General features: G+C 44.1%; 1 protein-coding gene across 3 annotated transcripts; it reads left to right on the top strand.

Annotated features, from left to right (window-relative positions):
• The first annotated feature begins 47,561 nt into the window (after positions 1–47,561).
• Positions 47,562–102,023, top strand: insyn1 (inhibitory synaptic factor 1). 3 transcript variants are annotated; one of them, XM_030414787.1, is made up of 4 exons: positions 47,562–48,257; positions 48,467–48,538; positions 48,845–50,535; positions 100,660–102,023. In XM_030414787.1, exons 3-4 carry the CDS (start codon positions 50,392–50,394, stop codon positions 101,476–101,478), a joined length of 963 nt encoding a protein of 320 aa, XP_030270647.1. In that variant the 5' UTR covers positions 47,562–48,257; positions 48,467–48,538; positions 48,845–50,391; the 3' UTR covers positions 101,479–102,023. The 3 variants fall into 3 exon arrangements, with proteins under 3 accessions (XP_030270647.1, XP_030270646.1, XP_030270645.1); XM_030414786.1 differs by lacking the exon at positions 48,467–48,538; XM_030414785.1 differs by lacking the exon at positions 47,562–48,257 and having other exon boundaries at positions 48,335–48,538.
• The last annotated feature ends 42,156 nt before the right edge of the window (positions 102,024–144,179 follow it).

The raw sequence follows: 144,179 nt of genomic DNA on the forward strand, positions 1-144,179 counted from the left end.
TAACAGCGTGGAGGAGTCAGTTGTATTCAAATGGATATCCGGACAATGCTGACAGTGCCTTAGAAATTCTCAGTGTTACAAGACCTGACCAGTGGGAGGGACAGCTCAAAGGTCACTCTAAAGGCCGCTGAAGGAGAGGGACAATTCAGAAACAGGTTTCATGTGATGGAAAGTGCTGTGAAACTAATTTATATTAAATAGTGTGTTACTGCAGAGAACATTAAAATGGTGATCTAGGTGGGTAGTAAATAGTAAATACCATACTGTGCTCATTTTGTGATGCATTAAAATCTGCTATAAATCCGGAAGGATGTTCCTCATAACTGGGTCACACATCAAGATCTGCAAAGTAAGCGTATTTAGTCTGAAGCCTTTAAAAATTCTCCCAAACCAATCACGCTGCGGCAACGGCTATGCATGCTCGTTATCTTGTGCTATTTAGTTCATATAGTACATGGGGGAAGATTAGATCTTTAGTCATCGGCAAGCCTTTTCATCCCATGATCCATCATTTTAGAAGTCTATTAGTACAGTGTGTTGATAAGAGAAATAGGTCACAATATTGTGACAAGACACTTCCTACAGCTTTGCTCAAAATATGAAGTGCTGCTCCCGATTCGAGAATCCTCTGCAGACGTGATTACAGTTTCAGGTTTCAGCTGCCAGAGTACTCATGCAAACAGTCATTCTATGCCTCTCACAGATCTCTGCATAGTTATGCCAATAAGGATATTAAGGAAATGCAAATGCGCCACCACGCTTCCTTACCTGAGGCGATGCAGCCTGTTTTGTTTCAACACAGCAGCCAAAGCCGAACCGCTCACTCTCCCTCGTGTACGACTCCAGCCCAGGGAATGTATCAGTGAACCAAATAGTAAACCGATATATTGTCACAATAACACTTTTACAGTGCTTCTAGCCCCAGTTAGCTTTAGCATCGCTTCTTACTGGCTAAAAAAGAAAAAACTATGTGTGCTGGCCTTACTATTCCCAGAGTTATAAATAAAAGATCAATTTTCTCTGTGAAAAACATTACTCATGTTTTCAAGGGGAAGACATCACCATATTGGAAAGCACAGCCTTTGCCTATGGATTTTTTTCTTACCTCCCATTTCATTTATGCTTTGCTTCATTTTGCAAAAGCAGCTCCTTGTGCATCATGTACAGTATGTCTTTGCTTCCAAGTAATTCAGCTTCCACAGTGAAAACCCACAAGGGTTCACCAAAGTCCTTAAGCTTCACCCTCCGGGGCTCATGAATATGTGTACCAAATTTAATCCACCTAATAGTCGTTGAGATTTTACAGGGTGGTGAAAAATGGCGCACTGACCGGCACTGCCATTCAAAGAGCCATGCCGCCAGCAAAAAATAACCCTCCCACCCTTTGACATAATGCCTCCCGAGGGCAGAACACAAACATCTTATGCATTCAATATGTATTATGAATTTACATGGGGTGAGGGGAGGGGGGCTCGGTGAAACCACCACTGTGTGCGGCCTTTAAGCCATTTTGAGAACAGCAAAGAGGTCACGTGTCCCTATCGCTGCATGGAGCCACATTTTTCACCAGCCATTCATCCATATTTGCATAACCTCCTTATTTGCCATGGGAAACTTATATCAAAGGTTTCTAAGAACATTTTCCTTCAACCTCTCTGTGACTATGACAGTGTGAGAGGGGAGGAAGAAAGGCAGACTAAAGGGAAAGGGACTGTGATTGAGCACAGACCTCTTTTTTGTTCTTCGTAGCATAACGGTAGTCTTTTTTTTTTTTTTTTTACTTCTCTCTGCAGTTTATAATTGGGGGATCAGTTACACCGATTAAACTTGCACAACTTTTAGGGATCTAAAAGACAGCGCACTTAAATATCAAAAGAAATGTTAAAGTTTGCGTTTAATTGATTACTGACATTCTTGCACAGCGTGTCATTTCATTGTCAATAAGTTGCAGTGCAGCTGACCACTCAGAACTTGTGGGTTGGGGTAACTCACATTTTGCCATCGGGTCTGTACGTTAAATTGCAGTAAATACGATTACCCGTGAGTTTTACTTGTGAGGGCTGTGTAATGTCCTTATCTGGATGTCTGTTTTTTTAATGCTCAGTGGGACACGAGAGCTAATTTAATCATTCAACCGGGAGTTTTATCATCACGCACTGATCTTGAAGTCGTCTAATGGCCAGTCTCTAAATAAATACTTATTTCCACTCGAGGACACACACAGGTGATCAATGAGGTGTGGAGTTTCAGCATTGTCAACAATTAAAGTATTGCATGGATGCGAGTTTTGCTGTGGAGGTATTTAAGGTGCGAAAACTAAAAGACAACAGTGCATGGGTGGAATCCAGCTAACAGGAAAAGAGAGACAGTGGAACACATTGACCCCATTCATAGCCTAACGGTCTAGGTGAACTCAATCATGGCCCTCACAAGTCAGCTGATTGCCCGCTGAGTTTTACCTGGAGAGCGTCCTAGACAGTTGGAGCATTATCAGAGCCCATTACAATAATTACCACTTCTCTAATCCTGTTGTCATCTCTTGGAAACAGCCAACAGTTGCAGGCATTTTGGTTGGCTCCATTTTTTTTCTCCAGTTATCCACAAGATGTAGCAATTAACCTGGAACTGTCATTTTCCTATACAAAGTACAAACCACCACTGGAGGGGACTTGAGGGACTCCCAAACATCTCGTTCCCACTGCTGACTGGTTGATGGGGATCTTGAAAAATCTACTTGATAAACCCTTCGGCTCAATGAAAAACCCCATTCTCATGGTTAACGAAACTTCCAAGTACAGATCTTCATGTATGTGAACTTTACTTTCAGTCAGCAATGACCTTTTAAAATCAATGATAAATTGGACATAGAAGGTGTCACTGCCCGCCAAAAAAATCATCATAAAACATCAAACATGTTACATGTTGTCTTAATGACAATGCTCGTGCATTCATTCAGAGTGGCTTTTGTGTTTGTGATTTTGTGAGTCCAACTATTCCTCCAAGCCACATTCCGACTATCCCATCCGAACTTGACCCAAAAAAGGTTGTGGTGCCTTCTTTTGCATACGTGTTTTGTTATCACCCTTAGCCGATTTGCTCTCTATTGGATTTTTTTTTTTTTTTTATAATTTTATTTTATTAATTTCTGTGGGTCATCATAGTTAGGTACCAGGAAGTACATCAAAGTAACATCAGAGTTTCATCAAAATTCCATCAAATACAGAGTTACATTTTTTACGTTCGATGCTTTCTTCCATAATAATAACTGGTTATACAGACCCACCCTTATCACCCCACCCAACCCATCCTTCCATCCACCCTACCTATCCCACCCCACACCCCTTAACCCACCCACCCGCACCCGATAGAGCTGAATACCCCAAGTACACAAGAATTCTCTTGAGAAAAGGAGCCCCTGAAGCTTCTATCTAAATGCTGGTATACATTCAAAACCTGACACACTTACGCACTCATACACCCGACAAAACAAAACAAAACACACACACACAAAAAGTGGAATTAGCCTACATTAGCCATGACATACAAACTGTCAGTCTACCAAAGAGTTGCATGATGCCTGAAAAGAGGTGCAAGTCCCTGACGCTAAGTCGTGACGCCACCAAATGCAAAAGAATGGCGTATGGTAGCAAGTTTCTGGAGATATCAGGTAAGAATCATGCTAATTTGCCGCTTGGCATTAGCATGCCTCTACTGACTTGCTAGCTAGATCAGCTTTCAGGTTTTTTGGTTATTACAGTCTGCACAGACTACATTGTGCACATGATGCAAATAGACTCAGTGTAGGGACTTTGCAACCTATGACGTCAAGTGCCTCACAGTTTACTAAGTATACAGAAGATGCAGCATCTGGGCTTGTGAGATGCATCTCTGGCGAAAAAAGCCAAAATATTTTACTTGTTTTGGATGTTATTACAATTCTGAATCCAAACTGAGAATACCTGCCTGCTTCAGCCAAATTCAATTCTACAAGAGCAGCGAGAGTGAACCCAAAAAGTAACAAAAGGGGGAAGACAGCTGACGATTAGCTGAAACTCACTATAAAGCTCCATAAAGCCGAGTGGAGCTTTAGATTTCGGGGATAATTCTACAGGGATTAATTATTTTGAGGAACCCCTTTCATGGCATGACATTGCTTTTACGTTGTAATTTCTTATTTATTATAACAATAACAATTATAGCCCCTTTAAAGGCCCTTTTAACTTCCAACTGAGTTTTTTGCTTTGAAGCCTTCTTCTCAAGCTGAAATCTGCCAGGGAAAAAACAGGTACAGATGCACATGTTTCTGATGCACCAAGGCCTTTTATAACAATGTTGTGCTACGAGTCTATAAAAAAATTTCAATAAATTAACGAGTGGCTGTATTGCAAATGGCCACATATTCTATTTATCTACCTGTGTTATTCAGAACAAAAAAAGTCACTTTTAACTGAGATCTTGCTGATATGGTGCAGGTGCTGTTGGAAACCATCATCGTCTACCGAGTAAAAGCGTGTGTATCACAGAGTACAATTGATCAATGCAGCGTGGAATTATTTTTAAAATAGATAAATAATAAAAACTGCCCCGACAAGTGTTGCTTGTTGCTTTGGATTCTTCCCAAATCTTCACAAACTCCTTACAAACAAAACAGTCCTGCAAATCACATTCATTACACTTTAATACATTGGATGAGACTCGATTGATCTTGAATTCTGTGAGGTCTGTCACACACCATCTGGAAACCACCGCAGGATTCCTCCCAGAGGCCCTTGCAGCAGACAGAGCTCTAGGCTCTCAGATACTCAGACTTATTTTAGTTTTTCATAAACCTGTCAAATCAGCAGTATCTTGCTCTCCTCCTTCTGCTCCAAAAAGGACTCTGACCCTCCGTTTTTTAAAATGCAAACGTTTCACCAGCCTTTTTTTTTGTTTTGGTCATGCTGAAGGCATTTCTCTACCTGTTCATGGTATTTTGTAGCTGTTCTCAACCTTCAATCTCCCCTGTGAAGTGTTTTCAACTAGTTTCTGAGGGACACATCTGAGCAGTGAGGATTTTTGGTACCGTGGTAAACGTGCAACGCTTGTTGGCTCAGAAGAACCTTCCCTTCAATTACAAATTAAACTCCAAAGCTTTACTGTCGGATTTCGTAGAATAATAAATAGCTCCATGAAAACAGTGAAATTTGAGTGAGCATTCAACAAAATAGCCAATACCAATACCATATAACCTGATGGGAAATATGTTTTGTTGCACATAACCATCTTGATGGAAGCCTTTTAAAAAAATGCTTGGCAGCTGATGGGACAAACCGTCCATCTTTCACTGTGAATCACGGGCTGGCTTCAATAAGTCAGATCAACCGTAGGAGAGCGCTACCACCGGCGATGCCAGTTGGTAAATCAAAGTCTTCCTGAAGCCAGCAGGGAGTGGAGTAAACGCATCTTTTTTCCATAGAGAGAAGCCTTCAGTGCCATTCTTTGCTCTACTTTCAGTGACATCTACTTCACTCTGCTGATATAACTGATGCTATAGCGGCATCACCTATTGAGGAGCCACGACTGTTGTTTTCAAACCAACAGTTGCCTTTCTCTCTTTTTCTCGTCACATCTAAAATCACGGCAGTAGCTTCCACCTCTAGCTGCCAGACTTTCCTCAAAGGAAGCTGATTGCTGTAATGCCTCTGTGTATGTATGTTAGTGTGTGTGTGTGTGTGTGTGAGTGTGGCCACAAGCGCATCGCTTGAAGCCTTGTAAGGATTTGTCAGATCACATGATCACCGTGCGACAAGGTCTTAAGTATGCACAAGACATGTGCGCATAAGATATAACTGGCACTGTAATAATGCAGAAAAGACAGGCTTATCTCCCAGGTGCCGAGCAGAAACTCATCATCTCACATCATGTTTCACTTTTACGTGAGAAGGGGTTGTCAAGAAAGATTACCAAATCTGTTACGCAAATTTATCTCAGATAGACTTCCTCAGATCCAATGAAGAATGGGACAAAGCTCCCCTGAAGCTGCTGGGCCCACTTCCCCTTTACCTCCAATATCGTCCACGCTTTGACTTTGTTCCAGATCTCACACGACTCACACGACATTAGCCTGACATAGCCTGAGACGTTCAAATTTTAGGGGAGCGCATACGTATAGGCTCAGCTGGAAGAGGCACCAACAGGCATCAGCAACAGAGTTAACAGTGACAACGACCGCAGTGTATTTGGAATATCCCGAATTGGCATAACATTGGAAAAGCTGCAAAAAAAAAAAAAAAAATGGATTCAAATGAACAAAACTGGCTTGACTTGACAGGATGTGACCGATGACTGCACGCCAAATCCTCAACTAAATTTACCAATATTCAATTCTTAAGTATTTATGAATCTGTAGTAACTATTTAAGTACACAAATTCGGAACCCATGTCATTCTAGAGTGTACGCCATGGGGGGTGGTTTATATAAATTGCATATTTAGATGTATGAAAGCACCTTTACAAACTGTCTACACATGGATTTTTTGGAAAAACTGTTGTTTGCTGAGAAAATGTAGTTCAGATTGTTTTGTTTGAATGCAGCAACGGCTTTAATAACACCGAGAGAGGCTTTGATATGCAGTACTTGCATGTTATAATACTGGTGAGCACTGCTGTCAAGGCCTCCTCTCTCTGCAGAGCCCATCATAATGAATTGCCGTCGGAGCTCTTGCTCCCGCATGAACAAGAGAGTCTGTTTCAAATATCAGATGTTATTTGAAGCCTTTTTTTTTTCAATCCAGCGAGAAGTCCAAGCTCTCCATCGAGGCTTCCGTCACTTAATCTTTAATCTGCCGTACTCGGTCACTAGAAATTTCCTTTTTTTTTTTTCTCCCCTTCAAGACCTTTGCTGAGCACTCAGTATTCACACAATCAATCTCATCACTCCACACAAATGTAGGCATCAACCCGGCAAAATGAAGAGGTGTTTCCGAGTAAAAAAAAAAAAAAAAAAAAAAGCTGAGGTTTTACTTTTTTGATTTGCCTTTTTACCTTCCTTGGGACTTCTACAAGCAGACGGTCAAGAGCTGAAAGAGCAATAACGGAGCACGGATGGTACTCTGCTGCACGCATACAGACGCACTCGAGTATGTCAACACGAGGGCAGAGATACTCCCTCGTTCCGCTAAAAAGGATTTGATGACATCGCTCATCCGCTGCACTTTCCGGGCACGTTTTAGCCGGATTGTGTTGGCGACAGAGACCAAGCAAAAATGTTGCCTCACGTCTGAAAAACAAACAAACAAACAAACAAGCCAACCATACACTAAAGGTTAGCCAAGGCCAAACACAAAAACCCAAATATTTGCTTCTGTGTGTGTGTGTTCGGACCCAATGCTGGGGCAACGTAGCTACACTGCGGCTAACATGACATTAGAGTCATCCTTTGAAACCAAACGCTAACACGCACTTTCGCTGTCTGTCCTCCCAAACTGTCACTTACAAACCCAAAAAGAGCCCCAAAGAAGAATCATTTGGTGTCTTTTGTCTCCTGCGTGCAGTTGGTTAAGCAACGAGGCTACGAACCACATTGTTATTGACGCGGAGGTTGAAAGACCTCTGAATAATTGTACCATGTTCTGCATGTCTTGATCTTGCTACATGCTCGTGTTCCCAGCGCTCCGTTTTCATGTCGTTGAGAACATGCGGAGCCTCAGATCCTGTAAAAATCAACGACTAATATAGATCTTGAAGATCAAGAGCTGCGATTTACAGCGTGTGACGACACCTTTTCAGTCATATGGAAATATCGTTCCCTGCTCTCTGAAGATTTTTTTTTTTTTTTTTCCCAGTCAGCTCATGAGAATGGAACGAAATGTACACATGGCGAAATGTATGGATGGTGCAGCGGCATATGAACAATGATTCATGGCATTCAGGGCTGAAAGTGACCAAAATTGGACTGAAATGATCCTGTCATTGTTGCATCTAGAACATTATCAACTAACAGGCCTTCACACTGGCTGACTGGTAATACCTGTCATCCCAGGCATCATGGTCCACGCTCCACAGCAGTGGGTGGTGGTACTGTGTAACCTCACCTCAACGCCTTCCAGCCACCATAAAACATTAACCAGAACAAAAAGTTGACAGAGGAAATGCAACAGCCACCATCCACTGGAGCTCTTAGCATTACAAGTAAGGAGAAAAGTAAACCAAAGGGAAGTCAGCAGGCCAAAAAAAAAAACCCCAATAATAACCAGTGAAAGTGAAGAAATGACTAAGTTGTTATGGCCAGTTAATGCTGTAGCAGGTTGGCTATTTAATAAATTGGCTCATTGTTAATTACGCTGAATGAACAAAGCTTGTATAATACAGTACTCTAGGGAAGCATTCTTTGTCTTGCATTTTAAAGTTTGCTCATCATCACCAAGAAAGACTGCTGGCAGCTGCGATTAAACGCGGAAATACAGTGACACTTACGTATTTAGATATTTTTGCTTTTAACTATGCATTTGCAGGATGGCTGCCTTGCGTATCATGCATCCATTTGGAGCCTTTGCTGTGCTCAAAATTAGTGCTATGAACAGTAGGGGCATAGTATGCCTGTTGGTTGAAATCCCAGGGTAAAGGTGTGCCACGCTGCTGAACTGATTGGCTCACCATGTGTGCTGCATGGCTCTCATTCAAAAATACTTGCTGTGTCTCTAGTTACAATTTCTTGCATTCTTTGCATTGTCACGATGGCTTAATTTAGGGACTTAACATACGATGTATAACGGTGCAGCTGTCACATTTTGTGCCATAATCTTTCAACAAATAGTAACCTCCTCGAGTGTCACCATGTTTATTATTTCATCATTCAGATCTCTGCTGTGCTCTCTAGTGGTATTACGTATGTGAACAATTACGTTCACGTTGCAGCTGCTTGGCTATGCAAACACCATGGTTTAATGGCAAGTGCATCTGCGGCGTACGCAAACTGCCTCTTGATCCAGACCTCCGTTGCTGTTAGCACCCGCATTTTAGCTTGAAGCTGATGTGGGGGTTTGCGTTTTCAGTCGGGGTAATCGGATCAACCCTGTGCACAACAAAGGATGTCATAACATTAAGACAAAAAACAATTTGACACCTTTTGTTCCCCTTCTAATAGTGTTTCCCTTTCATTAGAATAATATGGTCCCCTTCATGGCCCATTAACCAGCAGATTTAAATATGCATCTCACCTGCATTGGCCCCTTTTGCAGCTGATCTTAAAAGTTTTCTGAGACTTGTTATAAGTGCTGTCAGGTAAATACTATATGCAATCTGTTTTGGTGACTCCAGGCTTGAAATATGGAGTTCAAAACTCACATTTATTTTTTTCAGTCACAGTCTTGGCTTTCACAAATGTTTCTCAAACAGTTTGACACTTTACATTACATAATGTCGAGCTGTGACCGAAGTGTTAAGTCCACGTACAAATATACATTACCATATTTAATAGTTGTGCCAGAATGAGTTGGCAAATGGTTGAAATGCCCACAGTTTCACTCCAAAAAGCACCCGCAGCACTTTCCTGAACATACAGTATACGACTAAATCTGAAATGGCATTCCGGAGAGCACCCTCGCACTAAACCCTCAATGAATTTTCTGTAAACACTGTGTGAATAACACCCCAAACATTCAAATCCGTGCACAATGATTGCCGCATATTTGCTGAAAGAGCATCGCCTTATTACAATCATCAGCATTGAATGTATCTGCTTTGTGATTTATGTTTGGCTTAGTTGCTGGCTTAAACCCCAGGTAGAGCAAAGCAATTGCTGTCCTTCCTGGCTTATTCCCTTGATTCAGGGAGAGAAAGAATCGGCGGGATGTCACTGGGATGAACAGAGCCGTGACAGCTGAGAGAGGCAGAGAGGAGCCGTCTTGCCAATCACCTTAGTTGGAGAAAACCGCACACTTTGCGTCTTAATGAATGAGCCGATGTCCCTTTTAAGAGGACAAGCGCGTGAGCCACACTCGCGCCTTGTTTAGTTGAATGAAGACAAGTGGTGGAGAGCCAGGGAGGAAAAAGACAAAGAAGGGCAGGGTAAATACATTCTGCACTTTAACAATGGAAGTGGTGGGCTGTGGTACAGATCCACAGTGAGGAAGGGGAGAGTAAATGTACGTTCATGGTTTTGCGTGTAGGAGTCGAGTTACATTGTTAGGTTTTTCTAAAATGACCCACCTAAGAGCATGCACCACCCACTGCGCACATACTTATGATAACTTGACATATAACTCACAGCCGTTCTGTACCCCCCTGCAAAAAAAAAGCCTCCTGCCTCAGCATTCATTAAGTCACGTCTTATCTCTTGTCTTTTCACCTTGAGTTGATATATCTTTAATGGTTGATGTTCACTTCAGATGGATTGATGCAAAGTCGTTGACTCTTTTGCAAGGTTCATTGCAGACCAGTTCATTCTGCTCTGTCAGGGACTGGACCGAAGAATCATTAATAATATAAGGGAAAGACAATACACCCTGGCTCCCCGAGTACAGTTCCAGATTACTGAATTTCCTTGTGAGACGGGGAAACGGTTTACCCTCCAGGATGCGGACGATTCTAGTCTTCACAACTGTTATACTTTTAGAATAACACGTACGTCAGCTCTTTTGCATGTACACCAATCAACAACATCATTAAAAGGACCAACAGATGTGCGAAAACATGAATCATTTCGGTCGTGTTCGGCTGAGAAACTGCGGGTCCTGGCAGTCATGTGGAATCAGCTTGACATGTTACCACCCACTCAAGCGCTGTTGTTGGCCAAGCAAGTACACCCCGACATGGCAAAGACAGTCCCCCCCGCCAGCAGGAGACAGCGCGCCCAGCCACAATGCAAATTACCCGAGGAACGTGACAAAGCTCAAGACGTCAACCTCGCCCCCAAATCCCCCCCCAGATCCCAATCTGATTGAGGTTCCGTGGGATGTACTAGAACATGTCAGGTCCATCAAGGCCCCACCAGTGATTGGACTTGGATCTGTCCGACCCGTTGAGATATGGACAAAGGACCTCTGGAGGTGTTGTGTTGTGTCGTGTCGGCCACCTGGGGGTTGGCTTTGAGTCCTGCGGGATCTGAAGTAGGACCTCCATGGATCAGGCTTACAGTGTATGAATGTGTGTGTGAATGGTGACTTTGTCAAATAGAATAGAAAAGTGCAATATAAGTTAATTTAGTATTTCCATTTACTTGATGCTGGCACGTCCCTTGGGTACTCGTTGGGATTCAGTTCTGGGGAAGGCAGGTCAACGCCACGGGCACTTGTTACATTCATCGAGTCGATCTTGAGCAGTTTGTGAGGAGAGGCAGGGCACACTGTCCCCCTTGGATGGGAATATGATAAATGTTATTCACTTCATCTGTTAGTCCTTTCAAAGTTGTTGTTGTTTACCGGTTTACATTCTGAGGGAGTTATGTAGTTTGATGACTTTTTTTTTTATTTATTAAATCCCTCTGGGAGAAGGCTGTGACATGCAAATTGCTACGAGTTGGTCTTTGTAATGCAACGGTTTAAACGAGCGCTAGCAAGGCCTCTAGCTAATGTGAAGCCCCTTACCTAGATAACTCGTGTTTTCAGTAGAAGGTTGATGAGTAATGGCGGTTTTTGCACTGCAGGAACAGGCATCAATGTGCAATGGGTGCAATATTCTGCAGGTGTCACCAGTGTGTTTTGTCCGTGTGTTTAAACATCTGTCTGTCATTGAATGGACTGATTGGTTTGTTGCTGATGCTAAGCATTGTTTGATTGATTATACCAATATTTAGTTTATTTTATTATAGTTTGATTTGGACATTTTTAGCCAAACAAAGCAATGTACTTTACCTTGAGTGAGTAGCTGTTCAGTGCCTGAAGCAGCGACTGTAGCAGTGACACAGTGTGGTACTCATATTATTCAATCACTGCGGGATGACACACTGCATAATGTATACGCTAAAGCATGAGAATGCGGCATCCTACACAGCTGGTGAACCGCATCTTAAGGCATTGTTCCTCACTTCCTAGCGAATGCCTCGCAGTCAAATTTGCCGGAGCAAAATAAAGAAACAACAACAGGAGTCAATATGTGTCAAATGAAATCAATCGTCTCATTAGGGAAACAACAAGGAGGATTTTTCACAGACAAAATGAAATGTAATAGGCTGCGATTCGCTATACTCCTTGCCGTTTACATTTTGTTAGCGGTGTAATCGCACTGAGATTGAGTAATTGTTTAATTAAAGTAAAGGGAGAGGGAGGAAAATGAAAGCAAATCACTATAACAGGCCGATTTATATTTTTTTGCCTTTAAATCTGCCTTTACCTTTTATCTGGATTCACAGAGTCTTCACATAGTTTTTCAACTATTGAGTTAAAAACGGCGTTTGTGTTTTACATCATAGACTTTGGGATCACACTGTTAATTCGAGTGAAAAAAGTTTGTCGAGGACGTCTGGAGTTCACATTCTGGTCGAGATGGTTCCGTTTAGCACAGCGGAACAATTAAAAATGCCCACAAGCATCTCGCACAATGTCAACGGTTAGGACTACATTATTAGAACCAGGATATCCATTCTCTAACGATCCGTCATGGCACCTCATGACCACTGTCACACTTCAGGCAACCACTGAGCGCAACCTGTTGATTTTAGCACATGAAATGTTGCCCGTGGCGATCAATCATGGCTTCCGACCTCCATGGTCCACGTGACGGAGCGGACTGTAGTGAGTCTCGTCTCTCTCGGGGATAGAACGAACAAGAGGCCACGGCCCGATGGTTCAGCCTGGCCTCGCTCCCTCACCTTCCCCTTCCAGCTGGAAAAGTCACTTCCTGTGGGTTTAGCTTACACGCCGGCTGCCAGTTCTTGAAGATTACTGGTACACACCCCCACTCTTGATTCAACGGCAGAAACATTTCCCTCCTCTCCGCAATGAGCAGTTTTGTTTATTTGCCCTCAAAGTAAATATTATACAAGAATATACAAGCAGGCGAGGTTTAGGGCGCTCTGAATTTAAAACACATTGGACTGTATATCAGTCAAGACATTTCGTATTAAACACGATTTGTCACGGGGCCAAGGGAAAATAAAGGTCGGACTGAATAATAAACAAATACTGTCTGAATAGGGTATGGCAGTTTGGGCCATAAGCTTGAGACACGTCACATTTTCAATCTCCACCAGTGGGAGGACAAATCGCCTGAGAGGAGGGATTAGGGTTGTGAATCACTGATGGAATAAAAGCCTCTTGTTGTTGCTTTGTAATTGTCTCTGCCATATTTACATGTTAAAAAATGGAAATCTTTTGTTAGGTGCTGGCATGAAAATCGTTCTCCTATGAGTCAGCAGCGATGTTAAATATTCATGACTTTATGTGGAAGGCAGCATTTAGGACCAGGATGCCAATGAGAGGTAAGCAAAGGCGCGGATTAGCAGAGGTGACAGGGTTGATGAATACAAACATTTAGGAGATTATGTTTTTGATTGGAATAATGCTTTGCAGGCAGATTTATTCGGAGCATTGGAGGAATGATTAGATTTCCACCCCCCCATCATCCATATGGAATTTTGACATGCTGTGTACGCCGACTCCCCAGAGGTGGGGTGGCATTCAGTTTTCTACAGCAAGAAGGGCGGTGGAGGGGGGGGGGATTGATCCACAAGGTGACACCCAGTATAAGAACTGTCAATAGAAGGTCAGGAGCTCTCCACCGCCAAGCATACAGATTGTGTACTAAGCCTCCTGTGCAGCCATGCAGCGTCGATCAATGTTATATGAGAAGGTTGTAAACATCCAGTTGAATCACCCTGCAGCTTTGCATCGGATTGCAATAGACGCCTAGCCGCAGGAGTTTGGGGGATGAAAGGGGGAGCCGTTCCAGCAGTGAATTTAAAATTGTTGACAGTCACACAAAACAACACTCACAAGTACCGGTAGTTTGATAACTTGTACCGAAAAAAGAAGAGAGGGATACAGTGAATTCTTTACGAAAGACTAATAGATGTGATCACTTTCATGTGACAGACAAAGCATCTTCAAGCAACATTGTAGTTCTGTTTGATGTTTCCATGTCAGTGTCGGTGAGATAAGGAACACACAAATGCAGCCGCGTAGACACACAAGGCAGACTGAGATGAACACACGCTTATGGAGGGGGAAAAACTTCAGAGATGAATTTCTGTTCTTAATGTTTGACTTTGATCTGCTTTATTTGATGTGCACTACTGAAAGAATGAGTTCCACTATTTTTTTTTTTCTCTTTGACCTGCTTCCTGCTTTGACATCAAATAAGCAGTGTCCTCTTGTACAGGGGATTGAAAGGTTGCTAAAGTATCCGGAGGTCTAAATCAGGGAAAAATGTCTGGCTCCTTTGAGCTGATTTCAAAAAGTCAGCAGTGTTTCTGAATGACAGTTATTTAAGGACGTTAAATGAAAGTCCCAGCAAAGCCAATTGCTGCTTTTTTTAATAAGAAGTACATGTTTTTTTCTTAGCTAGCAGCTCTGTGATGCTTTATAACTGACTTAAATAATGCTAACATGCTGATGTTTAGTTGCCATGCTAACATTAATCATCACTAAATAGAAGGTACAGTAAAGGCTAATGGGAATGTTACTAGTTTTGGTGACTGGCCTTCAACCCAAAGCATTGGCCAAGTCAAAATGATCAACTGATCATGCCAGTAAAGAGTTAGACATCTCACCTCTGTTCAGTCTTTGGGGAGAGTTGCACATGTGTATTACTTAACGGGCAGGATGTAGCCAATCAGAGGCAGAGTAAGGCAGGTCATGCCCAGCAAGGTAGTGTGATCCAAAATAACGCCACTACAGGAGTAACAACTGTATGCCTGCTGACTGACTGGAGTGTATACATTTTATAATATCTAAAAATGTATATACTTATACTTATATAATGCCTGTTACATAATGATGCCCGTAAGTTACTGAAGTAAAGGCTCAACTGGGCTTTTTCCCTTTGCAGACCTTTTACATGCACAAAAATGCTACACAACACACTGAAGGGAAGGCAAAAACACAAAAAGCATAAAATAACCTCCCTAAGATCATTTCATCGTATTAGCTGGTGAATAATTCAATATACTATAGCCACTTAGTAGGTTACTGTATGTTGTAGTTTGCTTAAGTAGTTTATAATATCTCATGCATTTTCCATTTGGACATCAGATTGCCTAAATTGCATCTGATGAACATGACTGAAGCCTTTTTCTTCGTCTGAGCCTGCAGGTCCCCACTACTTTTCAACACAAAGTGACACCCTCGCAAGTTTAAACACAATTCATCCAGCAAAGTTTCAACGTCAGTCTTATTAGAGCTGTAGATTTTGAATGCATACAAAATCACCACGTTATAGTTTGTTGAACATTTGGTCAACAGAAGCTGTCGTCCGACACAAGCTAGCCCAGAGGCCAGTCTGTTTGCCAGCAGTGAGAAAATCAAGACATTTACATTAGCCGAGGTGTTCCAACAGCCTAAAATGTGGGCAAAGAGTTTAATTCTTACCATTATAACTAAATCCTTGTTTGGATAGCGTTTGGCAGTGCTGTCACATGCTGTTTTCCTTATCCACCGGGTTTGCTCATCTATCCGGGGCTTAGGTTGTTTGACTAGGAGGGGATTAGTGAGCTAATGTTATCAGCAGACATCTAACAGTTAAAAATTCGCTGCACTTGTGCTGCTACGTTAAAGTCCAATTATCTTGACTTTTGTGAGCCGGTGGGTTAGACAGCCTGCCAATCATTTAATTAAACAAATGTGTGTGTGTGTGCGGAGGTACAGTGCATACCTTCAAGGAAAGCTCTGTCACTTCACATCTCTCCTGCTACTACTACTACTGCTGACATGTTGCTTTTCCTGGTCGAGCGGCGTGTTCATTGTGTATCTCTAATTGCATTGTTCTATTTTCTGTTAATTTAAATTACTGTTTCAGAGGTAATGCTGTTCCGGACGGATGATTTCACACACCTCCACTTGTTATACTGTGTCAATATTTCCCTTAGTGTTGCCTCGAAGATAAATTGATGGTGAAACAGTTGGTTCACTTGTCCTTAATTGTGGTCATCAACTTCCATGACCATTGCTGTATCCAAACAGGAGATCCCACCAGATAAGGCGACAGCGATCCAGTAGCAGTTAGCGCATCCATCCAGGGACCATTATGAGGACTGCAGGTGTAATTACGATCAGCCATGGTAGCCTTCAAAGATATAATATGTAACACTTTCCCATTAAAATATCTGAAAACGACTTAATCTTTGGAGTATATCTTGTTAATCCGCTTATTTACATTATCCCAAATGTTTCCAACAATGTTCAAACTCAAAGGATCCGTAATTTTATTCAAGGCAACGTTGCATTTCATTTGGTCACCTGTCGCTATAGCTCACAGGATTGTTTAACAGTGAAGACTACGTGACCCACATATTGCACATTTAAACATTATTGTTTGCTCAAGCCTAAAACACAATATGTGGTGTATATGTGGTTTTGGCGAGATGTAATAATTTGCTAGTTGTATCTTCTACGTGAGGCCTACCGCTAATTGTTGTGCTCTGAAATGTTTGTGCCACGGCTCCGTGCACTTCTGGTTGAAAATCTCTCAACTTTCCAGAAAGGATCTGGTGTCATCACCACTGCTCTTGTTCAGGCAACCAATCGTACGTTAGGTTCGGCGGGACTCGTCACCCTGGTAACCAAGAAACTGGAGGAGACGCTTGTTTGGCTGTGTCCGTCCGTCCTCAGCTTGATCAGACAGAAACACGGACGTCACACGGTAGCAGAGACAGAGGAGCCCATTTGTAGGAGCAGACTGTTCGTGGGTGAGTGTTGTGCTTTTATCACCCCACACATTGTAAGCTTATTATTAGCTGTGTGCTCAGCCCTCAGTTACCACAGTGGTAACATATGTCAATCAGAACCAGCATGCAGTGTGTTTGTTCTCAGCGAACAAGCGCTTCAACCCGATGCTCCCGAGCGCTCTGCCGGCACTTTCCTGCTGGAAGGAAAATGTTATGTGGAACCGGGCCCTGAGCTTGTTTCATAACTGCCTTGTCAAGGCAAGTTCAACTGCTCTGCCTGACATGCCTGACATGTGATTTACCCGAGATTGAAATCAAGTTTGAGTGAGGTTATTGTGTTTGGGTAGCCTTGGATCAATTTAGCGCAATAGTGTATCACTGTTACACCTGAAAAGCCCCTCCACTTGGCTATTTCTATCTCTTTTTTTCCATCCTGACCACAGTTGTTTCTTTTATCCCCGCACGTAGAGTACATGCAAATGTCTGCAACCTAATTTAACAAGCCATTTAGCTTCACATTCTGTCAGAATGCATGTGACTCTGAGCTTGAATAAAACGTAAATTATATTGTTTTCTTAACACTGATGGGAAAATAAATTAAATAAAAGGTGTGTTTTGGAAAGATCGAGTTCCAGTGGGTTACTCACAGCCAAGCCCAGCACCAAAAGTCAGCTTGTCATAACAAGGAAGGGAACAAATAAACTCATGAATAAATGCAGATTGGTATAAATATGCACATACGCAAGCCAGGCCACGCTAGTCTGATGACAAGAGGTGGTCGGATAAGGAGCTTTTCTCTATCACTAATGCACTGTGGAGCAGGGCACCCCCCGCTGGCCCTCAAACACACTCTACTAGCACCCCAGTGCACCGTTTGCAATCAAAATGCACTTAAGGCACAGTTCCGTGTTCCTTCTTCTGTTTGCATTGTGCAGGTAAAAGGCGCCTCTGTATTCTGACACTCGCAGGGCGCTGTGCTGAACTATACAGCATGTCTTTCAGACTGACAGGTTTGTTTGAATGCAGAACACACGCAGCCATCACCTGGGGAGCGGCTGGGCCTCAGAGCAGAATAGGAAAGTTCAAACTCACTCAACTACACCCAGATGAACAAACGGGGCTGTATAGGACAAGACACACGGAGAGTCAAAATTCTAAACGTGTCCGTGCACATGATTACTGGACATACGGGGCAAAACGATAGCATTGGCCAGCCCCCTCCAACTGTTCACGAGCCATTAGAGAAAGAGATCTATATTAAGAAAACAGAGGCAGCAGCCTTTTTAAAACACCTCAGGGGTAATGGCATTAAAACGAACCAGATTGATGTGTGAGGAAGGACTGACACGCATGAAGGACACGGGAGCTTGGCCTCATCTTCAAAGACAACAAGGACTGTCAGAGCAGTGAAAATGGGAACTAACAGAATTATTTTGGAAAGTGCATCCTAGGCTCTTAGCCAGCACTCCAACAGCGGAGTGAGAGGAGGAGGACGGGTGGTGTCTGCCGAAGCTTACGACACTAATATAACATCGCCGCCTCCACCCTTTCCAAAAGGGCCATCGGCCCAGAGTGGCAGGAGCGCCACCTCGGACAGGAGACATCACGTTTAGAGGACACCGCACTCTTTTATGTTGTTGCGCGCTCGGGGGATGTAACATCACCGCAAACGCCGCCTGCCAAGAGGGGAGAAATCATTTTGACGAACAGCAAATTGCCTTCAACTTTATTACAGACTATGTTTTAATTGGCATTGAGCTTCCATGTGGAATTAGATTAATGCACACAGACATGTCAGACTAATAGACATTCAATGTGATGAAATAGTTGCTTCCCATTGCTTTGCCACAATTTACTTCAAGCAAGATCTTGATATATAGTCCGTGTCCAGGCTGGCGTTTCACTATTTTTTATTTATTATATATATTTTTTTGTACTTTTAAAGCTGCTTTCATTAACTTTTGATCAGTAGTGGGCAGACAGACTTCAAAACAACCCCTGATGCGCTGCCTAACCTGAACACAGATCAGCCTGTGTCTCTGACAACCTGCTCAATGTAAATACACCGCCCACTTACTTGAATTCCCTCATTTAGTTTTATGAGCCTTCTCATTCACTACAATCTGCCACTGAAAGCCGAATAGCATACCTACCATCAATGCGAGGCAGGAAGTCCAACCTCCTCTCCCGCGGGCTCCCTTGGGAGAGGAACAAATTACCTAAAGCTATTCAGTCAGCAGAACCCCCCCTCTGTCGCTTAAGGACCTACCAAGACTAAGGGTACCTACTCACATAAGTGGAATTGTGGCACTTATTCTTTATGGCTTGTTCTTGATCTGCTGTGGTTTAGAATGCTCCTGGTTCGTATGTCCCTTTTGGAAAAAAAAACAAAACACTTCTGCCGAATGAATAAATTAAAATTTATGCATCCATCCGTTGTTCAGCCACTTATCGCAGTCCTGACTGAAATAAAGTAGCCCAGATATGTTTCTAAAATGTCATATGGTAATCGGGCTGCATTCACACACCAGCGCGAGGGTTTGCCTCACTGTCTCCCCATAGTTGTGCAGGCAGACTGCCGGATGGCTCCTGTTCAGGTGTCCAACAGTGATCTGGATCAAAAGCCTCCAAACTGCCTCCTTTTCAGTGCAAAGTAGGAACAATTTGCTATTGTGCCGCGTCCAGATGTCTCAGTCGCTCAGTCTGTGTGCTCGAGCCCCACAGCCGAGGGAATCTCATTTGAACAACTTACAGTACGACATTATTCTTTTTCGACCACTGGCCGTGAGCTCATAACTGTGGGTGAGAGGTGAAACACCAATCCTCCCGTCAATTTCACACTCCTCTTACACTCACTTATGAACACAATAAAGAGGGCTTCGACACACTCGAACCGCTTCATTCACACCAAACCAGAAGGGGGGAATTCACAGTTTTTCAAGAGGTGCTGTTGGAACTGACTTATTTCAAGTCACTGCTTTTCATTCAGGGAATATCAGTTTTTATCAGTTTCAGGCTTTGGATTGAAATATTTTGGACACATCAGTTCAATCCCCTGGTTAAGTCTTTTTCATGTGCATGCCGTCGTGTGTTTCCCACACGTAGATTTTACTCAGGTATACCATGTTGATCCATTTAAGCACTTTTAACTTTTAATTTTAATACGTCTGAGGGAATTTTCTTTTCGATCCCATTTTTCACGCGTTGAAACACAAAAACTTTTTTCCGATCACACAAAAGGCTTATTTCTCATTTGTTCACAAGTCAGTTTCAATGAGCCCCCCTTTTTAATTTTCCAAGATAACCCTGATCAAAACCACACGATTATTACGCAGCTGTAACCTTGGGGCCGGTCCCAACTTAAAGGGAAATTTGTCATTCACATGGTTTAAATCTCAGTGTTTGCTCTCCTCAGTTCATTTAAAGCGAGAGTAAGAAGTCACTTGGCACACATTAGATTGCAGATAATTAAGCACAAACGTAAACAGCGCGATCAGAGTAATTAAATTTGTTTTGCATTCAGACGGCAACATGGGAATAATTGTGTGATATCTGCGTCGGTCCCTGGAGGGGACTGTATGTGCCCGGATTCTTTATTGCAATTTCTATTATCATATTTCCAGACCTGAGGAGATCCTTTGCTCTTTTTTAAGATGGCTCTCCTAATCAGATTACTTAGGCTCTGTTTGCCCTGTGAACAGGTTTTGATACAGTGCAAATGATTTTAATTTCGCCGGGCCGGCCTGTGAGACAGCTCGAGCCTTGCCTTGCTGATTGGTGAAGTGCTCTTTAATTGGTTTAAACTTTGCTCTTGCTGCTCAGGGATCTACACGCTTAATTTCAGCTAAAGGTCAATATCAATAAATCTGATGCTCGAGAAGGGAGGAGGGCAGAGGCATGGAAATAAAACGCTCCGCACTCTTCCGGCGCCGGCTGACCACTGGGAGGGGGAAGCGAGCTGACCCTGCTAACACCGCGAACCAACAGGGTGCGGGGAGAAGATTAGAATTTGAAGCTCCATCGGCCCACCCTCTTGTCAGGTGTTTATTGCCCGTGACCTTCGCGAGATGAGGTCAGATTTTCATATTATAGCAAACCAACTCCTTTGGCGCAATTGGTTGCAGTATATTCAACAACAGCATAATGAAAAGGGCCCCGGCTAGGAAGAGGAGGGGAAGGGGGGGGGGTTGCATCGGCAAGCGAGGAAGAGACAAGCCGGGGAAAAGGTAGCAAGTCTTCAGGGGCAAAGCAGAAGAGACTGCGCAGGATTGTTTGGAGTGCAGAGCAGATGCAGGAGGAAGGAGAGTGATACGAGCGAAAATGTGCTCTGTAGGGGCCTTTCTCGTTGCATCAGCTCCTCTCTCGCGCAAGCGTTACGAGGCCCTACAGAGGCGGGCCCGCGAGAGGCTGCGCCGCTTCAGGCCCTCGGAGGGGGGGGGGGGGGGGGGACCACTTTCTGCACTTGCCCCACAGGATTTCAGTCGCCCGAATGGAGAGACGAACAGCCCCGCTGATTACACGTCTAATACTTTCTACGGCTCATCACCCGCTGATGCCCAAGTGGAGCGTTCGCTAAACGCACAGGCATACACTCTCACACACACACACACACACACACACACACACAAGCAGACAAAACTAAGTCGTAATCATCAACATCCTGGCTCAGAACTACCGTATCCATCACGCGATTATGTCACTTGTCAATCAGAGTGATGGTGAAGTCTCTCAGTTGACACACACACACACACACACGCGAGCACTCTGTCACTGACACTGTCAAGGTGTGATTAAAATAAACTACTGCAGCTCACCCTGTGCTTTTTTTTTTCCTAATCTGCCAGCTGATTGGTCCAGATCGAGGTGGTCACGGCTCTAGCGGAGCAAAGTAGCACTCCTGCACAATGGAGCCGAAACCGGGTAATTATTCCGTCTGGTCACCATGCATCACCGCTCACATGAACTCAGGGAAAAGGCAACACCAGCCAGAGGGGAAGTACAAGGAGAAGAAAATAAAAAAAACAAAACAAAATGAATGCCAGAACTCCACAACATCAAGACGAACAGTGCGTCGGTGTCTGTTCAGACCACATTTTGCAGCTAGAATAGTAAATCCGCTATTTATTTTTATTTCATTTGGTCTACCCCATTATCGACATGCTTTATATATTGTTTCATCACATGTCAATCTAAATAAATCGGCGAAATTAGCTTGAAAAATGAAAAAGGGATCCAAGCTACTTAGAAAATGGTTCAAATCAGTTCATGTGTAGTGTGATTCTGATTGATTGACATGGATTGCTGCATTGTCGTTATTCTTTGCTTTGCACCATAATTAATAAGTCGATCGTGTGATCCTGTTGTGTGAACTGCTTTCAATCACAGACGGATTTCAGTACGAGATGCCGTAAAGAGTTTTTGTGTGACTGCATGCTGAACTTGTGGTGAGCTCTGTGACATGTGTGAGAAGTAAAACACAACAATAAGTAAATAACAATCAAGTTCTTGTGGAATATGTCAGTGGTGCAGCTTAGTTTGTTGCTTTTGCTTGAACTTCTTTGAGGGTAATGCTAACAGTAAGTCTTCTGGCCTAACGAGGACGAAGTAAAAGCAATGTTTTCTCCTGACTTGCCTCTTTCGGTGTTATTTAGTTCACTGTCAAAGCTCCAATGTGACAAACAGCGCTTGTTTGGTAAACTGGAAAGCGAAAAATTGACTGAGAAAGAGAACAAAAAAAGACGTCGATATGGTCCAAACCAAGGACCAAACTCTCATCGTACAAAAGCTTGTTGCACCATAATGGCAGTGATGGCGTTTTTCACTTTTATCATGAAGTTATTCAATATTTTGGTTTCTGTTCAAAGTTTAGATGAGTGCAATCAAGTGCAAGCTTCATGAAAACGATTTCAGCCATCAAAATTTCAATTTGTTTTGGGATTGATGGATTCTCCATTAAATGGCATCTCAGTCAATATTGTACTTTTACTGTGAGAAGAAAGTTTCATCTGCTATTTGGGACACACATTGGAAACCACGCACACAGACGACGAGTTTCGGTACAGGAACGCTACAGAAGCTACAAAATGTGTTTCTAACTCAAATTTGCTGTTTGAGGTCATTTTCTCTTTTCTCAGCAGGTCTAACTGATCAGATACTGAAATAACCGCCGACAGCGGCAGAGAAAGAGACGGATTTAAGGACTGGCAGCGACCAGATGTTCGGCTCACAAGTGGGAAACCATTTGAAATATACAGCTTTAAGATAACCTTTTTCTTCATTTGTGCACAGAACTGTTAAAACATATTTTACGTACAGTGATTTACATGATAGAAAAACATCGGAGAGAGTGAAGAAAAAGTGTCCAGACATCTCCAACTTATGACAAGAGCTGCAGTCTAAATGATTTCACGGACCATATAAGCTTGTAATGTGTGTAAATGTCCGGGGTCAGATGTATAAACAACGTTTACGCCTTTTCCAACACAGAAACTGATATACATGAAGGATGCACATACTTAAATCACACAGTTTTTCTTAAGACAGCGGAAGGAGACATGATGAGGTGGATATGAAATATAAGGTGAGAGGTGTAACCTTTAAACATTGAGCAGAATTTTGTTAATGTTGTCGTTGTAATTGTTTCATTAGTTACACACCGTGTCACTCTGAGGCCAATTTATCAACTCCGCTTTAAATTATTCACGAGTGATGAATCTTAACATCCTTTTTTATTTACGTTGTGTTGATGATCTTTTGCATTTGATCCGTTTGAAGAGTTCTGTTAAGTCATTGGCTCTATAGATTAAACATTGATCGTCTCTCTGGTGTGTAAAATGATGACTGAGATATTAAAGTGATGGTGGTCTACAGGTACAGGTGCAGACGCGGCGTTAGAAAATATGGCAGCTGCTGTGACGCTGATGGAGAACATCTCTGATTAAACAAAGCCGATTAAATCTGGGTCTAATGAGAGGGGCACGTGCATCGATATAAGATGGGAGTGGAAATCAGGCTTGTGCGTGTGTGCACGTTTTGACAATGGGTGAGATTAAAATGTTTGTGTGCACGGCTTTATAAATCTTACGAAAAGAACGTAGAACAAGAATGGGAGATGCCGTTGTGCTTACACACAGTTTTGGTCATGAGTCTACGTGGACTTTAATGCTTCAAAGGTTTTGTACAATTCCGTGAAAACTCAACCCTTTGGAAAATAATTACCTGCAGCGCACTGTTCCAAGTGGACACTATAGATCGAAAGAAGTATTTCGTGGATGACATTTTTCACATGAATCTTTCAGTCATGGTAAGAATAAGTCAGTTCCCCAACCCAGCCTTTACTGCAAGTGTTTCGAGACGCACCGCGCTGCCAACCCAGCAGTGTGTGTCCGTTTGGACCAGGGACAATGACCAAAAAGACGCATGAACAAAAAAAATGTCATCGCCCACATGCTTTGCCAGATTTGCGTCAGGGCTTCTGATCACTTAATGCAGAGCAGGACCAAGACACAGCTGTGTTGCGTGTTTTCTACGCCTGGCTGGACCTGGCCTTTAAACCATCTGCGGTGCTTCCTCCAAGCTAATGACCGTAGAAGAAATGAGAGCTCGCCTCTTGGTACCTCGCTTGATGAGTGCTTTGTGAAGTCATGAAGGGGACTGGGGATTGACTGTATGCATAGTGCACGATGGGGTTTGTTAAAACCTCGCCCTCCCTCATACATCACTATAATGGAACGCAGGAGGGGGCCGAGGTGCACAGATTTCAGCTGTCAGGAGAAGGGACTTAGCATCATTTCAAGCAGCGATGATAATCCATGCACACCTATCCCCAACCAGGAGATGAGAATCTTCAATGACAGGCCCCAATCAACTTGAACCTCAGTAGCTAGGAGGCTAATAGCGTTTCATGTCCAATTAGGTTAGTTGACGCGGGTGCATCTCCCCGACACAGCCTCTTCTCCGTGATAGGCAGGCTCCGGCGGATAGGGAGGAGGGAAAACTCTGGCTGGGTTGACAGACTGGGTCAGAATCAGCTCTCCAGTGGGTTAAGTAATTCTGACATTATGTCTGCCTTCCTGTGTAACGGAGCTGAGCCACAATATACATTGCGCGGAATCATAAAAAATTGAAAATGATATTCCGCTTTTGAAACAAAATAGCCGAGGCATCGCTCTCGCCACTGGAGTCCATCTTAAAGCTTAAATGCCGAGGTGCATTTCAGACCAGGCTGAGACAAGTCAGTAGGGGTGATGCCTCTGAAAATACTTTGATAAAATGGGAGACTTGACTGGTGAGGCGTGTGATGCAAATTAAATTCCTCTAACAGAGAATCTGATTGAAGTCAGAGAGGAACTGACCAAGCTGAACACAGACCTCACAAGCTCATCATCCCAGCCTCCGGCTCCTCTGGCTTGTGGCAAGATCTACCCCCTGTAGCCGAGAAAACACAGATGTGGCAGCCTCATTTAAATACCTTGCTCGGGGGGCTGCAATCTCGTCCGTGTTTCCCCAGCTGGCAACCAAAATCTCCCGAGAAAGGCAAATTTTGGGTCTTTAGAGAAATTGCCCGTTGTTTCCAGTCACTGATCTGCGTGGTTTTACTGTCCACAAATGTGCCTGAACGAGTGTGAAGGCAGTCGTGATTTGCTTTTAGAGTGAAAGCCGGCCCATAGTTTACCGCTACAGTATACATCAGGCTTCAGCTCAGGCAATGCTCAGCTCAGAAAGGGAAAGAGAACCCCTGGAGATCTTCAAACGACACGGCAGAGTTACGGTATGGTCGCCCCGTTCGGAATAGAACAAACCTGAGTAAAAACGGCGGGGAATAAAAATAAAAATCAATGTGCCTCTGCCAGATGGAGCACTGTTTGGTAGATAATGCCCATCGCCAAGCCCCTGAGGTACATTAGCAATGCTTATTTAAACAGGCGGGCTGAATATTGCCCTTTTAAATGGAATGAAATAGTCCCATTAGCGGGCCGTGCACTCGACTCCTTCCGCTTATTGTTTCCCCACCGCTGTAAAACTCCCTCAACACTGAAGGAAAGTTGATTAACAGTAAGTGAAGCTGAATGGGTGGCGAGGTGGCAGCAGAACAACACAATGCTGCCTGAAGCTGCGTCAGAAAATACAAAAGCCACTGCAGGCATCTACATAACATTCAACTCCATTATACATATCCGCTCCTCAAAAGCACACTTCGGGATTCGTTGACTTTTGTTTCTTCCGCTCCACCGCACTCAGAGGGAAATATCGTGGCCCTGACACCATTTTCCGGGATAGCCGCGGTGCCGCTAGCATATGTGACACAACGGTCACCTGTTGTTGAGGGTTTCTGTTGGTTCTGTTGGTCTTTCATAACTTTCTTCCAGGTGTTTACGCTCCATTCTGAGATACATGTCTGCTACAGAAGTTGCCATTGCAAGTTGGGGAGTTCATGATTTGAACAAAGGCAAACACATTTTTCAGGTAGAATTCAAATATCTACAACTCAAAATCCATTGTAATGGAGTGGTACTAATTAATTAATCAATTTCTGCGCTTGTAACGGTGATGCAGATATGTACTGCAGCAGTACAGCGTGACACCACCGTTGGAGTACGACTACAATACTACTAACAGGACCAAAGGGCAACCATGAGCTCGGTGGTGGTTCACGTTTCTGCAAACCGCAGATACGTCCAAGGTTCGTGCCAAGCCAACAAGGCTGCCAAGTTACCGACCTTAGTCCGAGTCACACCACTTGATATATTGAGGGAGACAAGGGGTTGTTTCCAGCTGGTTTTGGTCCCCATGAAAATGGAAGTAGGACCATCCAATCCCATCTGTGATCATGGCAACCAAAACAGGTATTTTAAGCCAAACCATTACTTTTATTTCCAAACCCATAACAAAGTTGGGTGTAACGTAACCTGAGCATAAGCACAGCGTTACAAGAGAGAAATAGATATTTCAGTTTAGTTTGAACTTATCCTAAATCTTAAATTTATTTGTGTGAGTCTATAAATAGAGTGAAGGTCACACTTTGACCTTTAATTCCACTATATTCCATTCATAAATCATTGATCACGTAGTTGCAGGATGACCTGTGCTCATCGGCCTATAATTACAATGGCTTTCTCTACAATAGACTCTCCCAACCTGTCAACTAGTATTTCTTCTGTAACAAGATGATCCCTGGACTCTCGAGCTACGAGCAGAGAGACGGGGTCTTTCTACTCTATAGTTTTTCCCGTCTTGATATTGTGTCTTCGGGCGCTGAAGAAAAACAGAAGCAGAACTGCATTCTGACATCTGGCAGAAGATTTTGGCTCATTCTGATCTACACGAGTATGTTGGGCGTAAATTAAGTACAGTGCATATGTTTAGAAAAGCAAAACTTATGACTCTCAAACCTTTATCATCCAACTTTCCAGCTATCTGTCTATAGGCCTATAAATATATACAATGTATGCGTATGTCTCAGTGAAGCAGTGATAGTTTGACAGGAGCACCTATCCTAGGTAGTGGCTGTCAGTCTGTCAGTTGAACTATGCTTTTTTCAGGTCTGATTAGGTTGACAGTTCGCCCTGTGCCGAACGGTCATTTCCTGGAACAATTGCCGGCACGGCTTCCTGCAGTGAACACTTTTATACCTTCCCTGCCTGCACTTTAAATGAATGCATTACTGGACAGGAAATGTAGCTCGGGGCCCATCTCGGATATATATGTCGGCTCGGGGCCTATATTTCTTCCTTGCAATTACGTGACAGGTGTGAGATGTGCACGTGAAAATTAAAATACTTGGCAAAGGATGTGATGTGTGTTTATCTACACAGTGCACCACTTTTCTGTGTGTGTGCGTGTGTGTGTTTGTGTGTGTGCGCATGTGTGTGCGAAAGAGAGAGGGAGAGAGACGGCTAAAGTGAGTGAGTGCATATTTTCATTTTCGCTTCCATTTGAGAACAGAGTATTGCAACCCTGATTGGAGTGTTAACAAAGCAGACAGGTTTTTCTTTTCCCTCTGAGCTCTCAGAACAACATGAGAAGGAACAAAAGACCGAGGGACTGCTGCACTCCTTTCTAAAAGCTATTTCCAGATGGACACATCAGACACATGCAAACAGTCGGACAATGGATGGATGGATGGATGAATGGATGGATGGAAGGATGGATGGATTTTTGGGTAGCTGACTGATGTTTATTCATTCAAGTTTAAACAAAAAAAAATGTAAATACTTACTCTTAGTCTTGTGATCTAAAAACTTTTTATCTGAAGCCCGTAAACGGATTTCCCATAAATTAGAGATGTAGCATGTTGATTAGCCCATATCAATTTAAGGCTCGAGTTTACAGCTTCTGGTCAGTCCTGCACACTTCCTGTTAAGCCCGGGCCATTCCGAGTACGGATGTGGATACAGATCTTTCAGTTGATCGAACAGATACAAATAATGGCGTACTTGTTCATCTGTAATGGATAAAAGATGGCTGTTTAAGAAATCAAAAACCACGCCACGTTGCCTCAATTTTTACTCTTAAGTTAGCGAGGAATGAGGCATTTTTTTTGGTGAGTGGCGTATGTCACTCAAGAAATCATCTCATATCAGCTGTCAAAATACAGCTTGGTATGTTGTAGCTAGATACGAGTCGAGAAGTGACCATCCCGAAAAACAGGCCTGGACACATATGGGCTGGAAAATAAATACCTTTGGAACGAAATCAATTTAGAGTCAACTTCAGACAGCAAAACTGATCTGCATGAATGTTCCAATGAGAGTGTGAACATATCATTCAATTAGCTGCTGAGCTAAGCTAATGAGCTTTATTTTGCCTCTTCAACAACTTGAGCGAAGTGGTGTGCAATGGTGAACAAAAAAGAGAAATAAGAGAGGAGCTCAGCGGATGCCAACACTAAAGAGAGAAGATTGTAGTTGGAAGCTGTTACACTTTCAGAAAATGACGTTAATAGCGTTGATTTTGGGACACAGATGACTGAACAGCACCTGTCAGTTTGTGCAGTTATATCGTTAGCTAACATCGGAGCAAAAAGCCAAAACGAGACAGCTGTCAACAGGATCATTTCAGAAGATATCCTCAGCGTCAGGCCAAGCGGCTGCCAAGCGAGAGACCCTTGTTTAAAAAAGGCATTTCATCATTTGTATCTGTGAAATCACTGGATATTTTTCACCAGACATCGGGACATTTTTTTTTAGCTGTGTTTGGCGGCAAGCTCCAGCGCTAACCAAGTGGTTTTTGTGCTTTCACCCAAGCAGACCGCAATCACAGCGTTGTCGCCGCATGAAGCTGAAAAACTGAGCCTACAGAAATGGAAGGTTTCAACAATATATTCAGGGTTTGCAGGAAATTGCTGACATTCATTCTGGCGATTCCATCTGCCCCCCTTAGACGGAAAAAGCGGCTGTTTAACAAGGCACTTGTGTTCTGATTCGACCCCCTCTGGGACCAGCCTGACTCAAACACTATAGATAGACAGGAATTAAGGACATTTCTCGATGTGCTCCTATTTGATGAGGGCGGCTATATTGGTGAGTGACAGGGACGTGGAGGTGTCAGTGAAAAATGAGTTCCTCTCCGCGTTCAAATATAAAAACTCGGCTATTACCTCAATAGCGATGCACGCTGATTGTACACATTTGTCATTCCGCATGACAGAGCTTAAATAACATATTACCGGCTTTCAGACACATTTCACTCAAAACCAAATGCGCCCGTGCTTTTGTTGCGATCCGGTTTTTATGTCAATATGTAGACTGATTGATCGAGGCAATAAACACCCCCCCCCCCCCCCCCCCCCTCCTCCAAGGTTAACCGCTCCACAGCGATGCAAAGTTTCCTAAACGGCGCTCCCCTCTGTGTGATTTCAGCTGCATCCCTCAGAGCTCTGCCAGTTTGTGTCTGGAGGTTTGGCTGAGAAAAAGCTGTCTCCAGACGGACAGGGATGATATAGTCACTTTCTCCGAGGCCCCCAGTGCTCTAATCGGCTTTGAGAAGAGAGACTGATAGAGGACATCATTGTCTGTTGCTTGGTGTTTCAGCCCTCAAGGCCTCAGCTCCTGTGTACCAAGGCCAAGCATCTCTCTGGCCTCACGCAATCCAGCCTGTGTGAGCCGCGATCTGTTTTGTGCCCCCGGGGAGCTAGCCGCTGCTGGAGCACACCAAAGTTTGTGAAGTCATCCCAGACTGACTTCTTTCATGTCTAGATGTGTCAGTGTCTCTACGAGATCCCAGTATAGCAATCTGCAGAGAGAGGAGCCCTTCTTTCTCAAGGCTGTTTGTCTTTGTTCACCGTGAAGGTTAGCATTTATTTTGCCTCTCATTTCACCTGCCTCTGTAAAATGGAGCCGTTGTTTTTTTTTTGTTTTTTTTTCTTTTTAATGCACAATTCCTCCGCCGTAAAAAGGTTTGCTCTTGTTTTATTGAATCTTCCCCGGACTGCCCACACGGCTCAAATTAAGTGTCTCATAAAGCTTCCACTTAAATTGTCCTCCAAAGCGTATGCAAAGGTATTGCAGATTCTGCCATTAAAAATCTGTATCAACAATTCCCGCCGGCTTTTTAAAAAGTGGCGCCGGCTTTTAGAAAATACACAATCCCACCGTAATGAGGATGAGGGTTACAAGTTACAAAGTCCCATTTTCTCCACCAGAAAAACAAAAAAAAGTCTGCATCCATTATTAATTTTGCAATTTTACGGCTCGCCATATTGTTTGTTACGTCGCCTCGTCTTTAGCAAATGCCGACGGAAGATTTTACCAATGTGAGGTTCGCCCTGTGCCCAGATTGCTCAAATGTGATCTGTGTTGTTTTGTTAATAATGCATGATTTACCAGTCCGGCAATGCATCACGCTTCAATGTAGGAGGGGGTTCTTTCGGCCGATGAATTTTTAATACGACCAACCTTGCCTTTGAAGGACCCGTTGCACCGACTCATTATGAGTAAGATGTAGTTGCATTAGTTTCACTTTGGCACCTGGGAGACTCCAACGCTTCACCTGACCTCGTGTTTTGGCCCAAAGTAATGGGAGGGATGCATTTGATCAATAATGCATCATCAAGATAAATGCACAGCACTCCCGTTGTTTATTTCGATGCATACAAATGCTTGTAAAGTTAAATGGAACTCCGATTGCTTTTCTATACGTTCAGTGAGAAACATTCCGCATCTGCAGACATTCAAGCAAAGGAGTCGCGCACTTATTAAAAAAATGAAACGCTTTATGATACATTTCAGGTGAAGAACGAGGACAGACCATTAAATGGAAATGACATCAATACATGAATATATATTTATATATACTGCACAGATGTTGCTATGGCAGCGGTCGGTAGCTCCTTCGTATTTCGCTTTGTTTCCTTTTTTTTTTTATTTAGCTCTTATCTTTTCATTGCCTATGGCAGAAATAATTTCATCAGCGCTGGAGAAGAAAGTGGAGGTTTTGGATTAAACGCAGCACACCTCTGAGACGTTCGCAGCCAACGGCATCTTTCGACCAGCCGGACCGCCCCGGGGAGGAAGAGAGTGGGAATAAGAGACATGCTAATCCAGCTTGGTTTTAAGGCTGCTCCTGGCCAATGTCCGGTTGCGGGAAAAGGAAATGGACAAATGGGACTCAGGCTGGCCAAACAACGTGAAATCAAAGACTGTTGCTTCACTTTTTTTGTGGAGAGCTGTCTCCACCACATCCCGGATCAAGCCGTTGCACTCGACGGACGGACCGCTTTCCAGGCCGACAGAGCGCAGGAATACAGCGAGATGAAGAGAGGTGGACACAAAACATCATTCAAGTTTAAAGGATCGTTGGAGAAACAGGCCGGATCTGGCAGCATCCGATCTGAAAGAAGGCACTTTGAACTGAAGCCATTCGTGCAGCCTGAGATTACGACTGTTTTGCGAGTGATACAGGGGGTCAAGTCTGACGTGGATAAGGTGGACGGCGAGGCCAACCTGTAAATAGCATCCGCAAAGTCAAGTCAACTCTTTTTTGAAGCCATGGAAGAACAGGTCTTCGGCTTCACCAATTGTGAATTTAATTTTCTTTGTGATGATAATTAAAATGTAACTTTATACAACCATTTCGCGGGTAATTGTAGTCATCAACAGACTGAACTGGCGACTTACCCGCCGTTGCCTAATGTCAGCTGGGCTCAGCTCTAGCCCCCCGCGCGCGCCCAGTGAGCCTGAAAAGGATAAGCGGTTTCAGATAATGGATGGGTGAATATCAACACTGTCTAAAGCGCTGATGGAAAAGGTTGCAACCCCATGGAGCATTTAATTTTGCTTGTCAGGTCCTCACTGTAAGTTGTTACTGAGTGTCTCCCACTTGTGGCTGGTTGACCTCTTCATCAGTGAAAAGTGAAGTGTTTTTTTTTTTTTGTTTTTTTTTTCCACGCCTAAAACTTCAATATCCCATTAGGCGTGCAATTTTTGGTATGGCCACAATCGATTTTAGAAAACAAGACATTATTTTAGTGACACGTTATATTAAGTTTTTTTATTCCGTAATGGGTCTCAAAACCTTTTCAGTAGGACTAGGATGGAGGTTGATATCCGTTTTGTCTCTGTGTCTTCAGTGGAGAGAAAAAATGCGAATTCTACAGCTGTCTAACTTCCACTGCTATGTGTTCCTAGCTGGCTTGTTGACATTAGCTACTGGTGTTGTTCACAATTGGAGGGGATGTTAACAGCTCTTCCCTTCTGGAGTGCCGTGCATGGTCACTGCAATCGACTCCACTGTTAACGGTCAGTAAAAACCTCTCGAACATCGGCTGGCTGGCTCAACATCTCTCTTTTTTAAAAATTCTCTCTGGTGGAAAACGTCGCAACTGTCTTAATGGCTTACACTCGACTCAACGAGTAACTAATTGCATTCATTTGTTCAACAATGTCCTCAATGCTGACGTATATCTGAAAATGCGGCTGCGGTTTTTTTGATGCTACAGCACATCCTGCACACAAAATACTTCACATTAACATTAACTTCACAACATGGGTGCCCCTGCAAGTGTCTGATTGCGTGGGCCTGCGCGCACACACGGCTGTCTGTGGAAATTTACGTCTGGCTGCCTCGGTACATGTGCGCGCGCGTGTGCGTGTGTGTGTGTCAGTGGCCATGCTGCTACTTTGCATGGTGACTCAATTCCAAGGCTGTGGCTGAGCACAGGGCTGTCCTTGGCTGTCACTTCTCATCATTTGCCGGTCAGCGAGACAGCTGAGCAGAGGGCAGCATATGAGCAGTGAGGAGATGGAGGGAGTCCTGGTGCTGAGTGACAGACTCTGGCATTGAGTGACTGTGCCCTGTTAGGACCCCTGTTGTTTTCATGGGGAGGCTGGCCCTCAAGTGGTATATAGAGGGATGAAGACGAATGCTGCACATCTACAGAGTATATTCACGCACGCACACACACACAGGCGCGCGCACACAATTCTACACACATAACCATGCGGAAGACACACGAGCAGATGCCCATATTGGAATACATACATATGAATGGGCTCGCATACATGCAGAGACTTACGCAGCCAGGAATGTACGGGTGAATGTACGTGAAGAAATAAATGAACATATGCACTGTGCAACCACCCACACGTAGTCACACACACACACACACACGGTGACAAACAATCACACTGTTGTCTCCCCTGCTATTGATATTCCTCACAGCTGTGGCCTTCATGCACTTACAAGTCTTCATAAGCTGCCTTCAGCCAGCACTTATAATGGCACTCTGTCACCCATCGTACCGCTCTCTCTGCTTTTCCCTCTCAGGACGGAACGCAAAGTCAATATACGCGCACATATCCATGGAGCCCGTGTGGGAATGCAGCGATCCGGCAACACGGCCAAACAAACTGACAGAAATACAGAGAGAAATACACGCCCCAGAAACCCATGCATTTAGCGCCGCGGCAATACAATAAACCATCTTTAAACTGAGAAGACCTTCAGCCAGAGAGGTCTGTGATTAATGCAAGGCATATATAAATTTCACACGGCGCCATAATAAATGGTCCCTCCTTGGGATTATTAGACGTATGAAAAACTGGCTCCACTCTGCGTATCAGCAAAGATTCCCTCGCAGCCCGGGCTCTCTCTCTTTCTCTCTTTTTTCTGCACGGAGGAAAGAAAAAAAAAACAAAAAAAAAAACATCAGCATCATCAGCGAGCGAGCTGTAATGCATAGGAGGTGCCCTGTCAGAAATTCGCCTGTTAGTCCTGAAGACTTGACAACAAGGTAAAAGCGAGGAACATTCAGACTTTCACATTCACCGCATGGTTTTGGATAGGCCTGCAGTGCCGCTCGTAAAAATTTAATGATCCCCAATTGGTACGCAGTTATGTGTAGGAGAATTTCAATGAGACAAGGTGATGGGGTACTTCACATATTTAAGGAAAAATATTTTAACACAAAAAGAGGACATGAGCATTCTGCTCCGGCTTTCTTTTTTCTTTTTTACACTAATGTGAACCCTTGAAGACGGGAGAGCAGAAAGTTCAGCGCGGCCCTCAGCTTGTTTTACTTACATACTATCAGAGGAAATGAATACGTCCACTGACAATGGCGGCGCTCTGTGAGAGAAAAAGACAACGCCGCAAGGTTTTCGCGTAAGAAAGTATGTATGGACTTTTTCTTTGTGTTTCAGGGTTGACCTTTTTCCTCCCTTTTCCCTACGGGAACACAGCGTCACCCCGCACCTCAATCGGAAGCTGTGACAGTGATGTCAGAGCCATGCAAAAACATCTTAATAAGTCATTTAATTTCCCCTTCCGCCTTGAAATATGATTTACGAGCAGGTAAGCACGCTGCCAGTGCGACGGGGTAATCTCACCTTTTCCAATGCCATCTCAGTCGCCCCGAAGAGTTTTCAAGAAAATCTGCCTTTAAAAATAAATCAAGGCTACAAGATTAATTTTGCGCGGAGCACCGATAAGGTTTTTCGAGTGTTTTATTCTGCTGTCAACGTGGAGTTGATATTTTTTTTTCCTGGCTGAAAAAATTCTCTCCTTCTCCTCATTTCTCTAACCCCTATCCCTATATCTTCCCTGACAATCTCTGCTGTAGGCAGAGATTAATCAAATTGTGATATATTTTACTCCAGCAAAAAGACTTTACTTAAGTTATTACCTTCGCTCAGGTCACAGCAGAAAAGTACAAGCCTCGAAAACTGCTTGATTGCAGGGAAACTCACTTTTAGGTGAAACTGATTTGTACGCGCTCCAAAATCCAAAGAGTCCCGGCACTGGCATGGTCGTTGCAAGCTGCTTGATAACAGCCAAGTGTTTGGCGGTGGTTCCGTGTTAGCTTGTTATCAACAAAGCTACAGTTCTGGATCAGTTTGGGGAGATAAAGTCCAGAGTGGCTGCTTTACTCAGAAGCTGGTTAAACCCATGACACAAAAATGTGAGCAGTTACTGAGGAAAGAGTAAGGAATGAATCGGGAATGACTTGATAGTTAATTGCTAATGAGTGATTGCTCACCAACTGTGATATGGGGACTATTAAGTAGATAATGTCATTAGTCATTAGCTAATGATTAGTTCATGAATATCTGTGAATCAGCCACTTTGTTCACAAGTTATTCATGATTAACTATCAACAAGCCGCTGAGTGGCACCAACTATTGACAACTCATTACTTACTAATTACTGAATCATTAGTTACTCTTTTTGTGCACCTTCAAGTAAACATCATACTGAGTAGTTACAATATAAATTCATTAGTTACTAATTACTTAATTATTACCAACTCTTTTGTGTACTTTCATTAACTATCAAGTCATTCCGGATTTATTACTCACTTGTTCTTCAGTAACTTGTAACTCACTTGTTCTTCAGTAACCACATTTTTTGTGTACCTTATTCTAAAGTGTTACCCCGTCCATGTTTCTTTAACCAACCCAGTCTTTTAGCATGGACTCGGCCCCGCAGCAGCCTCTCCACAGCCACTTGCCTCCTCGTCCTATGCTCTTTATCATTATCCACGTTATTCACGCTCTCATTAGCACTGCAGATGGAAGCATTAATGTCTGCTCCGTGCATTTAGATATTTTACATCTCAAATCCCAAAAGACAACACGCAGTGGGTATTAATCTTTTTTGTCGTTTTTCACCCCAGTCGCCTGCTGAGATACTGCGTGCGAGAGCTTTGTATGTGTGTGACAAAGCGAGGGATGTTCCATCAGAGGAAGTGGGTAGAGCATGGCGGAAGAAATCTTTGTTTTTTCAAATCTTCCAGCTGCGAGCGGTCGTGTTAAGCATTAAAGAAAAGTGTCTCTGTGTCGACTTGTTGCTGAGTTAGTACATTTCCAAACGTGAGGTAGGCCTCATTGCACTTTGAGCAGCCTAAATAATAAAGTTATAAACGCAAATTCACGAGGCGTGTTTTCCAACGTCTGCAACAACAACAGTGTGCATGCCGACACATACACTACACATACATTTTTGCCTCGTGTGAATTTGTTCATCTATATTGAAGAAGCCAAACATCGTGTCAGCGCGTGGCTCGGGATGACAAATCTCCTCTCGCTATCTACAGCCACGCAGCTCTCCTCCGCGTGGCCGGGGCCATGTTTCCCAGCCTCCCTGACACGCGGGCAAGCGGCCTGCCTGCTAAACTACCCCCCGCTCCCCAAATGGAGTTCTCATTTTCAAGGGGAACGGCTGCATGGCATAACGCACTTTGTCTTGGGAATTACTTTTTCTCTGCCTGTGTGGCTCTCTTGGATGGACATGGCTGGCTGGCTCTAGGGGGAGACAGATGGAGGCCGCTGGCTGGCCTGACACATGTTGAGAGGCTGTGATGAGTCAGTGACGAGGGCTGGGCGGGATAGGGGGGCAAAGCACTCTGTCTATGTGATGTGTTGATGAGAGCAGGGAGAATTGGAGGGCGGAGGCCTCGCTCGGCCTGAAATGTGCCGTACAGCCACTCTAGATTGTGGCTGCACCAACCTGTACAGTGAACACGATTCGGGCTGTAGTGAGGACACGTTTGATCTGTATCGGGGGGAAACAACTGACACCAACTGGTATATTTTTTAGTCTAAACTTCCCATTCAGAAAAAGAAAACCACTATAAATATATGCACATGTGTTTTTGCTTGGGCATGAACAAGACCGCGGCTCTGCAGGCATCCCAGCAGCTCTGTGAGGCTGCACTCACACCGGAGGGTAAACCGGTGCTGGTGCTTCTTCTTTTCCTAAAAAAACCCGAAAATGTCAATAGACTTTAACCACTGAGAATGTGGCTGGATGTGGGATTTAATTTAGCAAAAAAGTACAAACATTTGCACAGACGGGGAGGTGGGTTATGTTTGCACAGCAGACCATTTATTATTTATTGGAAAGTCAACAGTTTGCATAGTCTTCGGCAGATAAACGAACAACCCGTGAATTTGAATTTTATACAAACTTTCATCGCCAAAGAAGATCTTTACGGGGGAGAACAGCCGGGGCGGAGCGTTCACTTTGATGAAGCGAGATCGGGAAGTGGGTCTGAGATGCTCATGAGCTGATCCGCTGATTAATTTCACTTGTAACTGCCTGCGTCCTTACACCGCACCTTGAAGATGCTTGCCAGAGGACAGCAGCACCGTGCTCCGGTGTCCGCCTGCTAGAATCCAGACCGCGGTACTGAGAGAGGAACTTGGGCTGCCTTAGGCGGTGAAACCCGAGTGGCAGTAGGCATCAGGGTCGGGCTGAATAATTCAGCCCCTGGATCACAGTTCGTTTTCATATTCATATTTTCACTGGCACATTTATCCGAGCGATCCTCCCCCCTCTGTCTGAATGCATCTTCTTCAGACCCCATAAATATCTGAATCAACTAATGACTCCTCTTGAGGAATTAAAAAGGCATCATTAGCCTGCACCTGAAGGTTGGCACTGTGAGGACTTTGTCGATGCTGATTAGGAAAACAGTCTCAAGGGTTGATCCGTATCACAGCGAAGTCATATGTAATGAGGAAACCGGGCGCGCGTTTAATGTACAGCGCGTCCCCTTTCACTACCGTCAACTCAAGGATTACAGACGAATCACTGCGATTCTTGGAGAATTTATTACTGGAAACTCTACACAATGCACGCATGTTACTGGTGTCTGGCAGATTCAATAAACACGGAGAGGAACACAGTAAATCATCTCTACATTTCAGTGTCTTTTTATGGAGTGACAGCTTTTTTTTTTTTTTTTCCACTCAGTGGAAAAGATCCATCAGCCGTCCCGTGACTGACATTTACATTACGGAGGCGCTTGTACGGCAGCTAGCATGAAAGCATAAATGCATAAATAACCAGACGTCATCTTCCAGGTCGACAGTATAAGAGAATAATCAGTAAAAACAACATGACATATAGAAGACGCGCGTTTCTGCGATGCGGTTTGTCACAATGCACGGCTCCTCCACGGGGAGCGTCCTTATCCCCACAGGACACGGAAGATCCGGCGTGTTGCACAACAAATCAAACACTTCTGATGCAGGAATAACGCCGGTGATTCCCAAAAGCCTTTTCTTTTCAGTGTTTTCGACCCTCCGAAAAGGTCCTACCACAGAGTAATTAAGCTCTTTCTCATGAAGGCGACGAACACATCGGCGATGATTTTTACTCTCCCCTTTGAGTGAGGTACACTTGGAGGAGAATGCGTTTCATCCACTCCAGCACTCGAGCACGCCGTTGGGAGAGAAAAAAAAAAACGCTTGTCAGATAAGCAACAGGTGCGCTCAAAAGAAAAGAAGAAAAAAAAAACTCTGGAGAAGGAAAGAGGGGGGGGAGAAGGAGGGGGAACGGGGAAGATGTAGAGGCAGCAGAGATGACCCACATTGGTGCGACTCGTTATGAATTCGCAATGGCGCTGCCGGGCTTGTTAGCACACGGCTGGGGAGCCAGGGGTGATGGGAGATGCACAGTCGGCTATCTCGGCTAGCCCCTCCGCAATTCTATTACACTTGTTTATGGCTCTTGGCAAACAGCACACCAAAGATACTTTAGCATCTGAGAGAAGGGCAGGGTTAAAGGGGGCCGGCTACTTAGCATTTCACAAGGAGACAGAGAGGGCATCCTGAGCAAAGTGAGCACACAGGGGGAAAGTGAGGAAGGAACAGATTGAAAGATGCAGATACAACTGGGCTGACTGTTAAAGTACTGATGCATGGGTAATGGGACCAAACAGAGCAAAAAACACTGTGGGATTAAGCATTATTATGGATTATGTTTTTCCTAATCTCTCTGTGAATTTGAACCTTTGTGTCCTATCCCTAGCACAATTTGAGGGGATTTGTAAAAATCTCCCGGGCCGGCATGAATGTTGAGAATATTTTTTGAGTGACATTCCCTCATCCAGCTTCAAGTGCTGCGCCCCCCGTTATGAGCGACGCCGCGACTGTCACGGCTAATGTAAATGCAGAGCTGGTTACACTATGCTTTTAGTTCAGCAGAGTAGGGATGATACTCGCACCTGCAAATTAGAAACTCTTGTCACACACGCACGCAAAAACACTTATCTGTGTGTGTGTGTGTGTGTGTGTGTGAGTGTGAGTGTGAGAGAGAGAGAGAGAGAGAGAGGGATGATGTAACCCGAGCTGCTCACAGCATGCCAACATGATTGGTTTAGGGGTTGTTTTAAAATGACAGGACCTATTCTACTGTGTCAGCCACTCGGCTCATGACCTGCAGGTGTTGACAGGTTTTCCTTAGACTTTAAATTGTGGTTATGTCTGTAAATCCTCCAAACTGGAAGTGCAAGAATGTGGAAACAATACTTAACTGATATAAGCGCCGGCTGAAACACAGTAGACAAAAAAATATCCCAAAACATTGCTTAAACAACAACCCTTAGTAATGACCTCGCAACAGAGACCGTCATAGTCCCTGCTAGTTAGCCAGCTTACCCAATTAAGCTAACATTAATGTTTTCCCAAACTGAATGAATACGACTCATAAACACAGAAAGGGTTAAGCTTGCTCAATGTTTTTATAACTAATAATTATAATTCCTTTAGCTACTGCATCCACTGCTACAACTTCACTTGTTTCGAGCTAGCCAGTAGCATTGTGGTACCCAAATTGGAGGTCATAGTCTGTAAAGTTGGGCGATGCATCGTGCAAACAAATAGGGGTGCAGTGTATCACGAGAGTAACCGCTAACTGTAACTGCCGTTAGCTAGTTAGGTCAGTTAGCCTTGCTGCTAGTTGTTGGAGCCCATGGTCAGCAATGACGCAATTGAGCCGAAATATCATTTTCCCCATAAGCTAACATTGTGAAAGAAACATCTGTGAAACGGTTAGCGGTTAACCCCATCGACATAACTCGTTCAAGTTGTCCACACACTAAACTGGAAGTTAGCCGGCTCGGTCGGCACGCGCTCTATGGGCCCCACAATGCAGAAGCTATGCGGTAGCCCATCGAGTCATTTTGGCTTCATGCGCCACTGAGCAGCTGTCATGGAAATGAATGGGACCTCGCCTCCATTGCTGTGTGCAGGTATAATTATAAGGTCATTGGGAGATTGTTGGTCCCGTTTCCTCCGCGAGCTCAGGGCCCTTTCGGAGGGCTAGCGGGTAAGCTTGCTAACTTCAGTGAATATCTCTGCAACACAATAATCCATAGACGTCTTCACTTCTGATTTTGTGTTATTCTGTTGATAATTTCAGTTTTTTCCAAGTGTTTTGAATGAATACTCTTACATATTGCACCTTTAAATTCAACTGCTGAATCATTTATACACGTACAGGTCGCACAGCCTTCTATTGAAGATATTTTGTTGGACTTACAGCTTTGATTTCCCTGCTACCCCCCCATCTCCCTGATCAAAGGCAGGATGTAGCTTTGACTTGATGTACATCTGATGATGTACATTTTTCTCCCGCCCTTTCTCAGCGCAGGATAAAGCCATTTTCTACTCTTGCCATGAATCCCACATTTCTCAGCGGCTCATGCCGCGGCATAATCAAGGAAAATGAGCCTGAAAGTCTGCCAACACAAAAAATATGAACATATAAAGTGATTACCTGCTGGCAATCACACTTAATTGGACCGAAGATTCCAGCAGCATTCAGTGGTCCAGTGTTAAACTGTCATAAAACAAAGCGCTGAGAAATTTGTTGAAAAATTAATCAAACATAGTAATCAAACAAGAAATTTATCTCAGGTGTTGAGTTGACTGATTGGAGCAAATTCCCTTTTGTAGTTCTGAGTGAGAAGCTGCTCCTCCGCCGAGTCAGGTTAATACTTTATTAACAGGAGCCGGCACGAAAGCGCAAAAGCACAATCCTCTCTACTGATGAAGACCAAATGTTTGAGGTAATGCAACAGCAACATGGATTTCCAGTACAACAATAAATAAATTAACAAGTGATACATCAACCGGTGGCAGCTATTGACGGACGAATGTTGATGCATTGAGGTTTCTCGCTGCATATGGCTTTCTGTCCTGGGGGCAGCAGGAGCATATATAATGGAAGCCACAGCATAAGCTCGGCATGCTGGGCTCATTTCTATTTCCACTGCATCCTCGCAGCGGGAGATAACCACGGTGACACGTGGGGGCCAAGCAGGACCGAGCCGGCGCCCGTCGTCAGTCGAGCAGTGCTAACGTCACACTGAAGTGAATGCCTGTACACGTGTGTTACGCGGTGGGGTTGGCGTTCACAGAAAATGAACACATCTTGCTGCCGTTTCACATTAAAAGCTTTGCAACCGCAAACCACCGGGGGGGTGTTAAGCCAAGGCACCGAGTGTCAACTTAGATATCGCCGTTGGAGTTATTTTCTTAAATGAACCCCTTGTCTGCTTTTACTTTTGGATACTTAAATGTTTCAGGAACAAGTGGTGCGGATGGAAAAGAAGAATGGAGTCATTTTAATCAGCAGTCTGAGTGACCTCTGAGCTCCGTAAAGTAAAATCTTGATTAGTTTTGTTTTTGAAAAAGCACGGCCGCTGTTTCGGCTGTGCGACAAGTGTTATTTTTCACAGCCAGCTTCAGACTTTAATTATAATTCGTCCGTAGTAAATTTAGCAGATTCTTAGTTGTCTCGCAGAGCAAACGCCATCCGTGCGTGTCTACTTCCCCATTATCTTCCTTCCACAACATGTAGCTGCTTTCATTTTGTGTGAGTGGAATGAAACGGGCTTAAATACAAAGTATGCAGAATTATATTTTGAAACCGTTTCATTTCCCACAGATGTGAACAATACAGTGGCAGACGAAAGCTATTCAGACACACACACGCACATTCAGGACACACTCCATCGTGTCATACTCTGAATTATAGAGCCTCGTATCGATCCGCATCTGCCGAACGATTTCGGCTCAAAAAAAACATGTCTTGAATATAACGCAGCACCACCTCTTCACAATGAGAACGCAGGCCCCCTGCTCAGACCAGGGGGAGGGGGCCCCCTCGGTTGAAGCTGCATTCACTGACTTATATTTCCACCACTGGTGAGGAAGGTAAATGAGAAATCAATCAAACACTTAAGCTTCATTTCACTGTGTAGGAGCACTGATCCATCACGGGGTGTTATGGTCTGAGACAGCCTCTGCTCCTCTGCATGCTGCAGGACTACTGACAAAAAAACACACACACACAGGGACAAAACACAAACACACGCACACGCACAGGAGATGCAGACTGAAATATCAAAAGGTCAGTAGACAGGCAAGAGGAGAGACTGGTGTCGCTGGAAGACAGGCCGGGCCTCCGAGCTCTCTGTCCCTTAGTGTTTGTCTGTGTGGAATCAAGGACGCAACTGGAAATTGTAAACAGGGCACGGCATCTGTGTTCGGCCATGCATATTGTAGATGCCAGATGTGCCTCCCAATTCCTTTTTGGATCACAATCATCATTCAGTGTCCGTCATCATAAAGCCAAAAAAAAAACAACTGCGGAATTGCGATGGCAGAGATTATATGGAAAAAAAAATGCCTAAGCCTCTTAGTGAGAGTGCATTTTATCAGTGGAAATCATTTGACTATACATACTTTTGAATAAATGATGCCAGGCCTGAGCCGACTGCCAAGGATCTCATTACTTATTCATGGATGTGTGTTGCATGTGCGTTTAAAAAAACCCCCAAAAACCCTGCAATTAATCTCCCTTTGATACTGTGTGATTTCTTCACACGGCGGCCGTGTCATGTAACAGTTACTATTTCAGCGCTGCCGCTCGAATGCAAAGAACGTGCAACTTTTTCTCTGTCTGTCCACCATTTTAGTCCTCAGACAGGCCGGAGAGAGGGAGAGAGAGAGAGAGCAACACGTCACAACTGCACCACAGTGCCACACGATGGCCGGGAGAGGAAGAGCACGATGGATTTAGCTCAATTAAAGGGATCATTCCAAAAAGTGGGTTTTGTTTTGTTTTTTTTGTTGGTCTCCCCCCTTCTGCTTGTTTGGTAAGCATCTCGAAATTATTACCTACAAGTTTGGCTGAAATTCACAGGGAGGATAATCCTTGGCCCAGGAATCAGCTGATTATGGAGATGTGGGATTTCTCAGTGTTGACGTGTTGCTGGGAAAGTCCAAAGCACAATCGAGGCAATAAAACAACAAAGCATCATGCGAACAAACACTTCACTTCTATGGAGTCTGAATCACCTTCTGAGTTAGTGGACGGACTGTTAGCTGTAAACCCCTGCGTCTAGTCCACCAAACCCTTTTCTGTGATGCGTCCGTGTAAGTCACCCTCAAAGCCAAACAGTTACTCCTCTCCTTGGTGGGGAATGGACTGTAACAGGTCAGAAAAAGGACAGACTGATAGAATATATCCGTGGATGTGCGTCAAATATGTGCGCGAGTGCATTCCACCCTGAAGTTCAAAACCGGGGTGCGAGAGACCGACAAAGACGTCAGTTAACTGATGAACTGGGTTTTTTTTGTTTGTTTTTTTTATATATAAATGTATGCCAGAGCGAAATTGCAGAAGCAGGAGATTCTGTTTGTTTTGCAGCTTTTTGGAGCACTGAAGGGAATCGAGAGTATTGAGGACTGAATGAGAGCTAATTAGCGAAGAGGAAAGAGTGATGTATTGCTGGAGGAGGGGTGGTTCGTACTCCCGAGGCTGGAGGGGAATGTGGTCCCACACACAGCCTTCACATTGAAATGCAAAAGACTTTTTAATGTTGTTAGATGGTTTTTTCAGAGAGTGTACGTAGATAGTGTTCACATCACCGTATCTTTGACATCGATGCCATTTTATAAGAATCTAGAAGAGTCTTCCTGTTTACATCTGTAGGTGTGGATAGATTACTATATACAAATATTCCTTCTAAACGCCGTTATATGAATCTTCATTTTCTCCGGAGACAGCTCAGTGGTTATGGAAATAGTTGTACATTTTGGGGAACTTTTTTTGCCTGGTCTTTGGATTTACAGTAGACATGATGCCACCGCCATTATATCCTGTCAATCAAGAAGGCACCTGTTCAATCCAATGAGATTCGCCGTTTTCCTAGCTTCCTGGAATTACTTCCTGGTTATGCAGCCTACTGAAGATACGACTGCTTCGAGGGTGTTCCTACCAAATGTTACCTGAACAACACACTTACCACCCAGCAAGAAGGTGTTAAACTGGTTCTCCCCAACACCACCACAACTCTGCAAACGAGTGTTTTTACACTTTGTTTTAGAAGTTAAACAAAGTGGAAATTATATGTTATCTAGCAAGCTTGACGGCTAGATTCCACCAGATACCTGTCCGGTCCCCGACAAAGCAATCAAGCCGAATTCAGCACAGAGCAGACAGGAAGTCACCAACCGAAACAACAACAACAACAACACAACATCCGGTTAATTTTCAAAATAAAACAATATGTGTTGACTTCTCTCAATCCGTTGTTGTGTTCATAACACATACGTAAAACTGTGGTCACGCATGATTGCGTAATTATCACGGGAACTCCTCGATCACGCAACTCCACCTCACTGGCAGTGGTGCTGGTGGGTAAACTGTATAACTTTGGACAGAGTTGTGCTAGCTGTTTCCCCTTGTTTCCAGTCTATTTCCTAAGCTTTGCTAACATAACACTGTTTGCAGTCTTATATTTACTGTACACACATGACAGTGAACAAGCATATTTCCCCACAAGTATTGGATTCACTGGTTTAAACCAATTCAATAAGATGGAGCGTCTTGGCATGAAACGTACAAATCTTTCATAGATATGTGACAACATAACATAAGCTGCCTGTAGAGCTTTAGATTATTTAGTTTTTTTCAGCAGCAGCTGTATTCTTTAATTTCTGTCCTCTATGGAAAATGTGACTTTGTGGGGATTAATGAGCCTGACTGTCTGTTTCTGTCCCTTAACTTATCTCTTGTGGCTATCTGAATGTTTACAGGCTTTTTTGGGTGTCTCTGCTGTTCATTTGGTTGTCTTGATTGTCTCGCATCCAAGTTATTTGTGGTTATCACCATTGAAGCTCTGAGGAAGGCAATGAGCCAAGGATGACAGCTGAATGCAATATTAAGAGCTACAGGCGTTGTTTGCTTTGATGGTGAGCCACACTTGTTTTACTTTTTGAGATCATTGATTTATTTTATTTTATTTTTGGGGTGAATGTCTCTTCTTAGAGCCCAACAGATACATCTTTGATAACCAGATTTTGACCGATATCGCGATTTTGACCCCGTAATATCGGCGTCTGCCCCAAATACGTGGTGTTGGTCGAGCTCTATGGTCCCTTGTGTGAACCATAATGTATTTTATTCAGCGTTTCCTACAGCCAAGTCTTCTCTATTATATATCAAACTGACTGCGAGTGTGACTCATACATAAGTCACGACGCTCCGAAGTTGATCTCCCCCGCCCATGTAAGCACACATGTGTGCGCACAGCGTGTGGCGTCGGAGGCTTATAGTATCTGTATTGATCTTTGTTATTCGCCTCGCTCCACTTTATTATAAAAAGTAAATCCGACGCGCATCTTATATCAGTGTCTGCGAACCCAGAAACTGTAAGAAGGGTAACCAAAAAAAAAGAATAATAATAAAAAATTAAAAAAAGATCCCCCGCTGTATTAAATAAGTAGGAGTATGATGGCTTATTGGGAGGTAAACAATGCAAGCCATATAAAACCTCTCCTGGGCTTTATTCTTATGGCACCAAATTGCCAATATAGTTTCCTCTGGATAGGAATGCCCGGCCCCGGTCTTTATTTGTGTGTGTATTTGATTTGTGTGTGTGTCCATGGGTCAGTGCCTACGGGCGCTTGTGTGTGTATTAGTGTGTTTATGCATCGCGGCGCTTGTTTGCGAGCCTGTGCCCGACTAGAAAAAAATTACGTTCCATAAAACGTCTCCATAAACGGCGTGGCACAATAAATCCAAGGCAGAAATATTAAGTGGAACCAATATTTTGCTGGACCCACTCCAGATTCCTAGTAAAACTCACAAGTCGAGATGACCTTAGCATTAAAAAAATATATTTTACAGGGGGAAATAATCCAATTCCCTTCCAATGAAGGCATCACTGACATGCAGCTATCTGTGCTGTGCACCTGGGCCTTTCCACTGAGAGGTCATTAAGTATACATTCTCTCTTTTAGGGAGAGCTCTATTAAATACACCATGAATATCCAAGCAAAAAAGAAAGAGAAAAAAAGAAAAGGTATTTTGCAATGTCAAGAAAAAAAGGAGACCATGGCGAGGAAAAAAAAAAGTGCTGCAACATGTGGCTGTGCCACTCTGAGGAGGGAGCCTCCCATATGTGCAGAGAGACTCGGCAGCGAGGCTACAAAGGAAACATGCTCAAGGACACCTGTTTCTTGGAGGGAGCAGTTTGCGAGCAGCATCTCGTCTGTGCAACACTGCAGCAGCCATGTGCAAACGGGAAACGGAAAGGCACAAAGATCCAGTTGCCGCATCCGAAACTCCACACGGAGCCGCAATGTGCTCCGGAATGTGACGACATGCTGAAAATTTGATGAAGACCAAGGATGACACAATGTGTGCTCAGGAAAAAAAAAAAAAGTCTAACATTGAATGTGTTGCATTTCTTTATCGTATTTCTTAAAAGCCAAACTTGATCATTTATTAATCAAAGAAAACACGCAAAAGAGAATTTATTATACCGCAGAATATTCCCTCCAATTAGCCCTTAAAGCATCCGTGTAACGTCTGCGATCATAGCAGAAGCTGCAGAGGACTCCGGCGCGTACACATCTGCGTGGAAGAAGATTCACCTAACCTGAATGCATTTCTCTTTACAATTATGCTAAGGAATGCAATGAGCCTCTGGCCGCTCACTCCAGCTATCTGCCAAAACCCCCTCTGGAAACTGGCTTGCACTGCTCAAGAAGAAGTTGTCATTATGAATTTGCCTTACTGTTACATTATCTCCTTTAGAAAACTCATTTCATATTAGGCTAATTGCCTCTGGTGGGCTTATGCAGGGTCTGTTGTGTTGAGCAAGAAAAAAAAATAAAAAATAAAATTGCTGATGAAGAGGAGAAGAGGGGGAGAGGAAAAAAAGTCATGCCAGCCCTCCCTCCCCCCCCCTCCCCATTTCTGTCTCTCAGTCAGATGAGGTCATCAAACACCAACCTGCTTTGTATATTAATGATGCAACAGCCCGGGATTTTTGGACACCCTGTCCCCGGAGACTGCTCGGCTGGTAGGCAGAGGAAGACTTCCTCCTGATTTAAGGGGGAGATAACACACACAAACACACACCCCCCCACCCCCAGATAGAACTGTGACAAAGGCTAAGATAGGCAGCGTTGAGAGGAGATAGTGAGGGGAGTGCGGACGCCAGCACAGAGGAGAGGACAGGCGGAGGAGGGACGCTGTGCGGTGCGCTGTGCCTTTAAAGCGCCAAGCCCCTCCCCTCCACAGAGCCGAGCAGGAGAGCCGAGTGGTGCTGGCAGGAGCCTGAGCCCCACGATAAACTCTGGCATCAGCTTCCCTTCATCCGGCAGTCAGCGAGGACACAGCGAGGGCGCAGGGGCAGAGAGACGGGGACGGAGAAAGGGAAAGAGCACGAGTGACAGAGAGGTGGGGGGAGAGCGAGAGAGACGAAAACAGGCAGATAGACAGAGAGAGAGAGAGAGAGAGAGAGAGAGAGAGAGGGGCTGTCACGGGAACCACACAGCTCCCTTCCCTCGCAGGCAGCAACTCAGCCGCTCCGTCCGCCGCCTCCCGATGCAGCCGGATGCTGACGGGGATGACGGGTGGCGTGCTCTCAGCAACGCAGTTATCTGAGTGATGGTAGCGGCGGTGGCGGCACCGCAATCCGAAGCAGGAGCTCTCCTCGCCGCTCTGGCTGTTAGTCATCTTTCAGCCTCCTCTCTCTCCCTTCTCAGAGTGCTATCAGGGCCATTCATCGTTCCCATCTCATGCCTCCTGCCTCCTCCTCCTCCTCCTCCTCCTCCTCCACAGCTTCATCCTCCACTTCTACTCCTCCTCTGATGAGCCACAGCCTCAGAGTGAAATAACCCTGCTGATAGAAGCTTCTCTCTCTGTCAAGACAGTAAGTAGGGGAGGGAGGGAGGGAGGGAGAGAACTGCATGTGTGTGTGTGAGGGAGAGTGAGTGTGTGTGTGTGTGTGTGTGAGAGAGACAGAAAGAGGAAAGAGAGGAAGAGAGAACAGCAAGGCGGCGAGAAGAGAAGATGTTAGTGTGTGCGACAGAGAGACCGCTAAAGAACCGGCAGGTTTTTTTTTTTTTCTTTTTTGTGCAGCTTTGAATGATCCAGCTGTGTGTGGACAGTGAGCTCTGGGCATAGCAACAGCAAAAGTGATGCACAGGAAAGGTGAGTAGGTGTGTGTTCTGGCGCGCGTGTGTGTGTGTGTGCGTGGAGGTGATGCAAGTGCTGCCGAAGCGAGAGATGCATTTTAACAGCAGCTGGGGAAAAAAAAAAAAAAGAAAAAAATCAGCAACGCAGTTAATTCCTGTCCATCTCTAAGGCTCCTTCAACTCTCACTTCTGATTCCCTTTTTTTTATGTCCTCCTTCTTCTTTTGCTGCTGCTATGATTTCAAGGGGAGGGGAGACGGGAACGAGGGGGGGGGGATGAGACATGAGAGAATAAGTGATTGCTTTCCCTCCCGTCTGTCCAGGTGCCATGTGTGATTGGCCGGCGCACCCCGTGGCAGTGGCATCGCCCTGGATTTGGCGAGAAGCTCTCCCCCCCACTCGTTCTCTGGGGCTCCTCTGGGAGGCTTTCATAGGATTTATCTGGTCCTGCTGGATGGCACAGAGCTCTCTGCCTCTCTGAGAAGAGTCCACGGAGAAAAACACACACACTGCACGGATAAGAAGTAAAATAATTATCCAATCACAGCACAAGGAGGCAGACCGGGTTCCCTTAGCAACAACTGAAGAAGAGGAGAGAATCCTTTTTCTCTTTCTGCTCCCTTGGTTTTTTTTTTTCCCTTCTCTTTTTGGGCACACCCCTGTGGACTGCTGTGGGTCAGTGTTTTGCTGAGAGAACTTGGATAGTGCCGTTGCGTAAGACGTGCTGCCACCCAAATTCCAGGGGAAGGCGCTCGGTTCGCCCTCCGGCACCCCCCTCGTAACTGTGTCTCTTCGACACCACGATGTTTTTGTTGCCCCTCCACCAATTCTCGTCACAGGTCACGTTCCGCTGGCTTGGAAATCAATTCATTCTGATCCCACGCCACCTGGAATAAGCCCTGCTTTGGGGCGGGGAGGGGGGGGAGATTGGACTCTCTTGTGAAAAGACCCACACCTCCCTTGCTCTCCTTCCACGGGCGAGAAATGAAGGACAACACAAGTGAGTCGTCATCTGCAAAGAAAATGGATGTGAGGCAAAGTTTTTTCTGATGGGAGTTTCTACCGACGAGCTTTTTATTTGTCCTGGAGGAGGAAACGCCACACCGCACAGAGGAATACCCCCCTATTTTCCCCCCCCAAAACAGGATCTGTCCTTCCTCTCCTGAAAGACAGTAGCCGTCACTGAGGGACTATATTTAGAAGGCAAATCTCGTCCCCGCTGGCCAATAATGTAGAACACCATCATTTTGGAAAGCGAGCCACTGCTGGGGAGTTCTATTTTTCTACCTGTGTTGGATGAGCTTTCTCTATACAAAAAGGGTTTAAAACCAAACCCCTTTTCTGCTTTCACTTTTTTGTACATTAGCCCGCCGTCATGTCACTGTGTTCCACGATTAAAAACGACTGTACAGGACAAGTTGTGGAGGGAAAAGGTCCTGCATAGACAGGTGTTTTAAATAGCATCTCCTCGGGAACAGTTTCAAACGTACACACTGACACATGAGATGAGTTGGCTCAACACGATTATGTAAGAGTTTCATACCAGCTTTTTTGCCCATGTATTTTGCCTCGCTCCCTTTTCCATGGATTTACAGCGTTTGACTTTTCCCATGCTCGTTTTCTCGCCGTTTTCGGAAGCGTCTCCCAGAGGGCATGGATGTCAGAGCGTGACCCTGTGCCGAGTGTGCGGGCGAGGCAAGGTGTTTTGGCTGCCCAGGTGCTTTTAAGATGTTGAGGTCTCCCTGCGTGGCCGGGGCCCCTGTTCGGATCAGTAGCACTGAGGCTCCTTGTAGCCAAAGACATGGACCCCGACTCGGCTCCCCCACGCCCTCAGCCTGTTGGCCACTGGCCCCACGTCGCCCTGTAAAGGATGTCCCTCAGCAGAGCTCCGGCCCGGGACACCTCTGAGACCCCCAGCCCGAGAGAACGCATCCGCAGCCACATGAAGATGGTGATCAGCCAGCTGGAAGGTATCCTCATAGAGCTCAAGGATGTGGCCAAGGAACTCCGGGAGGTGAGGCTCAAAGTCAGCTTACACATTATCAGGCTTCCTGGGGTGGGGCCAGGGGGGGGGGGGAGAAGGAGACGGCGGCACACGGGGGGGAGAATGTGGGTGCCAGGTGGGTGTGCTTTCTCGAGTAGGGTGCGTTTAATTAAGTGTGAAATTCCTTTAGCAGCGTGGAGATTTTGATTAAGATTTAAAAGTGATGAGATCTCACTTTTTTTTCATTTTTTTTTTGGTTTTGTTTTTTCGAGCAGGAGGATATTGTTGATTACAACCGCAGCGTGACTGTCTTCCTTCTTATTCCCCCCCCCCCCCAAATCAAACAGTTGCTTATCGCCAATTACAAACGTCCTTCATGTGTTCAGTGGTGTCTTGTGGGAGGTACAGTAGATGTGAAGAGCTGTTGAAAAGCAGCAAAGCCAGGCGGAAAGGAAACACAGAGGCAGGCTTAGATAAGATACAAGACTTAGCGCCGCAATAGTTACATAACCGTTTTGTTAAGGATCAGCTGGATTCCTACTGTATTTTTTTTTTTTTTTTTTTTGCAACTGCCATGGTAACACTGGGAGATTTGTGTGTGTGCGTGTGTGTTTGCAGTACACGGTTTGAACAAGGATCAACAAAGAGATACCTGTGCTCGTGTGCATGTGTTCTTACATGTGTCTACAAGTGCGCCGAGTGGAAAAAAAAGAGTGTGTGACTGCTGACAATCGGAGTACATCTGTTCGCGTGTGTGAGAGTACAAAATGGCCCTCGTCATCTCTTTGGGATCTTCCCCCTGCAGCGTCCTCAAAGCTGTGAGCTCTTCATCGCAAAGCTCCTCTGAAGAGAGATGAAGGCAGATAGAGAGACGGAGACAAATGAAACCTGAGCAAACACTTGCGTCCGACCTGTCCCACATCCATCCACGCGCGTCACATGATTAACCTCCCACCTGATCAGGGATGTGGTGGGTCTTGGGGGGGGGTTTGCTTGCCTGTGTGTGAGTGAGTGTGTTTCCGAATGTGTTGAAGAAGCGAAATGGTGGATGTTAGCGCATGTAATGACCTGAAGGAGGAGGGCTTCCAGCAGCCGGGGCAAAGCCGCCATAACTCACTCCATCCGCCGACACGAGCCTCACCCCTCCCCGCTGCTCCCTCACTCCCATCCCCGTCCCACTCACCGAGCTCTACTTTATGTACTTGCACAGTTGGAGGTGCAAGGGCACAGCTCACGGCGCACCTTTCTCTCTGGTGAGCAGGAGAAGTCGGCCCTGTGCGCGGGAGTGATTGATGATTATGGGACAACTGCAAGTGGAATAATGCCGGCTGGAGCTATTTATAAACAAAAACACGGCCGGTGCCTCTGCCAGCTCCGGCGCATATTACCATTCTTATCCCAGACCCCATTAGAGAGGGCTCTGCACAGTGGCTCAAATGTCATTTTTTATTGGGAGAGCACAATCCCACATATTGAAATGGCTGAGGAATCGTATTAGCCGCAGTGGCGGCTCATAATGCCGGTATCAATATCCTGCAATTGACTGACCTGCGAGATCGCCGACTGTATCGCGGAGAAACAGGATCAGTGTGGCGCCATCAGATGCATGGAAGCCTAATGTTCCGTAAAATCTCTCATTCTTGGCCACGTGAAAGGAACAACATAATAGATAACAGCTGTCACATAAATAAATGATGAATTGCCGCGTGAATGGAATGAAATAAATAACTCCGTGAAGGAGCAGTAATGACTGATTATCACCCACAAGGTCTTCGGGGAACTGGAGACACTGCAGCACTCCGAGGAGTTCAAGCTGACGCTCCGAAAAGCACGCACGTAGCTGCCCAGAAATTAGAGAAGTTACCGGGCTGTTACTATACTTACTCCACAGTGCCGTTTTTCATAGCTCGAGATCACACACGTACTAGTGTCAAGATGCCAATTAAACAAAATCTAAATCCAAGGAGTGATTAAAAGCGCTTAATATCAACCCCTTTATTAGTCACACTGCAATAGAACCTGCCATCTGTCCAGGGCCTCGTTCCGTATCTTAAATATATCGACAAGAACATTTAGTTCAAACATCTACATGAATTAAAACATGAAGTTTTTGGGAGGTTTTCCAGTCGTCTTTTTAGCAGTTAGCTGTCCTCGTAGCCTTACGCACCAACCATGAAGAACATATGGTTCTGCAGACTTTTTCAGATACATCATGTCCCGCTAACAACAACAACAACAACAACAACAGTCACTTCCGGGTAGAAAACTGGCGATCGATTTGCAATGTGGCGTTACGGGAGATTGTCAAACTTTTTATGGTGTCATTCTGCTAGCATCTTTGTTAGCTACACAACAGCAGCATCCCGGGCTAACTGCCCAAACAGGAAAATTGGTCAACGTTGGTGAATTGAAAGCATCACACATGGATTTTAGATGATTAAATGGTACACTTTGAAATAACATCATAAAAAGACACAGTTCAATTGTATGTAAGCTAACGCTTGATTGCAGGGGCGTTCTACCCAGAAGTTATTGACGACAACCATTGTGATTTGGTTAATGACAGTGCAGGGCAAAATACTTTTATTACTCAGTTTTTAATGCAAATTTAAAAAATGTTCTTCCAGCGTTGAATTGAATACATTTTTCAAGCCTCAAGGAAAAAATTTAACAAGGCCCTCTGCAGGTACCACTTCATACGTTTCTTCAGTAACCAAAGTGTATAATATTGAACACAGTCAACATGATGGTACAAACTACTTCAGCAAGAGATTGAACATGACCAGACTTGACATATTTTGAAAGATCTTCATCTGCTCTCATTCTAACCCAAAGTGGATTGGTTTCAAGCACGGAAGTCTTAAAAAGGGGGTCATCTACAGGTCTTACTTTTATTGTCCGCCAGAATTCATCAGTCTCATCATCCCCTTGCCTCGGAGAACAAGAGCCAGCCTCGCATCTTAAATACCGGCAAAAATATAGGTTCATCATTTTTTACCAGAGAGTCGGGATCAGTACGCTAAGTGCAGTCTAATCGAACCCCGCAGTGAAGGTACCATTAAACTTTGATCACTGTCATGTAAATTGTTTCCTGTGGGGTAAGTGCACGCCATTTGGACATTTTGAATATTAAAACTTGGAGGAAAAAAAAAAAAACGTCCGCCTTTAATCTCACATTATGAAGGATTATTTAATTTTTACTGAAATTCAACTAAACGCTCCGCAAACATTTTGAGGGAACCCGATAAATGAGCGATAATGAATGTCAAATTAAAACGCAATAGCGATGACATTTCCATGTGCGTATCCGAGGCCTGGGCTTCTGTTTTTTTTTTTTTCCCCCCGTCATCCATCTGAGCACTCTGGTCCCTGACTACATTAATGTTGGTTTGTGTTCCACCGTAACAGCTCTCAGATTGACCGGTCTTATAGCCACAGACTAGTATCTTGTAACCATTGGCCTGAAAGTTTGCAGACATTGAGCAACCCGTGCCGTGTGGTTACCAAACCCCACCCCAGATAAAACACATTCAACTGTTGGCTGTCTGCTAAACTACGCATGCACTGAACAAATCTGTATATCATTACTGTACGTCAAGCTGTTTCATCAGAGAGATCATTTTAATTTAAATATGTGAGGCGTCAGTTGCTTGTCCACGCTACAGTGGAGTCTCCGGCAGTAAATCTCCTTTTACGTGTCAAAGATAAATGTAATACAAGAGCACGCGCAGTTTTTCAAGATTGCCCCCTAAAAAGCCCATTACAGTCGAATACAGCCCCGTCTTACTTGTGAATCCCATTACGGGCCTCGTGACAGGTAAAACGAGAAGGATCTGAAGGAAGGACACTGGAAGGTAACGTACTGATAAACGGCGCCATTTGTAATAATAATACTGGCAGGAGTGGCAGTAATTCATTTAGGTATCGTGTCAACCTTGCTCGGAAGTCCGGGGATAAACAATGGGGAAAAATGGCACCAAACAGCCTGTGAAGTAACCCTCTGAAATTCCTGATGCCAAGCTGAATGCCTTTGCTGAAACTGAGTTCCACTGGAAAAAAGAAAAAAAGAAGGGCGAATGAGGAAAACGCTAATGTAGGAGAGCTCTCATGTTATTAGAGAGACTGGTAAATCGAAAGAAAAGGAATTAAGACTGGGGAGAGGAAGCAGTGGTATGTACCGGGGTGGGAGAAAGAGGAAGAGTTGGCAAGCGAGCTTTTCACGTCTTTCCACGTGAACCAAAGAGAGGGAATGATGGACTGTTATTACGCGGATGTAGTTGTTATGCAGACGCGCACCACGAGCAGACGACGCCGCGCGTCTGTGCCGGGCTCAAGACAAATGAACACCGGGAGGCAATCAGGAACCGGTAGAATTAAAAGCTCCCAACGAGAATGGTGAGTAAAAAAGCTGGACAAAGAGCAATTATCGGAGCAGAGTACAGCGTGTCCAGGACGCCGGCCCCTCCATCAGTCAGCCATGCTCGTCGTGCTGCTGGAGTTCTGGCTTCTGCTCAGCTACAGGGCCACGGAGACGGGGGAGGAGGGGAGGCAGCAGGGAAAACACCGGCGTCAGGTGAAAAAAAAACTGCGTCTTCCAAATGTCAGCTTTTTTAACTATGAAGTCCTGAGTAACAGCTTTAGTAATGAGGCCGGCCACCGTACAGATTTTTCGAGTATTTTATATTTAAGTGTGTCATGGATGTTTTTGATCTACCTGCGAGTAGCGTCAGCAGGACTATCAGCCTTTCAGGTTTTCGCTCGCCAAGAGAACAAACACTCTACTTTGAGCGCGGCCCACCGCTCAGTATGCACAAGCACACCTCATTTAAGGTTACAGTCGTCCGTGGGCACCGCCGCCGACACGGTGGCAACAAACGGGGTGGTCTATTCAATTTCCATTCGCCGCTTAATACCAGATGTGTGATCCCATTGGCCTGGCTGTCAAATCAAGGCATTTGTGCTTAAACGGAGTCTGTTGAAGAAAAAATAAAACGCCACACAGTTTCATAAAAAAAAGAACCGGTGTGGCGCTCTTTCATGTCTGAGTTGTGCATTGTGAAAGCAAAGTGTGGAGGGTGAGGTATCCAAACAGGCTGGCGCCCCCCCCCGACATCAGCTATCCCGACGCGCCAGCCAGCGGCGCCTCCTTACCGAGACCGAAACCAGTTATGACACATCAACAACGAGGGGCGAGGGAGGGGGACGGTCCCCTCTCTCTGCTGAAGCCGCCACGCTCAGCACTGAAACCAAATCTGTTCCAAACCCAGAGGCAGCCCAAGGGAGACCAAAACCAAAATCAAAGGGCCATTTTTTTCTTCTGCAGGGGCCGTATCCTCTCCTCCACTCCGTGTTTCCCCCACGCTGCTGCCGCCGCTGAGCAGGGCAGGGAGCAGAAAACTGCCTTCAACACTGAACCATGAGGGGCGACGCCAGCAATCAGGGAGTAGAACAATAAAAAAAAAAAAAAAAGGGCTGGTGGTAGACTCTCGCGCTCATCCCATGAAATAGTTGATCCTATTACTAGGGAATATTTAAGGGAACGTTTAAGGGCATGGCAAAGATATTAGGGAAATTTGAGGATTCCTGTGGGAGACATGAGTCACCGCCGAGGCATGTAATGCTGCAGAATGGAACATTTTGAAATTATTATAGCACGCAATTATAAAAAGCGTTTACAAATTCAAGATTCGCCCCTCAGTTTCTCTGTGTTCAGTCTTTAGCCTGAATTAAGTAGATCTATCTCTATTACGCAGAATATGGGCCAAACAAGGACATTTCACCAGTGCCGCTGCCGTGCGTGTGCCAGCATGCTGAAGCAATTACACTGTAAATAAAAACCCGGTTTGAATCCAACCATTAACGATGACTTGATATCGCTGGATATCACATCGCCCTGGCAGGAGATTGTGGTTCTTTCCTGTTTGTCCAAATGACTGCCTACAATCAGAAATTACAATCAGTCACAAAGCTGCGTCCTCGTGGATCGTTTCCCACAAAGCGACCATTTTTGAACTGGCTGCGAGCGTTGTGGGTTTGCTGCCCAGCTGACCGCAGCGCAGTGATTTCCATTGAGGACGGCCCCAGCCTGTTGTCCACCAGAGAATCCATTCGCTTCAGACTGAGGTCCAGCAGGATCCGACCCGCGAACGGGCCCCGACCAGCTGTCCTCGCCGAGCGGGCAGAGCGCCTCACACTTAACCACTCGCAGAGGGAAAGCACCCTTCAACCTGACATACCTGGGCCAAAGGGTTTCTTCTCATTAAAAGTCATTTGGAAGAAATGACAAGCACCCGCCTGCTGTGTCTGTCAATTTGTTCCTCCTTGCCTGACCTCTTTTGTGTGTGGAAATTAAATTCCCAAATTAAACTTTGGTGACGCGCCTCCAGCGGAGTTCTCTTTTTGCTCAGGAAAACAACAAGAACACGGCACCTCCGGCCTTATCTATTCCTCGCTGAACACAAAAACACCCCGCCATCTCCACACCTGTGTTGCCGCCTCGAGCTGAGCTCCACACAAATTCGTCCGCTCTCGGGAGTGAATCGGGAGGCTCAATTATTCTCAGGACTGATGAAACGCCGCTTCAGGACTCGGAGCTGGATGTCAAATTGTCTCGTGGTGGAACCGATTCTAAACAGATTCTGACCCGGCCAGGGCGCTTGCCGGCACGAACGCTCATCGTGTGCATTTTTACTCGGCTGATGCTTCTACCTAAACGAGCTCGCAGTTTGTGCCGCATCAGAATAATCTTTAATTCTCAGATTCCCTTATTTAAAAAAAAAAAAAAAGAAAGAAATAAGGGGCGCCGAGGACCGAAAGGAGAGAGCACAGTCGAAGAAGGCAGGCGGCCGCGGCTCACAACGGGTTAAGACTTTAGCGGCATCTAACCTTGACAGCTGTGGAGAGAATAAAACTGCACCACGCAAAGTATTCCCCTGAGCCTCTTTTACCTAGCTCTGCCGTGGAGCTTTCGAGCTTCTTTAGGATGCAGGCCCAGCATATTGACTAGCCCATCATGCCTGTAAGACCCACTGGATTAGCCGGCCCTTTGAGCTCTGCCTCCCTCCCGCGTAACCCTGCACTCAGCATAGACTGTAATGAGGGCTTTGGGTTATACCTCTGCTGAGGTAAACACTCACAAAAATTGTGCTCGTCTTTGCTCATTGATTTATATCAGTGAGCACTGTGGGGTGAGTTCCAGATAAAGCAGGAGGGAAGGGGGGGGGGACATTTTTTATTTATTTATTTATTTTTTTTCCAGCCATGCATATTTGTACTTTGTGATTCCGCCATGACAACCCTTTTCGCTCGTCCCCAGGCAAGGATAGAGACTGAATAGGATGAAAGAGGGAGTTAAAGACAAGAGCAAAGAAAGACAGAGAATGTGTGAAAGAGCGAGAGGGAGAGGAGGAGAGGGGGAGAGAGAGAGAGAGATGAAGGCTGGATGGAGATAATGGTTTTCTCTTGCTGCACGGAATTGCGACAGACTGGGTGGAACAGCTCAGATCAGTTGTTGCAATTGTGCTCGTTCGTGGGCGTGTTTAGGATTGTTTTTGGCCTATCTGTGCGCTGTGAATAAAACCAGTAGGCTGTAGTTAATGGTGTGAAAAATGGCATCCATCGAAGTGCACAAGCAGCCTCCAAGAATAGCTACATCATTTTATTGTGTCAAAGCGTACTGTACGCAGAGGGACAGCTCGCTCTCCATTAGACCGGCTCTTTTTTTTTTTTTTTTCCCCTTTCCAGGTGCGCGCGCTCGTTTTTTCAGCGAGGGCACGGATGATGGTAAGGCAAAATTCCGATCTGCAAATTAATAATGAGCTCTGATTTCAAAGAGGCGCTACATTTTCCCCTCCGTTTCCGCGGCCCGCCGAGAGCGCTCAGGGCGGCGTGGGCCGACCCACTCACCAGCGCGGCGGCTTAATCCGGCTACAATCTTTGGAACTGTGTTACACTGAGGGATCATCAGGAGGCTTTTTTGTCCTTCCTTTTTTTTTTTTATTTTTAGCCGTAGTCTGTGATGCATCATAAATCAACCCAGTTTTTTTTCGAATGAGATTGTTCAGTTTTTAAGCGGCGGAAATAGCTGAACTGAGATGGCACAAAACCGAGCATCTGGAGCCGCTGGCCTTAAAGAAACTTGAACGTTTTGTAACATTTCTTTAACGGCAGTCGAGTTGATGCACAAAAGCATGTCCGTCCCCACAAAATCACATTATTTCCGACAGATGGTACGATTGCAATCTGATTCACGATTGTTGGACTTGATCATCTTTTCATCACAATCTTCACTTTAACTGTAAAAGAACAATATTAAAGACAAACAGATGTGGTTTCTTACATCTGGAGAACAGGATTTGTAGGCCAGGGTGTCTCTTCAGCTCTACTGTATTTCATTATAGTGTTTTGTAACACATTTATCAAAAGCTTTGATAGTATACTTGATCACAGTTTGATTACCTGTGCAGATCTTACCCTGACGTGTAATGCCAAACAGTCGCTCGCCTCGGACGTTACATTAAAACCTTGATACGGCTTTGGAGGCGGAGTCCCATTCATTCCTAAGAAAGCTGCTCCCAAGCCAAAAAAAGCTCGGCTCTCGGGGTATACAAGTAGCCGGATCTTCCGCCGACAGAGCCAGCTAACTTGAATGGAGATTATATGTTTTAATCTCGCAGCTCCTCTAGACTTTGGCGCTCACAGAAAACTTACAGGTGGTTTTGTAGACGCTATGGATATTCGACATTCATGATCATTTGAACGTTTGAAAAGAATATCTGGCAGTTATTTCTTGGGTGAGCGGTGAGGTTCTAGGATTTTGCTATTTGATGTTGGCAGCAGAAAGGGTACAAAGCGGCAGTATGTTCTATTGCGGAGAGGCTGTTATTCCTAAAACTTCTTCATTGTGGAAACGCTCATTCGTCAGTAATTTGTCATAATCAAGGCAAACGAGCCACCGCACAAGAAAAGTGTCAGGGGAGAAATGCGCTCGCGTGGAGCAACATTCAGCCCGACAACTTGCAGAACCGACGGCCGCCTGTAGTTTGACACATTCAAAAAAAAAAGCATTTCTCATTCATTTTCGAGCTCTTTGTGTTAAAGTTACGAGGGAGGAAAACTCGTTGTAACATTTCAGTTCGGCTGATGCGCCGTAGAAAACGCTTCCTGGGATGATGATGATGAATAAGCCCGGCCTACTGTTCGCCTCGTTATAAAGCACGTCTGCGCCGGGTTCTGCTCTTGTTATCTCGGAAAACACAAATGGCCAATGATTCTATAAGGAAGTTGTCAGAGTTATGCATTAGCATCGACTCTGGTCATTCATTACTAAGCACATTTTCCACGGGTGGAGTTTTCTTTGTGTCCTGAAAAACACAACACACACACACACACACACACACACAGAGAGAGAAAACAGAGGACAACATAAGGACACGCCGCCACGGAAAAACTCATCTTTTAAGGTCTATAAATTTTGGCACAACATCTGCTAGGTTGTCCTGTCTTCACTTAGACTTGTTTTATTGATTGTCTTGGAGTCGCCGCAAATTAAAAAGAAAAAAAAAATCTTCTCTGCAGTGCAATGTTTCTTAAATGATCCTAGCTGCATTGTTGCTCAAGCAATGTTGCTATTTTTTTGGAATATACTGATACAATACAGTGTTGTTTCGCTTTCGATACTTAGTATTTCACATTTTTTTGGGGGCTTCTTCAAAATCGTTATGCCGATCCTGCCGTGTTAAACTGGTAAAATTGTGCGGCGCGATCGCTGGAAAACTAAAACCCTTCGCATTGTTCAACAGAACCATGACAGTTGCTATTCTGAACGGTAATTACAAAGTTTTTTGTTGTGTTTTTTTGTTTTTTTGCATAAATGAGAGCAGCTGTTGTGCTCTTCACACCGCCAGAACCAGAACCAATTTGCAACCGGCGCTAAGAAATAGAAAACAATCACTCAAAAGAAAAAGGGATTCAAGTCTGACGTTCGGCGGAATTGACGATCGGATCTTCGCGAATACTGACAGAAGAACGCCAATACTACTGAGTCACCGGTTCACAGGAGCCAAAGGTTTGTGTTTCCAAAGCGGCTGGCCAGGATTGTTGACTGTTCTTCGGGAACACCGTTGCCCAGAATGAAGCTAACGCCGCTAAGCTGCTTTGTTGCTCTCAGCCTGTGTAGTGCTCCTATGAAGTTCATGAATAAAAGAGTTAGTTTTTAGGCCTTTGTTTGTGTTATGTAAGGAAAAAAAGGGTCTTGTTGAGATTTGAATTGGCATAGCTTGTGGTGGGGGGTAAGTGAGCGCTGCTTCAGGACTTGACTTCAGAGGGAACGGTCTCAGCTGCACTGTACGAGAGGATCCTGCAAGTAAATGGGGTCAGTTGAGGTTAAAGTTTAACTTCGGTTGGGCTCATAACGTCAGTCGATTGGCCTTTTAATACCTTAAATTCTGTAGAAACTGTAGAAATGCAACAACAACAAAAAATGCGCACAGCTATAAATTCTAGCAAATAATTCTTATTAATTAATCTGACTGCAGGATTACACAGTCCTGACACAGAGCTAATGCACCTTGTCATGTGAGCAACAAGACTCCAGAAATACCAGAAACATTGGATTTTCTTACTTGGATTTGTTTCTAATCCACCTAATTAATGCCAACTGGGCCAGAGATCCATTTAACATTTAAATGTCATTAATTTCTTCCCTCTGTGACGAGCCGGTCCGTCCCGGGGTCTCGCAGTTCATCTGCAGTGTTGGACCGGTCTTACCAAATGAACCAGTTACTTTTGTTTTCACTTATTATGCAAGTGAACCTTTACATTTTCTTTTTACAAAGGGCGAGGCTGGTAGAGTAAGTGTTAGAGGCTGAGATATTAATCTTCAGGAAAACAGTGATTTCTTTTGAAAGGCTTGACAAAGACAGCTGCGCGAGCCACGAATCACAAAAAGTAAACATTTGCACGGAAAATGAGCCAGTGACACACGCACACACACACACACACACACACACACAGAGCTGCATCAAGCCACACACCTGTTCACTCACGAAAGCCTCGGTTCCTGCGTTTCCGTGGTTTTTCTCTGCTTCAGAATCTTTGCTTTCTTCAGTCAGTTTTGGCTGGGGCGGCTCTGGTTGTTGGCTTGCAAATTGGACGGGTGGTATTACTTTTCAGGATGATGTCCAAGGGGATGCCGTGGATCCAACATGGAGGGAGGATTGCGCCAGCAAGTGCTGGTGGAGCAGGTGTTGAGGCTGCAGGTGAATAAGCGTGCCACGACTGTGAGTTATACCTCCATTGCGGATTCAACACCGGTTGCGTTTTTTTTTCCGAACAAAGCACTGCTTTCTGCTCAGCTTATAAAGTGACCTTTGTCTTCATGTTTGTCACCGTGACTCCCTGTAAGAGGCGGCACCTTTTACAATCCCAGAGTCTGAGGTGTAAAAGCCACAGAAATGTAACCCTGCTGAGCGTCTCGAGGAACAGCTCTTCATGTTTCTGTCTCTCTCTTCCTCTCGCTGCCTCGCACACTCCGCCGGTGGCGTGGCATGGATGGCTGCCACCACTGTCATTGTCAATAGCGTGACAGCGCACCATCTAACGCAGGGCAGGGCAAGATGAAAGAGGCACAGCAGAGAGGACAGGATAATTATTCAGGCACACAGCTAAGAGCAGACGGGGACAGAAGATGTCAACAAACTGTTTGGGTGATTAATACTTTTTGTCATCTGCGCAGTCACCTGTGCAGTTGGCGCTTTGCGGCCGAGATGATGAAGCCTGAGATTTCTGACTTTTATGCAAAGTAGACGACACGGCAAGGTCTGCGAGGGTGAAAAATATAATTAGGCTTTTTGGTCGGCTGTTATTCTCTGGGATATTAACCAGGGATGGGACTGCAGGTTGATGTGGGCTGCGGCTGGGCCGTGCGCTGAAGGTTCTTATTAGAGAGAGGGAAAAAAAAAAATCCTAATTATGATTATGCAAAAAGCAGATTGGAAAAAAAATGAATTTACTGATGAATTTGCCGATGAACATGCATTTGCAAATGTTCCAAGGTTAAAAAGCTTCTGGAGGGTCTTCTTTGTTTCAAACCTCGTGCTGTTTCAGCCGCAGTGTTTGAGAAAATAGTCATTTGGTCCTCATGTCGTATAAATGATTAATATTTCATCATCTGAAGTCAACTGATTTATCATATCTTCACTAAAATGAATGTTTATATATTTCTTTAGGTTTCCTGTATTTGACGTGTTGTCATGGGAAGTCTTTGTGATCTTCTTTCATTTCAATGTAGAAAAGGTGACTGTATGTACGTACATGGACGTGCTGACTTGTGTTTCACTTGGCCTGTTGGATCCTGTTGTCAGAGGAGCTAATGTCATGGTGAGTAGGTGGTAATTACCAAGCGACATATATGAAATGTCCTTGATATTACCCCCAAATTACCCTCATGATTACTTCAAGATTACTGAAAATTACCCTTGCATTATTGTGAGAATAATACTCTGCTATTTTACCACATCAGTTAATAAAACGCTGGTAATTTCTATGATACATTTCCAGGGAACTTCCAACTGCTGATTCAAAATTCTGCTGATTTCCATCTAGTTTCTGTCCAACCTCCCTTCAGCGGGCCACTATTTGATTCATTTCTCTAAATGTTTAGGTAATTATGGTGGCAATTAAGCTGTCATTTCAAAGGAATTTCAAATACGTTACTTCGTAATTACCACCTACTTACCTTGAAATGATCGGACCTGTAAAATGATGTGCTACCTCAGAAGGCTGCTGCTTATGAATCAGCCCCAATGGTAACCTGTAGCCTCTTTAGCTAGCTTTATAACCATGCAGCAGCAGCAGCATGCAGACACGAGTATGTGAATACATTAAAAGCAGTGTTAGGCAACGAGATATATAACATGATTATCCCTCAGTGGGCTGTTAACAAAAGCAATGGGGGAAATAGATCCTCTACATTTATGGGATTCTGTATGTTAAGGGTGTTATGAAAGGTAATACGGCCATTAAATGGAAAATGGATGTATTGAAGAAGGTACAAAGCATTTGTATTGGACTAAATCAAGCCTTATAATAACATTTCAAGTTATAATGCATTAGAATAAGTGCTGTTATAACAGCAATAATTTGAATTAGCAGTTTGTCATTTTTAAAGCAAATATACTCATGTAAATCTCAGATGGGAGAGCTTGTTCTTGTCTTGCATTGTCGTTAACTGCATATTTCGGGGTTCTGGACTGTCTGGACCAAAAAAAAAGACATCTGGTTTGCTGTAGGATATTGTGATGGGTACTGTTTTTACTGTATTTTCCACAATCTGCAAATTAATTGTCGATAGGACCTCCTGATCACTTTATGCGAGGACTTTCCACAAGATTTTTCTAACAAGGTCGTCCTAAAGCCACAGGAGGGCGGCGGGTGATCCCGACGGCAATAATTTAACCTCTAATTGTAACGTTATCTAAAATCTACACAAGTCAAGAGCAGAATTTATTGGATCCGTTCGAAGATAACCATCAACAGAAAAAGCCATTGCAGTGACAGGTCCCATTGATTTTATTGATCACCGTCACCACGGCCATTGACGCTCGCAGCTCGTCGTGAGGTCATGCACTTTGAGATTGATTGAAAATAATACAGTTCGACTGATTTACTCAGTGTAAGTAGTGCTTCCTTCATTTCGTAAAAATGCACTACGCAATACATCCACTGTTAGTTAGAGTTGCACACCGTAGCTCATCACTAACCGAGGCCATTTCTCGGGTGACTCCATTACGGGAGGCACGCTCGTTTCCGTCCGCACCGGCTCACGTGTACAGCCGGAGTACTGCACACGCACGCAAGTACATTCACTTCAACACAGCGAGAATCCATATTTGCACGCCGTCTGTGGTAAGGAAAGTATGAAAGTAGCTGAAGAGTCTGACAAGTAAAGCGACTCCACTGTCCTCAATTCAACTATGACTCACTCGGTTTTTGTGGCTCCCAGTGAGTGAGCAGAGATTATTCTCTGGGAATAAGATGCTTGATAGAGATACTGAGAATGTTTTTGTTTTTTTTCTTTTTTTTTTCGGACGGGATGAGATATGGACCGTTTTGATTTTTTTTTTCGAGGGATAACTTCCTGTAACTTACTCTGTTGCTGCAAATGAGGATGAACACATTTTACATCCTATTATAAAATCCGCTCCGCTGTCCTCGTGTGATATTACAAGTGTCTTTATGTAAAATAGTTAATTCTCCGATTTCAAAAAGGTCGAAGGAAACAGTGTGATGATCGATACAGCGAGTGCTCCCTTCTGAATTTCTGCGTGTGACCAAGGACTTAAGGTTAATCATGACTGCAGTGACCCTGACAGAGCTACGTTTTCTGCCGCTGCCACATAAATCATAGTGCCCAGTCTGCAGCTCGAGGTTTATTACCAATTCTGTTTGCATCTGCGACTTGCCAGAAGTCAAACTATGTGACTAATTGACCCAATGTCTGGAGCCCGTCCTTGTTTGGCTTTAGCGCAGTTGACACGGATTACGAGATGGGGAGTGAAGGAAGGAGGCAGGAAGCTGCGACTGCGACCTCCGCGGTGGCCGGCAAGGTCAGAGCTGGAATATTGTGACTCCCCGGAATTGGCTGCTCGCGTTGGCAGAGAGGGGGCGGCTTGATGGAGCGCTTCGCCCACAGTCAGGACTTTCGGAGTCAGGTGAGGGTGGAGACACGCGGGTCATCCATTGTTGGGTTTGAGTGGGGAGGCTTTTGTCAGCACAAAACAAATAGGGCAAGGGTAGAGAACAGCAGGGGCATCCAATGTCCAGTCTATTTAGGTGTCTGTATGTATGTGCGCGAAGGGAAAATATTTAGAGACCGAGAATCAAGAGATGATGTGGAGAAGACGGCGGGTGGAGGGGGGAGAGGGGGAGGGAGAGAGAGAGCAGACTGAGGGAAGAAGAAAAGAGAGGCAGACAGGAGAGGAAGCTTATCTCTTGGCCTGCAGACAACAGTTTCTTTTTTAAAGCCGGAGCCGTGTGCACATGGCCGAGGGTGGGGGGGTGGAGGCGTGTTCCTCCTCGGGGTGCGCGAGCCAGAGGGGTCAGCAGTTCATCCCATAATTCTATTGCTGCGCGTCACTCGCAGATGCACGACAATAGGAAAAAAAAAAAGAAAAAAAGAATTTGGTTTAGCTATTTAACACCTGTCGTTCCTGCATCTGCTCCGGGAGCTGCAGCACATCCCAACGAGAGATCGCGAAGGAGCACCGAAGATTTCTCTTCAGACGATCCTCTCTGCTCTTTATTTCACTTTTAACCGATGCCGGAGTTTCTTGATTTCTTTTTTGCCCCCAAGTAAGCATCAGATCCATCTGTCCTGCGTCACTATCGCTTTGCAGAGTCATTTATAACGCCCAAAAATAGCTTTGGTCTACATTTAGTCAATGACATCTGCTATGACCTAAATGGAGGCGATATTAAATGGGCTGCGAAGTGGCTATATTTGAGGTGGCGCGCAGTCTTTTAAAAAGGGATCTGTGTTTTCAGCACATCCTTATGTCTACATGAGGAAGAGAGGGGGAGAAAATCAAGGGCAATGCATTCATATGAAAACCTGCGAGTCTCTTTAAAGTCACAATACTCCAACTGAAGAGCCCCACGCTTCATCAACTTGATGCTGTATGTTTAGTTTTAATACGTTATATAGGAACGGAGCGTAAAGTGGGGCAGCATAATTAAAGAATTAGTTTGTGATGTGATATCATAAGTGAAATGACTCAATTAGTATTCAAATTGGATTTCGATTTTAAACCACAACAGTATTTATTTATGTATTTATTTTTTTGAAAGATCACCGTTGGAGGCAATGTAAATGTTTTAATGTGGAAAATTTGCATAGAAATAAAAAACACTTTAGTCCACCGGTGACTATAAGGCAATTTAGTATGTATACTGTATGTAAAGTATTTCCATTGTTTTTGCATATGTGATCAGTTTATAGATAGGCATATGTATAGAAACGTTAAAAAACTAAAACGATGGCTTTAATTCAGCCCCAACAATCTGATTAAGTCTTGCAGGAACAGGAGATGAGACAAGTTTCCTTGTTTTGCTTTCTTGAACTGCTTGATTCCAAATGACACACAATACTGTGGGTTGTTATCAATTAATACTGTGTTTAAAAGACACATTTTTTCAAAAGGTTAAAGCACAAATTTAGTATTCACATTAGATTTTGAGTTTGGAGTGCCTTCTTTAAAGTTGCACTTTTGGGGAATTATGTGAATGTTTTTACATGAAAAACAAACAAGTCAAATTTTCATTCCAGTGTGACTTCAAGGCATTTCATCAGGAACTGCGTCAAGTTATATGTAATGTACAATTGTTTTTGCATATATGTACACATGTATGTATATTTTGGCCCCACAAATCTGCCCGAGTCGAGCTTACCCAGAAGTTCTTGAGTCTCCGGCTTCTTAAAGGTCCAATTTATGAGAACAACTTGTCAAATGTCGACACTTTGGTATGTCGGTCAAACTGCAAAAATTCCCAAATAGTCATTATTTGACAAGGAGGTAATAAGACTCGTAAAGCTACTTTCTAACCTGTTGGATCTTTAGGCTCCCTGAATCCAAATATCTGTATCCACAATACATTAACCTGCTAATAATTCATTCAATTTCAAAAAGAAACACAAATCAAAAGCCAATGTCTTCAACCAAAAGGATGCCCCTCCCCCAAAAAATGCTGATAAATTTCAGATTGATTGAGAGGATCCTTAAAAAATACATGAAAAGAAAGTAAGTCAAGCATGAAGAACAAATAATCTAAATTGCTCATTTAAAACTGAACTCTACTTTCAATTATGGTCACTTTGCATCAAACGTCTGAGCCAAAGTCTACACACCTCATGCTCACGTGGTGACCGGCCCCTTCCAACGTGACGACACAACACGAGCACACGGGCGTCCGAGAGCGCCACATCCACACTCTTCACGGAGAATTATGCGTCGCGAGACACAATATAAAATTCCCAATTCAATTAACTAAAAACTCTTGGCAGGCCCGCGAGCGATAGCCATATTTCCCCACATTCTCAATGCAAATGAAAACCTAATTTCCCTACTTATCATACCACTTTACACAGATCAATGTAGCCTCTTCTTTATGCTTGGGAGCAAGTCCCGCAGTGCTTTGTATCCACGGCTAAGTTGCCATTATGATGCCCCACTTTGATTTTCCCGGAGAAAAAAAAAAAGAAAAAAAAAAAGGGATCTCATCCTCGCAGAGCTTCATTTCCTTTTAGTCCGGGCTGTTCGTACTGATTGTTTTAGAACTTCACACAAAGTACTGAATAGAAACTTAATGACTAAAGATAAACCATTTTTTGACATTTGGTGCTACTTTTTTTTTTTGTCATTGAAGTCCCCCCCCCCCCAAAAAAAGTTGCGTTTATCATCAGCGGAGTCGCGTCTCTCTGGAGGAATGAAATTAAAGAGTGAGCGACATGCAAAAGGATTTGAGTTTCAAAAGTTTGTCTTCTTCGACTGGAGCAGATGACGGTGTGACCTCTGCGCATTAACGTGGCTGTGAAAGTAAATCTCACGCTCAGGCTCTCTAGTTCTGCTGCTTGATGTGGCACGCAAAAAGACAAAAAAGGAAAAAAAAAATCTGTTGCCTTGGCGTGTTCGCGTGGAGGCTCGGTGGCGGCGCCGCTGGGACTTTGCACCCAGTCCAACTCCTCTGCTCGTCCAGATGCTGCCCATCCGGACACCTGGAGGAGGGTGACACCATTACCTCTCCCTCGGTCTAATTGCATGGACGTAACATTGGCAGTGGGGGGGGGAGCTGCTCGGGAGCCAAATTCTGCAGGACGAGCTAGCGGGGGGCTCGATGCTCCAAAAATTCAATGTGACAGTCGCCTCCTGATTGACAGATTGATAAAGGTTGACTGCGGCCTCTGCTCACCGCAGGTGGACGGTCCGTTTTTCCCCGCCTCCGCGGGACTCCGGGGAGGTCGGCTTTAAGGCCGGGAAGTGGAAAACAGCTCAGGAAACATTTAGTGTCGTATTTGAATCTGGCTGTAACTGTTGGTGGTCAGGCAATTAGATATACACAGTGCAAAACACAGCCTCATGCTGTTCTCGGCCCACTCCTGCCTGCCCGCCTGCTTCAGCACTATACATATGTATGAGAGTAAGCTCAGGAAGAGAGGAGCAGCAACCAGCCTAGTTTCATTTTTTGAATGCAGGTTGTCTCAATGGATTATTATGCAGAGCTTCTCATTACGACGTGCTCTGACTCCCGTTAACCAAAAGTTTCATTGGCTTGATAGCTTTTGTTCTGTGCCACAATGGCAATGGAGTAACCTGACCTGCCCCGCGAGAAGTCAAGAGTAATGAAATTAAAACGCTTTTATGGGGAAACAAAGATCAATTAATAAATATGTTTGTTGTTTTTCCTTGTATCAGCGAGGCCGGTGGAGGCAGAAGATGCACCATTGATTTCCGAATCCTGAATATCCTTCAGGAGTATCAAACTTTGTTGCCCTGAACTTCGGTTAACATCTAAGCGCATCAAAACACAATCCTGTCAGGGGGGTTTCACGCGCCAAGATCCGGTGCAACCAAGCCTTACATCCTTGAACAAACAAGCAGTGAAATAAATAATGTCCGAGCGCTGCAATGCCAACAGTGTTGCATTGTAATGAGCTGTGCAAAAGGGGAAATCTGCATAGAGCCATATTATCTTAGAATGACTGGCATCAAATGCTCTGGACACTAAAACCTCTGATCCATGAAGATTCTCAAATTGGATTTTATTTTCTACTCGTGTACATCCTCAATACTCACATCCTTTATCTCGGACTGACGAATAAAAGGAAAAAAAAAAGGGGGGGGGTGGTATAATACCGGAATGTTTCAGATTTTCTTTAAAAAAGGGAAAGAAAGAGAAAACAAACAATTGAAGGTTGCCTCCGGTGTCTTCTCTGCGAGGGGCATTGAGCCATTAAAGGCGCAAAAGCGAAGCATCAAGGAAGGAAGTGGGAAAAAAAAAAAAAAAAAAAAAGGAGCGCTGGCACCGCTAACAACATCGTCACTCAGCCCACCCACCCACCCACTCCTTACCCTTCTTTCACACCACGGCGTCAAAAGAGCTGTCAGAAGTGTCTCATGCCTCAGAACTGCTGGAGAAATGTCGGACTTTTGTGGGAGGCGCGGTGCGCTCACGACGTCGAGGACAATAAAGGAAAAAAGAAACAATCTGGCATAGCAGTTCAATTTAGAAATATCATTTATTTGATGAAAGGTGCACAACCTCAGCAGCCAGGCTCCATTTTGAAGCGGAGGAGAATTTTTCCCAGTGAACCGGACCCGCTGTAAACTTGCGCGACGGCCACTGGCTCTATATTTCATCCGTTTTTATACTTCATTGGATTTCCTTCCTGCATCTGCTATTGCCGTATTTAGTGTTGATGATTTCCAATGAGGGAGGGAAAAAAATAGGCCATCGGATTCTCTTAATTCACCACACACTCTCTGGCCCTGTCATTTAATTGATAGATGCTCGCTCTTTCCTTTTTTTTTTCCCCATTCTTTTTCACTCTCTCCCCTGCTCCCCACAAAGCTGTCCATTTATCGCCACTTTCATTACTCGGGAGCAGAACGGTGAGTTTTTCGAGATCAGCGCCGGTTATCTGGTGGCTAATGAATTGGGTGGACTGCAGATAATGCAGGAGCATCTGCCTTCACTATCCGGGGACACTTAGTGACATGTTCAGAATGACAACAAAAGGGACGAGGAACTAAAAGCCATGCCGCTGCCTGACTTATTACAAAGCAGACACGCGGCTTCTTTTTTTCCTCTTGCGTTTCCACTCGTTCACTCCGTCATTTCTGACCAAACGTTAATCGTGCAGCCACAGACGCAGTCGTCCTTTTGCCGGCTCTGCATACGAGAGCTCTCGAGATTCGTGTTTGTTGCCCTGTTTATTCACACTACTGATTAAAGTGCCTCCTAATGCCGTGCAATTTGAGAGACTGGAGTATTATTGATGTGCCATCTCTGAAGCCGGAGCCCAGCGGTACAGTAGCAGGGCTGTGCTGGTGCGAGCGCTGGGCCCAAAGCACCCTGCCAGCAGCACTGAGGCATGTCATTAGAAGCACCCAATCAAGCCCACACGCAGGACTGTTGCTCAAGTGGCAGAATTGTAGCCAGAGGCCGACAAAAATAAAAAATATATATATATATATATATATATAAAAAACACACAAACCTTGGTTCCCCCCAGCAGGTGCAGGGAGCAGCTCAGGTCCTCTCGGCTCTGTTCTCTCCGACTCGGAGGGGGTGAGTCCAGTTCCTTATTTTTTATTGGTTAAATTTAGACCAGTGTCCTACGCTGCGGATGGAATACTAATCAGGCCAGTGCCGAGCCAAAGAGAGGAAGCTGCGAGAGGCTCGGCTCCCGTTATTCCTCCTCCTTTTCCTCCATTTCTGCTGCATTACAGCTCCCAGGCTCCTCCGGACACCACGCTCCCCACCAAGCAAACCCCTCGCCGCGGGTTTAACTGTGACCCGGAGATACACATCGACCGCTTTCCCTCACAATTACAGGCGGCGTTTTGATAACGCCCGCGGCATTTCAGCGATACATTAAAGTCACTTTAATGGGAACGGACGGCTTTTCACCGCTGGACTATCCAAATAAAGTGTGACCCGTTAAATGAATGTTATATTTTGATGGGATCTACCCCGAGACTCAGCAAACACCGCCTATTATTTATCGCCCTCGCTCGCACACTCTGATTTCCCTCCATTTCGCATCCGTGAATGGACGGGCGCCTGTGCCCAATCAGTCATTTGTTTGACTGAATACATTATTGAGTGGGTACAGTATATGCACATGCATAATTTAGGAGTTTTGAGTTGAAAACGGCATTTCGTGTCTTTCAGATCGATCAGAATACAAGCTGCTCCAGCACTGCTGATGTAGACAAACTTTTTCTCTTACGACGTTATGAACTTTACCGGCAATGTGGTTGATCTTAAGCTGTCAATCAAGCGCAGCGCGTTCCGATGGTCGGCGCTTAATAACGCACAGCCGCACATGGATAATTCATGCCCCCTCTCGTAAGTGCTTGCATGGGGAGGCTTTTCCCGGCTACTTATGAGGGAGCGTGTCCGAGAGACTTTTTACTGCTCGTTTTCTGACCAGCGTTCCTGTTAAACATCGATAGCGCCGCTCTACTCCGAGGATTACAGGAAAAGAGCCCGAGTAATGTTTGTGGCTGGCCGAGCACACCGACCAAGCCCCCCCCCCTCCCGTCATCTCGCTCCGTCTCCATCTCCGTTTTCCTTTTCTTTCTTTCTTTCTTTTTTTTTTTTTTGTGCTCTGGAAATGGGAGCAGATGCCAAATGAAACCACTAAGCAGAGCAGCACCGAAAGAAGAAATAGCTGTAACCGGGACACACTGGGTGAATATTTAGAGCGATGCACATATTTTAGCATGCTATTTCATGTCATTCCAGGTCAAAGCAGGATCTCGCCTCCGCCTTGAGCTGATTTGAGCTGCGAGGTTTGAGAGGGGGCACGTGTGCGTGTTCAAGTACAGTAGGTCGGTGCCAAGTAAGCACAGTTGACAGTATTTGCGTTGTTTTTTTCGGGGTTATCAAAGGCCACGGACTGTGTGCTCCCTGCTGTCTCTTTCTCCACGTCTCTGTCTTTCTTTTTTTATTACGCTCTCTTAGTCCTTGAACTCCCCCGAGTCGACAGAGACGCTCCACTCTGGAGTCTAAAGTCGTGGGGGCCGAGGGGGGAGAGACGGTACCCACGTGTCAGCGCTGCATTTGCTCTCCGGCCTTGGGAGAGAGAAGGAAGGGGTTAGGAAAGGTTAGAATAAGGGCGAGACGAGGGAGCCGGAGACAGAGAGGGAGGGAGATACGGGGTGCTTCATCATCTCCAGTGACAACTGCACACAGAGGGAAGCAGAGTACATGTCCACTTACAATCTGCAACCTTCTCCAGCAGGCTGCCAGCTAGCGGTCACCTCGCAGACGTCTGGCCAAGCCCATCTATTAACCCAGAACAGCTGGCCACTTTCCAGCTCCGGCGACCGCGCTTTTTAATTGTGCTTGTGTTCTGGAGGGGGGGAGGAAGGGGGGAGTGGAGGGGTTTGGTACGATCACATTTACATTTTGATCACTACCGAAAGAGTCTCGCCTCGCAGGAGCACTGCTCGAGAGACGCGGCGAGACGGCCAGCGCCACAGACGGAACGCCTGCCGCCGCTGAAATGCAATAATTTCGAGCGAAGAAAAAAAGCCAAAAAAAAACTAAGATAAAATCAAATTTAGTCGTGCGTTTGTTTACTTTAACAACCTTGACCTCCCCTCTCCGCAAACGCAAACACACATCCGCACACACACACACACACACACACACCTCAACCGGCGAATCCTGTCGATGCTGCAGAAAGCGGCCGGCATCTACATAATACAACAAAACTAATTTCCCCGTCTCCTGCTGTTCTTGAGTCCCGAGAAGATGAAAATATTCGTCGCCGTTGTCCCGAACACGGCATAATCATCGAGGATTTACGCTCCTTGCTTGTATCAAATTAATTGTGCATGGAGTGAGGAGGGTCGAGAGAATATCTCATAGCGATGGATTTCCACCATGTCATCACACGATTGCATAAAGCGAAACAATATTTTCTTCTTTTTTTTTTTTTTTCTTTCTCTCGCTCTCTCTCTTTTTCATCTCGGCTAAGTCCACACAGCTGCTGCCTTCCGCCGGAATACAGAATGCGGTGCACAGATATGGCGCGGCATTATATATTAGCTCATTTCCAGGCTTGTCTGGAGAGGGGTCGGTTCCGCGCCGCATTTACATTGAGGTGGTTGCGCGAGCCAACGTGTGATGAGACCGCTGCCTCGGGATTATCCCGCGGCTTTGAAGTCTTCCATGGGTGCGGCGGTTACTTCTGCCTCGACACTTAAAGTCGCGGAGGTGAAACCCGTCGGGGAAATTATTAATTGAGGCGGGAAAACTCGCACGCGCTGAGAAAAAGCTGCAGTCAAAGATTGGAGAAGAAACCTCGAAAACACCATTTTTGACGATACTCGCAGGTCTCAGAAGGGATGAAGCCCGGGGTGAGGTTTATCATGATCTGCTGCTGAGTGCTCCTGAGGCGGGCTGAGCAGGTTGGGGGGGCTTTCGTTTGTTTTCCGAGCATAATACGTACTTAAGTAACTGTATGTGAGGCACTTCCCGCGCTGGATCCAACATGCAAACGGCTCCGGCGCTGACCCCTTCAACCCTTTGAAAAACTCTCCATCGTCTTTGTGAATTGAATATTATCGGTCGTATTATTTTCGCCCTCTCGCCGCTAATTAACGCATTTCTTTCAGTCGCACTCGTTCGTCGTCGCATAGACAGGACCTATCTTTTCACTGAAAGACTTGGGGGTCGGTGTGATAGAGCCGCTGGTGATTCGACGCACCTCCGGAGCACTGTTATTAAAGATGATGGACAGTGTCTTTACACAGTCCGCAAGTTTTAATATGTGAGGCAAATATCTCGTTGCGTTGGCATGATAACAGCTTACCTTAATTAAATGGGTGAGAAGGATTCATAAGCATGCATTATCTGTTCTGTGTAGGTAATATTTCCCATTGTTAGCAGGGGGGGCAGAGCTACGTTCGAGGAGCTGCGGATTCAATTAAGTGTCCCAAAGGTAAGGTAGTGTTTGGTACCTGAGAGATCAGAGGCTCTAGATTGGTGTCGAAGTCCCATTTCCTCCCAATCGGACAACACTCCTGTCAACAACAGTTAATCTGCTGGTGCCTTCGGAAACTTCTAACCGTTTTATGATGTGGCAGTGTTTGGGTTAAAATGACCATCGTGGGTTAAAAATAAATGATGTTGACCGCCGTCGGGAAATTGGGAACAAACAACGCTTTGTCGGTTTAAGTGCAACATTTTGTCGACTCATTCATCCAATCTGACCTTTCATCAGTGGACGCCAGAGTGAATGTTGGCAATTAAGGTTTCTGCTTACTGCTAACTGTCTCACTTATCATCGCTGCATGTCAAACTTCTTAAACTAAATGTTTCTTGATGGTAAGTTTTCGAGGGCGTGCCTATTGTTCCCACATTTCTAAGATTTTTTTTTTTTTTTTCAAAATTAGGCCCTATGTTCCCACGTTTCCTTTTTCATAAATTTACCCTAACCCTAACCCTAACCAATTACTAATTAATTCATTAATTCATTCATTTACTATAAAGTGCTTCCAAAAAATCTTGTGGTAGGATGGAGCTTAAATTGAAGGGAAATGTAGGAACACAAAACCTAATTTTGAAAATGTCCTAGACATGTGGGAACATAGGGCTGACCCCAAGTTTTCAGTGTTATGTGATAACGCCGTGCTCTTGGTATAGTAAGGGTTGGGCACAAAATCCTTATTCATCAGATATAAGAACAGATCATGTTTTTGGCAGTACCTGGTTCTGTCGCCAAAAAAAACAGCTGGAATTCATTATCGTGTCTTGTTAAAAATACCCGTTTTTTTCGGCCGTGAATGAATCGTCCTGACGTCTCGAACAAAATAATGTCCCGATGTCTCGTTTGAATATCTGTAAGTGGAACCACGGGATATTTTAAATACTGTCTGCGGAGCTGTCACGCCACCACCATCCTCTCCTCCTCTTCCTGCCATGCGAGTCAGCTCATATACACGTAATATGAACACGATATGACACGTATTGTGGAAATCGCTTGTAAAGCCAATTTTACGGACAATAGACAAGAGTCGTAATTTCCGTCGGCTACGGGTTCATTGGGGGGGGGGATTCTTAATCATGTCTCAAACAACAGTTTGTTCTCCATTTTCTCAAGAGTAATGAGGGTTAAAAAGGTTCAAACTACTCAGATCTGCTGTCAGGTCTTCTAAATCTGTCATAACATGCCGTGACCACCTCATAAACCTAGACTATTTTGAGCCGGGACCGTGCACAGGTCAAGACATATTGTGATGTCACATGCGAAAGTCATGCCAAGACAAAGTGCAGCCGGCAGCCCCCCCCCCCTATACCAAGCATGACCAGGTCATCATTAAGGATCAGACAGTGTAGAAAATAAAAGAGTGGAAATAGAAGGCTGTGCCACATTCATAAGCCCAGTAAAGGGAGGGGTTGACAGTAAACCCTGTAAATCCATTTGGTTTTTCAGACATGGAAGGAGAACGGAACTGACAATAGCTTGAGGGTCCAGTGCTCCATGGAGTGAATACCAGAGCGGAGGAGAGGAAAAATAAATAAAGAATGTGTCACCTAGTGGGAGGAGGCACCGAGGCAGGATCTGTCAGAACTCTGCTGCTGTCTGCAGATTAGATCTGGGGCTATTTAAAGAGGGAGAGCACGCCAAAGCCCCCCCCACCCACCCTGACGCCAGTGTCCACACTGCACCCGCCGCCATTCTGACATCATTGGCAGCCATCACCTTGTGACAAAAACAAACATGAAGCATAAATGATGGCTACAAAGGCGGGGAGAGGGGGGGGGGGGTTATTTTCCGCCTGCCGTGACTGACCTGATCACGTTGCGCGTTCTTTGCATCCGCGTAGATTCGCCGCATAAAAGCCAAGGTCACACGAGGAGGGGGATTTTGCCGGATGATGTCAGAGATGCAGTCAGAGCGGCGGCACACGTTTCTAAGGGTTATTGTTGGCCTATAAATATAACTTTATAACCCTGAGGTTAGATGTGCGAGTTGCCATCAGAGTAATCACCGTTTCCCATCAGGATCAAAGTGGCGTGAGCCTGCCTGGCAGTCGGACTGATTCGGCGTGTGCTGTGTATGTATCTGTTGCGTGTGTGTGAGACGGGGTGTTTTTATTTGCGAGGGAGAAAGAAAAAAAAAAGAGCTTGTGATTGATGCGTGTGTTTGCGTGGGTGTATGAGTATCTGCCAGAAGATATGAGATTGGCTGTGTTGAACGGGAGTGTGTGTGTGTGTGTGTGCGCGCATATACTGTAGTTTTTGTGGGTTGCCCGCTGTGGGTGTGCGCTCTTGCGTGAGTGCGCGTTGCCTGTGCACGTTTTTGATTTTTTTGTTTTTTTTCCTTTTCTTTCTGTCCTCCCACAGCTGATTGATTAGATAGAATGCTGTTGGCGAGGCCCCCGCTGTGTGTTTGGTCACATCGCTCTGACTCTCTGCGATGTGTCTCTTCTCAAATAAAGCAACATGAGCCCAGTCATGTTTGCCTCCCCAAACATGAGCCAAGGATGATGAAGCTATGTGCGCTAGCAAACCGCGAGGCCTCATTTACCCCGTGATACCTTCTCTCTCCCCTTACCCCCCCCCCTGCTCCCCCGCTCCCCTCTCCCGCTCTCCCACTCCTGTCTCGCTCCCTACCTCCGGGCTGCAGCGGACTGACTCTCTGCTACAGACTGAGTCATTCTGAGCCAGTCAGTTATCTCTCCATCCAGCCCTCAGATTTCACCACTCCTTTTGTTGTCATCAATCAAAGCACGGCTGCCAGAGAGAGAGGGAGAGAGCCCTGAAAGGTGTCAAAACAGCGGCCGACCAAGGACTAGCACTTGTTGGTCGGCGCCCGCGTTTACGCGTGGAAACAGAATCCATGGTTTATTAATGTCGCTCCCCCGTTTTTCGAACGTTTCCAGGAACCTTGTAGAACGGTGTCTGAAGAGCGAGGGAGACTTGCGTCAGAAGGCGCCTCGGCGAATGCCGGTTACTGCACCTCGCAGCCTCGCAAACAGGCTCTAAAGTGGGTTTTTTGGAGGAGGCAATCTGCCGGCAAGGCGAGCGCATGGGGGGGAGAGGGTCACGGAGAGACGCGGGGGGAAGACAAAGAAGCGAGGGAGGCTCAGTCACAGAGATCCTCACGAACGTTCCCCACAGATGGCTTCCACGGAGCGTCCCTACTATGCCTCTACCTGCTAATTACAACGCTGCGCCTGACTTCACACTTTCTCTTCCCCCAACGATGCCAACGTTATTGAAAAGATGAATATGCTTTACGTGGAACAATGCATCTCCATTCTTCACTCCTTCCAATTTGTGTCAACAGCGCAGTACAATGGGCCCACTGTTTATGGACTGGCAATTTAAAGCGTGAAAGCAAGAGATGAAGAGAAAGCAGGAAAAAGGATAGAAAATTGCCTCTCCTGTCCTTCACCTTCACTGTACATTGCTTATTTGTCTGGGGTAATTGGCCCTTTTAATGTTGCAGGTGGAGAAACCCCGCTGTGTTCTATGTTTTTTTTTTTTTTTTTTTTTTTCTAACAAGACAGCAGAGCAGATTGTAGCTGACAGGAGGAAATCTGATGGATGAACTGAGTTACAATGGACCCCATTCCTGGTTGGCCCCTTATGGACATCACATTTACATGAACTACATGTGAGCTCGACAATCCGGGTTCATGCATTCTGGAGTTGCAGCCTGTTTTCCCATCGCCGGGCAGATATTTGACACCCGGCTTCAGTTAAATGCAAATGAACCGAGTTAACCGATGGTATTTCGTGTGTGTGTGTGTGCCTGTTAAACGCACACCGAAAGACGGAGACAATTATCTTTTGGTGTTCCATCCTCCGGACAAACCACGAGAGCGATCAAAAAAACGAGTCCGGGAAAATAGTAGAAAAATATTAATAGCTCGCCAAAATATAAAATACTGCCCCAGTTAAGCAGATCTTTATTTTTGATTTTTTTTTTTCCCCCACTTTGGTGAGATTTGTTTACCAGGCTCTTCTTTTGCCGGAAGGGCTTGTGTGAGTGAGGTAGCGCTTCTCCACACACCACCATGCTTCCCTGCCAACTCTGCAACCTATAATTATCAAGAGACACACACACACACACACTGGAACACAAATCAAGAGAATTGTTGGGGAGGAAAATATGTTGTGCTATTGCTCTGAGGGGGGACATATATGTATTCTCTGCAGATTTCAGGCGTGTAATCAATATGTTTCTGAGCTTATGAGTGATATTTCAATATGTAATTAAAGGAGCTGATCCACGCGCATTGACTAATTGTTCTCACGATGAGATGGCTGATGAAATCCATCCAGAAAGAGAAAAGAGAGCGAGTGAGAGAGGCTGCAGCAGCTCCTTAATGGGGGGAGAGCCGCGCCAGCACATCTGGATTCCGATGCCTGATTTCACATTCAAAGGCTGTATTTTACATTGAAAATGTTTTGTTAAAGTTCATTCTGGCTGGGGGGAAAGGGGGGGGGATAAAAACGCTGGAGAAAAAAAAAAAAAAAGAAAAGCTAAATGGAAAGAGGATGTGTTGAATGCACAAATAAATACGGGAGAAATTGTGTTGTTTGGAGGGAGAACATCTATTAGCGAGGCGGTGTATTTCTTTTGCGGCGCTTGCCTCCTTAAGTTTAATTATATGTGACATTTTAGCGTTGCAATCAAAGTGGTACATTGCTGTGAGGGTTCTTATAGCGTTTCAAAATATAGTCACTGTGGACCTTATCAAAATGCAGCAAATGCCCGGCTCGCTTGCAAGCGCACGTTCTGCGTTAGGGCTCTCAATATCGTCCCCTCGCCGGGGGAATGCTTGTTCAATAACATAATACCGATGATCAGAATGCAGCCCCCGCTCCCCCTCGGAGATAAGACCCTAATTGCTTTATTGATAACTCTGACGGCCCCACTGGTAGTGGACGGGCTGGCATCCCGTGTCATATCAAATTCCGCCCGCGTCGACCTGGAATACACAAAGATTAGATCACACCCCAGTACCCTCGCCATCTGCCCCCGCCGCCGCCGCCGCTCTCCGCAGTAAAGTTCTTACCTCACTCTCAGGTGCCTCATTCCGTTTCATAGCTCATCTCACTACTTACTCTAAGTACAGCCGGGGCTAAAAATAGGCACAGAGTTCAGATAATGACAAAGAAGGTCATTGCCAGCCCTCGCTATCTCCGCAAGGTCTGGCAAGGAGCCGGCTGACTGCTCACTTCCATTGTCGGAGACGGCAGACTGTTAGGAAGACGTTATCCGCACATTACAGGGAGATGTGTTGACATCTGTCACCCTGATGATTGATTGCCTGAAGGAGATTCTTTCAGTTTGCAACATTTTTCGGTTGCTGTTTTACAAGACGCAACGTGTGGGTGGGCGGACAGGAGAGCGCCTATAAATAGAGGGAAAAAAAAACAAAAAAAAAAACGGCGATGGCGAGGGAGTAAAGGAGGCAGGTATGTGTGGCAGCCAGATGGTGCCTTGTGGGGAATGTCTCCCAGTGATTTTGTTTGCAAATAGGTCTCTGTAAAGTCGCCCCGCTCCTCTCCTCCAACTCGCTCGCTGTTATAGGCAGAGCTTTAGGAACTGCCATATCTGATAAAGGTGCGGCAGACTCAAAGATGTCCTGCCGCTCGCCGGAGAGAGAGTGAAAGTGACGCACTGTGACAGCTTTTGTCACTCTCGGAGGCGACCGCCCTACAGATTGTCACCGATAGAAATGGCAGCACCCTGGAAGCGGTGACAAATTGTTTTGAGAAAAAGAAGTGGGAGAGCGATGGCGCGTCGACGTCTGTGGCCTACTTCAGCGCGCCATCGCTCGGGATGTTTGTTTTTTCGCGTCCCATGAGCATATGCGGGAGGTGTCGTGACCCCTGAACGAGAGGGAGTTCTCGCTGCAGGTAGAGAAAACTGCAGATCGGTACGAATCGAAATGATGTTTCCATCAACCAGCACTATTTAACACTTCACATCTACCTCAATGTATGACTTTTACTTTAAAAGCTCTTCTAATTTGAATCTGTCTGATTTCATATAGATGGTTAGATAGATTTTATTTACTGCCGTCTTTCCCTAACTGTGATTCTGTAACCTTTACTGCTTTCACCTTGACATTGTCGAGCATGGCTGCGCTGTATATCCTCTGTTCACTCGGGCTTCCTGCTGAATGTGAATAATCCGAGTCATCAGTCGAGGGGACCGAGTCGGCTCGCATTTCTCAGTCGAGTCGCCGCGCTTTCCTTTTTAGCTGCGTCATTGTGCGCAAGGCATTGACGGAACGACAGCGTGGCCGGCTGTAAACAGTCTCAGAATGACCTCGCCACAGAAGCAGCGACAGGTGATAGAGACAAAGGGCAGCGTGACGCCAAAACAGCAGGACTTGTCCGTCGGTCGCTCAGACGCTCTCCGCTCCGGTTGTTGACTGTCGATGAAGTCGGCGAAAACTACCTCTGAGCCGGACGCCGGCTACGACCGTCTGGCGTGTCATAGCGCTCGGCTTACGAGGCCTTCCGCAGCCCAGCGGGAGAGACGCTCTGATGTGGACTAGGACTTCAGGACAGATACGATGATGACACACACTTCGACTCGTTCTGTGTGGAAATCTGATGTTTCTTATGAACAAAGGCGCCGAAAAAGGTGGATCTTACCAATAAAGCTTCAGACTCACGTCGGCTGATTACAGGAGTTTATAGTTGGGTGGGTGAACTGACGCTAACTCTGACTGGCAGGAATTCTGGGACAGCCCTAATGTGCACATAAACCGAAAAAAATAAACTGAAGAAGTCAAAATGCTCTTTATGTCATCAGGAGAGCGATCCTTGATCTGCTCCACTGAGTGAGAGCGAGTACAACACTGTGAACACAGTAACAGAAGCCAGGGTGATTTCATGGAGATATGGGCACATTTTCTGCTTTGTAACTGCTAGCGCCACACCAGATAAAGCCTGTTTGGGTGTAAAAAGCTCAGACAAACACCAAATTCAATTCCCCAATTATCTTTTAATAGAGCAGCCACAAGTCCTCACTGCTTAGGGTTATCTTGTTCTCTCATGTGTAGCTCAGGAGTATCAATATCACAGGATTAATTATTTCTCTTTTTTTTTAGTAGTAGTAGTATCACAGCCCGGCTGTGGAAGTTTAAACTCACAGACTAAAGTGTGTCTTCATCAGGCTGCATCAGTTTTTTTTGCTGGGATTTTTTTAAAGTCGAGCGCAACTTATGATGTCGATAATGCCTCGGGACAGAGCGCCGCTGTAAACGGGACCCTATCATAGCGTATCAGTCGCCGCGCGGTGATGAGTGGACTGATTATTTTAAACAGCTTCCTCCCCCGGACGGTGACTCACAGTTAAACGCCTGAGGGTGAAAACGCTTTGTTGATGAGAGGTCAGGGGCGATTTGTTCGAGGCTGACAGTGGCCACAAGTCAGTGTTTAGTGCAACAGCAGCGTGGAGAGAAAAAAAAAAAAAAAAAGCCATCTAAGGATAAATATTGACCAACGAACCGTGGAAGTGTGGATGACCTGCGACAGTAGTAAACCATGCCAGGTTCCCTTCCCGCTAACCAACCTCAGGATCAGGCCTCTCTGGGGCTTGTGGTCCTCACATCACTAATATAGGGGAATTACAGTATCGCAGGGCTCCTTCTGACCCTGAGAAAACAGGCCAGTGTCACCGACGGTAAAAGATGGAGTCCATGTTCCGGCATGAAACGCTTTTCTCGGTGCAAACTATAGTTTCCTTACCAACAGCTGGATTTCTTCAAAGTCACAGTGTGTTATGCAACCTCGCAGCGAACAAGACGCATCCCCTCACGGCCAGCAGGACAATGCACCATAGAAAGAAGCGTGTATCGTGTCAAGGTGGCTATCTAGTAGCTATAGACAAATCTCCCACCGCCATAAGCAGCAAAGAGAAGGTTCAAATGAGAATAAATTGCATACAGTTTTATTTCTCTGAGCCTCAGTGTTTTTATTTCAGCACGGCACATCCGGCTATATTTGGTAGGTAATGATATATGGGTTCACACAATGAAAGAGGATGGGAGCACACTCCCATTAAGATAAGCGCTGCAGGCCAGGGAAACCTAGAAATGCCAGTGGCATATTGATTGCATGCCCTGTATTAATAGTAAGGTTAGCTGCTGCACTCCCAGCTCGGACGTTTCATCCAAAGTGGTGGCCCGACAACAATAAGCAGCAATGAAAACTGACCTGGAGTTTTTAACCAAATTAAAAATAAAGGGTAGTGTACGTATCGAAAAAGCTGAAAACACATTTGTAATCTATTGAATTGCACGGCAGGTCAGATTCAGCGGGGGAGGAGTCTGTTGTTCTAGAGCCTCGATTTCTGTCAGTGTTTGTTGGAGGTCCATTATATTATTCAAAAGTACTATAGAAGCAAATGTTGCTGGTTACTGGATTCTTACGTTTGTTACGTGTTTTGCTGTCATTTATTATAAATACCTACTAAACAAAGAAGAACAGCAACTATCATTTCTTGACTAAAGACTGATTGTTAGCTTGTTAGCTTGTTAGCTTGTGGATGTTATGGGAGATGTTTTAGGATCGTGAGACTCGTTTATTGTCATCACACTTAAACGGGCCAGGTTAAAACTTGTGAGTCAACATAGATTCGACTCAGAATTCCTTTATTTGTCCCGCAAATAGGGACATTTCTGTGTCACAGCAGCCAAAGGACAGTAATAAAACAATAAACAATAATGATAAAAAAGGTAAGAAATAGAAAAGACTTGTATATAGATAATATTGTACAGTATGAACAGTAACAGATGTAAACAGTTTTGCTCAAACATGCACCCAGAAACCTTTCTTGTACAACCAAACGTTGACATTGAATATAAAAAAAGAACATTTATAAAAATATTTTTTGTCATTGAAAGTCCATTGCGACTGAGCTGTGATTTGAATGGAGTAAAACATGTGTGCACCTTTATACCTGTAAACTACCATTTACATAATTTGTTAAGAATTTAAACTAGACTGTGATGTTGGGGTTCACCTGGAATATCTCCTGCTTTACCTAAACGCGAGACGTTGGGCTCACCAGGCGTCTGGAGCCATGACGTCGATTCGACACAGATTCTGATTCTGTCTAACAGTTCTGCAGGGTGCCGCTGAAATCCACAACAAGCCAGATATTAATCACTTGTGGCAGGCGTGATGATTAAAACTGAACATTGATTATTGATCAAAGATCACATACAGTCCTGGTCAAAGATGACATACCCTTGTGAAGAGCACAAACTGTATATCACGGCAGGCATTGATGAAGTTTGGGTCGGAGTACATTTTTTATAGGTCTTCTGAAAGTGTGACCAAATCTGTTGGCTCAAAAATATACATTTCTGGTCATTTTCACTTCAGTTTGGTGCTTTTGATAGCCATCCACAAGCCTCTGGCAGGCCTCTGGCTGAATTCTTAAAAACTGCTCTTGGCAGAATCGGTGAAGTTCAACTAAATGTGTTGGCTACCTGGCACAGACTTCAGCACAGTCCACAAATTCTAGGTCAGGACTTCAATTCTAGCCCGGTTTTCTTTTCCCACTTTGAATGTGTGCTTTTCCTGTTACAACATCCAACTGTATCCAAGACTGAATCTTCTGGCTGATGATTTCAGGTTTTCCTGAAGAATTCGGAGACAATCCTCTTTCTTCATTAGTCAGTTTACTTTCTTTAGAGCGGCAGATCCACTGGCAGCAAAACACAGCGTAACACTACCACCGCCCTGCCTGACAGTAGAGTAGGCATGGTGTTCTTCAGGTTAAAGGCCTCACCTTGTTTCCTCCAAACATGTTGCTGCTCAAATAACTCAATTTGTGTTTCATCTGGCTTCTGAGTTTTCCTCCAGAAGTATTTGTATTGTATTTGTGATCAGCAGCAAACTTCAGTCGAGCTGTAAGGCCAACGGCGATGCAAAAACGCGGTTCACTGTGGACACTGACTCCTCTCTTCCAGCAGCTTCTTATTCATCACAGACTTACTTTTCGGTTGTTTTTGGTTTACTTTTGACCGTCCTGACCAGTTTTCTCTCAGCAGCAGGTGACAGTTTGCATTTTCTCTCTGATCACAACAGTGCCAGGCACTTTATACTTCCCAACAAATGTTTGCTCAGTTGATTTGGTGACCCGGGATCGCTTTGAAACGGCTCCAAGTGACTTTCCTGACTTGTTCCAATCAATAATGTAGTTGTTCTGATCAGTGCCGAGCTCCTTAGAATTCCCCATCGCAGTGCTCGCGGCTGAGTCGAATAAGTGGATCAAACAAGACCCATTAAATTGTGCTCAGACAATTCGCCAGCTGTTATCAATCGAGATCAGTCAGAAGAAGTTAAGAGGCCGCGACACAGAGAGAATCTGAGTCGCACAACTTTCTGTGATCACCAGAGTCGGTCATTCAAGCTGCTGTATGCATATTTTTGATCTTCAGAAGACCTGTAATAGATTAATTACTGAACCAAACTTCCTGAATGTTTTGTCGTTCCACTCGTTCCATCACAGAAAGATGAGAGTCGTAGAAATCATTTGACCTCAAAGCCGCCATGAGAGTAGATGTTCTTTCAAGTGTATGTAAACCACGATTGCATATGTTCCTAGGGACTAAACTAATTAGCATCATGAACTACACGCATGCTAATGCTAAAGAGTAAAAAAGAAAAGCCACTGGGCCCAAAGCATGTTGGGTTAGATCTCCCGCCTGGTTCAGGCAGAAAGAGTTGCTCTCTTTTTTCCGCCTCAAGGGCGTTTCATTTACATTTCAGTGAAGGATTTACACCCTCTGTTGTTGGCATGTTTTTGATGAATATGTCTTACTTGATCTGGATATATATGAGTGTGTGTCGCAGTTGTAGAGTTCGGCACAGCGGATTCATAGCTGACGTTTGAGTGAAAGGAGAGACGTGCTCACATAATTCACAATAGCCTGATAGACTGTAGAACATGGAGCAGAGCTGCTGACGTTGCCGTATGTTGCGTAGTTAAGGTAAAGTGTCATGCGGTTGTGTGTCTCCTATTTATATTTATTTATATTATAGGACATAGTGCAGAATGTCCTGTCCAGGAAACCAACAGATGAAGTTGTATAATGATAGTTTACCACCACGTAAAGGCTCAGGGAGGAGTTAGGAGAGGATAGTTGACGAGGTCACAACTTTGAAACCACATTTTACATCAATTTTCCATCAGTGTCATGGGTTCTTAAGCCAGTTCCTCCTCAGACTTTATTTCGGGTCAGCATTTATTCCCGCAACAGTCATCCAGTGCGGTCCAAACCTCTTTCTGTATTGGTTTCAACTGTTTTGATAATGTTGGAGTCAGCCATCTAGTCCGGCACAGTTTTATCTCAGTGCTGACAGCCTTTCTGTTCAATGTTTACTCCCCTAATGCAGAGCAGACCCCTCAGAGCTGCATCACTTTCACTGCTAACGAAAAATGGAACAGTTATCTCTGAACAGATCCGATCTGGTCGTTTTTCTGTTTCTGTTTATTTGTCACAGCGGGTCTTCAATTAGTGTTTGTTGTAGTATTATGTTGGACCAAATAGTATTAGCTTGCCTAACCACAGCAGACAGCAAATCAGAAAGCAGAATGAAACTTTTTGGTTTTGTTTTATTGTCATACTGGCTGTTTTAGACGGCAAGAAAATATGAAAAAAATAAATATTTTTTGTTGTCCAGGTTCGTCTCCTCCATCAGCAGGACTCTTTATCTTCTGCGGTGTAGACTTCTCTACTGTTATTCCAGTTGTTTCACCCACCATTACCTGGGGATAACGGAAAAGGAAAATAATGCCTCTTCCTGTTCTGGTTCTCCTTTTTGAAGTATTTCAGGAAAAAAAATAAAATAAATCCAGCCTGGCTGTTGAAGGACAGATGGGGAACTAATCTTGTGGATGGTGCCATTCGTCTACGGCCATGACACGGTGCGATCAGTACTTATTTGAGATTGATCGTTAAAGCAAAAACGTGTCTTTACAAGGATAAGTTTGGATTCACTGATTGAGGGGTTTAACCATTTTCTTGAGCACGGTAAACACCTTGCAGCCTCAGAAAACCTCCGCACCAATGTTTGACGAACGTTGGTAGTTTCTTGGTAGTTTTTTTTATAGATAGATAGATAGATAGATAGATAACTTTATTTATCCCCTAGGGGACATTAGGTCATCGTAGCAGCGGTACAATACAATCAGAAATACAAAAATACAATCAAAAGGTAAGGGCAACTATTGATAAAAAAAAAAAGTATAATACACAATATGCAAACACTATAAACTATATACAATAAGATGCTTAGCAGTTCCAGGAAAATATTAAATAATATTAAATACTGAGCAAAATTGAACTTAGTGGATTTGTAAGGTGCATAGACTGTCAACAGTGTGAAGCTCGGACCAAATCTAACACAAATTATGACAACAAAAGAAAACCCATCTCTAATGTTATTAACACACATCGTATCAGAATCAGTATTCATTCATTAGACGCACAAATATCCCCATTTGCGGGACTAATTAATCAATAAATTAATACTGATTCTGATTCCTTTCATATACACACCTTGTGCGAGTTCCTCTAAGCGTTGGCAGCAACCTGTTGACACAAGCCACAGCAGCGTCGACGCCATCAAAAACCACGTGGCAGCTGTCACGGATGATGCCTGCGTGATTAACACTGAGCTTTGCATGGCAGAGGCGCCCAAGTCTGCCACATCCACACATCTGATCCTCCACCGGCAAGACTGTTATGTCCTGACGATCGTCCTTCGCTGCCAACGGAGCCGTCAGCTCTCACTGCAGAATCTTGTAGGGAAAACAGTGAGAAAACATTCTCCGTCGGGGTAGTTTTTTTGTGGTTCTTTTATTGCACCATGGTGTGTTATTTCAGTTCTTTTAGGGGTGTGCAAATCCATTTACACCCCTGGAATGGTGAAAAAAAACAAAAAACAAAAAAATACACACACACACCCGGTACCGCCGCATGGAAATCGTCATGAGGTAATATCATCTGTCCCCCGGCCCCGCGAGTAGACAGACGGTGTCAGGAGCCATAACAGGAATTTGGAGGGGAGGATTTTTAATCAAGAAGAGAGCGCATTGTGATAGGGTTTTTTTTTTTTTGCACAGTAACTCTAGTAGACGTGGATAATTTCTCACACACCCATAAATAGACGCCTCATTCTTGTTGGCTGAGTGGATTCTGAAAAGTATTTCACTGAGTTGGAGGGGGGGGGGGGGGCTTGCAGAGTCATCCTCACTTACGATAAAGGCATTGATGACCGCCTGCGAGTGTGCCGTGAGTGATAATGCGCCTGCGAGCGAGGTGCAAATCAACTCCCAGTGTCGTAAAAAGGAGTTCCATTCGAAGCTATATTTTTCAAAGATGTGAATATGTTCCTCGCTGATACTGGAGTGGAACAAAGCTGACAATGAGATCCTAAAAAGCTGCGTAAGTTAAATGCGAAAATAAGTTTGGATGAGGAAGATTATTTCCCTGCCAGTCAGTCTCTCGTCTGCTGCCTGCCAGTCCTCCCCCTCCCTCATCCCTCCATCCATCCATCCATCCATCCGTCTTTGCTCTTGTGCTCCTTCTTTGAATAACTTTGAAATGGAGGTTTTTGACAAGTGACTGTTAGAAGTTGGGATCATAGATGGATGCTTGTTTGTTTCAATCGCACCGATGTAAGGAGCCAAATGTAAATCTTTGTGTTCGTGTGTGCGGCCGTCTCGATGGCGGACAAAGTTTTCAGATCCTTTGGTTCACCGATATTCGCAATAACACGGTGTAAAAGCAGCGTTAGCAACAAAATATAGTTAAAAAAACAAAAATGAAAGTATTCATTGTGAAGAATGATGCTTGTCATCTATTTATTTATAATCTTTGATGATTAAATGTGAGTACAACAAAAGGTCGGGCTTTATTAGGACTGCACAATATGGCTGAAAATCACAGTTCGATTTTTTTTCGACAGATATTGCGACCGACACATGATTCATGACGAGTGGGACTGTTCATTTTTGCTTCACAATTTTCAATTTCACTCTAATCACCACTTATATCACTACAAAGTGACATTTGTTGGCATCTCCATCAAGACTGGAAAGCAGGATTTGTCAGCCGGAGCATCTTTATGTTTTTTTGTTGTTGCGTAGTACAACTTGTGATTTGTAGTTGATATTGCGCTTGCGTTTTTGACCATTTTGTGATTAACTGCAGAGCCCCAGGCCACTCTTAATTACTCATATTCTGCTGTGTATTCATTTGAAAGGTAACCAGTAACTACATTCATTCAATACAAATGATGGAGTAGAAGTGCCGTGAGGTAGAACCACACCTGGACGGGCCCATGATTTTAAATACATTTTGAAAACACATACAGCGTGAAAAGGTTAGTCAATATAAAGTTACACCTGCCCAAGGTGCTCATTTTTGACTGCATTTCCAGCATACGACGTCTCAAGGAAGCCTCAAACATGGACTTAAAATTGGCTTTTGACGAAAACACTTTCGTCAAAAGCCAATTTTAAATCCACGTTTCGGGGTGCACATCATTTCCTCTTCAGTTTCTGTCATTTTCTTTCCATACAGATACAAAATCTTGTCTTGATCAACTATCTGAACCGCTTCTACTGCCAGTCCTGCTTCTGCTCTCTTATTTCACCGTCTCCCCGATTCTTCCAGTGTTGTATTCTCAGCGCAGGGCCAACGAACAACCCAAACCCCTCGAAGCACTCGCGGCTATTATTCCCACGTAATAGCTCAGTCTTGAAATAATACATGTATACAGTATATCTAATTTGACGTCGACAGGCTCTGACAGCCTGGAAAATTGTTTACAGTGCGCTTTGGTATTTTTATGTGCAAACATGTCTACAGTGGTTTTTATTTTAGTGCCCGTTTACTGCTGTAATAAGAATTATGCATTGAGGCATTGTTACGGTAACAAATCAACCTTAACGCAGCAAAATAAAAACAAAAACAAAAAAAAACGTCATACAGTTCCCACAGAGAGAACAATTAGTCATCAGCGCAAAATGAAACAGGCGTGTAGCTGTGGAGCTGTACTCTGTATTTGTGTTTTAATAAAGTTGGACTAATCTGCTTACTGGTTTGGCCTGAAGACAAACTGGTAGTGTGAAGTGTCAGGGTGAGAGGATTTACTGCTTGGATTGGGCTGAGCCGGTTCCTGTAGAGTTGTGTTCTCCCCTCCTCCCAACCTACCCACCAGAGAGATTCTCCCCTCCTCATCCAAGTACAGGTCAACTACGTTTACTCTGCAAACCCACGCACACACACACACACGCATAAACAAACTGCAATCACCACACAAAGAAAACATGTTAATGAAAACTTCACTGAGTCATTAAATCCGCGGGTCCGTGTGGGTGGACCGTACTCGCATGTCGCGTCTCCCTCTCCTCGCATGTGACCAGCGTGACCCCGACAGCGCTCAGGCCTAAATCCGAGCGCTATCTCGGGGAAGCAGGCGGGCTGAGGAGCCCCGTAGCGTAGCACTACCATCTTTTTCTGGTCATTACCGGCGCTAGGCCCTCTCAACATGGATAGAGGCGACGAAGGAGAACGCTCGATAAGTGATCGGCGCCCGCTGCCAGAACCGACGCGTGCATCTGCGGCCTCCCCTGAAAGACAGAGTTCCCATCTTGCTCCCTCACTGATTGTACAACCCCATAACCTCTCCAGCATAATAGTATAAACCTTCCAAATTGGCCAGACAGCAGGTGGATGAGTCTGCCCAGTCTAATGACCTAAACTTGGCTAAGGAAGTGCTTGATTTCCCAGACCGCAAGGACTGCAGAAGCTCGCATCTTCTAAAGCCCCGGAGGGATAAATGAGGACCATTACGGAGCGAAGTTTGTAATGATGCTTTTGATTAGTGAGTTGTCAGGAGGTATTGGCCCTATGCTCATCACGGCGTTGTTTAGCACTTTAAGGCCTCCATAAAGATGAGTGTATTTTTTTTTTTTTTTTTTTTAGAGAAAAGATGAAAAAGCAGGGGGCATGTGCCTAATGAAGTCTCAGGCTTATAGCCCCTCTCATGACAGAATAATTACACCAAATGCTTCCAGCTAACACTTCAAAGGACACTTCATCCCCGTGCCAACACCACGCAAACACATCTCACCAATCAAGATGGCCTGACCTAAATCAGGTCCCCGTGGCTCGTCTGTAATGTCCCCCGCCCACTGAGCCGCCGGACCTCTGCGGAGTCAGCGGCGTTCACATTCCCATGTAATTGAGGAGGACAATAAGCGTGCAGGAATTAGTCTCTTTCTGATGCTGCTGCAGAAACACGTTGACAAGCCAGTCGCTTAGTATGTGAAAGGATGCCTCATGTGAAGAATCATGCAAAAACCTTTAATGCGAGTCCCCACTCGCACACCGTCAGTTAAAGATAGCCCTGTCTTTGACATGCATATGATTGGAAGGGAAGATAGAAGTACAATAAGAGCGTTTACTTAAACAATAATTTACTACATTTCCTAGGATTTGTGTCCGCTTGAGAGGCGGGATTTCGAAGAAGAGCTGTGAAAAAACGCGTTTTTATAGAGAGTCAATTAAAAAAAACACCTTTAATTTTATATTTTAATGTGGTTATACATGTGGGAGCATCTTATAATAACCATCCTTTTAAAAGTGGTACATTTATCTATGGCAAATATTATAAATAATAATGAAATGTTTTTAAACCATTTATGAAGGCGGCTGTTTATTTGAAAGTTGCCTCCAGTGTTCATAATGCTTCATAAATGGTTAATAAATATTGCACAGTTCATCTATAAACATTCGTTGGATGGGTTATTTATAATTCTTTGTTAATGTTCAATAAATGGTTTAAGTATTTCATTGTTTCCCATCTAGAGATGTTCCGATACCATATTTTCCTTACCGATACCAATTTCAGTACCTGGGCTTTGGGTATTGGCCTATATCGAGGGTACCAGTGCATTTCATTAAAAAGAAGAAGTAAGAATATTTTCTTTTTTTCTTTTAACAGCTCTATATACTACTCACCCTGTATGGATGTGATATGATTGCCATTGTTTCGTGCAGAGAATGTAAATGTACTCACGGAACCCAGTGTGCAGAATCAGCCAAGACACGGGGCACGCGTTGGAGGTCCACATGTCAGCGGTAAAGCCGACTGCCCGTACGTCTTTCAGCCTCCATGAAATGTGTTCCCTCACTGTCTCATAAAGTTTCGGAAGAGCAGCCTCGTCGTGCTCTTTCACGTGATGCGTCTTTTAAAATGCTTTATAAGGTTGCTGCTGTTGAAATTGGCGACACTCGTGCCAACTCAGGCTAACTGTGAAGTGGCAGGGTTCCGTTTCTAAATGACTTTAAATCTGATTGGTGCACAGAGTCACGTACTCGCCAATATCGATACCTGCATTTTCGGCAGTATCGGCGGCATTTCAGAAGAACTGGTATCAGAATCAAAACGACTCTGTGGGGTGGTGTGGGGTGGGGTGGGCATGAACTCAGTATTTCTAAAAATCTGGCTACGGCCCTGGCTGTTGTAGTTTAACTAATGGAGGCTTCGGTGAGGTTGACATCATTGAGGTGTTACAGCGAGTTTCAGGGAAATTTCATGGCAGAAATGTAGCAAATCCTTAATTGACTCCTGGGACATGATTAGTGACTACCCTCTCCTACAGTACGTTCTTCTTAACACTCACAATTTTAGCAAATTGTCTCTAAACATCCAGCTTCCCTCTCTAAACCCGACCTTGTTAAGATTACGAGCAGGCGTGTGCACTGGTCTGTGCGCGTCAGTGAGAGCGCCAGCCTCCCGCTTCACAAACTCTGCCCTGAGCTTTCATGTAATGTTGCTTTCAGGCCCGCAGTGCTGTGCAGCTACTCCGACACTCGGCGTGTCGTTCAAATACAGCTGGGTGATTTGAAGTACCTAACAAGAAATTCAAAATACTCCATAGTGAATGAGATGTCTGGGGGAGATTGCACACGTTTTTACGAGCCACTGGACAATTTTTCAAGTGAATCCGGTAAATATGTTCTTTCTGAGTAAGTCGGGGATGATAAATTAGCTTCTGGGGGATAAGATAAACCATATCACCGCATTGTGAGTGGCTTGGATGTTCCCCCTCTTCGCGTCTTGAGGAGAATTAAATTGAGGGTAAATAAGCACGGGGTACAGAGTAAGGAGGAACTGCAAAACTGCAGGAGCCAACCGCATTAAAACAATATTTGCGAATGTTTTACTTACGAAGCCAGCATGCCAGGCTATTGTGATAATTGCTGAGACTTCCTAACTGGCACAAACCGCTTCCAGCGCTGGAAGTGCTGCACAGGGGCAGGCTGGAAATCTATTGTGACATGTTGAGAAAAGAAATAACACTTAGATGTGTTTGAACGGCTCCACTGAACACATTTGAGGGTTTTTTTTTTTTTTACCCCCACGAGAAAAAAAAGCTAAGCCATGCCTCGACGCTGGGTGCTGCATAATTAACAAACAGGCACTGCAAAACTTCTCCTCGGTCTGCTCTGAAAATGACTCCTGGAAGAACGGGTGGCGCAGGAACAGATGGAGAGAGGCCACTTGAACACAGCGTAATGAAGCAATCCGCGGAAAATTCACTCATACAGCGTGCATTTCAAATGAACCCGGTGAGGGTGTTATGTCTCATTTATTCCGGTACCTCACACCTGATGTATTTTTTACATATGTACAGGCTCCATTGCTGCATTTCAGGGCCGTTTTTTTTTTTTTTTTTTTTCTTAATCCACTGGTAAATACTACAATATTGAAGGTGGCACAGAATTGGCAAACTTAATATTCGGATCATCAGAAAAAAAACACCTTACAGATGCACTTCTACATCATTTACGTGCGCCAGGCTTGCAAAAGGGAGGCGATCTCCATCTGTTCGCGAGCCAGCTAACAAAAAAAATAAAAAAATAAAACTTCTCGCACGGAAAAGCCATCAATGCACATCAAAAACAAGCTCGTCCCCGGTAAACATCTGCTTAAAGATCAACAGAGTGATTACAACATGTGGTAAATACTCCCTCCTCCTCATCAGGGCCAATTTTACACCCAAATTTTCACATTTGCTAATTCTGACCTCAGCCTTTGTTTTTTTTTGGGGTGGTTTTTTTTCCCGACGACGCATTAAGCATTAGTGCGGAATAAGTTATTCCTCTGCTAATGTTCCAGTACATTTTGAATTAGCATTAACAGAGGACAGGCACTCACTTGGGGGTTGGGGGGGGGGGAAACCCACTCAGGATAAATAAATCATGATACCAGGTGGAGCTGAATATTAGAGAGAAGGACTCTTGTAATGATAGTGGACAGTGCGGAATCTATTTCCCCAATCACCACTCCGCCAGTGAAGAGGCTCTTCAGGGAGTTTTTTTTTTTTTCTTCTTCTTTTTTACATTACTGACCATCACTCTGTGTTAGATTACCCTTGCCTGTCTTTTCCATCACTGTACCTTTCTGTCACAGACAAGGCTCCGAGTGCCCTCTTTCACTCTGACCCTCAATTACCCAGCACAATCATCTCAGACAGGTGTTGAGGTACAGTAATAAACCCTCGCCTGATGCTGCCGAGGCTGCCTCTCTTTTAAAGCACCTCTGAGAGCTCTGAAATGACTGAACTCGCTGTTGATCAGGTGCCGTGACCACAGTTGACTGCCGGCTGAGCAGCGCGCGCCGCAAAAGAACGTTTTTTTTGTTGTTGTTTTTTTACAACACCGCTCATCGCTGTGTGTAAACTGTATAAACCACGTCCGATGTGCTGAGTGTTTGCCGCTTCCTAAAAAAAAAAAAAAAAAAAACTGTGTGCGTGTTTACTGCCATAATTTGTGCGCTAATCATGTACGCACAGAATCATAGATATTGTTATATTCATCATTATGGTTCTCCGCGAGACACCGCTAACCGTAAAGGAAGTAAGTTAAGTTGTCAGCGGAGGCATTGAGGGAAAATTAAAGACCACAGATAAACTGAAATCCCCGGCACTTATATCCGCCCTGATACTATACATTACCGCTTAACTGTGTTGCAAATGGAGTCTTTTCACTCACAAGGATATGCCATCGCTGCATCATAAACTTTGCAGAATGGTGGAGCAATAAAGTCCACGGGGGGATACACCGCCCTAACTCCAGAGGTTTATCACAGCTCCAAGCTGCATGCCGGGAATTCTTAAAAAGGAAACAAAACAAAAGGACGAGTCAAACATACCTGCTGTGTTCTCCGTTGCGACCGAGCCTGCAGTGAGTCAATTCAGTCGCCAGCTGTTGACATGACTGATTAATGATGATGAAGGATCTCAGTCATCCAGGTCGCGGTAAATCAAGGTGTCGTGTCGTAGGCAACTGGACGTGTTTCAGCTTCTTGAAGACGTTTCAACTCTCTCAACCGAGAATTGTCTTCAGTTACTGATTAATCGGATTGAGTCATTTCTTGTAGGGCAAATTTCATAAATGTCAATCATTTTGGGTCTTTAAAGCTACAGTAAACGTGAGATCTTTTGGTTGTGTACAAGACACATGAGGACGTCAGCTTGAGCTTCGGGGAACGCAGATCGACATTTTTTTTCACCATTTCTTGACATTTTACAGACCAACCGATCGATCGATTGAGAAAAATAATCAACAGATGAATCGTCAGTGAACATAATCAATAGATGCAGTCCTACTGGTGATGCTAAGGACTGATAAACTGATGTATCAGCATGAAGAACTTAACTGATACAGAGGTGGGCACAAATACTTCAAAGTGTCTTGTTATAAATTATAAATACTTTGTCAAATTAGTAAAATACAAAGTGACGCCTTTAAGTTCCGCTATTGAGTAGCATTTAAGCATCGCATGCTCGTATCAGTCTTGGAAGCCACCATAACTGTTCAGATGATACCAGTCAGTTTCAACATGTAGCTGTGTGTGTGTGTGTGTGTGTGTGTGTCGCCCTCCCACACACACTCATTCTGGCTGATTAGACTCGTGTGAACAGGACCATTAAACGTCGGTACAATAAACACGAGCTGGTTATTGCGTAGAGAGTGAGCACGAGACTAATTCTGTTGACTCACACGGTGTTTGCTTAATTTTCTACTTATAAAAAAAAAAAAGGGACGGGTTATTTCATAGCCGCACTATAAGGACCGGTAATCTCTGAAAAGACGTCTCCCTCTTCTGATGCGCAGATACGATGCAGTGCCCCGGTGAAATCTTTCATTGTAAAGCCACATAATTACTTTTTTGCCTCTCCATCTTCGACTCTTGTAGATTCTCATAATGCGTTTTTCTATTTTAAACACACTGCGCTGCATTGTTAATGATTGGTTCCTGATGTGTTCATTCATCCTTTGTGCTGAAGCAATCTGCTCCGTGGACTCCTTCATCACACATTCTCTGACTGGAAGAAAAAGAAAGGGGAAAAAAAAAAAAAAAAAAAAGGGCAAGAGACTGGTGTTTCATTGTTGCTGCATAGAGCATGTGCTGCATTGTGACCTAGAAAGATTCAGCAGAACCCCTTCGAGCCTGAGACACTTATCAAGCTAAATTAGCCTACATACCGCAGGCAGGGGTCAGGCTAACCAGCGGTGGAGGCTGGCGCAACAATCAGCTAGCAGAAAACTTTATTTGCCGTCAGCTTTCCTTTAAACACACAGTAGCGTTTCTGTTTAAACAGTTTCAGACGCTAAATAAAACTGATTTCCAAATGACTTCCCGCTCGTCGCAGTAACTGCCAACCCCGCCGATGGCGCGCATCGGTGTCGTGGCGAGCCTGTGAAATGCGTCTGACGCCTAATTTCTTAACTCATTGATTAAATTAAGTCCCCCTCGCTCGAGCTGTGTAATCAGGTAAACAAAGCTATTCAGCCTCCTCTAGGGCGCCGAGGAAAAACCGCCTTACATTAACAACTCCGCGGGTGGAAAAAAAAAAAAAAAAAGTCGGCAAATCACACGGCAAACACGTTGAGTAATTCAGGGATTAGAGGATTCATGCGGCCCAATTCCCTCCGGGCAGCCTGCCAATAGAGAAGCACGGACCAGGTACTCGTGAGATGTACGGCGCCACAGCCAGCGGATCCGCAGTGAAAGCTCGCTGACGGATGAGCCGGCCGCCACGCACGCAGACGTACGCAGCCAGGTGGCGCGACTTTGATGGCATGAAATGTCTCTGAGAGGAAGGATTTCAGGATTCAGCGAGGAGAATAGCAGCATCTGGTCTCCGCCTCGCTCTCTCTCTTTCTCTTAAATGTGTGCCTGGTGATCAGCGCTCTGATTTTTGATTCGAGGATTTAGTGAGAGAAAGTCATGTTGCATTCAAATCGTCGTCGTGAGGTTTTTCTTTTTTCTTTTTCTTTTTTTTTTTTTACACAATTTGACAGTCAAGCTCAAAGACGTCACTGTAGAGATGGGATTTATGGCTCTTTGAGGGGAGCCGGATCTTGGCGAGCCATTCCTTTCAAAGAGCCGTTAAAAAAACTGGCTCATCTGACTGATTTTAAAATTTATTAAGTTTTAAGAAGCCAGCCTGGTGGTAACTCATTTTATTTTGGAAATAATCACTGGGAGCAGTGGCGGTTCTAGACCAGTTTTGATAGGGGGGCCAGGTCGGGGCTGGATTTTGTTAGGGGGCACATACAACCCGGGGAAAAAAGATAAATCCCTCATTCAGACAAAACAGTGTTTACAATTTCAGCAATTTTGACTGGGTAGTAAACTGCTGAGACAATTTATTTCCGCCTTTCCCTTCAAAACAAAATCATTGCAAGAAATCTGTCATTGTATTATTGATGCAGACTCCCTGTCAGGGGGGGCCTCAGGGGAGTCCGGACTCAGAGTTACGGGGGCACTGGCCCCTGTTGGCCCCCCCCCCTAGAACCGCCCCTGACTGGGAGGTACGATGGGGTGAGATTTTGAACAAAACTGTCCTCCTCCTAATTAAGACCACTGCAGCTGCTCTGCTCTCCGAGGCAGGGGCAGTCACGTATTTCTGTTTGTTTTTGTTTTTGCAGCCTGCACAACTAAGGTGGCGTCATGCTACATTTGCATATCTAATAAGCACCGTGCAGCTGGGCTGCGCTCCTTCCCATGTAACTTCTCTGTCCCACTCAGGGGAGGAGCAAAGGAGGAGCACACAGTGATATAAAAAAAAAAAAAGAACAGTTCCCAGCTGCGACTCGGATCCCATTGTTCATGTTAACGAGCCGTTCAATAGGATCGGTTCGTTCGTGAACGTCACAACACTACGTCACTGCCGTGTTTGCCTCGGCGATCACCTGAGCTTGCTGCACGTTATCGGGGTTGCTTTTTTCGTTCTCGGTCATAATTTATTCTTTTTAAAAGCTGGACACAGGCTGAGGAACGATTGTAATTCCCTGTGCAGAGATAAGACTTTGTGTTGTTTCGCACAACTGAGCTCATTTGTAGTCACGACGAGCAGAGCAAATAATTACAGAGGCCGAAAAAAAAGAGAGGGGATCGTGTTCCACGAATCGGAGGGCGAAACTACGCTTTCTCTGCTGCTCAGGTGCAATTATGTTCCAAACTCATGTGTGCATGTTTAAAAAAACTTTCTGGGTATCAAACCACTGGGTTTAATTGCTGAATGGTTTGGGGAAGTGCATCATTTACAAACCACGCGAACGCTGAGTGTTTCCATTTCACAATAGGCTGTTGTTGAGAGCCGAACATGCTGATTGAAGGTGCTAAAATGTCAAGTGCACAGGGGCCGGGGATTTTTTAGGTGTTGTCGGCAAACCGGTGTGATTTCAGCTGAAGTGCTTTTGTATTCAGCAAACACTCAACGCCGTGGCTGCGAGATGACAGAAGCGCGGGGGGTTAATTTCGGGGTAACAGTGAATTAAATGCTTTTTTTTTTTTTTTTTTTTTTTAAACACAACATGTTTGAAAGCAGCGTGAGGTGAGATTTTTTTTAGTTTTATTTTTGTTTGACAAGCCTCTGGGATTCATATACATTAGTGTGTTAGCATCCGAAGCGCTGGGGTTAAGCGCCTGTGTCATGAAGCTGTGCGGCTGCGTAAGGTTCGTCTGAATTATCCAGGTAGCTGCGACACGACATCAAGGCGAAAGGAATCGGCCGCTGTGCTGAGGATGTACCGCTTTCACCACTCATGTTCTTCAGAGGAGGCCTCTTCAGTTCTTCTCTCTCTCTTTCTCTCTCTCTCTCTCGCTCTCTCTCCTTGAGCTGAAGAAAGCCCGTTTGATGAGTCGCGGCATGCCTTCGATGCTACAACCTCGTTCCAGTGGATATTTTAATTCCGTGTTGATGTAGCTTGAAGCTAAATTTACAGCACCTGTCCACAGGAGGCCTTGCCGGGAATACAAACCATCGAACAAAACAATGAGCCAAGAATTAAGGATTTATGGATGAAAAGCGGTGTAATGGCGAGCTGTAAAGGCGAACACAGATCTGTAAGCAGCCGTGGATGAATCTTAACTTTTTGTTTAACCTGCAACGTGGGAGGGTAACGCATCACAAAAGTAGCATCCTGCAAGATTTATATCAAAGTGAGTTTCACAATTAGTACCGTCCGTGGAGCTTTTTCTCAAACTCGATGTAACGTTTTGTGATTGGAGTGAGTCTAATTATTTTATATTTTCCATTTAGTCTTTGTATATGTTTTAAAAAGGAGGATCAGTAAGCATTTTGCGCACTTCTAATGCCTCTAAAAGTACAAAACATGATTAATAATGAACCCCCTGTGTACGTTAAAGGGGCCCTGTGGAGATTTTTCTTGCAAACAGACAAAAAGTTGTTTACATTCGTCCAAACACACCGAGGTATAACCAGTGAGCCGAGTGCATTTCCTTCCTGATAAAAGACTTGCAGAACCATTTTCTTTTTTTAAACTGTCTTGAATGCGTCGTCGTTCAAATCTAGCTTGTAGTCGTCTTCTCCCCTGCCCGTCTGCAGGCACAGTGCATCATATCTTGTCTGATACCACCACCTGTTGATCAGTGGAATAGTGTTACACCACTGGCAGCCATAAGCCCATGCACGTGCACAGGATAAACAAAACAGGGACCCATTTATTAAAAAAAATAAAAAATAAAAAACCTGCTCCATCACACTACCACTCCACAGGTCATTCTCTTTTAGACTGTGGAGTGGTGGTTTGTTGTGCTGCGTATGATTTGGTCTGTATGTAAAAAGCAGGCGTGCTGTTTTTTAATGCGACCGTCATGATATCCATTTTTTTTTTACTACAGGAATACTATGGCCAAACAAACTCACAATGACACATATCGTTGTGATATCTGTAGGAAAGAATAATACATAAATAATGCTAACAGCTGATTTTTCTTTAATTTTGTTCACAGTGTGTCTCCTTTGCAAATTAATTACATTCAAGTGTATTGAAGTGGACAGAGACTTAAACTTTACACTTAAACCAGATCAGGCCTGTCAACTGGAATGATTCAGAATATAATATTATGATATGTGTGTTAAAAACATAAAATAAACTCATTCTTATCATCATTAATGGTAAATCGGTCTTGATATCAGTATTCATATTTACTTATATAGATATATAGTCTTTGCCTACTTCAAAATGTTTTTACATTGTCAGACATTCGTGTGAATTGTACCTGGATAACAATAAAAGTGTTTTTTTTGATTATCAGCAGCAGCTTTTCAAATATGGACACCACTGCACGCTTAATGCTAAGCTATGCTAACACATTCACGTTCCTTTAAGCTAAATGCTAGCACCGTCACGTTCCTTTAAGCTAAATGCTAACACGCCACGTTCCTTTAAGCTAAATGCTAACACCATCACATTCCTTTAAGCTAAATGCTAACACCATCACATTCCTTTAAGCTAAATGCTAACACCATCCTGTTAATATATTCACAAAGATAATGTTTACCATGTTCATCGTCTTAGCTCAATGTGTTAGAATCTTAATATGTGCCTATTTTCACTAGACGCAGAATTATAAAGAGTAAGAAACCAGAGTACTTCAATTCAAATTTAGATGATAACACCACAAAAAAAAAAGGAAATGTGTGATCAAGTTATTACAATTCATCCTCGGTGGACAGTAAATCTCGTGGCAATCCATCCAATATTTGTCCAGACATTTCTGGAGTCAGAGAAGTCACTTGCAGTCATCCTCTGGGGAACATGAATGTCGTTTCAAAATGTCATGGCAATCTATCCTGTAGTTCAGATACTTAGGTCTGAATTAAAGTGCTGTACCATCCACAGCACCGCGCCGCCAATGTGGTTAAAAATAAACTATTCTAAAAATATATAAATATATTCTCCTCTTGGCCTAAAATGTGCTTCTCTACAGTATATCATCAGTTCTCTCTCTCTTACTCTCCCTCTTCTGTTGCAGGTGGTGGGTCAGATCGATAAACTAACGTCCGACTTTGACTTTGACCTGGACCCAGATGACTGGACGGTGGCCACAGCCAGCAGCACGTCCAGCAGCGAGCGGGGTCTCGGAGAGGCCTTCAGGCTGGACTTCCTCAATGCGGATGTGCTTTCTGACAGCTGGGAGTTCTGCAGCTACCTGGAGGCAGCTGGCGCCGCCGCCCGCAGGCCTGGCGAGCAACCGGGAGACCTGCGAGCGGAGATGGGCCGCGGGACCATCCCCACCCAGACGCAGACCCCCACCCCGCCCCCCACCACTGCCTCCGTCTACTCCCAGATGAACGGCGGGCTGCCCATCCCCAACGGGCCCCGCATCATCACCCCGGATTCATCGAGCGAGGAGGCCAGCAGCTCCACGCACAGCCACAAGACTTCCCGTACCTCTGGCACAAGAGAAAGGGTTCGCTTCAGTGACAAAATTCTGTACCACGCGTTGTGCTGCGACGATGACGAGGAGGAGGAGCAGGAGGAGTTGCAGGACGACAAGAGCGGCTGCGCTACGCCGGACAGCGATAGCGAACCCAGCCTCCTGACGAGCTCGATCGCCCCCAAGCGGTCATCCTCCGAGCACTCCCTCCTCCATAACTGTCTGGACCCTTCCTACGTCTCCTCGCCGATGAAGGGGACGACGGGAGCTCACACACTACCCAGGAAAGGTCTCCTGAACCCCGGCTGCCGCAAAAAACTGTTAAGAAATAGCAGCACACAAACTGTCTCTGACAAGAGCACCCAAACTGTACTGCCCTATATTCCAACCAAACAGAAAACAAAGGACCACTGAGGAAAAGCTCTACGTTTATCATAAAATCTCATGAAGAGGACTGTGCATTATTTAATATTAAATACATAGCTCATAGATTAATACACAAATAAATTAATTACTAAATAAATAAATGATATATGGGAAATCACTCGACTACCTAAAGTTATTCTGAGGCTCAGGGAAAACTCGATGGAATGAAGCAAAGCGGATGGTTATGATGAAAGTTACTGGTGGACCAAAACAAAAAAGAAAAAAAAAAAAAAAGGTTAGTGCCTGTTCTGATGTTAAAAAAAAAAAAAAAAGATACACCGGATGGATTCCCTGTGTGTAATCGTTTCAAAACAACATGACAAGAGATTACAAAAAGCAATCATTTTTACTAGGAACATTTGAAGTGTTCGGAAGGTGGAAGTGTGGGGTACGAAGAGGTCATTTTCCCCTCCTCGTGCTATAGAATGAGTCAGGGAAAAAAAAAGAAAAAGAAAAATGCTTGTTCCTATAATGTGGATACAAAACGCTGCACATTCTGTACTCTGAATCTGTATAAACATTGTCTTTTTTCATGTTCCAGTTATTTCAAATGTCAGGGGGGTTGTTGCTTTCGGCAGGGTAATGTATCTGGATGCACATGTCAAGCCTCCTCCTCTCTTTGATGTCAGCGCAACAACTTTGAGCATGGAGCCAGAAAACAACATCATTTACCTGCCCGTGATTTATAGAAATCATTTCAATGTTACCTCTTTCTCCGTCTGCCGCGGACGCTGAAGCACAAGGAGAGAAGGGGGGGGAAACGTATTTATAAATACATATACATATATAAAGTAATATGACACTGTGCAGTCCATAAAAGTGACATTTCCATTTTTTTTCCCCCTCTGCGTTCATGCCTGGCTCTGACATCATTAAGGACCCGGGAGCAGACTTAAATAGCGGTCCACAAAAAAGAAAAAAGTGCTAAAGGTTTTGTCTCTCTATTCAGTTGCCCAGTGGGGAATTGAACCCGGCAGAGCAGCGTTTTTATTCACAGGGCTAACGCCAATAGCCGTTCCTGATCGATATGTTAGAGGGAGGTTGCAGCGAGAGGTCTCTCTGCTGAGCCTGCATGCCACTCTCCTGGGATCCGGGGAACAAAAACTCACAGTCAGACCTATTTACTTACACTGAGCGGAACAGAAATTAGAACTATGGCCCCGAAGAACTGACATTTCAAAAATATGTGCGTCCAGGAGCGCGGGGCTGGTGGTGGAAAGAGAGAGCGTCCCTGTTTCAAAGATTTTTTTTTTTTCTTTCTTTTTCAGAGCAATAATCTACCCCGGGGAACGGCTTTGTGAGCGCGCTCCCCCGGTCCTCTCACTCTTACTTTACTAATGTTGTGTTGTTCAGTTTGAGTAAAGAAAAGTTAAATGTCACAGTCTTTGAGAGGAAAGTCACGGATGACTTCCTGTGAAGCTGAACTTTGTGCCTCGGATCAGCTGATGCGGACGTTTCCACAGCGATACATGAAATGCTTCCATGTGAGATAGTCAGTATACGCAGTACATGTGTTAGCAAGCCAGCGTGTCATGTCGCGTCTAAATCACAGGCATTTTGTGGCTGAAACTACTTTTTGTATGATTAGTGGAGCCAACAAGTCAATTTATCATTAAAATTATTTTCTGAATTCACGCACATCAGACAGTAAGTCTGCAGACGCATCCTCAAATCATCAACAACTGGTGAAAGGAATACGTCGGAATCAGACCAGAGGACCAGATTTGGGGAAAAAAAAAGTGCAGAGGTGCTTGACTTTCATCTTCCAAACATCTGATTTGTAGTTTGTAGTTTCCATACTTTTTTAATTAAACATTACACATCCAGATCCACATCCACACATCCGCCTGTTCAATCTTAGACGTATGATGTTAGCTCGATTCCCCTCTGCTCAACCGAGAACAGACATAACTAAAAAATGGGCTAATTAGCCGACTAACAAAACAATCAAATCACCAGAATTAGGTTGTTGAAGGTCCGCGTTCGGCCCACGGGCTGCCAGTTGAATAGGTCCGATTTAGACTAATTGAGTGTAAATACAGATGTAATGCAACTGTAAACCAGATCATTTATATCTTGCTGTAATGCACAAAGTGGTTCAGATGTTAGGATTTCTGCAACCTGACGGGGGCAGCAATAGTTGCAATTGGGGCTCGAAATAAGATTGGTTACTTTTCAATTAAATACGTCCCAGTTCTGTTGAGAATTACTCAAGTCATGTTCCAGCGCCAGTACTGATTCTGTATCTCAGCGACGCTCTGGGTGGGGCCCAGTCTTCTACAACTGACCGATGCAGCTCTGCGCATTATTTGGTGCACAGGAGAGCATGCCGGCCTACCTCTCTGTTTTTGTCTGTGTGTTCATGGATAACAGTTATTGCATAGTGCACTGCTTTGGGAGAATTACAGCTGTGCTGTTTAGGCGGCATCAAGCCTCGAGAGTCATGATTCTCGAGAAGCAGCGTGAGCACTTCTACACCAGGCAGATTGGTGGGAGCCGCACTAACATCAATTAGCCTGAAGCTGATGTGCTACACACGCATATACCGGAAAGAATTTCCTGCCCCGGTTTTGTAACGGTTTTCCTTTTGTCTTGCTCTGGCTCAGTTAATCCCAAGTACCTGTGAAGAAAGAGGCACTGAGGAGAGATCAATGGCTCACTCCCTAAAGCATTGGCTGCCATTTCCCTGCTAGATTGGGGACCAACAGGTCATCACAGCCATTAGCATAAACAAACAAAGCTATGCCGCCACACAGGCGAGGCATCAATTACAGGAAAACAAACTAAGCCCTTATTGTGATGCCTATACACCCCCCAGACATTAGAATATGAGGGGGATTGTTGTTGTTTTTTTCGCCCCCTTTTGCAGTCTAAAGATTTTTTAAGTCATATCTGTGATAAAATCACCTCTTCAGATATAGAGCTGTTTGGCACTGGCGCGGAATACATTATCATTGGGGACAGATTTAAGATATTTGGACAAAACATTAGCAACGTCTCTTTTGCCAACAGGCTCATTATTCATCTCTAATAGGGCAGAGCTTTGTCCTCGGTTCTCTGTAGGACAAGGATGGGAGGCATCCAAAGGTTATAAAACCTGAGCACACCCGGGCGCCAAATCATCTGCCTACCAGGAAGATCACTCTGTGACGCCGCTGCATACAGAACAGATGCCGTGCGTTCGCGTACGTGCGCGCATGTGCGTGCCTCCGGTCGCCGCGTCCGCTGCCTTTGGGCCCCCCCGACACTGTGTGAGGAGACGGCGAGTGATGTTTTTTCTGCCTCGCGGTTGATTTCATATTTCACTGTCACAGCAATTAACGGAGATCAATACAAATAGAAGCAGCACATCCCACCGGAAGTCATTTGGCCAGACTTGTCCCCAAGATGAGATTAAACAAAAATCTTTTTTCAGAGAGGCTGCAAAGTAAGCCGTGCCATCTGTGCTTTGACATCAGCGGTGGGCATGTATTAGCTCACATCCCTGATCAATCCGCTAATCACTGCCAGCGGGACGCTCTCTGATGAGTGACTGACGAATGGTGTCGAGCAAAAGCCACATCAGAAAAAGGTGATTATGACACCGAAACACAGAGAGGCACGCCCACGACTCCCTCCATACCCACCCTTCGTATATAATTACCACCCTTCCCTCTCACGGCCCCTTGCCCCCATCAGTGAGCGGAGGAAAACAAATGACGGATCTCTGTTTTCTCTGCTGATTGGTAATGGTCCATGAAGCAGAGAGCTCAATGCAGCTTCACTGATTACTATGGATTAGCTAACGGCCGGGGCTACCTAAGGTTGATTTGTTTCATCTTACTGCCATTTATATCCTGCCGCTGCTAGGGCAAACTATGTCTACTCCCGTCCCCCTCCTCCTTCTCCTCCTACCTGCGACCTCCGCTCACTGCACGCCCCTTCCCATTCATGATATTGCTGGCGGGACTTCTGCCGGGCAGACCGGGAGACGGGACGATAATTCTACGTCTCAGTTTGGGTCGAAAATGTCAATAAGCAAAGCTGTATGGCGCCCAGATCCCAGCTTGAACTGTTCCAAATCAAAGTCAGGCTAAGAGCTCGCCGCTCCTGATGAGATAAGGTCAGCAGCAGCAGCAGCCGAACAATGTGTTGAACTTCAGGTGGGCTGGACGGTTGGCACAGAGTAACACGGCCTGCTGCGTACCCCTTGTAGAGAACACCAATGAGTATGTGCACAAAGACATCGGACACAACCGGCCACAGAATCTGTGCGGTCTCGGGTCCGGCTGCCGGCACCTGAGGGATGGCCGGACAAGGCCACCTCAACCATCAGTCGGCATTTGATTGAGCCAGAGGGATGATTAATGAAGAGCCACGCAACGGCCGCAGATAAGATTAGACCTTCGCAGGTGATGAAGGACGGAGGCCTGTGGTTGCGCGTTGGGGGGGGGGGAGCTGGTTGGTTCCTGGGACAAAACACCGCCTTCAGATGACTTGGCACGCAGTAATTAAAGCTAATGAGAACCCTGTCACTTTCACATACAGCGTGGCATTGTGATTGAATAGTGTGTCAAGCAAAACAAAGAAAGGTAACAGGAGGAGATAATTATTCCATGATAGGTCAGAGAGAAGGCGACCATACGGCCTTGATCAAATAGAGCCAGCAAATCATTTTTTTGGTGTTTGTACTGGACCTTGGTCGGGGAAACCTTAATTAGTGCAGTTCAAATAACAGACATGGAAAAACTACAGAAACGTGGTATTTGACCACATTCCTGTGCCTGTCCACGATTTGGTGCACTGACTTTAAATGTGGTCAAATAAGCGAAATGTCGTGGCTAACACCGACTGACCCATGGACAACTGCCATCCTTAAAGTTCAAGCTAACCAGAAACGTGTCGGTACACTCACCATTCAAGAGTCAATGGGAAGCATATAAAGCCTAAAACTGCTACATCCAGTGGAAAGGACATAAAGCAGCCGATAGGTAATTTTATGATGCAGTCCACTTGAGAAAAAAATTGATCAGCACACCCGGGCTAAAGAGAGAGAGAGTTACCATTTCCATCACATTACCTGACTGATAATTGGAATATCTCCCAATGTGAACTCAGAAATGTGGCGTGACCGAGCAAGGCAGAGGAGTGCGTAATCATCGCCTAAGCAATTTATGAGAGCGAGTGAAAGAGGGAGACAGAGAAAGAAATGATTGCGGCGGAAACGCTGCGAGTCCTCAAATTGAACCACCACAGAAATGTAACCTTGTTGCATACCACATTAAACTGCACACAAATGATGTGTGTAATGACATGCTCAGCTGAGCGAGGAATACATCAAGAGACAATTGAATCGGTCCAGAAAAATACACAATTACGCGCAAAAACAGCGCTGACACAGACTGAGGCATGTTCCGCCGTGATCAGAAAATACATATTACCGAGATACCGGCGAGTTGCGCAGAGGAAGGAATCAATCGGAGGAAGTGGCTGTTAAATGAATTTGAAAGGTGGACTGTGGAATATAAATGCAGCTAAGTGCAGCTCTGAGCGCACGTCTTAACTCCGACAATACGTGGTAAAAGTCAAAGAAAAAAGCCAGCAGCAGTCTTATCCAGACAAGCGCCGGTTTGGCAGCTTGTCAGCATTTCCATGGCATTTTGCAGGTAAAGGCCAAGAAGGCAGGGAATTGCTGACAGTTTAGTAAGACCAACAAATAAGAGTTAAATGATGATAAGACAGGTGCAATGTACAAGGCGAGTCCCCAAGTGGCCCTTATTTCACCTTACAAGGGGCTTTCCCCATTGCTCATATTTAATACTTTCTCTACAGTTCTACACCCTCCACACACTCTCTCTCTCTCTCTCTCTCCCCCTCTTTTTCCTCTATGTCTTTCACCCACATACACACAATCACCTCGATTTTCTCTTTCCTATTGTCTCCTCCGGCTGTAATGAGCTCTCCTGTCTAGCCCAGGAAGCTGTGACTGAGGTCTTCATCAAGCGCACAGCGATTCACAAGGTGCCAAGGACAGGTAAGAGTCACCCCTCTGTGAAACAGTGGAGAGAGGGCTGATCCGAAGCACCGGACGACTGATCATGCCACGGGAAAACAGGCAATAATTACTAATGGTACGTATTTTGCTCAAAGTGGTAGAGCTCCTTTCCGCGGTTCAATAGTTTCCTTCCACACTCGGACTGTAAAAGGGGTCAGCGGGTAGAGAGCGGCCGCCCGAATGCTGTGTTAAGCTGCCGCGCATTTCCAATACATTATAGAAGTGATCACTCTCAAATGGCTGCAATTAGTCAAATGTCAGGCGCGGTTTGCGCTCTCACGGTGGCTTGCTGACAAAGTAGCTCAGAGGTGCGTCGAAAGATTAATAGCTGTGGGATTTCATTAAGTCAGGTGCTCGAAAGAAACAGGGGGAATAAACACAAATTAATTCAAACTTTGGCGCCTTCCTTGTACGTTTAGTCCATAATTAGTCACAGAGGACAAAAATAAACAGGCTCAGGTATTGATCCGGCTCACATATATGTCACACTGTGCGGTCCCCGCTGACAAAAGGTCCTTGCAAGTTGTATTTATTGAACAAAAGATCGTTTTCACAAGATCATAAAAAGGACTATCACATCTGAAAAAAAATATCCAATTTGTTCCAAGCTGTAAAACTTTTACAATGTACATGAAAAAGCTATCATGACGGACAAGAAATTGAAATTAACTACAAAGAACATGTGGTGTTTTGTTTTGTTTTTTTTTTTGCAAAATGTGCTTGCTTTTCCAACTCCACAGTCACACAGGGGTCAAAAGTGATATCAAATTTTTTGGTTGAGTGCTGTTTCCTCTCTGAAAGTACAATTATTTGGACCGCATGCTGTGAGGGGAGGTTTTTTTGGATTGGGTGCAACGATTTGGACCCACACCTGGCGCGCATAATGGAACTTTCACAAAAAAAAAACACAGACACATGTCCAGCAGATCAGAACAGAGCCCCCGACTCCAAAACTGAAGTGCTTTTAATTAATATGCACGAAAAGACATCAATTTACTGTTATGATAGTGTCTATAAAGAACACATGTAATTTCATGGGAACTAATTCAAAGATTAGAAGTCCTGTTTTCACCTCAGTAATCAACAATGAAACGTCTGAGGGAAGGAGCACAGTTCTTTAGAGGCCAGTGAATGTGTGATCGCCTGAAGTGTGTAGATATCAAATATTGATAATAACCTCCAACATATATGCTCTTAGTCTAAATTATAGTTGTCCTACACAGAACTCTGGGTCATTAAAATCTGCTATAAGTTACTCTCACAAACTATGGCAGATTAAAGAGTCTGTTGTCGCTACAGATAGAAAACCAACTCTAGCAGAGGTATTAAGCAGGGGTTAGTGTGGGATAAAGTGTGGTTGGTTGGATGCCAACCAGCGTCACAAACAAACATCTCTGCTTTTCCTTTAAAATTGATCCCGAGGCAGCAAAAGGCCTGTAATGTAGCCCAGATAAAAAGCAATCAGGCCGCAGTTCTAAGTTATGGCATCCTGGCCTTGTCCAAGTGGTCAATCAATGTTCTCTTTTGCTTGTGTCCTCAGTGCATCAGCATGGGCAATAAAGCCTGGAAAGCACAGCCGTTAAATGGTTGTGTGGGCCCTTTGCTAGCCTGGTGTCTGGCAATCTGGCAGGGGTTTCTGGCACCCTCGGTGTCGGACCGGGACTTTAAGAGCATGTAAAGTGTAAATCTCCCAGCTGACAGGATGGTCTCTGCCGTCTCCAGACCGGATTTTCCATCTTGCACAGGGCTATAAGGAGCCAGCTGTAGCTTCATGCTATCATCAGGACCAAAGTACACTTTATGGAAATCTTTTGGATGGATAACAATGACAAATCAATCATTGAGGCTATATAATTTGCATGAGGAATATCTTCCATCAAGACAAATAAACACTGTTGAATTTATTGTGCAGTTTACAATTACTTGTAGCAGCCAACCAGCAAACTCTGTGAAGGGTGGTAAGATTTTTCTTCACCTGACCCTTCCAGATTGGTATTTTCGGTGACTCACGATGCAGTTAAGTAGGAGGAGATGTGCTGTAGGAGCTGTGTGTAATTGGCAAACCCACTGCACTTTCAGTGTTGAGGATGTGTGGCACTTGGCACTGACTGTTTTTCACCTGCATGGGTCAACAGCAAACTGTGTAAAGGTGCGACTGTGGTTTAGAAAATGAAAACTACAGTTCAATAAAAACTGCACTAAGCACATAATATGCAGGGTCCCACCTGCAAAGACTGCAGGTTTCAGGAGCACACAACCATGAGCACATTGTATGTTTTCAATCAGTACAGTCACATAAAACTGTACAGGCGTAGTTTTGATCCTATTATGAGGCGAGAGTATGCAGCTATACCTTCCTCTGCTATTGTAGAGGTGTGCATGGTGCCAAACGAGGAAAAGAGGTGCCCTACTTTTATTGATGTTCTAATACCGATAACAGTCTCAGATATGCCTTCAAAACTGCCTAAATTGCTGGAATCAGTGAGTAAAAGAGTCATCTACCGATTCGATGCTACATAGTTTCTGTATTATAAACTGGACACTGCTCTTTTCCAGTTGGATCCTGCACACCTGTACAAGACTTAAAGGATAAGTTCAGTGAAAAAAGTGAAAATACAGTCATCATCCACTAACCCTCTTCCACAAGAAACTTCTTGGGATTTACAGCAAAACGTCTTGCAGCATTCTCCTTAAATTCTGAATTAGCAGGGGCCTTATTTTATTTTATTTTCAGTAATGCACTGGTAATGGATCAGTACGCTGTATTGGCCAAACGCAAAGTTCAGGTATTGGAATGAGTTGGAAGGAGAAAATGGTACTGGTACATCTCTAGGTAACACTTTTAGGATGGCAACTATAAAGTTCCAACTGATGTTTATAAGCATTCAAAAGGTCAAATTTGTAGATTATGGCAAGAAATGAATGTTCTGACAACTGACAACTTGCTCTTTGCTAGCAGTCCTTGGCTATAGCTATCTACCTAACTCTTAATTCCTGAACCGGAACTGAAACAGCATCCAGGGCAGTTTGACAGCAGGGGGAAGTTTGACAACAGGGGGAACGGTACAGAGGTGATTTACAGCAGCTCCGACCAAGACTATGACTTTGGGGGCGACAGCTGCCATATTAGGATTATTGTGCAAAGTTTAACCACGGCAGACGTAAAATCAAATCTGTAATCATTTTGCAGAATTTTCTGCACTGCAAATGGTGCGTTTGACTACACTTCACACTCTGCTCGAGTCTTGGGGTCCTTCCTTTCTAAATTAACATGCAGACCACGTTTTACAACCTAAGGTATGACAGCACAGCTTGGGAATGGCACAAAGCCCACCGGTCAACACTGCCGTTTCGGTGCTTTAACAGAGAGCTGCATGTCTATAAGCAGTACAAATGATAACACTGAGAAACAGGTAGAAGTACTTTATCACTGGATGTTTGAGATGCAGGAATTAAGCTCCTTTCGTTCCTTTCTCCTCTTCGCAGCAAGCAAAACATCACACACTGACAGGTGCAGGAGGCCAAGACCAGCTTCCTAAAAGGAAGTAGCTCTTTTTACGAACTTGGTTGAATCCCATTTAAGGTCGCCGATAGCAATGGTGCTGCGCATGTTGGCTTACCGGCATGACTTTCTAGGCGACTTTTAATAAGAGTCAAGCCATAATTAATGTTATTAGTCACACCTGTGCTTTTCCTGCATTGACAAGTCCAAATGTCTGCCGTGAAAAAGGCCAATTAGTCACATTGGGCTACAGGCCATTTTCATGTACAAAAATGTCACCGATGACAAGTCAGTAGGTAAACCGTGAGTGTAAAATTAAAACCACACTGCATCCACATCCACCATCAGTCATATCATGGGTGGATTTATATGGTGCTTCTTGTCTGCACAAACTATATTTTAAACACGGACCATGTGGCACTGGGCACCGAACATGATTTAAAGCATTACAGCGCCCTATAATTAGTACATTTACACGACATTACATAAACTTACACGATAAGTGACTTATTGTGGTGATATTGTTGCACCATATCATGTTAGCCACAGTCACAGGCTTATTTGTCTTACAATTAAAAATACAATGCCTCAGGCACTGTCAAATAATGAGTGTGGTCGCTGCTTAGGTTTTACTCAATTTTAATGAGGGGCAGGCACATTACTCACAGTATTATACCACACATAACTGGTTTTTGTTTTGATCCCCTTTCTCACACACACACACATACCCACGGCTTGCTTCAGTGTTGCCATGGCTGCCTAATGCACATCTCAGACAACTGGATGATGTGTCCCTTTGGTCAGCTTTTATTTTGGACAGATATTGGTTGGATCTGCAATATTTTCTATGTCATTTGTGATGGTTAAAGAAGAGTCCTCGGGTTTTGGACCGTTGGACATTAAAGACATCCCTCTGGTCTCTGGGAAATTGTGATGAGCATTTTTCCTAATTTTATGATATCTTATGGACTTATTAATTCACTGTGAAAATGATCCACTAATTAAATCGAGAATTAGAATAATGGTAAGTTGCAGCTCTAGTCCTGTTTGAGTTGATTGATCGAAGTAATAAAAGAATAACTTTTAGCACAAGTGACTTAATATAAAAGCTTGAAAGGAATACCGAGTTCTAGTTATGTGGAACAGTGGAAAGTACTGTTTGCACAAGATTTAAGTTGGCAGAGTCATGTGTGACTGTGCAGTGCCATCAGCCACAGAACATAAATGCCTCCTTGAGCAACCCAAAAGGGGAAGGTCATCATACAGATGGCGCCTGACACGTAAAACAATCATACTTATTGACAATATGGACATTTACTCTACACGTCACAGATACGACAATTTGACAAACAACCACAGAGTGCTTCAAATTAATGAAGCAGAGAAAAGAGCCAGGGGCAAAATGACTGGAAGCGAACCTGAAATAAACCCATGTCATGTCACCATGACACACGGGTTGAGAGTCAAACAGTGAGTCTGGCTACAGCATTAACCATCGCTCTATTCTATGCAAGGTCATGCTTCTATCCTCGATAGCTATATATTCTGGTTCCTCTGGGGAAAAAAATAAAGCAGTAGCAACATTTAGCTACTTACCAAATATGTTAATTAACAACAGTTCCTCTTTATATTGATACAAAACAGGTACACTTCATTACTGACTTGCTTTCTTGCTGTCTGCTGATGTGTGATTAAGGCTCCCATTCTTAGTTTTTCATAATTCACACAACATCAGAGATGATGGAGCATCGAGCTCCTTGTTTGTGAACTTGTTTTACCTGTTTTGCTGTTTGTATGCAGCAATGTGTCATTGACTGATGGAACTGTTTACCGGAGTGATGAAGTTGGACAGCATTGCTATTGTCGACCAGATAGGTGTACCCCGGCAAAAAAAAATGAACATTTCACTGCAGCAGAATACAGATTAGTCTGTCCCCGACTGAAAACATATGTGCTATCTTTTGCGTTTCACTGCTCTTTACCATACAGATGGATATTATTAATGATAGCTTTATCAAATACCTTTATGGATGTCACCTTTAAAAAGGTCGTGCTTCTCGAGGGAACAGTTGTGCAGTCATAAAAACAATGTCTTCTAAACCTCCATTATTCCCTCTGCCTTCCATTTTATAGAGGTGGCTGCTCATGTACTTATTCATTCATTCATTCATCCACCCAAGAAGAAGTAGTAAGTTGAGAAAAGGAGATCCCTTTTCTCAGACCATTAGCAACCATTTCCCTGAGGTATAAACCCCATCACACAGTGTTTTTAGAGACTGTGAGAAAGAGACTTGGCAGGGTAGAAGAATACATTTCTGCTTAATTAATCCCATTCCTTACTTTAGGTATTAAAAGGCAATGGTCTGTTTAACAACTTTCGGCGACACTAAACGGGTAATTAGTCACAGCCTAATCATTTTTCATACATTTTATGGGTATGTCCAGGGCGGGGTGTGCTCCCCAGAGGGTCGTCCCACTAGCCACCTCACTTATTCCACGCCCTTTTCACAGCTCGCTGCCTGCACACAGGATTTAGCCATTCCCTTTCTTCATCAGATATCCACGCCTTAGTAGTCTTTACCTCCAGCTCCTACCACCTGCCTCTGATAGCACTGGAGGGAATCTAGCATTATCTCAAATTTGGGCAGCTAGAGGTGGCGTGGTGTGTTCTAGTAACCATTTTCTCCAATATGAATAGAAAAAAAAACACAAAAAACAGAATGACAGTGGGAGCCCGGGCACAATCAACTATGGCACACTGACTGGAAGCTCGTGCCAGCTGTTGCAGGCGGCCAATCCCAAAGCTGAATGCGCCGTTTGTGACATTTATTCAAATGGTTGGGAAATTAGAATCATTTAAATGGCGAGAGCCGCCCACTGCCCAGGTGTAAATATGATTTCAATAATGCTTTCTGTTCTCTAAATAAGCACAGCTGCTCAGACGCGCTCGCCAGGATTTCCAATTCAAAAACATGGTGCAGGACATGTCATTTTTTTATTCTTCTGAGAGAATATGGACTAAAATAGCCGAGCCCACCAGTGAAAGCTTTTATCTTGCCCGGGTGATAAGCTTTAACCGCCCACAGAAGCAAAGGCTAAAAGATAAAATCAATTAAACAGAAGTGCACTTCTTCACAGCCAACTCCAACATCCGTTCGAGAATTAAAATCAGCTAAGTACTTTATATTCATGACAAACATCTGTTACGTGCTCCGACTGGACCAACAAAGATGAGATGCTGGTGGAAAGCTGTGTGTGTTTGGCTGCACCAAAGAGAGATATTGTGAGCTTAACAATACCTCGTGATGGGACTTACAACACAATTATACTGATACCAATGCCTTTATCAGTTCTGCTTATCAGTGCGATTCCTCCCTAAATTATCTAAATGGGCAATTGGGCAGGATATTTCAATTCCTTAAAGAAGCTCTATGTAAGAGTTTTAGCTGAAAACATTTCAAAATGCACTTCCATTGTCAACACAATGTGAATCAATAGCAGTTTTTACATTATGATTTCTATGGGTTTCAACTGAAGTTACAATGCTAACCAGCTAGCCCTGGACAATACCAGTCCTCCAGTTTGAGCCGCTAGCTGCATGGCTTACTAGGCTAACTAGCTAAAGGCTGCTACAGCTTGGAGCATATCTTTGATAGGCCACGGCTGTGGCTCCGTGAGTAGAGCAGGTCGTCTAGTGATCGGAAGGTCACCAGTTTGAATCCCGGCTCCCCCTAGTTGCATGTCGAAGTGTCCTTGAGCAAGATACTGAACCCCAAATTGCTCCTGATGAGCAGTTGGCGCCTTGCATGGCAGCCTCTGTCATCAGTTTATGAATGTATGTGTGAATGGGTGAATGTGGCATGTATTGTACAGCGCTTTGAGCTGTCGTTAGACTATAAAAATGCAGACCATTTACCATTTGATATTAAAAACTAGCACATTGTCATCTACTTTAGTGAAATGAGGCCACGCTCTCTGCAGATTTTTCCTTACTCAACAAAGCTCCCTCTTAATTACCTCTTACTTCTACAGGCATGGAGACAGGCGTAAACTGATAATTGTAAAAACATCTTAAGTAAGTGATAGCATTGTTGTTTAATCACTACCAATAATCAACATACTTTTAAAGTAATATTTTGCCACACAAAGTTGCCAGTTTTGCATTGTCTATATACAAGAGTGTGTTCATCAGCAGCAGGTTCTGAAACCCTCCGCTGCACTCCGGCTGCTCGAGATCAGCAAACATTGCTAGATCCGTTAAATTGTCACAAGCTCCTTTCCATATATAACCAAGCCACCCAAGATGATGTCAACCAGGCCATTAAATTATGCCAGCTATTGCAAAATCAATCCCAACATATCAATCAGCTTTAAACAAAAGCCAAGGCTTCAACCTAGATCCTGAGCTATTAACCCCTGTGAAGCTGAGGTCATCTCTGAGCCGCTCATATGACAGTCTCATGCATCAAGCAGGCTAAACCCCCTCAACCCCCGAGCTCTTGTCACATTTCTATGAGGCATCTGGAGCCACAGCAGCAGTAACACTTATATTGTTCATTCCTCACAGCTCTAGCTATTTCACATAATCTGTAATTTAGCCGGCGTTTCAATTTGTCCGCAGTTCTCTGTGACATTTGTCTACAAATCAGTGACCATGACCGGCAGTGAGCAGCAGTAAAAGCCGCAGGTGGCGTGACAACAAAAGCATCTATCGCCCAGCACTCGTCATTAACCTTTAAACGCCCAACAGCCCTTTTTCCCATGCCAGATAGTTTTGACCTGCAGGAAGAGCGCAGGTGTGAAGAACAACATTAATGATGGCCCTGTGACATTAAAGGCGTGAGAGGAAGCTACGCCAGTAAACGCTAACACCCGGTCAATGGCACCGCTAAAAAGGACAACACAGATGAACTGATGTTACTAATTGACAAGTCGACTTACAACAAAAGGTGTTGAACACATTTAGGTCAAAGCAAGGCTGTTTCTATCTGAGTCAAACGACATGACATCAATTGCCAGACAACAGAATTATATTCAAAACTTCGGAAGAGAGATCGCATAACTCCACCGAAGGTAATAGGTCATTATTCTATGGCGTGCATATATAGCTGGATACATTTCCAATCTTTCCAACGTCACAATTGTACGGTTTTCCCATGAGCATTTCACAACGACTGCTTTCTGTGTGAAGTTTCCAGCAGCTAACTGGTACAGGTTAGATGGTGATATGAAGTCATCGTAACTTAACAATCGCCTACTTTTTGCACTACCCAACTTTACTAGCATCTACTCGCTTTTAAGATTTCCAACAATCTCGCAGTCTTAACAAAGGTGAAAAATTGTCTCTACATCTTTCCCCCTTGATTTGGATCAGCTTGAAATTTTATAGGTTCTTCCTTGACCGATGCTTCCATCAAGTTCCAGGAAAATCAGGCCAGTAGTTTTTTGTTTTTTTTCTTCCACAATCCTGCTGAAAAACAAATCAACAAGCAAAATGAACCGACAACATAACCTCCTTAGCGAAAGGCAATTATGAGACAGAGTTTTTAAAAAATAAAACAGAAATAAAGAAATAATAACAGGACAATTGCCACAGTTGAATTATGAATGTTAAAAAATGAAGCAGGGTAAAGTACTCTGAGGTGGTAATTAGTTTGTATGCTCAAGGTGCAAAAGGTGTTCATTTTCAAGGGCACAGAGATAAGAAGAAGAAATCAGTATCCCTGTTCGACACTGATTCTCAAATCACGACAGAAGTATCCTTGTACAGACTATTTATACGTGGTGATAAGGTACAGTACATGGACAGATTGTTAAAAAAGACGGCAGTGACACTCCGACACTTTCAGATGCCACATAGGGTATAACAGACTGCACTTGTGTCCATAAAAAGGTGGAACCTTCAGAAGGCCTGAAGGTCACATTGAACCTGCAACTCCTCCACAAACTGAACTGGTCTGCGTCCACACTGAACTAAATCAAAGGTGTATTTGAGCCCGACTCCACTTGAGTAACACGATGAATCACCAGGAAGTTGCTCTCAGAGGACAACAAGGTGTAAATACTGCAAAGGTACACTGTTTTCATGACACCTGAGTTTATGTGTCGAGACATTTTACATAAACAGGATGCATTAAAAACATCAAGCTGGAGTAGAATAGAATAGATGTTCCTTTATCGAACCCCCTTTGGAAAAATTCACAGGTAACACAGCAGTAGAGAGGGAAATAAGCAGCAGCACAAGAGTAAGTCTCAAAAAGTAGAGAAAGTAATAAGGAGATATTTGAAAGAATAAAACACTAATTTGAATAGAAAGATAATCAAAACTATAAGAATAAAAATAAACATGCTATATACAGTAACTGTTCTTGTGTGTACATGACATGTGCAACATAATGACATAATAATAATAATGATAATAAAATAATAATTAAAAAAAAGGGTTAATATATTCACAACATTCACCTGGTAAGACTATTCCATGCTACTTCCTGGCAATGCGTTTAACGTGTATGTTAGCAGTCTAGAATGTGGACTCGGGAGAACCCAGACGTTGAACTGGGACACAGCTGGAGGTGCAGAGAGGTGTACTTTCAGCACCGGCTGTGGACGCAGCACAGAGTGCGGCGCTCAGGCAGACACAGCTGCAGGTTATAAGGCTGATTAGCATCCTCATTAATAGCCAGTAATGATTTGCTTATTACCTAACTTGGCCGGAGTAGATTCATCTAAAAAGCAGCTCGAATGCAGCGATAGCTCTGAGTCAAGCAGACGTCACTGAGCGCATTCAGGGTTCGACTGTTACGAAAAATACAGCCCTGTGTGTGTGCGTGTGTGTGTGTGTGTTTTTAATTCGGCGCTTTAAGGCACAGATCCATAAGATACAGATGGCGGATACCCTGAGAATACGTGTCAGCAGATTATGTACATTTTTCTTTTTAGACTTTACATGGAAAATGTTGATCAAAAATTAAAGCACATGCATACTACATTAGGTCTTAATGCACAAAGTCAAAGGGTGAAGACGCAGCGAAGGCTCAAATGTTGGAACATTCAGGATCGGGAACTGACTGAGTGTGTACTCTGCCGCGGCTATAGGCCTGGATCTTTAAGACCCTGAAATTCAAAGTCAAAGTGTCTCTAGAGTGAAGTGAGAATGTAAAGTGTTTTTTTTCCTCCCATATGATTTCTTTGATCACAGCAGGGACCAAATTCATTTATTATTAATGGTTTTGGAAAAATGTCAGAGCCGCTGTCTGTTTATTGCTTTACAAGGCTCCTGTGTTGTTGCTAATCCTCTTGCCTTTAATTAACATAACAAAATTATTAATGTCCCCTTTTTATCTTTATTATCGTGTCTTAAATCCCTTTAGCAGCTGAGAAGCGTGCCTAATCGCGAGGAAATGGGTTGTGATATGTGTTATTTCAGCTTGTTTTCCAACTTGCAGCTGCAGTTAAATAAACTAACCGGGGCTCGCATTCACCCCGTTTCTGCAGAGTGGGAAATGACTCCTAACCAACTCGAAACTCTCACGGAGATGTATATTTGTTCCTGCTTTTTGACGTGAGAGTTAAATGATTCATCAATTGTTAAAAAAAAGAAAGAATAAAACACATCCCCGTCAAGATACAAGACAATTGCTGAGCTATCCTTAGCGCTCCCAGCTGCTTCGCATTGATCCAAAAATGAGCATTTGATTGAAAAAGACAATGAACAAGCTTTGAACAAGCTTTTGGAGACTATTTTTGGTCCAGGCTAATTGCTCCATCTATATAAATCTTAAAACTAGAAAATACAGATATAGCAATAGTTTCTTATGTAACATCTGTAAATATATTTATATTTATGTACCGCTGAGCTATGGGCAATGCTATTATAAATATTAAATAGCTGCGCTGCATGTAATTAAGATGAAATGTAAATCAAATTTGAATGTGTTTTCAGCCTTTTATCTGTGTGCCACTAAACGTCCATAGATGCTATTTTCAGTGTGCAACCATCATCTGCCCTGCATCAAATTGAATTCAGATCAGCCCGTCAGTTTTGTTGACTGCACACTGGAGGCACTCAGACAAAAAAAAACAAATACAGGCCATCATTAATTGCATTGTATCGGCACACTGTGATGTCAGTCACCCGCAACAATAGGAAAAACAACTAAAACTCTTCTTTCCGATCATGAGCAACACTTTCTCGCATCACAGCCGTCTTCAAGCGAGTGTTCTCCCTCTCACATTATGACTGAATATAACCAGGTAGACAATTTCATTGTTTCCACTGACAATGTTTTTTTTGTTTTATTTCATTTTAAAAGGGAACTGAAGTATGAAAATTCTGATCGAGGCTCATAAATGCTACCTGTTAAAAGCGATATGTATTCCAGCACTGCTGCGCCGAGAGGGGCTGAAAAAAGTGATGTCAGATCAGGTTGGTGAGGTGATAGCTTCTGTTGAATCAAATAGGGAGTGAAGCTCTGCACTCTTTTAGCTCGGATACATAATTTATTACAGTAAAACCAAAATTTTGGAGGAAAAAAAAGAAGTGTGTGGCTTCACCTCCTATTTATTCAAGCAGACTATACCGATGTAATTAGTTGCACTTTTCTTTTAAAGCTGCTCATGCAGAGACCTTGAATCCGGATCAACAACAGCACGTCTTTCCTCAAATTTTATTAAAAATTGACAGACGCAAATTGGCCCCTTTGTTAACCAGTCACTGCGGGTGCAACGCGCGTCCTTCTTAGCTTAATAACCACCTTTATTCCTTTAACTGGGCTCAGATTACAAGATACAGTTTTCACCTCCTGAATGGCTTCGACACACATCACAGCCACTGGTCGTACCCGGACTTACCATAACTCAGTAGAATAAAGTGTCTCAGCTATAGAGATGAATTAGGAAGGACAATAGTTGATGTTATGTGGAAACAACCAGGCTGGTGCTACCTGTGGATTTGAAGGACAAGCGCACAGCGGGGGAGAGTCTGACAGAAGCAAAACCAAAATTGTATGGGCTTCAGCTCTTCTTCAGGATACAGATAAAGAGGAGATGGATACCTGCTGGTGACAAAGAACATGTGTGCAAGAGAGAGTGAAATAAAGAGCGCACCAGAGTGTGTGTCTCTGTGTGTATGTGACACAGAAGTACAGAAAGAAAATCAGGCCCGAGTATGTTTGTGAGAGAAAGTGAGGTGATGCGTACCTCCCGCTGGAAAGATAATCTTTATAATATCCTGTAGTCTGTGATGCACTGCTATTTTTCTAATCTTGTAGTTTGAGAGCGCTCGTGATCTCAGAACAGATAAATCAGTAGAAATTTCTCTTTCTGCGCCTGGTGAAACCCAAATCAGGTTGGATTTTTAAAAAACTTCCTATAATCTGAGCACAGCTTTTAAAAAAAAAAAAAAAAGTTGCCTTTGACAGCTTTGGGAATACGTGATCAGAAGAAAGTCTTGGCGAGGAACTTTCAGCATCGTTTAGGGGAACTTGTGTACACTCTGGGCGCCTGATTTTATTTAAGTATGTGTAAAAATAAATATCTAAATATGGCCTGAAAGTTGAACTTCCATGAAGCATTGAGTTAATAAACTTAACATTAGTGCTGGAAAAAAGTTGTATTCATTACAACAGAATAGCATTTTGTGTCATGTTTTTACTTGTGAATGATGAATTTTAAATATCTGTTCATTTTTCACTGGAGCAGATTCCCAGTTGATGTTGAGTCCTGTGTGTGCAGCGGCACACCTGCAGGAGATTTGGTGTGATATTCACAAAACTAAAACTAATTAATCCCTACATGAATTGTGTTTTGAGTTCTACGTGAATAAATCATACAAAAAAACTGATGAAAATTTGTCAAAGTGTCAAAACAGTTCAACTTTAATAGCCTTTAATTGGTTCCTCTCTTTCCACACAGATTCATTTCGAGCATAATTCAGCAAAGTACTTCATGATTAAAAACTTCAAAAATTAAAAGTTATGTTGTCTGAACTTCAAAATGGGCAGTTTTGGACCCACTCAAATTACCTTTTCAGTATTTATGATATTTGCATACAGCAACTATTATGCACGCATGGCACAGAGTTTAGCAAAATTATGGCTAACAGCTTCCGTTTGTTGACCAGCATACAAAAATGGTGATGCATGTGACAAATGTAAACCACCAACTGTGACAAACACTGTGTTCTCTATTCTCAAATGTCCCTTATTATTTTGATATTGTTGTAGAGGATGTATACAAAATGTACATGTTGAGGCCAAAACTCTGAGAAGAATCAACACAGAGATGGGATGCAAAAAGTGGGTGCTGTTTATTCCTGAACTGACCAAGCATTTATACCTCAGCTGTTTACACAGTTGCCTCATTGTTCCATATCTTTCCTAATAGTCATGTGAGGTATCTGGACTGCAACACATTCTGATCTTTGATTTAACTTAGTTTAGATTTAACTATGATCAATTGCTTCTCCTTGTATGAGTTAAGGAATGTAGACGGTGTGGGGCTTAGAGGTCCAGGGTTCCAGGAGTCATTATTCAGCTGTGTGTGTGTGTAAAAGGTTAGCAGAAGGCAAGGCCACCATAAAGTACTAAAACTGATGTTGAACCTCGTGCCAGATGGTGGGAGATGCCTAAACATTTATGTTCCCGTAGAAGGACAGAGAGACCATTTGGGCCATTTTGGGGTATAAGGCCCAAGAAGGGACGGCAGCAGAGTAAGTGATTTATGAGAGAGGAGCAGGGAGATAGGTCAACTCCTCTGTCAGTCAACTGGATAGATGGACCTTCAGTTTATCAAAGTGACCAATTAGAAGAAGCAGGTAGGTACCAGGGTGTCCATGGCCGCCGTTGCCCCGCACTTTGGCCTTGATGCCCCGTGTAAAAAAAAATCATCGTACGGCCACAGGGTCCTTGGTGCCCCTGGCCTGGTCAGCATAGTGTTCTTGCCTTGAATTACAGCCACCCGAGTACACAGTAGACAAACAGTAACTTCAATGAGTTCGCGGTTCGCGCAGGTGGAGTCTTATTATCACGATGATCTCACGTGAAAGCCTCTCAAACAGCAGCAGCATCTCAAAACGGAGGAACGAAAGTTACAGCACAGGTGCACAAGCGATCTCAGCCAGTTTTGATATGATACGTAACTGACTTATGTGGTAGGATTTAGTTTGGTAAAGTTGGAAATATATTAACAGATTCAAACCTCCCAGATCAATAACTAACAACTCAATAACTAACGAGCTACGACCGTATTTTCGTCAAAACGAGCGCTCCCCCGGGCTGGACATTAACATTTGTATGTATGGTCAGTCGTCTGTGAGACGAGGGCGCAGGGACCGTCTACAAAGTGCAACACCGAAAAGAGATACTACAAAAAATGTTCAATAGCTTCACTATTATTCAGTGTAGTGTCACCAAAATCACTCCACACATCAGTGGTCTCCTGCTGTAATTCTACAATTTTTTGTTTTGAAAAAATGTGCTTTGCCATAATTTTGGGGAATGTCTATTGGGAGAAATATTCAATAACACTAATATTTAGTGTAGTGTCACCAAAATCACATAAGCACAACCCTACTAAAAATATGTTTTCTAATGTAACATTAACTTGATATTGGTATTAGAAAAGGTTTTAATACATAATCCATGTCTTATTATACATTAGGATATTATGGTATCAATCTGAAAGGTAAAACATCGAATTTTACTCAATGGACTTGGTGCCGTTCCGTTTTCTTTCGCGAGGGTCGCGGGATGTTTTATCCCCCCTTTTTCAGGGGGGGTTACTGGGGCCAATTCCGGTTAGCTATGGGCGAAGGCCAGGATACACCCTGGATGAGTCGCCAGCTCATCACAGGACCCTTACTGATGGCAGTGGCTGCCACACAAGGTGCCAACTGCACATCAGGAGCAATTTTGGGGTTCAGTATCTTGCTCAAGGATACTTTGACATGTAGTTCAGTCCCACCCCCGGGTAGCCGGGATTCGAACCAGCGACCTTCCAACCATTAGTCCACCAACTCTACCCACTGATCTACAGCCAGTCTTGGTGCCCCTAACAAAAAAAAAAAAAAAAAAAAAGTGCCTCTCTTCACTCATCACCTAATGGCCTTGCCTCTAAAATGACGAAATCCCCACCCTGGTAGGTACAGACAAAGGGACTTTAAAAAGGCCCACACAGGCAGAGAAAGGTGGATGGTTACTTGTAGATTTCCTAAGATCAAAAGTTCGAGAGGATTTCTGGTAGGGCCAAAGCACTGGGCAGAACTTTGCCAGGATTTGAGAACACCAGGGAGCAGCCACCCTGGTGCGGACGCAGGCTCGAGATCTATTTCAATAAAGATTGCTCTATCATTCCACCCAACCTTGCCTCTGCTGAATTCTTTCATCATCAAACTATACACCGACACCTTCAATGAAGACAGCCCAGAAACAACACATGTAACTTCCAGTAATCGTTCCAATGCTTGTGTGCATGTGTGCGTTTAGCCATGCATGTATGTGTGTGTGCTGTTCTTTTTTGCTGAAATCACGAGTGGTGGTTTGGTGTGTAGGTTTCCTGTTTTTCACTGTTTTAGAATGTCCTGGCATCTCTATGTGGTTATGTGTGTGTGTGCTTATTAAGTATAATGTTATCCGCATTTTTCAATCCCTGTTTATCTCAGACCTCAAAACAGAATAACACATATTTAAAAAGGTCAGCGTCGTTGTTCTTACATTACACTTTATTATTTATGTAAAGTGAAATCTTGTGTCTGTTGGCTTCAGACATGAGCTCTGTCTTATAATCATCTGGTTGCATTGTATGAGTGGATGTATTGCATATGGTATAGTGTTCCGTGAGGGAGTTCATCCTGAAAGGGGTTTTCTGAAGCCTCTCCTGTATATGTGTTCTGAAAATAGGTTGATGTATGACGCACGCAGTGTATAGGAAGTTTTATGTTTATCCTGGGGCAGCTGTGGAGATTTTTGTGACTGCTACAATTATGAGTATTGTTCTGGGTTATTATAAAAGGATGAGGAGAGACTGCCTCTCCTCAGTCATCATCTACAATATGTGCTGCTGTCGTGTGACTCTTGCTTGCGAGCAATAAAAGAACTTCACGACTGTAGAAAAGAAACATTGTGTCAAACTTGGTGTTTTGACCAATTCTCATCTGCACTAGACAAGCAACCGATTTTCAGTTGCCACGACAACCGACGAGAAGCTTTGTAGCAGCATTTTGGCACGTTAGTTTGAAAAACAGCGTCAGGCTACCGCTAGCATAGCTTCAAGAAGCTGTTGTTGCTCGAACTGTGCCTGATGTTTGTACAATGTGTTGTTCAAAAGGACTATTTTATACATGACAAATGTGAAATTAACAAGTTTTATCCCAGAGCAGGTTGTTATAAATTTTAGAATGTAATGAGAGTTTGATTAATGGTCCAATATCTTTTCACATCATTTGTATTTTTCAAATAAAGAAGGATAACAGCTGCCTCCATTCTGAAATCCAGCCACAGGAGCTGTCAACTGTGTTCTGGTAGACAAACTATACAAGGATTCTGGAAAGTAAAAGTTTTTTATCAATGCTCCAGAAATACTGCGTTATGCGTAAGCAGTCTTCATACAGCTTTGTAACCTGCGTATATCATAGGGTTACAACCCAACTATAACTTCACACTGGCTCTATTCATCAGGTGCTGTGATGCCAAGTGTGATTTTCAGTGTCAGCACAATGTGTACAAAGCAGTAAATCAGATCGGCTTTATGTATGCGAGTGTGTGTGTGTGTGTGTGTGCATGCGCGTGTGCGTGTTTGAGGGCGCGCGTGTGTCTGAGGAGTATATTCATACCATGCGGCGACAGGAGCCACCGCTGACATGATGTTGAGAGAGGCGACGTGATTACAATTGATTAAACGCTGCTTTGTTGTTTCCTTCTCTAGTGAGTGTTGAAGGTGTTTGGTTAGAAAAAAAGGGTCCTACGTCAACAAATGGGCTAGTAAGAGGCCGCATGAATTAGCTGCCATGTTTGTTTTGTGTATAATGGACAAAGAAAACGTTTGAAATAGGTTTGATATTACAATCACATTGGCTCAATGTGCTTTACAATCTATGCAGTGAACGACATCCTCTGTTCTTAGACCCTCAATGTGAGTGAGGAAAAACTTGCCATGTTGAGAAAAAAAGAAAAAAAAAACTTAACAGGGGGAAAAAAAAAAGTGAAACAGAGAAGATCAGAGTCAAGCAGCATCAAAGTTTACAGACATACAGATATAAGGAGGTAGTAAAAACAGAGGGGAGCAGTGATCCAGCCGAGTCAGTTCCTTGTATATGTGCTTGGCTGATAGTATTTTATCAGAATTGCCGCTAAGCTGTAATCGTGACAGCACCACAGCGCTTCAAATATGGATGTTGCTGCAAAGAGGCTGCAAAAATCTAAAGACATGGACACTTCACATACACGTTCAACCCAGCAGAAGAGAAGATCCATGGAGTCGTCACATTTTCCAACCGATCATCCAACCAAAAGTGAAATCTGCTTCCGTTTCTGAGTTATGGGGTTGAGTTATGGCCAGAAAAAGGTTTAAGCAGACAATTTTGATGTCACAGAGAAGTTGACCTTTGACTTGTTGGACATAAACTGTCGTCAATGTCATTTCATCCCATCAGACATTTGTGGGAAATTGTGTAGAAAACTTTTTATATGACTTTTGACCTTTATAATGTGATAACTCATCCTTGGCTCGGGTAGATATTTGAAGAAACTTCCTGTGAGTTTTTTTCTTTCCCCTTTACGGAGGGACAACTCAAATTCAACTGGCACACGGATGCCTAATAAACCCTCCATGTGCTCTTGATGACCTTGTAAATACAATCGCAACCAACAGAGATTAAATATCCTATTACAGAAAATTAGTCATTAATCACCAAACGCACTGAGCTCGCTGTGTGTTTGAAAAAATCTCAACACATTAACCGTTTCATAACGCACTTCTCACATTACTGCCATAATTACGCTCAGCTCTCTAATATATGTCTGTTTGTTTTATGCAACTTTATTACGGCCTTTAACTGAATTAACAGGCATTGGAATAGTGATGATGAAGGGCTTTGAAGCACACAGAGCCCTAATTGTGTTTCTGGGCGTCTCAGTAGTTCTGTGTTGATGGGAATTAGCGATTTATTCAAATGCGAGTCTCAGCAGCACAGATGCAGATGTGTCCGTCCACACAGTTTCTGACTAACAGTTTGGATTACCACGGGGGTATAAACTGGATGAACCTGAAGTCAAAGACTTATATATAAAAGAATAATAAAGTAAAATTTTGATTTTCAATAATTTGATTTAATGTTGAATGACAGACTTCTGTGAGGATTTCTCCGACATCGCCGTGTGTGTGCTGAGCTATCTGATTATATATTCAAATACCACAGAACTGCAAGAAGCCGCATTGATTTCTTGTAACACAGGATGATATATGGCGTACTGTTTAAGTCGAGCATACAGTAGATCTGTGCCGGTCTGTTCACTTTGATAGCACAGCCAAATTACAATACTCAGTGTCCCAATAAACGGTCAGTCCGGCACACACACACACGCTCGGCCAAGATGAAAACATGTGTGTTAACATACGGAGACACCCAGCGAGGGGCAACAATATTCTCATATCGCAGGGCTCGGTAGCTTCATTTAACATTTACTTATGCACCATTGAGTCAAATTAGCCTACTTTAGGCCGTGGCAACACAGTCAATTCACTGTGAGAGCTGCTCCCCAAGAAGTCAATAAAATGTATTGTATTACATGCCGGCGATGATGAGGGGAGCAGTCCGAAGGGATAATACAGACTGAAATGCTGCATACCTTAGAGGGCCGCACTGGAATCTGCAGCATAATATGGGCAGGCAGAAAAATAACAGCCCCACTCTGTGGAGTGGAACGGGAGGATTCAGAGATCAAATAGATAAGCCACTTCAGACCTTTCCATTTCAGCGCATGATGGAGCTCACATCTCTAAATTCTTGCTTGGCACATCATCCCTTCCCCATTTGATCCCTGCTACTGATGCTTAGAGTACGAGGCTCGGCTGTGTGAGAAGATTGTGATCCAAACCGAGGCTTAATTAAATTCTTAATTATTCAATTGACCCAGCAGCTGGTGATCAGTGGAAATGAAGCATGAAGAGGGTGTTTTATTAAAAAACGTAATGTTAAATTATATAAGCAATGTCAACTCAAATGTGCATTAGTCGGCGTCTGCATGATGCTAATTAGAACAGGAACTAAGTACACATCTTATTAAAAATCACAGTTAGCGCCGACGTGTCTCTCTCTCCCGCGCGCTCGCACGGTGAGTAAACTCCGCCGCTGATGTCACTAAATAAACAGATGTACTAAAGACTGGTAATGAAATTACAGACGGGACTCTTTTCTGGCTGAGATCCAGGTAAAAAAATAAATAAATAAATGAATCCACCAGCCTTTCACGAAGGATCTCCCACACACACTTCACCCTTTGCTTTGGAGCATCACCAACCGCTCGTGGCACCTGAGCTACGCCGCCGCTGAGAGCGCGGCACGCAAGAGGAGGAAACACTTAAGTAGATATTTACTTCTCTTCAAGGTCTTCATCGCGCATCATGCCTTCTCCCAGTGTCCCAGCGTAGCAGCTCCATTTCTGTTTGTCAACACGTATTTTCGTAGAAGAGTGGGAGCTGTAGTGGAAAAAAAAAAAAAAAAAAAAACTGATTACCCGTCCCAAGTCTTGCCTTGGCAGAAAAAAAAGACACCGTTTTGATTTGGCTGTATCGTTTCACAGCTGAGCTAACGCGCAGAATGGCATGAGAGGCCAACAGCATTCTTCTGCTGTCAAATGAAAACCTTTATCTCTTAATTCTTCCAGGACTTTAAACCCTTCGACTCTAAACGCAGTCGTAACAGCCAACCCTCTACTAGCTTAGCTTATTTTATGATTTCTCCTCAGTTCGCCGGATTTACACACTTCTCACTTTTGTGCGGAGCTTTTGAGGGCTTTTGATGGTAGAGAATCGTCCGCCTGCTCACTTTGGTAAACAAAAAAAGTTTAAATAATGGTCTTCCGGGTTTCCTTACACCCGTTTTACAAGGGTAATATGGATTCCGGGAGAGGCTTTTTGATTCCTGCAGGGATGTTCTCCCTGCTTAGCATCGTGAAGGTTTGAGAAGGGACAGTCTCACAGGGGGGGTCCGGGCGTTGATAAAGGCCAGATGTTTCCTTTGAACACACATCGGCACAGCATGGGGGGGGCGGTGGGATCCCTCTGGAATCGTGCTGCTCGTTATCCTGTCTGATTTGACACCACTCCGACACGGTAAGTCCAGCAAGTGGCACATCTCACTCGTATCATCAACCATAATTAGCTCGCCGCCGACCTAGCGAGAAGAGAAGAACAGATTGCAGGTACTGTGAAAGCCGTTGGTACGTTCTTACAAAGCGCCGTGTCCTTTCTTGGCATTCTGAACCCCTCAACTCCAACTCATCAAGGGATTGCCATTCACTTTGATGTGTTTTCGCTGCAATTCTTGTAATTATCTTGTTTGTGAAGCATTACAGGTTGTTATCTTGAAAGGACCATTTGATCATCCTAAATCTTTGATATAGTGGGCCCCCATGCCAGTAATAACATACGATACAAAGAATGCTAATTTTTTTAAAGAGCCTTGCCTTTGGAAACGTTGTTAAATCTATATTTAAACTCATAAGCTTTCTTCTAACACTTCTTTTAAAGAAAAGCGAGCCTGCGGGATATTTAAGCTTACTGTTTCTATATATAAAAAAAAAAGAGCTCACACTGTATTCTGCTTTTATGGTTATATTTCCTGCAGTTTTAGCCGTTGATATTTGGAAGACACACACCCAGCACTTGCACATAGGTAGCCAGCCTGCGTGCTTCTTCAACCTTGGGTGTCCAGTGATATCTCCAGCCCCTCGCTGGGTGAGAACAGATGGAACCAAATCAAAACGGTGGGAAATGATGCAAAAGACATTTGAGTCGTATGGGCTGACAGAACTGGGCCTGAGCCAGACATGCCGCAATGTAGCGGGAGCCGGGTTCGACATATGTGCCGCTATTTCCGTCTGTGTCCAGAATGGTGCCTTTTGTCATGACCCACATGGCCCAGTATCCTGCTAACAGACTGAGATCTCTGAGATTTTGTGCCATTTGACACAAGATCTGAGAGTGTGACCCAAGCGCCGCCAGTTCTCTGGCATCCTGACAGAGCAAAGCTTTAAAACGTCGCATGAAATCACGAAAGATCCGTCTGAGACATTTCTATACTTTTCTCTTCTTACTTTTGATTACCTCGCCATGCAAATGTTAGGCGGCAAAAAAAAAAGGTGTCTGTAATCAAGCCGCAGGTGATTGTAATCAAACAAAAGCTACAGCCAATAATCGGTGTTTACTGAACTGCCTCGTATTGGTTGGAAATGCGTGAAATGTCAGGTGAATGCTATCAGTTATGTGTTTGTACGGCTATTGATTTAATCAAGCCAAGCACCCAAAGGCTCAAACACTCAGACGGAGTTTGTAAAAAGAAATCAGTGAGCTTTCATTTACAGGCGGTGGAATGAGTAAACTAACGGGTGAAGGTGCATCCCTCCCCGGTACGGAGCCGCAGTGATTAGCTGATTAATTGATTGGTGGATTTGCAGATCTATGGAAACTTTTTTGACAGATGATTCATTATCACAGTAATTCTTGAAGAAGAAATGGCAAACGTTTGATGGTTCAAGCTTCTCACTTTTGATTTGATGTTATTACTTGTCACTCATTGTACAGCCATGTTGTTTTCTACTGTTCGAATGTATTTAAGCTGGAAGTTTTATCCTGCAGTTGGTTCGGTATCTGCTTCAAAATACAGAGATTCTGTGTATGCATTGTTAGTGCTACGTAGTGGCTTCCAAGGCAAGTTTTTGTGTGGCTTAGAGGCATAAAAAGAAAAGAGAAAATTAAAGGAATTATAGGTGTGCGACCTCTGTAGCCTGCTCATTATCTCTGCTCGAGGCTCGCAGCTCAAGGCTACATTTGGCACACGCAAACCTCCAACCATACTGTTGGTAGGCAAGTTGCATTATGGGTAATGTATGCTCCAGGCTTTGCCAGTACAGAACAATGTCTGGAATTAAAAAAAAGGACAATATCTCTGGTTCTGCTGCATTCTCATTTGTCTAAGCTGTCCGCTATAAGTGTGAAAAGGTTACGGGAGTATAATTCTAAATCGTGGAGTACTTTTTTTGCACAAAAGGAATGACATAGAGGAGATTCTGAGTCCCCTCAGCTGAGCATTACCATTTGGGCTTTAAACCAAAGGACTCTCGATAGTATGGGGCCTGAAGGCCTCAGCCTGACCCTTAACAACTGGAGGCCGCCTTCTTGTCCTCGAGGCTTTTAGTTTGGTTAAGTGGGCTGAGCCGTTGGGCAGATGGCTGTAGGTTAGTCGGGGACAGACAAAAAAAAAAGGTGTGAAATCAGTGGCCTCTGTCTCTCTTTCTCTCTAACGGATGATTTGAGAGGGATCTGAGATTCCCCTTAGAGCCATGCCTTGGTCTCAGAGTGACACATTTATTGCCTGCCGTCTCAGAAAAGGAGGTCAGGGGAGAAAACAACAACACTGTGTTTCATTCTACTCACGCCATTCGCCATCGTTTTACAGGCAGTGTGTAGTTAATTGCCAACTATGATAATGATCACAATTCAAATTTTCAAAAATTCTCCCATTGTGTTCCAGAAAGGTCAGTTCAGCATATTTATATAAAGTTAAGGTCAAAATGCAATGTAGCTGGCATTAAATAATAATTTGTTATAGGTGCAGGGATTAATCGAGGAGAGCCGGGATGTCTGGCTGATTGGAGAAAGAAGTTGACTGCAGGCACAGGATGAGGATTAGACAGGGCTTTGCTTCTCCCGACCGTACACTTGTATCTTCAGGCATGGCTTTTACCTCCTCCAAGGAGACTGGACAAATAAATAAGAACATTAGACCTTCATCAATTATCTCTGCAGTAGCAAAGCCCAGGTGAAGGCAGCGTCCCATTAATGAAATAAAAGAGTGGATCTTCTGCTTCAAACTCTCATTAAATATTACCATATGTCTTAGGCTCTCAACACAAGTGTGCATTAAATTAATTCCCTTGTGGCACTACATATTCTAAATATAATCAATAACATCTCCCAGGAGGAATAATATTCACTGTGGCATTAAAACATCACGCCTCACCACCAGGACTGCCTGCTTAAGTTAAAATTATGATCTAATCTATTGTTTTAGCTTCAGCCGGATGCCGGTTCGGTGTTGTCCTGGCAGTATATTGTAAGGGTATGTGTATAAGGCACGTGCACGCACATGCATTAGCTCCAGGGAGTTATAGTTCTACCCTGAAAAGAGGCAGCACAATAACGGCAAGAGAGTAGTATTTATCACATGAAATGACTATTCCTTCCTGACATTAGGACCGTATCCCTCCAAGCCATCTGCACAGGAGGGAGCACCAGGCACTGAGTGACCATAAAAAAATCCAACGTTCATCTGAGCATGTAATATAATACCATTGTAAAGATTACCCATGTTGGCCGGTCCGTGCAGCCCGCCGCACAGGCGCGCGGACATTTACAGCTCTCAGAAAGGCAGTTTGGCAAATATTAGATCGTTTCATCGAGCCATTATCCTTGACCACGCAGAAAGATGTAGATCCATGTTTCACATTAGAGAGGGAATCAATAGGTTCCTATAGCAAGGCCGCAGGCGCCGATAGTACAGTAGGTCCAGTTTACATCTCAGCCTTTTTAATACCAGTGGAGCGATTTATGTGTTCTGGTGCTTAAAAAAGCCTCCATAGTGTGACCTGCGTCTAAAAATAAAGAACCTATGTTGCCTTCGGGGAAAAAGTTCCTCTCGTTACTCGCTATCACACAGATACTATACATGATGTACCTTTTTTTTTTTTTTTCCCTTTTTTTTTTTTTTTTTTTTTTATAAATTGATCACAGCAGAGTGGGTTGAAAAGCTAAAGCTGCTCATTCAGAAACAGCTTAACTGCTTGGCTGATCATCCAGGATGTTTCTGGAAGTGTTTTCTTTACTCGCCGAAAGTGCTGCGATTTCGCCTTTACCTACCTGCAGCGCTCTCTCTCTCTCTCTCATGCAGAACCAATGTGTGCAGATTGCCGAGTTATCTTCTGCATTCACAGTCAGTCCCAGCGAATGGTTGTCATGGAAATGCTTTTCCAGGACTATGGGGCCTCTACCGATTAACTGTACATTGACCTTCAAAACTGAAATGACAATCACGCGACAAAAAAAAAGGGGAGAGCGGTGAACGAGCAACGGCACAACAAACCGCCTCGAAGCCACGCTCGGTAAAGTCCCTAGAAAAGCCTGAAAAAACAAAAATGATGGTTATCTGCAAGACCCTCACATGCAGGTTAGTCATCTTGAAAATAGCTGTGGAGTATGAAAGAAATAAAAGATGACAAGGTTAACCGAGGCTTTTCACACCACCATGAAGTTGCAGCACATTTTTTTTGGGACAAAGAGGCATTGCGTTTGGCGTTGCAAAATCAAAAGACAAAAGCACAAAAGCTGCCTGAGGGAGTTTTTGTTATGAGCTCCCTGAGAAATTTATATGACGCTTTATGATGCTCTTTTATGGCATCCCTCATTGACAGATGAGCACGTATAAAAAAGGTGGCACACTTGCTTACAGTGGTCATCCGAAGTAAAATACATAAATTAGGCATGCAGAATGAATCCCGTGGGCGAATCATTACTGTACTCATTAAAAAGGATCTTACAGGAGAAAAAAAAACACCACAATAAACACCTCCACACATGAAAATGTCTATTATCCGATTATTCCTCACATCTGGTAATTTAGCGTGAGGTTGTGGCCATGAGAAGAGAGAAGTAACTAAAGGGCAACACAGGGGAGAAAAGCAAAACATTTCTATTTCTCTCTTGTCTCAGCACTGCGCCTGGTTGGTCTGGTTAGGTTTAGGCACAACAAAAGGGTAGTGGTTAGGAAGACATCATAGTCTGGTGTTAAATTCCCGTTTTGGTCGCCACAAAGACAGCTGGAGATGGCGCGACCTCCGGGGAGAAACATCTGGTTTTGGTTGCCACAAACATGATTGGAAATTCTTGCAAGATCCCCTTCAAAAAGTAGCCACTTACAAAAGCAGAAACGCTGGCTTGGACTGCGGTCACCGATTTGACAGCTTTGCCATCTGTTCATCCACCACCATCCCATTTTCCTCCTGTTATGGATGGAGATCAGAGATTCTTAGGTTCCCCCTTAGTTCTCCTGCTCAGTTGGTTGTGCGTCTTCAGGGAGCCATCCGTTGGCTTTCTGCGTTTTCTGTTTGAGTGAAAATCTGAGTTGAGTGAGTTTTCTTTTGGCCAGTTTGCCCTCCCCCCCGTCCAGTGACTCCCACTTCACCTTTGGTTTTTGGGTCCAATCCTTTTGTTCGTCTATCGTTCGGATAGAATCAGTGGTTGGATGTGTGTTTTGTCCCCACCGCCACCTTTTAAACACAGAGGAACCATTTTGCTTTGACCGTTTTTGTGATTCGTGCAGTGTTTCGATAGTTTCCCAACCTGCGACCCCTGTCCTCCAGGTTTTGCTTTTTGGGGTATCTGGGGTTTGCAGAAATCATAACTGCCAAAATTCTATGTCTATGACTTTCTGTATGACAACAATTGCTGCAAATCAAATGAGGACTTGAACTTGATGTTTGACATAAGCATAAGCATGCTTGGTAAGAGCACAGAATAGGTGAGTGCACCTCACAAGTCCTTAAGGATAACAGTAGACTACATTGAGGTGTGTGGCATACTCTTGTGGAAGATGATTTATTATATTGCATATGCTCAATGAAACCTGGAGAATGTACAATCATACCCTGACATCCGTTACAAAGCAGCAGAAGAATAAGACAACAATTTAGCTTTTTCAGGGCAATTCTTTTTTATTCTATTCCAGCCTGGCCTGAACCTAGAAGCAAAGTATTAGGAGACAATTTGCATTGGGGAATGAGGAGCTATAGGGGCAGCCATCTCTGCCTTGCTCCCCTAATTTGTCTCACTGTCAATTCTTCTCTCAATCACTGAGATGCGACAGACATTACAGGCAGGCCATGGACCCTGCTGGGAGTGCAAACAGTGATGGGTATCAGTATTGACATTGGTCTAAAAGGATCAGTTAGCCGTCTCTTTACCCCGCAGGTCTCACGACGACTCCCCATTCATACTAAAAAACAGCCTTCAGACGTGCTCCTCTCCCCTGGCGCTCCTACTCTCTTGGTGATCTCTAAGAAAATGCAAGGAGCCCTACTACCTAATGCCCCATAAAATTCTGACATCACCTTTCCACGGGAGAGGAGGACACACTCGATTTGATGGGCTAATTGTGTGTGGCATAATTAATCAATGTCTCCTGAACGACAAATTCCCACGTGCACACTCCCAATGTCGCGTGAATGCCGGTGAAAGCACAGGGGGTAATTGAATTTACTCTTATTTATTCTCCTTCATCAAGTCATTTAGCTGACACTGGCAGATACCTGTCACTTTCCGCCCTCACGGCGCGTTTGACGCCATAACAACTGTGCAAGATGCAGTAAGTTTTCCCTCAACGGGGCAAGACTGGGCCGCAGATGGGGCTGAAGGCCTCATGACAGGTATGGTTACTTCTGAAAAGACAGAAAGGCATCCAAACAAAAACTACACAACTGCAGAAGGAAAATAATGAATTGTATTTTTTATTTAACATACAGTAAGGTGACACAAGTAGGAATCTTCAATGCTAAAAACAGCTTTGTTGATACCAAACCATTGTTGCCACCGTATTTTTGCAAAAATGAACAGTCTTATATCAATACATAATATCAGCATGCGATAAATAAGCAAAACCTAAAGGCTTCAGTGGACGCACGAAGCAGCACCATGGTGTCATTGTTGTGGTGGGTCCCTGCTTTGTAATGGCATGTGTGTGTGCGTGACACACAACGCTGCCTCCAGTTTCATGCTCGTCGCTGATTGATGGTTGGTGGCAGCATGGAGGGATTACTGAATGGTTCTGCCGGGCAAAATGTTAACATTTCTTTGTGAAACTCAATCTGACGACTACAAAGACTCACAAAATGACTGAAAAGGACAATAAAGTACCGAAAAGAGAGGCTATGTCTCTTTCAATCTGGGTGTGCTTCGATGAAGGGAAAAAAAAAAAAGAGCCAGGGGAGCCTTTCACGTCTATGCCCGGGGGGTCCGACGTCTCATTATCCATCCATGGGCTGCAGCAACATGCAAAGAGGCGTAGAAAAGTGACAACAAAAGGCGAGAAGGAGGAGGAGACCGCAACCGAGCAAACACGTATGTAAACAAGGCATTTACATATTGCAAAAATCTGCTCTGCAAAAGGAGGGAAATGCAGTCGGTGCATTTGTCAGAACTCAAGGACCACACGCTGGGTTTTTATGAGTTACATCAGAAGTGAACATATTTCGTTTGTTTACACAGAAACTCTCACTGAAAACGTTCGAGGTTCAGCCTTCATCACATTAAAGAAGTCCTGCAATTGAGTCCTGCAGTGGATTGGGTTTCCATTGCTCAGCAAACAGATCAATTTTAAATGTCTCTTCACTTAGTCGTCTCCCCCATTATGGAAAAAAAACAAGCAATCACTGTCTACACTTAGTACAGTGGACCATTACTAGCTGGCTATAGAATAAATCTCAGGAACAGAAGATGGGTCGATGGCTGTCGCGGGCTGCAGTGAGACCAGAGTAGACGCTGAACTTCACGGTGGTAAAACGACAAATTACTGTAAACTGGTGGGGCTGATGAGTTGCCTTTTTTGTCATTAAAATTCCATTGATTGGCAGAAATGGCTGCAAGTCACCTTGATGAAGAGTGACATAAAGGGACGGAACGTGGCGGACCGAGATTAATTTCACGCCGCCTCTTCAAGGTCCTCCACGAAAAACCCTCACTTACCTAGAATTTTAAGGCCGCGCCAGCATGAGCTGCGTACTGTAGAGACAATGTGTCAAGTCACATAAATCACACCCACAGTATTTAAAAAAAAAAAATTGTCATTTACATTTACAGTTTTCTGTGTTTTGTTTTTTCTTTTTTGCAGAGCGGCCACTTTTCCTCCAAGTGGATCACAGCACGGGAAACAGTCGAATAAGCGCAATTTCCTGGAGGGAAGAGGGAGTCATTTCAGCGGCAGGGAGTGCAGGCTGCAGATTAACGGCACCCCGGTGACACCACTGTAAATACTGTTCGGACCCTAAAAATGGTCATGTGAGGGAGCGATCTGCTAAGGTAGGGGTGGAGAAGAGGTTTAAATGCTTTTGCCACTGTGACGTGAGGAAAATGCATTTATATACTTAGCCGTAACTTTATTATAGCTGCAGGCACCTTTGGGCTACAGTCCACATATTCAGTAATGGGGGAGGCGGCACCGCTCTGCAAGGTTTGGCGTATTCTTGTTTATGAGAAATTTCGATTATTTTTTTCCCAGAAGAAACGTAATGAAATTGTAAAAAATGTCACATTAACATAACAAGATTGGAGGCACGAATTTGGAAAAAAGTTAGTCTAGACGGTCGATGAGCTAGGTTCATCATAAATTATTCACAAAAAGATATTACTGTGGACGGACTGCAGTCACAGAAATACAAATGGCAGTGTATTCAGAGTTGTTATCCAAGATATTTGGGCACGAGATGAAATAGCAGAGTTATGGTGACTCCGGTGTAGTAAAACTCAATCTTCAAATCAGAACATTTACACTCCAAGTTTAAAAATCTGCCAGTTATCAACAGGGTAGAAACCATTAAAAAAAGGAGCCCTGTGTGCTGGAAAGCTGCAAAAACACACTGTGTATATTGTTCAGGCCTGACAAATGAGTTGGACCTATTCCCCTCCTCATGAAACATTTGCAATAACCTTTTGAAATTTTGAACCCTCCATTGTTTACATCTGTTTGCTGGCTTGCAGCTGGCTTCCCCGCCTTTGTTGGCGCATTGCTACAGTCCTTTGCTCGTTCCAGCCATCAGTTATTGATCAGATGCAAACAAAACACAGACCCACTCGTAACAGCACTTCTCCCAAGCACAACCGAAGGGTCGCAAGTTCAACACAGTGCTTGGAAAATGTTTAACGAACTGGATAAAACTGGAATTTGTCATGAATAAGATGGATAAGGTTGCTGTTACCATCAGTGCCAGATGCCACTTGTGGCACTGCAACAAAAAAGAGATCATCCTCAGCCCAGCATGCTTTTCCCCTGTAGACGAGGTGATGTCTTTCTGCAATCAAGGGTGTATTATCACTCTTTGTATGAGAAATATTTCACTGGTTTTATCATGTGTAAAGCCGTCACAGAACCTAGAAGAGCTAGTTTTATTTGCATGATTTAACTATAATACACATTGCATGAGTTGTACAGAGACTCACGAGTGGCTTCTTCAGTCTCGTTTCCACCAAACAGTCCAGTTCAGTCCCATTCATTACACATCAGAGCTGGGTTGTTTTTTTTTTTTTGTTTTTTTTTGCAAATCACTTTTGAACAGTTGTGGATGGTACCAGAAAGAATTGTCCTGTGCCATCCTGTTTTTTTCTTTACTCTTCTTACGTAGCATAGGTACCCAACACACTGATCCCATACTAAAAAGAAAAATGTGTCTGAGTTTACACACTGCACAAGTTTAATAAACAACCTCACGTGTGTTTGGTGTACACAGCGACTGTTTGGTCAAGCGAGCAGCAGAAAAGAGACGGTAAAAGCGAACGGATGGATTGTATGCAGTTATCTAATGCATTCAATACCATTTATTGCCATACCATATGCTTTGTCCACTAGAGGACATTCACAGGTGTTTACTGTACTTTAAAACTGATAGCTAGTAACAAATAATCTCAGACACTGATAAACGCTGTGACGAGGTGGTCTGATTGTAGCCCAGTGGTTAACGTTAGCACATTGAACATGAGGTTGTGATACAGAAAAAATCATCATCAATTAAATGTGACAAGCCTCTCAATTTTCCATGTAGTGAGGCCAGAAACGATCACAACAAAGACGTAACAGCCTGTTTGCGGTACAAAGATTGGGCCGACATTGAATGTTGCTGGTGACTTCCCAGCGCTGCTCAGCCCGCTGCCAGAGCTTTTCTGTCAGAATAAAACGCCACTGACTCGAGGCCACGGCACAGCAAGATTACCATAATATGTTTTTGTGAGCCAACACATTCATAAAAAAAAAAAAAAAAAAAAAAAAAATACTCATTTGAATTGTGATTTCTGCATGCGATTAGTGTTAGTTTTACAATTCAAATTATATTCCACCCCCTTAAATTCCTTCGAACAGCCTTAGTTACCGGTTTGTATGTTGCCAATCTGGCTGTAGATGACTAGTATAGTTCACAGTGTGTCAAGAGCCAGCACCAGTCTCCCCTGTTGTTTCCCCCAACTGCTGGAAAAGTGAAGGGGGTTACCTCTAAAAGCTCAGCCAACAACCCTGTTTAACTCTCTGCAGTGAAAACACAAAAACAGATTTGCATTTTGTTATAGCTGCCGCATTTACATAGGTGTTCCGGCGGTTGAGATCCTTGTTAAGGAAAATGGTACCACTCTTTGGTTTGTTGCTTCGAGTTTTTGGTAATTGAGTCTTTTAGAATTACAAACTATTGACGGGTTCTAAACAAGAGCTACTTGTGGTTTGTTTGTTTTCACTCAACCAGACCATAAATCTGAAACATTTGGCGAATGGATCCGCCAAAGCGATTTGCCTAAACCCCGTCTGTTTCTGCAGGAGCAGTGCACACGAGGAAGACGGAGTATGCAATGGATGCTTCACTCTTTGCAACAAACCATAACAATATTACACAGCGCAACTGACAAATGAATTCTATGCTATGTCAAAAGTATCATTTCTGCGGTACTCATCTTTGAGTCTCAGCAGCAAAACCGTCATGGCTCACATGGCATAGAGCTTCGTAGCCAATAACTCAACACTAAAAACAGTGAAGTGGGAAAGAATGCAATAAGGAGTAAGCACAGAGCCTCAAAGCACCGTGTCTGGAGAGAGCGCTTCATTTCTGCAATATGGATTAACTGTTTGATTCATTGTCAGACGTATAGGAAAGAGCCAAACAATGCCCCCACGTCCTGTCTTCTTTTATATTCACACAGGCTGATAGCTACGGGCAGGGCTCTGCTTTTTACATCTGTTATTGTGCTAACTACGTGCTAGTGGCTGGCAGCCCTGTAAGCCGGGCGGCAGCAATCTCGCAGCATTTTTCTTGTGTAGAGATTACTGGCCAGGGAGGAAAAAAAAAGAAGAAGAAGAGGCGAAGAGATGCCGCTCGTCGCTCCTCTCAGAGCGTAGGAGATGCAGCGGCGTGTCTGACTTTGGGAGGACGGGTCTCTTTGATGGTTGCAAAGATCAAAGACGGGAGATTTGCTCCTATCTGCAGTAATTTCAGAGCCCCCACCCCATCCTCGCGCACGCTCACCCTCCCGCAATCTATTTTTCTTACGCCGAACAATCAAAACGATTAACATTCGCCGAAAAAGAAAAAAAAAAAAAAAAAAGAAAAAAAAGTTATCAGCGTTTTAATGGCTCCTTTATTCCATTATATATTTGGCATTATATGGCAAAAAATAGTCTCAAATTTCTATCAGTTTGAATCCCGAGCCTTGTTCCAGCCAGTTTTCACTGATTTGACTTGACAAAAAAGGCATAATCTTTTTATTGCGATGGGAGCTCCTAGCCGAGGTGCAGTAGACACAGAATAGCCAGATGTCGCTGCACGATCGTGCACTGCTATAGAACATTTATGAGCCATTAGAGCGCCGTGCCAGAGGATGTGGCTGCTGCTTATTAAGTCTGAGAGGCATGTGCAGGGGGGGGGGGTTATGCACGTCAGGTGAATTTAGCAGACAAGCTAGACTGCTTTTTTTCCCCCCTTCCTTCTCTTTTTCCTTTGTTTGCACAGGTAAGCCCGCGTGTGAATTAGGTATCCAAAAATCATGTGCTCACATTAAATTACTCAATGTCCTGAGAGACGAAACATTCTCTCCGGCGTCCTCTCATCTCCCAGAACGCACCGTGAGTGGGTATCGCACAGCCCTCTTCACTGCATCATGTCGGCTGAGAGGCCAGCGTGAGATATGGAAGCTAAAGCCCTTTTTTCTAAAGGATTTCTCTGTAAGAAGGTGATTTTGTTCTCTTGGTGTCCGTTATATTACTTTCAGCATTTTCTGCGGCTAAGACGAGATCTCATTTCAGCATCGTGCCTGAGAGAAGAGGCTTAGGGGGGAGATGACAGGCCTCTGTCAGAGCCTCCGCGCCAGGAAAATTAGGGTTACACAATTACACACACTTCCACAAGCGTCACCAAAAAGCCCTATTCGTAATTGGATCCATTTTAGGGGGTTTAAAGCCTGCTTCTTTGAGATGCACAGTCAGAGCAACCCGAGGAAAAGAATTCCTCCTCCTCCACGCTCAGACTACATCTCTTTTGCATTTAGACTGGACCGAAGGAAAACAGAACAGCGCTGAAGTTAGTCCTGTCACATTCACTTGTACTGAGCAGATGCAACATGTCACTCTAAATCTGAATAATTATAGCGGCTTCTATTTTTATTTTTGTTTGTATTTAAAAAAATTATAATTCTTAGCATCATGAGCGGGCCCGGAGAATGTTGAGTGATATGACAATATAATGCAAAAAGCACCGCGTATATTGTTGCCAAGTTCTATTTTGAGCATTAATTGCTTCTCCAGAGAGGTATTTCACGTGTTTCACAGAGACGCCTGGATAGCTGGAGGTCGAAATTACATTGGTAAGCTATGCTTTCAGCCAAGTCTGATAAGTGGCAAGTTCAAGTCGAGCCTTATGCTGTATGGAACTCTTCATTAATGAGTGAAATCTGGTGCATGCAGCTGCTTTTTTAATTTCCTTCAAAAGGAAGTGACTGTCAAGCGATGAAAGCGTAATACTGAAGCATCTCAGTGTTACAGTCCTTTTAGAAATGTACAATGATGTATTTGCGTTAAGCGTTGACTTTCCTATATGGTGGGAAAATGCATACAACTTCTCCATGTTACTGTTTGAAACACTAGATAAAGCCTCCCTGTTCACCGAGGCTGTGCCAGATCAGTTACAGCTGATGCAAACTATTGTGGGGCAATTTACTTTTTAAATTAATTATAATCACGTGTAAATTGATTATGTGAACATCCACCAGCCAGGGATATATACTGTACATGTTCAAATTTACCAGCCACTCAAAAGTCAAATCATAAGTTTCTGAATTCTAACAGCCACTTTTTTTTCCCCCCCAACCCTGAAACTCACCTTTTCCTAAAAGTCTGACAGAAAGTTCTGATTGATTTAAAAGATTTGATGACTCTTAAGAAGAAACATTTGCACTAAAAAAAATTTTATGTATTTTATGTTAGGAAACTGCTAGTCCCCATAAAATGACTGAAATCAAATTTCAAAAACTGGAAGTGTATAGAGGCTCACATTTCAAAAGGGTTCAGTTAAGATCAGTTAAAGATAAACCAATGAAAACCTGCAGGCGTCTGGCTATTGGTAAGGCAAGTACCACTTGCCTGGTTGATTGGTGACGTTTTGTGGTCACACATCTTGGCTGAAGAATAAACACAATATCCCTCAACTAGAACAAAAAAGGGCAGCAAAGAAATCGCAAAAGGAGCCTAAACAGATAATTAGAGTTGAGCGCTGCAGTGTGTCGGGGAACAAATTAAGAATGGGCACCAATCCAACCTGGGTGCCGTTCCACACCTCGCTTAAGCTTTCACAAAAAGGCTGTTGTCATGCCCTGATTGGCTGGGAGGGGAATGCCCCAAACTGCTTCCACTCATTGATTAGGAGTCAGTCGCTACACGCTGCACACAGGTGATCTGAATCCACTGCAATCAGTCCAGAGGGATTTTAAAACTCAGCCCCAACCAAACAAGATAGCCATAGCTCGTCTCACACAATGGGACTGCTGCAACAGTGTTTTATGAGATGGCTGCTAATAACCCCCCTGAGCAAAATACCACAAAGTATCTGTCAGCCTTCAGATGCATATTTTGCATTTGGTTGGTTTTTAGTAGTTCTAAACAACAAATGAGCTTCTTGCAGGTTTAATATACAAGAAATAAATATATATATATTTTTAATCCGTACTGAACCTTCACTGAAAATGTGCTCTCAGACAAATGCACCAAGTCACAGGCTGTGCTTTTAACTATTGTAGGAGTGAGAGTAGAAGACGGGACTTTAACAGCAGAATGAAAAAAGTCAGTAATTGCCAAAAGACAATGAAAAATGGCTTGCCGAATTTATAAGAAAAGGTCTTCCGGAGCCTGTAGGGGCTGCAGTGGACCCAAGTTCAACTGAGCGCTGCACTGCCTGAAGATCTCAGGCGGAGCTTCAGCCGGTAACATGAGTGGAGAAATGATTCGGATGAGTCAAAAACAGGCAGTAATTTTGAGGAAGGTCAGGGGTGGGGGGAATCAGTGTGCGCATCTCATTTTGCCACAAACTATAGCTAATGTACATAAAAGTATGTAACACGCACTCATCAGTGTTCGAAAGACCAATTTGGTGGTTGAAGGAGCAGAAAATTCTGCCCGTTTGAGAAAAAAAAAAAATCTATTTTGATATACTGTAGGCTGGCCTACACACCGCAGCTCACATACTAATTAGATCCTTCAATCTTTAATGTCATTTGAAGGAAATACATTCAGGCTATCACTTCTCCCCTATCGCGAAACGCCAACTGCGTGTCACCTCGTATTCCCCCGGGTGTTTATTACAGCCCCCGAGGATCAAACTGTCTGGGGGGAGACTATAAAGGTGATTGCGGTGTTTATGAGAACTGATTTTCAATCAGGCAAACACAGTAGAGGGACTTTCATCTTGAGCACAATTCAGCCCTTCACACGCTGAGTGATAATTGCAGCTCATCTTGAAAGGCTGTTTTCATGCTCCCGTCTCAAGGTGTATCCTCTACATCCCCCCATCCCCCCTCCCCTCGCACGCCATTTTGGATTCGTTTCCTAACTGTCCATGACTCGAGGAGGCAGAATGAAATAAAAGTTTGCTGGAGCACAATGTCGTACCCCTAAGGCAAGGTTAAATTAAACTTCATCAAAAGCCCCGACTATAAACCGGAGTTTTGTGTTTTTGGCAAGGTTAAACGGTTCGAGGAGACGTTTGGATCCGTCTGTGTTTTGTCAATGTTGAGCCTTCCTGCAGAAAGAGGGAGGGAGAGAGGGAGCGCTGTCACACATAACCACAAAAGACCATCCGCACAGGCACACCTACTGTATACCAACACAAAAGCTTCATTAAAGCACCTTGCCGTCTTCCCTCCCCCACCAACGCGTACACACATACCACCGCCGCCGCCACCACCACTCCAGCACAACCCTTCATCCTCTCTTCATTTTCATCAAAACATTGCAGATGAGGTCCTGAGCTCAATTAATCATTCTGCAGCCCTCCTGTACTGCCCCCCTATTAATCACCAAGCCCACCATACTGCAGGGCCAGGCCGTATAAACCTTTTTCCTTCTGGGAGTGGTTGTGTTGTCATTGCATGTGTATGCACGCCGAAAGCGCTCGCCCACACACACATTTCGGACTGCCAATCTTGTGCTATAAGCTATTTAAGGAATGGGAGTCGGGCTTATTTCAGGGCCTTCGCCCGTTCAGTGGATAGCCTGCTCGAAATGAAGGGATAACAAACAATTTACCGCACAGAGAGTGTACGATAAGGGATTCCTTTTTAGCGGCGTCTTTGGCAAAATGTGTCCCAGCACACATCCTACATTAAGACTGTGATTATTCAGTCATACCTTAGCAACCTAGCTTTGAATTTCTCCGCAAGAAGCTCTAATAAGAGCGATGTTTCTGAGGAGTTTTGGACCAGTGTCTTTTCGACTGCACAAAACCATAAACAAAGGAGCAAACGCGTGAAGAAAGAATGGATTAACTGTGTGTTTGTCTGCCCAAGTTAATGAGAAAGCATCGGCGCGCCCCATCTAACTGTCTTCCTACATACAGGGGTTTCTGAGCCAAGGAAAAGGGGCACATGATTTCT

This window comes from Sparus aurata, chromosome 4 (genome assembly GCF_900880675.1).
Source record: "Sparus aurata chromosome 4, fSpaAur1.1, whole genome shotgun sequence".
Taxonomy (NCBI): Eukaryota; Metazoa; Chordata; class Actinopteri; order Spariformes; family Sparidae; genus Sparus; species Sparus aurata.

What these genes read in the sequence shown, in the direction of transcription:
- insyn1 (XM_030414787.1), top strand. Translation starts at nt 50,392, where the DNA reads ATGTCCCTCAGCAGAGCTCCGGCCCGGGACACCTCTGAGACCCCCAGC. An exon ending in TGGCCAAGGAACTCCGGGAG is followed by an intron (nt 50,536 to 100,659) that starts GTGAGGCTCAAA and finishes CTTCTGTTGCAG; the next exon opens with GTGGTGGGTCAGATCGATAA.